The 144,179-nt window shown below is 33.5% G+C and overlaps 5 protein-coding genes and 2 non-coding genes across 8 annotated transcripts; 5 read left to right on the top strand and 2 right to left on the bottom strand.

The window, feature by feature from the left end:
• The first annotated feature begins 17,968 nt into the window (after window positions 1–17,968).
• LOC107892949 (uncharacterized) lies at window positions 17,969–18,889 on the top strand. Its single transcript, XM_016817963.2, has one exon. The coding sequence runs from the start codon at window positions 18,108–18,110 to the stop codon at window positions 18,627–18,629; it is 522 nt and encodes a 173-aa protein (XP_016673452.1). The 5' UTR covers window positions 17,969–18,107; the 3' UTR covers window positions 18,630–18,889.
• A 22,285-nt stretch (window positions 18,890–41,174) lies between these two features.
• Window positions 41,175–42,849, top strand: LOC121220758 (serine/threonine-protein phosphatase 7 long form homolog). The gene is made up of 4 exons (XM_041100207.1): window positions 41,175–41,228; window positions 41,335–42,026; window positions 42,141–42,222; window positions 42,331–42,849. The coding sequence occupies exons 1-4, from the start codon at window positions 41,175–41,177 to the stop codon at window positions 42,847–42,849; spliced, it is 1,347 nt and encodes a 448-aa protein (XP_040956141.1).
• Window positions 42,850–56,065: 13,216 nt separating this feature from the next.
• On the top strand, window positions 56,066–59,569 carry LOC107891818 (autophagy-related protein 8C). Its single transcript, XM_016816739.2, has 6 exons — window positions 56,066–56,310; window positions 56,403–56,465; window positions 58,176–58,231; window positions 58,326–58,378; window positions 59,120–59,238; window positions 59,328–59,569. The coding sequence occupies exons 2-6, from the start codon at window positions 56,429–56,431 to the stop codon at window positions 59,420–59,422; spliced, it is 360 nt and encodes a 119-aa protein (XP_016672228.1). The 5' UTR covers window positions 56,066–56,310; window positions 56,403–56,428; the 3' UTR covers window positions 59,423–59,569.
• A 429-nt stretch (window positions 59,570–59,998) lies between these two features.
• On the top strand, window positions 59,999–62,881 carry LOC107891817 (putative receptor-like protein kinase At4g00960). The gene is made up of 7 exons (XM_016816738.2): window positions 59,999–60,163; window positions 60,263–61,181; window positions 61,281–61,420; window positions 61,513–61,723; window positions 61,807–62,044; window positions 62,142–62,292; window positions 62,380–62,881. Exons 2-7 carry the CDS (start codon window positions 60,269–60,271, stop codon window positions 62,725–62,727), a joined length of 2,001 nt encoding a protein of 666 aa, XP_016672227.1. The 5' UTR covers window positions 59,999–60,163; window positions 60,263–60,268; the 3' UTR covers window positions 62,728–62,881.
• A 19,440-nt stretch (window positions 62,882–82,321) lies between these two features.
• On the top strand, window positions 82,322–82,428 carry LOC121221465 (small nucleolar RNA R71). The gene has a single exon (XR_005918857.1). It is a non-coding gene; the product is annotated as a small nucleolar RNA R71 (small nucleolar RNA).
• Window positions 82,429–104,033: 21,605 nt separating this feature from the next.
• LOC121221497 (small nucleolar RNA R71) lies at window positions 104,034–104,140 on the bottom strand. Its single transcript, XR_005918889.1, has one exon. It is a non-coding gene; the product is annotated as a small nucleolar RNA R71 (small nucleolar RNA).
• Window positions 104,141–135,333: 31,193 nt separating this feature from the next.
• LOC107891819 (lysine-specific demethylase JMJ25) lies at window positions 135,334–140,647 on the bottom strand. 2 transcript variants are annotated; one of them, XM_016816740.2, is made up of 13 exons: window positions 140,477–140,647; window positions 139,198–139,783; window positions 138,999–139,108; window positions 138,813–138,912; window positions 138,457–138,589; window positions 138,308–138,371; window positions 137,504–138,200; window positions 137,066–137,395; window positions 136,479–136,823; window positions 136,078–136,150; window positions 135,908–135,993; window positions 135,706–135,825; window positions 135,334–135,630 (listed from the first exon to the last, which is right to left on the bottom strand). In XM_016816740.2, the coding sequence occupies exons 2-13, from the start codon at window positions 139,741–139,743 to the stop codon at window positions 135,556–135,558; spliced, it is 2,679 nt and encodes an 892-aa protein (XP_016672229.2). In that variant the 5' UTR covers window positions 139,744–139,783; window positions 140,477–140,647; the 3' UTR covers window positions 135,334–135,555. The 2 variants fall into 2 exon arrangements, with proteins under 2 accessions (XP_016672229.2, XP_040956294.1); XM_041100360.1 differs by lacking the exon at window positions 140,477–140,647 and adding an exon at window positions 140,365–140,464.
• Between the last annotated feature and the right edge of the window lie 3,532 nt (window positions 140,648–144,179).

Genomic DNA, 144,179 nt, shown 5'->3' with positions numbered 1-144,179 from the left:
CTTTGTTGACTTAAAGATACTAATGATTTCCAATGTGCAACTTAATGGTGAGAATTAAAATTGTGGGGGCAATTTCAATAAAAATAAAAAGAAAGGCTGGTTTATCTTCCCTTTCTAGCCACCAAAGTCGCCTCAACATTGGGTGGCATTGAAGGGACCAACACCTAATTGGAAAAATATATTTTTTGTGAATAAGAGTTTTTTAGATAGCAATTCATGGGAGACTTACACTCATCTCCTAAAAAGGAAAACCAACAAGATATTCTCCAAGATGTGCTTATCTTATCAGTCCTTTTTATAATTTTTTTTCAATGGTAGCTATGGGGTTCTTTTATACAATGATTAGAAACAAGGTTAGCTTTTGGTAACTTCATTTCTGTCCATTAAAATTCATATCTCTTATAGTATTCCAAGTAATAATTATGTATAGTAGTTTTGGGTAAATCTAAAGTTCATTATCTTTTGGGGGGTAAATCTTTTCTTTCTTAACAATCTAACACTTGGAAGGGAGATAATATTCTCCTACTTACAAAGTGTTGTATCAAGTAATGTGAATGATGAACTAGAAAAGAAACAATGAAAAGCTAAAGCGTTGACCCATCACACCCCTTTGATAAGTTCAGTCACAGTTAAATCTGTGATTTTATATATATATTCACCCATCAGATGCTAAGATCTTAACCAAAAACAAAGGCACCCCACCATAAATATATTATGAATGCTGCTATACATCGTCCAACCAAAAGAGTTTGCTCCTTAAGCAAGCAAGCAAGCAAGGCAGGCACCGCCACCATCAACACCACCAGCCTTTGAAAATTGTAAAGTTTGTTCCCCTAATATTTTCAACACCATCAAAGCTTTTCACTCACTAACTAAGCCAGTGAGCCCCCTTTTTCTTTCTCCTTCGCTATTAATTTCCAATGATCTGAGTCGCTGGTTTTGAATACCGGTAAAGTTGGTCGCTTATATATGGTATACCCGAAATAAACTTGCTAGGGAGTAACACCGTCAACCCAACAAAATCTAAGAACCGACTCAAATCTAATTAGACGGAAGCCTATGAGAATAGAAGCTCACTATAGAGGCAAGGATCCCCTGTTCCTAGATTCAAAAAGTGCTCCATGCACAAATTAGCTCTACCTCCAAAGTCCTTAGCACGGGCGTCACAATTGGCACTCAAGTTGCCACAAAATCTTGTATAAATAGCAAACTCCTTTACCATTTGTAGATATATATGACTTATGGCTAGGTAATCCAATTTCACGAAATTAATTCGTATTAATTTATCCCATAATCCCCTTATGAAACAGTCTTTCATTAACTTCATAGATTACTTAAATGACATTATCTTTCACCTTCACATAGTAATTTTCTTGTCCTATACACTTTGTAATTGTTTTATAAAATTATACCCGTCATTACTTACAATGAGCACTTATTCATTAAGGGTCAGTTTAGGAATGCTTCTCAAAAGTGTTTTTAAGACAAAAACATTCCTAAACAAGTTATTTTTGAGAGGAAAAAAACTGCTTCTCTCAAGTCAAAAATTGGTCCAAAAGTACTTTTTTTTAGAACTTGAAAATTTTAGCTTCTCCTCCAAAAGCACTTTTGAGAAACATTCCTAAACTAGGCCTAAGTACTTTACTACGTCCAATTACCTTTGAAACATATCACTTACATTAATAATTCATCACTTCTGTTTATAATTCATATCACTTATCACCTTTACAATAAAATTTTATGTCTCTTCTATTATTTTTCCTCCTCCTCTTCTTCAATCTGCATCCTTAATGTATGTGTGTGTATGAATTTTTAATTTTGAGTATAGTAAGCTTATATGTAACATTAATTATGATTTTATTAATTGCATGTATGTTTTTAGCAAAGTTGTCCACTAGACCAATAGTCACTAAATTATTTATATCTTGGCTACACTAATCTAAATTAAGATCCGATTTTTTTCTTTTAAAACTAGACTCAATAAAGTTTTTACCATAAAAATTTTAGAATTTCTACATAAGTCAATTAATACAATAAATTCTTTAAATTCTCCCATGTTCTGCTGGTAGGAATCTTTGACCTTTTTCCACTAAAAATTAATTATCTTTCCGTACGAGACTCATATTATGTTTCCATTTGTTTTCATTTAAAATGGACTTGCTAAGATTTTATTCATATAAATTTCATAGCCTAAACATATTTTTACAAATTATAATAATTTTTCAAAGTTAAAACAGGGGAATCCGAAATCATTTTGACCTTGTCTCACAAAAATTATTATATCTCATAATATACAATTTCATTGCTTACAACTTTTCTTCTATGCAAAACTAGACTCAGTAAGATTAAATTATTTCTGATTCAACCTCTAACTCGATTTCCATAATATTTGGTGAATTTTCAAAGTTGAAGAAACTGTTTTAATGTTAATACTTACTTTTTCATGGTTCTTTGCATTAATTTTCATTTTTACATACAAAATCATTATACTTTTAATTATTATCCAATTTAATTATTAAAACTCACTTATCATCAACATATAGTTTTATCATAACTTCTCTTAATTCAATGACAAATTTTAGAAGTTTACAATTTAATCCCTAACATCATAAAAAATTATTATTTACTATAATTTCACCTTACATCACTTTATAATTAATTCACTAACACTTAACGTTCCATTTAGACTTCTTAACACAATACTTTATTTAAATGTCAAGCTTTTGTACACTTTAGAATTTAGTCCTATTATCATATATTCAATGCAACTTGTAAATTTTCCCACACAATCACTTTTTATACCATCACTATTTCATCACACTTTACTTACATTTTCTTTTCAACATTCAAATTCACATAACTTATTTCCTTTACTTTACAATTTAATCTTTTTTCTACTACTGCAGTGTACTAATTTAATTTCATACATAATGTTTGCACATTCACAATTAATTCAACCAATTTAGCATACTCTATACTTGATTTAAATTAAATAAAGTAAAATTCTTAAAGTACTTAGCTTGTCTCTTAAATCTCCTCACTTTTTTCACAACTTTTTCCATTTCCACTTCCATTTCTTTATTCCAAGATGATATTCTAACTTTCTAGTATCACTACTTCATTTCTTCTTTTGGGTGACTATAGAAATTATCAAGAAATTTGGGAAAATAAATGGAGTTTTATGATAAGGGACCAAAATGTAATAAAATGAAACCCTCGTTCGCATATTTATAGAACCGTGAGAGGCATGGGAAGGTGGAGGAATTTCCTACACATCTCCTACATTTCCTCAAATTAGTTTAATTATTTAAAATATCAAAATATCTTATAAAATATTAAAATATTTAACCAATCATATTGTAAATACTTTTCTTTTTAATTATTACACCTTATAATTATCTAATTTGAGTAATGACCATTTTGCCCTTCATGTTTCTTTAAAATTCCATCATTGAGTCACTATTCACTTTTGGTACAATTGTAATTTAATCCTTCATATTTCTTCATTTATTCAATTTAGTCAATATACACCAATTTTATGTCATAAGAAATTAAGTTATTTTCACTTTCGGTCCTTCAATTTTTCTCATAATTATAGTTCAACCCCTCAAATTTTGAATAATTATACTTGGACCTTAAAACTTTTTACATCGTTACGATTTAATCCTTACTATTAATTTATTAAGCCACAACATACTTCTTAATTTAACTTTCTTTGATACTACCCAACTTTCTCTTTTATCACTTTCATTTCTTTATTTTACTTTATAATGAAATCAATTATACATATTTTTAATTTATTACTACTTTTATAGTATAACAATTTTAGGGGCGTTACAACAATTCTACCAGTTTCTATAATAAAGAGATTTAATTTCCTACTAAAAGTAAAAAAAAAAAATATTTTTGGTTGTGTTTGATTCGAAATTGTTTGAGCCTACACTCGAAGCAGCTTGTCGTATGAGAATAGCAAAGAAAGTCTTTTGGTTGAAAGTCGAGAATGTTTGGGATCCGTGTTGGGGATCAGTCTGATTAAGCAACGAATAAGTAAAAATTGCGGAATAAATTGAGAATTTGAACACACAAATTTAACGTGGAAAACCCCTTCCAAAGATGATAAAAAACCACAGGGCAAATATGACTTTATTATAATGACAAAAGAACGAAGAGTACAAAAGATGGAGATTAAAACTAAACCCCGAAACCTAAAAACAAAGAACCCTCAAAACGTAAATACAAAAATCTCCAAATGTGTTATGAGTTCTAATCTTTAATGGGTGTATTTTCTAAGGTTGTAAAAGAGCCTATTTATATGCTAAATTTGTATGTCAAATAATAAAAAATAATCTAGACTAATTAGAGTTCAACTGAAACAAATAAACAAAGTTTAATTGAGAGATTATCTCTCAAATTTGACTAAAATATGAGTAATACTCAACAAATCTCCATATTAACTCGTATTTCCATAATGCCATTTTTTCCAAATCCCACCACGAGCCTATCTTGAACTATACAGGGAATTAACTAAGTAAAATTTGTTCTTAGAAGTTGGAAGACTTCTAGCCTTCGACTTGTGCACTGCCAAATTAAAACTAACCCGGGTCTGATTTTCACGAACATAGTGCCCTAACTTTTCAAAACCTCCATCCAAAAGAGAACCTCTGTTCAACGAAATGGCCATACCTTATACCTTCCTATGACCAAGTTGTCTCCACTCCAAACGAGTTGACTTCGACTTTGTAGCAGACAAGGAACGTCCGGTTTCACCAGTCACTATAGAACCTTCCAGAATATAAAAATTGTTGGTCATTTTACCTTTTAACAAAACGAGATCCCTACAAGACACCTTAATACTGCTCAACTTGATGTTGATTCTGTAACCTTTCGGGTCTAAAATACTCAAAGAGATGAGATTCTTTCGTAAATTAAGTACATACCTGACATTTGAGAGTGTCTTAATCGACCCATCGTGCATCCTAATTTTAACAGTTCTAATATCGATTACCTTACTGGATGAATCGTTTCACATGTGCATAACTCCAACTTCAACCGAACTGTATGTGGAGAACCATTCTCTGTTGGGACACATGTGGAAAGAACATCCTGAATCTAGGATCCACTCAGACGTAAGCTCAGAGTTATCGCTCATTGACACTAACAATAACAACATGTTTGGTTTGGTGTATTGGTTATGCCAATACACCCCTAATTGGTGGGCCCCACCTAATCCCCCTCTAATCTGCCGTTTGGTTCAATGTATTGCTAATCCCCCTCTAATCCGTTACTTTCCTAATCCCCGAAATTCTCTGTTTCGTAATCCCTGCATTCTCCTCAGTTTACATCCGTTTTTGGTTTCACGCCCTAATTTGCCCTCCCAACTCGAAATCCACCTCCAGCCTCTCCCTCCCAACATCAAATAGAACCTGCGAGCGAAGTTACCTCCACCCGACTCCACCGTCTCAGGTCTCCGGCCCCATTGTTTCGGTAAGTGCTTCTTCACTGTATATTTCCATCCTCTTTTTTACTGTTAGGAATTTTAGCTTTGATTTTTACTGGAAAATCCGGCAACTTCGGTTATTCCAACAAAACCAGCCACCAGAAACCTACTAGACCTTGTAACTTTCCAGTCCACCAGAAACATACTATTAAAGGATTACTTGATCATTGCGGTTTCAATTTCACATTTATAAATGGAACTTTATTACTGTACTTTCTACTGTATTTTTTAGCAATATAATTTGTGACTGAAAGCATGTAAAATAATTCCATGCCTTTCTTTTATGTTTAATTTTATTGCCTTGTTGTTTACCTTCTGGTCTGGAGTGTGAGAAAGTTATCTTATTTCCTTTCAGGAGGAGCTAGAAGGAAAATTCTTTAAAGACAGAAGACGTTTTGATTTGCAAGGTTGGTTTTGCATTTGTTTTCATGATGTTATTCTTTCAATCCATTGTCTCGAGGCTGATTAGCATTTTCATTAGATATAAGCAAAATATGCTTGATTTTAGTATAAATTCTCAAATAAAAATGAAATTAAATATTTTGCATTGTTAGGGGCAGATATTTGTTTCATTGAGCCATTTTCTTAATCTTTTTGTTGCATATGACACATAGATTCCTTTTCCATGATCTTTTAGTTCCACAATGCTAATTTTGATGGTGTCTATATAGGAAACCTACGTTGCGTGGTACAGAAACGTTTATTGCTAACTGTAAAGAAAAAGGTTTAAGGATGCGCGCATATTGACAATATGGGGTTTGGAGATAAGAGTCTACTTAAGAAGTATGTTCAATCACTTCTTGGAATCCTGAAGAAACTGGTTTCACTGTTAATGGATTGATGACATCAACCTAAGAGAAGGATGGGAATTTTGATATTAAACAAGGTAGAAAAGAAATGGGTTGTGTTTGCTAAAAACTAAGCACAACAATCATAGTTCTTAGGCTATTCTGGGGCCTTATACTATAATTGTGAATAAAAGAGCCAAACCATCAGGGTTTCTGGTGCTGACTATGCTGTACTGATGTGGTTTAGGGGAGAAAACAATAGCAATTAAAAGAATTAGAGCTGAACAAACGAATAGGAAAGATGGAACTCTAGAAAACTTAGGTTATAGAAAACCTCTAACTTTTCTATTAATTCAAAGGAAATAATCAGAATAATAATTATGGCTGTAAAGTCTAAAACTTATTTATATAGGATTTCTCTCTTGCAAGTTTCTAAGCTTACTTGCAAATAAAGTTTTATTCCTAACCTTAGCTTCAAACCCTAAAGATAACTAATAACCCTAGCCATCTATAATATATCTAATACTTAAAATAAATATTGTGAAATAAACTGAAATAATAAAATATTATAATAAAAATAAAAGCTGTTGCGTCATGAACTCTTCAAAGAAGGGTTTAGGTCGTTGAATATGAGTGCCTATGCTGATATAATGCATGCATATCTCAATAGATGGTTGAGTGGTTATGTAGTGTTGGCATAGATGCCACTGCATGTTGATTCAAATATGTGCTTTATTGATTTTCAATTCTGGATCATGCCCCAATTGATTGAGACAAAGAATTGATAATTTGCATTTATTCAGCTGTATTTTTTGCCTATGTTTGTGCTTCATAGGCATGTCTGTCCTGAAACATTGTCAAAATTTCCTCCGATGAAATTAGGACATACATTTATTAGTTGCCCTTTTTTGCGTTTCAACTCTAAGCAAAAGGAAATAACTTTTCTTTGAAACAAATAGTTTAACCAGCCACAGACACATGTAGAAACCTATGATATCATGTAAAGTTACTAAAATAAATTTGGTTTGCACACTGTTGATATCATAAAAATGCCTTTTTTTGGCAGAAAATGTGTAGGAGAGTCGATATACATATGTTGTTCTGTGCTCTTTCCAATTTTAGTTGGTAGTGAGGTTTATATATATATATGTTGCATAATGATAATGGGATCGTACCAGAGCAGAGAAATATGCATTCCTTAGTGAGTTTGAGAGAGGTGGACGGAAAGAGGAAACTTGCTTACAAATGCATCCTACAGCAGTTGACCAAACTCATATTAACCACTGCTTCAAACATTTTAATATAACGTTATTCGAGTAAAAGCTATTTTAATAAGACATCATGTAATTAAAATTTAATTTAATGCTGACTTATCATCCACATGTATAACAAATGTTAACTTTTCCATCTATTTTAGAATGATTTGATAAAAAAATACAAATTGGAAAAAATAAAAAATTAAAATGGTTCGTAAAATTGAAAAGCAAAAATATTTTCCTTTAAGTTTCGGTTTTAATTCCTGTGGATAAGAGAGTTTTGTTTCGGTTTGGAATCCAAGTCTACTCAATTCTAGAGTCAAATATAAAGTTACAATTTACATGCTTGAAACGTATGCCATTTATGACTACACTAGTGGCTTATTTAATTATTAATAATATTTGAGATTATTTAAAATTTGATATCTTAATAAGATTTTATAATATAATTTGATTAACATTAATATTGTTGTCAATATAAGAAAACGTGAATTCAAACACATTAATACGTTTTTATTTTCCTATTTTAAAATTAATAAAAAACCTTTTATCATCCATAAAAATTGTTGTTATATAATATACAAAACTAAAGACAGTGTTTAAAATGTTCATATCATATCCTATTTTAATTATTTTTTCTATTATGTTTATGTCTAGTATTTTATTAGGCTCCGAACTAGCATATTCATATACATTGCTCTAAAATATACAATGTCCATAAATTTGCATCTCTAAAGTGTGCGGGGATTGATACTGAGTTCTAATTTTAATATGGTGCAGTAATGGCTCGTTTGCCCTTAATTGCACAAAGTGTGAGGCGTAAAAGAATTGGTGCTGCATTGACAATATGGCTAGAAATTTGTAGAATTGCGATTTGGTTCTTATTTAGAATGGGTGCCAGCCTTAGCCTACATACTTATAGACCAAGGATTAGGTCCTATACCTTAGATTTTTATGCACAACGGGATTATGTGAAGAGGCTTGTATATGCTAGTGACGAGACTTGTATTGAACAAGTTAGGATGAATAGAACTGTCTTTTTTAAACTATGTGAGATGTTAGAGTCGATAGGGGGATTGAAGTCGTCAAGGTTCATGCTTGTTGATGAGCAAGTAGCAATGTTTTTACATATCATCTCCCATCACCTGAAAAATCGAGTTATCAAGCATCACTTTAGAAGGTCTGGGGAAACTGTAAGCAGAGCATTTCATAGTGTTTTAAATGCTATCATACGCTTACAAGATGTCTTATTTAAAAAGCCGGAGCCAATTACAGCCGATTCATCTGACACAAGGTGGAAATGGTTTAAGGTATTAGACTGAGTTTTATATATATCTTGTACAACATTTAGTTGACTTAGATTTAAATTAGTATTCTAACTCAAGCTTTTATATCATGTGATATAGAATTGCTTAGGTGCTCTTGATGGAACCCACATCAAGATTAGGGTGCCAACAGTTGATAAACCCAGATATCGAACCGAAAAAGTGACATAGCAACAAATATGCTAGGTGTTTGTACACCTGAGATGCAATTTGTTTATGTTCTTCCTGGTTGGGAAGGTTCAGTTGCCGATGGACGGGTGCTTCGAGATGCCATTAGTAGAAGACATGGACTAAAAGTTCCTCATGGTACAGTGTATAGTTAGTCTAATTTGAATTATTCATTAAGATCAAACTTTGTTTGCTGAATTAATCATTTTAAAAAAAATTATTTTATAGGTTGTTATTATCTAGTTGATGCTGGATACACAAATTGTGAGGGATTTCTTGCACCATTTAGAGGACAGTGATGTCATCTGAACGAGTGGCGTCAGGGTTATCAGCCAAGTTCTCCGTAAGAGTTTTTTAATATGAAACATGCCTCAGCACGTAATGTCATTGAAAGATGCTTTGGCTTATTAAAACTTAGATAGGGAATACTTAGGAGTCCATCGTTTTATCCTGTAAGGGTGCACAATAGAATTATTATTGCATGTTGTTTCCTCCATAATTTTATTCGAACCCATATGAGTATTGATCCCATTGAAGCGGAGGTGGGAGAAGGATTACCTATTAATGTGGTGGATGACGATGAACCGAATATCACAAATATTCATCCATCGGATGCTTGGGCTACTTGGAGGATGGAACTAGCCAACCAAATGTTCGATGAATGGCAAGCATCTAGAAATTAGTTAGGTTTAGGGACAAATTGAGTTTGAATTGATTTGTTGATGTTATTTTATATATCTAGTTTATTAAACTTTGGTGGTCTTTGATTAAAATTCTGTATTGTACTAAACTTTGTTGAATTATAATTTAATTATCTTTTCATTCAGCATGTGTCCTAAATTTAAATTTAGTATTGAACTACCGATATAATATTATAAACTGTTCACCTTTTGATTCATGATATTCAAAATAGTAAATAATGTTAATTTGTTTTTTTTTCTTAAGAACAATATGTCAGGTGTTCCATCAACGGGTGCTTCTTCTCAAGCTACTCGAGGAAGCAAAAGAAAATGGGTTCCAGAAGAGGATGCAGCCTTGGTTGCTTGCATGGTGGATTTGCACAATGTAGGAACATTTAATGCTGATACCGGGTTCAAAGCCGGTTATTTGAACGAGCTAGAGAAAATGCTAGAAAAGGCTTTACCAAGAGCAATGTTGAAGGCGAGACCAAATATTGAATCTCGGATTAGGTGCCTAAAAAGGGAATGGTCAGTTGTCTACGACATGCTTAATGGTCAAAACAACAGCGGTTTTGGTTGGGACGAGCATAGGCAGCTCGTTGTTGCTGAAGATGCAGTTTAGGAATCCTATGTTAAGGTAAAATGTATTTCAAGTATTTATTTGTTTTTTTACAAAACTTATAACTAATATGATTTACTCGTTTTTTTAGAGTCACAAAGAAGCCTCTCAGTTCAGACATCGTTCTTTCCCTTACTACAACCAGCTTACTGCCATATACGCAAGAGATCGGGCGACTGGGAAAGACGCTCAAACAGCTACTGATGTTCTTGAAGAAATACATGCTGAGGATGAACGTACTACAGATATGAATGAAGAGAGAAACACATTCTATGACTGCGAAGCTGACGTCTCTTTAGACGACATGGATGTTTCTGGTACGGATCCTCGAGGAGATAGAGACCAAGGGGGTTCCTCATCTTCAAACAAGAGAAAGAAGAAATCTGATGCTCGTGATAATGTGTATTCTTCATTTGATGAGGCTGCCACTTTGTTGGGGGAAAAAATCCAGGCCGTTGGCGATCAAATCAGTAGGAGTATTGCCTCCGAGGTGGTTGTTCAGCAGAAGTCAGAAGAACATCAAAAGATGGAAGAGAAAGCTTCAAATTTATATTCAGCCTTATGGTCAATTGAAGGTTTAACCGACGATCAGTGGTATGATGCTTTGAGTAAAATTCCCGATCATCCAGCTCAAATGATCGTTTTCTATAGTTTACCTTCTGTTGCCCGATTGGAATGGGTCAGAAGATTTCTTTCTCACCATTAAATATCAATGTTCAAACTTTTTGATGTTGTAAAACTATATAAAATATGGATTATGATGTACAATTTCATTTTCATCTAACCTTTTCTTAATATAAGTTAATTATGTTTATGCAGAATATAATTCTCAAGTTATATATTGATTTTAGTAAATTCATATAAAAACATTTTATTATTAAGAATTTTATGAAATTATATATCACTATTAAATTATATTTAATATTAATTATTTTAAATTGTATAAATTCATATAAGAAAATTTATTATCAAGAATTTTATGAAATTTAATATTAATTATTAAATTATATGTAATAATTATTATTTTAAATTATACAAATTCATAAAATATAATTTATTAGTTATAATTATTTTAAATTATTTTAAATCATATATTTTAATTAAAATATATTTAATATTAATTATTTCAAATTTTCATTTACAGTATCATATATTATGATTTGAGTAAATTCATATAAGAATATTAATTATTAAGAATTTTATTAAATTATATATTTTAATTATAATATATTTAATAATAATTATGTTAATTTATATTTTACAGTACCATATATTATGATTTGAGTAAATTCATATAAGAATATTAATTATTAAGAATTTTATTAAATTATATATTTTAATTATAATATATTTAATAAAAATATGTTTAAATATGATTAAATTATTTATTATTGATATTAATAATCTTATTAAAATTTAAATAACAATAACAATAATAATTTACCAAAACAAATTTCTGCTAATTATAAGAATTTTATTAAATTATATATTTTAATTAAAATATATTTAATAATAATTATGTTTAAATATGATTAAAAAAATTATTACTGATAATAATAATCTTATTAAAATTTAAATAACAATAACAATAATCATTTACCAAAACAAATTTATGCTAAGGGTATTCTAGTCATTTTAGTTTTTTCCATTATGCTATTACACATCTATTCCATTCAACCAAACACCAGATTACTATTACGCCTCTATTCCATTACATTCAACCAAACAGTTGATTTGCTATTACACCTCTAATCCAATACACCTCTAATCCAATACAGCGAACCAAACGCACTCTAAATCATCACCGCTTTCATCGGCCAAATTAGCACTAGCTGCATCTTCCTTGGTACTCTCAGTAGCCATTTTATTTCGTAATTTATAATAATATACTTTGACATGACCTAACTTCTTACAATAGTGACACCTTTTGTCTCATTTTTTTGATGCTACCAAAACGGAAGCTTGCCTTTCTGCCTTGCTATCCCAACCAAACTCATTCTCGAGTTTGTCTTTACTCAACAAATGACCCTTCACATCTTCAAATGAGAGTTTTTCTCTACCATAAATCAAGGTCTTCTTGAAAGACTTGTATAAAGAGGGTAAAGAGCACAATAATAACATAGCCCGATTTTCATCGTCAATCTTAACCTTAACATTTCTTAAATCATTCAAATGAGTAATAAATTTACTAATGCGATCTCTAAAAAGCTCGCAGTCGTTCATGCGAAACGTAAATAGACGCTGTTTCAACACTAAATGGAGACTTAGTCGCATAAAGAGTTTCTAACCTTTTCCACAAGGTGGATAATGTTTTCTCCATCAATACCTCTTGCAATACCTTATTCGCGAGGCACAGCTGGATTGCTGACAATACCTTTTCATCAAACTCTTTCCATTTGGTTTGATCTAGATTCTCAATCTTTTTCCTAGTAATGACTTGTTTTAGGCCGGTCTAAACTAGAATTTCCATCATCCAAACTTTCCACAGATTGATGTTTGTGACACCATCGAACTTCTCAGTATCAAACCTTGTTATTTCCATATCTGTTTGGAGTAATCTACGAAAATTGAACAAGCTCTGATACCACTTGTTGGAAATCGATCTAATTAAGAAACTATCAAGTAAAAATAGTAAAAGCAATTGAGAATTTGAACACACAAATTTAAAGTTGAAAAACTCCTCCAAAGAGGATAAAAAACTATGGGTAAAGATAATTTTACTATAATGACAAAAGAACGAAGAGTACAAAAGATGGAGATAAAAACTAAACCTTGAAACCCGAAAATAAAGAACCATTAAAACATAAACACAAAATTCTTCAAAAGTGTTATGAGTTCTAATATTTAATTGGTGTATTTTTTAAGGTTGTAAAAGAGCCTATTTATAAGCTAAATTCATAGGACAAATAATAAAAAAATAATCTAAACTAATCAAAATTAGACTAAAACAAATAAACAGAGTTTAACTAGGAGATTATCTTTCAAATTTAACTGGAATATGAGTCATACTCAACAACCTGTCTAGATTATTTCGGGGAAAAATTCTTGCTATAAATATCCCAAACCGACACAAATTTCAAAATTTTTAATTTTTCGCTGTGCAAAAAAATCGATTTTGAACCGGATTTTTTTCGAGCATCTCTACTCCCAGATTCAATGTGTGCTACATGTACCAACTAGTGTCACGACCCGCAGTTCAAAGCTTGTGACCATTGCGCCAAATGCATTCAATGGAGCTCTATTGTTTAGATGGGGATCATTTGGCCCGTAAGAACTGGCCCGATTCAAGAAGCTATTGGACAAGCCTGTCAGATTGAAGCCTGGTTGGCCCGATAATAAAGATATAGCAACTTAGGCTAATTTGGTAACTAATCATAGAAAATTGAAGGAATCATATCTTGTAAAGATTAGATTAGATTAGACTAGATATGACATATCTTGTAAATCCCTAAAATCAAGGGATTTGGTTAATCTCGTCCGTCGATGTAAACGTATCTTGACTGTCGGTTTTAGGGGATCTCAACTATTAATAGAGTCTCCCCCTCATTTGTACTCACTCCATTCATTGTTTCATTATTCTTTGTGAATAAGAGAATATTGAGAGCATTTACTCAAACATTTTGTGTACGCTTTTTCTGTTGTTCTTTGTAGCTTCTTTTGGCATAAATTGCTTCCGCTCTTTAACTTCGAGCCTTGGAGGAGTTCTTAAAGAATCCTCACTTGAGTAAAGACTGACTTAGGTGAGTTTGGACGAATGGATCGCCTAAGGCTGCACGGATCACGAGACGAGAGATCTAGCCCTGTGACAAGTGGTATCTGAGCTATTGGTTTGAAGGCACCGTTGGGATGTCGAAAGAATAGTTCGAACAAAGGTGGGCCAAAAGTTTTTTGAAAGAGATACTGTTGGTCGTTGAGGAATGTGTGGCTAAACTTGAGGATCCAATGGAGTATGCAAAAGAGTGAGACAATGGGTTTAGGGAAAGTATTGAAGACTTGAGGGAGAAGTCCAGAGACTTTGTGACCATGTGTCTCACTTCCTAGAGGGATAGAGTGCAAGAGTTGCTAGATTCCCAAAGAAAGAAGCTGACGGAGAGGAACGATGGTCTTGAAGCCGTGGTGAAGGCTTTGAAGGAGGAAACAATGGCCACGACAATGGCCTTGAGCACAAGAATAGAGGAGCTCGAGGGAGAGCTGGCCTTGTGCCAAGCAGTCGTGGGGAAATGAGTGTCAAGTGCAAAACTTAGTTACGAGGATGTCCCAAAGCCAAAAGAGTTTGTGGGGACAATGTCTGTATGTGATGTGGAAAATTTCTTGTGGATGATGGAAAACTACTTCCGTGCCAAAGGCATCGTGGATGATGTGGTTAAGGTAAACATTGCTTCAATGTTTCTTACTGATATTGCACTTTTATGGTGGCAAGGCAGGACCACAGATAAAAGGCAAGGTGAGAGTGGGACGTGGCAAGAGTTCCAATGTGAGTTGAAGGGACAGTTTTACCCAGAATTTACCGAGAAAGAAGCTCGGGCAAAGTTGCAAGATATAATGCAATGGGGCACAGTGGGGGAGTATGTTCGAGAGTTCAATGAACTCATGGTCCAAGTTTCAGATGTGACCGAGAAAGAAGCTTTGCTTGCTTTTCAGAATCGATTAAAGCCGTAGGTCAGACAGAAGGTGGAACAAAGAGGTGTCCAAAAGCTGTTGGAAGCCATAACGGTAGTAGAGTCCGTGGTCAAGCTTGGTCTAAGGAAAGACAAGCTTGGGTCTTCCAAGTCAAAGGAAAGGCGTATGTGAAAAGGATTACAAGGAAGATGTTGATGGAAATGGCAACGACGACAATTGTGGTAATGGAAAATCACGAGTTGGGAAGAAGAAACCCAAGAAGAAAAGGGACAAGTTGAAATGCTTTCTCTACGACGGTCCACACATGTTAAAGAAATGTTCGAAGAAATCAGCGCTTAAGGAAAAGCCCGTAGGTAAGGCCTTGGTACTTGGTTCGAGCGTAAGGGGTGTTGAAGCCAAAGAGGCCGAAAGTGAGAAGAAACCAATGGAGTGCTTCTTGTGTCATGGTCCACATAAGTTGCGAAAGTGTTCGAGGAAGTCTGTCGTCGAAGGGAATGTTGGAGCAGACAATTAGCCTAAAAAGCTTGGTCCGAGCAAGGGAAAAGCCGAAGCCAAGAGGGCAAAGAGGAGCAAAAAGAAACGAGTAAAGTGTTTCTTGTGCCGGGATCCGCATGAGTTGCGGAACTGTCTAAAGCAAGTCGGAGTCAAAGGAAAGGCAACGTTTGAGCTTAGTGAGTTATCGGAGGGGCTTCCACCCAAGGAAGATGTCAAACTATCGGACTTAGAGGGAAAATTTGTGATGAAAATAGTGAAGTTGGGACCAATGAGGCTCAAATTGAGTAAAGCGTCAAAGTTGGCCGAGTCATTGACTAGGCTTCTACCTATGGGAGAGGTGGGTGGTCCATCAGGCTTCTAGGAAAAAGAAGTGATACATGTGGGATTGTTGACTAGAGTAAATGTAACGAGTAGGACAGATCGAGTTAAGAAGAGACATAAATCGATGCAACAGTCCCGAAGAAAGGGAAAAGCTAAGGCATCGAGACGAGACTGAGGTGAATCAAGTCAATTCCATTCGGAAGTCGCAACGAGGGCGTTGCAAGAATGGGTGGAAGAGAATGTCACGGGCCGCAGTTTAAAACCCGTAAACATCACACCAAATGCATCCAATAGAGGTTTATTGTTTGACGAAGATCATTTGGCCCGTAAGAATTGGCTCGATTCAAGAAGCTGTTGGAGAAGCCTGTCAAATTGAAGCATGGTTGGCCCGATAATGAAGATATGACAACTTAGGCTAATTTGGTAACTAATCTTAGAAGATTGATGGAATCATATCTTGTAAATATTAGATTAAATTAGATTTGATATGTCATATCTTGTAAATCCCTAAAATCAAGGGATATGGTTAATCTCGTCCGTCGATGTAAACGTATCGTGATCGTCAATTTTGGGGGAGCTCAACTATAAATAGAGAGCTTTCCCCTCATTTGTACTCACTCAATTTATTGTTTCATTATTCTTTGTGAATAAGAGAATATTGAGAGCATTTACTCAAACACTTTGTGTGCGCTCTTTCTGTTGTTCTTTCTAGCTTCTTTTGGCATAAATCGCTTCCGCTCTTTAACTTGGTGCATTGGAGGAGTTCTTAAGGAATCCTCACTTGAGTAAAGGCTGACTTGGGTGAGTTTGGACGAACGGATTGCCTAAGGTCGTACGGATCGCGAGACGAGAGATCTAGCCCCGCGACACTAGTACCACCTCCAAAGCACCCAATAAGATCATGACACTTGGAACTCAAGTTGTATCGCCCCACCTTAGGAACCTTAACTCGTGTCATGCGTTTAGGTAACTTCGGCCCCTCTTCCTCATTTACTACTAACTCTGTTTGTAATGTCCTCCAACTATGATCTAAACATTACTTACTTTTGTGTACAAATGATCTCCTTTTTTATGGCCTAATAAATTTTCTAGTTGCAACAAAACTCAAGCCCACAAGGGTCCAAGTAACTGGCAAAACCATTTGTCATTATAAGGGTAAGGCTGCCTGGCATGTGAAGAAATTGTCAAGACTCTGCTACACTATCAGTTAGTATACTAAGCAGCTACGCAACCAATTATAAATAGCAATAGGTATGTTTCATCATCATCTTCACTCTCTCTACATAAGCTCTTTACTTAAGCCTCATTATCATCCCTTTTATCTATACTAACTTATGTGTCAAAAATGTATTAAAAGCACAAACTTTGATACTCACCTTATCTTAAAGGAGTATCAACCTACTCTAGAGGACCATCAACACTATATTTATGTAGTTTCACCGTTCCTACCATTTATTTTAAAAATATCTAGTCATTTTATAAAGTCGTATTAAATTTATAAAAAAAAATTTGATGTTGTAGTTTTTTTACAATGCTTACTTTTATCCATAAATTTTGAACCTTTAAATCGAAGGAAAAATGTACTTAAACATACTCGAAACCATATTTTTCTTGTTATTGCAATATTAATAATGTTAATTGAGTTACAACTCAATTAATTGATATAATGTTGTACTTATATTATAATGATCTTAGTAAATTTTATGGTAGCGATGTTTGAGGCTTTTAATTATCTGTGATGATGCAAATATTGATGCATGAGAGTTTGACATGATTGAGAGATATCATCCATTTTATTTGATTGTGTTTATTTATAAGTACACATTACTGATTCTTAACATCATTCGGATACTTTGAATAATTTAATACAGTTTAAAATCAAATAAAGTGTTAATCCTTTTTATAAAAATAAATTTAGTAGAAAAAGGTTAACCCTATATAAATAAATAATCATCAATGCAGCCTCAATTCTTATAATAAACTACTAGCCATAAAGCCCCATATGAAGAAACCTGTCGACTCTGAATAACAGACGTAGGTTTCTACCATATAGCATTAGCTGATAAATATGCTGTGATCTGATAAGACTTGTTTCCTTCCTAGATTTGCTCAATGCCCCCTCCTCTACTTCTACCTTTGCCTCTACCCTCTTTTCTGTGGGTACCAACTGCAAAAGACAAACCCGCCTTCACACATTAATCCATTTGGAGGTAAGCTTAATTATAGTAGATTATGCAGTTGCATTCATGTCATCACTATATGTATATATGTAAATACGGGATGACAAAACACATATGAACTAAATGTACCCCTTGTATTCTGTTTTTTCTTAGGTATCATGGGCAAGAACAGCGGTGTTTGCAGTAGGAATTCAATCAACGATGGAGATTTTGATGAAGAAGAAGTTTGGTCTTATGAAAAAGAAGATTCATCAAGTCCCACATCGAGGAAACCTAGGGAACCCTCCTCGAGTTCTTCATCTGCATGGCGGCTTCCAAGCGCACCGAGAACGATCCGTAGAGGAAGCAACTCATCATCAGCAGCAAGTCATGAAACCGAGGTGACTGGGCAATCATCGGCTCCGTTGAACATCCCCGATTGGTCCAAGATATATGGGAAGCATGCGAACATGGAACCATCAAGAAACGAGTCATGGGTTAATAAAGGTGATGATAATGATGATGGTATGGTGTATGAGGATGGGGATATGGTCCCTCCTCATGAATGGCTAGCTAGGGAGCTTGCAAGGACTCGAATCTCTTCTTCCTCCGTTTGTGAAGGGGTGGGAAGGACACTTAAAGGCCGAGATCTTAGCAAAGTCAGAAATGCAGTTTTGACAAAAACAGGTTTCTTAGAGTAGTAATGATGCCGGCGCCGCCGCCACCACCACCACCATAAATTACATGTTCATCATGTAACCTTTTTGCTTTTATCAGCTTTGGGTCATAATACGTTGTAGGCATGTAATTACAAGTAGGAGCTGCCTTTTTGTCTGAGTTTTCTAGAAGGGGGAAAAATAGAGAGGATTTTCCTTTGGCTGCTCTTGCATGTAAGGATTATCAAAATTTAGATCTTTATAGTTGTTGTTTTCTCTATGATTTAGCAATTTCTTTCTTTCTTTCTTTTTTCTGTTGAAAATGATTTAGCAATTTCTAGTAGTTAGTAATTGATAATTGTTGTCTACCTTTGTCCTTAAATTTTTACTCTTTTTTTTAGGTTAAAATATACTTTTTTTAAGTTTATGTGATTAGATAAAATTTGAAATTTAGTTCATATACTTAAAAAATTAAAGATTAATTCTTCTTCTTCTTCTTCTTCTTCTTTTTTATTATTGTTAGTATTTTTCAACAAAATTTACCAATTTGACATGTTAATTAGATTGTCCTCTAATGAGGTTGCATATGATTAACAAAAAAACAAACATGTTAAGTTGATAAATTTTGATAGAAATTAAAAACAAAGATAATGATTGGGGTAGAATTGTTAAAATAAAAATGTAAATGATTAAATTTTTAACTTTTAAAGTATAAAGATTAAATTTTAAATATTAGATAAGTAGAGGGACTAATAGCATATTTTAACTTTTTAATACTTTTCCTTTTCTTGCATTTTCTATTGGTTTAGCTGGTGGAAATGCAAGACAATTAAGTCAATTTACCTTAAGCCACAAACATTTAGGTTCACTAAATTTAAATTATATTACTAAATTTCTATATTAGTAAATTTAAATATTAGAATCTCAAAATTGATTTTGTTTAGAAAAATTGCATATACTTATTAAGATAACTTTTACGTTTAAGTTATATATTTAACAAAATTAGAATAAGTGATCTAATTTAGTAGTAATAAAATTTTAGGATAAAATTTGATAAATTGAAAAACTATATAATTTATATAAAACTTAATGCTAAATTTAATAATTTAAAATGAAAATTACTCCAAAAATAAATAATAGAAACTCTATCTCTCCAAGTCTGACTTCTTTCTGGTAATATGATTGTAAAAGCATAATGTGTTTATGTTAGGAATTTGCATTTTGTTTTTTTACTCAAAAATGAATAAATTAGTTCATATATGTTAGATCAAAGAGTAAATTAGTCTTTTGTATTAAAAAAATCATCCAATTCTACTATTAAAAATTGACGTGGCTGACAAAATTATCAGACAGCCACACATGGTGTGCCACATGTACCTTATACTGACATAATGAGACCAATTTTTAATAGAAAAAATGGATGGAATTGTTAACAGAATGATTGGTTTGCTCTTTAGTCTCACATAGTGACTAATTTTCCATTTTTCTAAAAAAAGAAAAAAAATACAATCTAACTTTTAATATAAAGATATTTACACCACGTTTGGTTCACTGGAAAGGAAAAGGGTTGAAATGGAATAGAGCTGTAATGGAATAGAGCTATAATTAGTAATTCAATTGTTTGGTTGAATGGAATGAAATATAACTGTAATAGTGTTCTTGTGTTTGGTTGAATGGAATAGAGATTGTAATAGTATAAAAAAAACTTAAATGACCAGAACACCTTTAGTAGAATTTTTTTAAATAGACGATTATTGTTATTGTTATTAAATTTTAATAAATAAATAATAAATAATTTAATCATATTTTAATATAATTATTATTAAATATAATTTAATAATATATAATTTAATAACATTTTTAATATAATAATGTTTTTATTTTTTAAAATATTAAAAAATCAAAATATATCCTTTAATTAAATTTAGTGATCATTTTGTAATTTTTTAAAATTAAATGACCAAAATATAAACTTATTAATAATTTAATGATTTGAGTATAATTTACCCATAAAATCCCACCGAATACCCAAGCCCACCCACCAAAATCCCAAACCGGTTATCATCACTTTCTTCCCCGTTATTGTTTCCTTTTCACCCAAAATTTCCATCAACAAGAACAAACTAAAGCCCAGCAACCCAATCCACAAGAAAGTTCTAGGAGCCATCGATGCTTCAGCCAATGAAACACAAGCAGTAAACTCTCCTAGAAAGCAACAATCAACAATTAATTTCCTTCGGTTACCTAAATAGTCCCCTTCCCAAGCTTCTTCAACCTTTCATTTCCTGCAAAAATACCCTTTCCAGATCCTACATCCACCCAAGACTCCCCTCCCTTGAATCAGAAAACATATGTTCAGAAAGCCTCCCCCTTTCGATCCTTTTCCACCTCTTCTCTGGCAAAATCAGGAACTTCGTCTCATAGGCATTGATGTATCCCTCGTTTTAATCCTTCAACAACCAACAGATGAGCAACACCATTCCAACATTTTTATTTTATCTAAAATGATAAAATATTTATCCTTCCATTCTTATCTACTTGTTATGCTGAGAAATTTTGGATCCCAAAATTCCCAAAGAACAACTAGCCATGGCTTTCTTTTCTGCCTTAAAGACCAAACAGCAACAAAGATGAAGAAACATGCAAGCTACTTAAAAATTTAAGCAGATTTGGTTCCTTTAGGTGTTCCTACAAATAGGTTGTTGTTTCTTTCTTTGCATTTTGTTTGAGTGTTTGAGATTGAGATGATTGAGTCTCTGTTTTTAAAGATAAATGCTATAAAATTTTGTTACTTTTTTCTACCATGGTTTACTTGTTGCAATGTTCAGATTAACATGTTGATGTTTTTGATTGATTTTCTTTGTTTAATTTTGAAGTTTTAGATGATTTTCTGGATGAGTAAATTGGGTAAAAAAAAGAAATCTATTCTGGGAATCGCCGAATAACCCATTCAGTGGTGGGTGTTCGTAAGCCGCTTAGACTCGAAATGACCATTCTGTTGAATGGTCATTCGATCAACCAAACACCTGCTTCACTATGGCGAAGTGAATACATCCGGAATGGCTTAGCCATTTAGGTGAACCAAACATGGTGTCATAATATGGCGAAGTGAATACATCCGGAATGGCTTAGCCATTCAGGTGAACCAAACATGGTGTTATAATATTTTTTCTGTAATGAACTGTTTTTATATTAACTCACACAGGCCTGACTCCCTAAAATAAAAAATTATTATTTTGACCTTTTAAAAAATTTTAAAATTTTAAATTAATAAAGATAAAATTACACTTTGGACCTCTTAAAATTATGAAAATTTAATTTAATCCTTTAAAAATTATAAGATATAAATTATTAAAAATTAAAATTTCATTTCGGCCCTAAAAATTTTTCTGACTTTACTCACTCCTAAACTCAAACAAAAAATAAAAAATATATGATATTAATGATTTTTTAATTTATCTTAAAACTTGTACATCCAAGTTGACGTGACTTGATAACACTATTTTTTATGAATTGGTATAATTTACTTTGGTTGAGCAAAGAAAATAGTAAATTTGAGAATGTTAAAATATGCTTATATCTTTCTTATTTCGACATAATTTGAAATTTAATTTCTACATTTAAAAAGTTACAAATTAAGTTTTATTTTTTTACTTTATTGATTTAAAAATATTTAATTTAGTCATTAAAATTATAAGTATTTTATGTTAAAATTTGTTAATTTAAAATTTTAATTAGTCTATCCTCATATGATATGGCATATAATTGATAAAAGAATAAGTATGCTGCATGATAAGTTGGCAAAATTTGACAAAACTTACCAACAATGATATTGATTGGAATAAAATTTTTAATTTTAAAAAAAATTAAACTTTTAATTGTTAAAGTATAGAAGCTAAATCTCAAATTTTTGAATTTTTAACCTTTGAAAATTAGTCTAAATTAGTGGTGGTTGAACAAAGTGTTTTTATAAGTTAAAAAGTATAATTTCAATTAAATTTTATTTTTATTTAATTTATAATTAATTTTAATTTTATGATATAAAAATAAATATTTTATATTTAAAATAATAAAATATCTTTAAAATACTATAAAAAATATTTTTCCAAAAAAAACTCTATAAAAGTCATGAATTGTTTTTTAGTTACTTGAAAAGTATTCTTTTAAAAAGTATTTATGAAAAAGATATTATAATTTTACTAACTGATGTCAAAAGCTATAAAATAAAATTAGGTTAGAAAAAAATTAAAACTTGGAATTAATATGAAAAAATCAAGAAATAAAGTTAATCAATGTAACACTCTAAACTCAGCTTAGACGATGTGGTCAAATCTAGAGAGCTACATTAATCATTTTGGAAAAGCCCAATTTTTAATAGCAGACATTCAAATGATCCACAGACATTTAAAGTCTTATAAATAGAACACAAAATCCAATATTTAAGAAAAAAAAACATTAATCCCAGAAAAATAGTAATATTGTAAATCCTGATAACATGATAACTAGTTAAATGGAATGACTGAGCTCCCAATACACCGACCCAATCAAGTTTAAGGGTTACCTGAAATTCATGCAAACTGAATAAACGAGCTAACGACTCAGTGTGTAACTTATGAACTACTTAAGTAAAAAAAAATTCCATCTTATTTTCAGATCTTATTGGATCAGATATCAGAATCAGAAACGAATACGTAACGTATCAAGTACATATACAGATACAGATATAGTTATAGAACATATCAAATACAAATGTAAAATCCTACCCCCATCCGCTACACACCATCTCCAATAATCCCTACACACTAAATAGGGTATCAAGTACCCATCCATCCCTACACACCGCATAGTGACTGTATGTCACATTTCAGAATGTTGTAGACAAGCTGCTAGATCACAGTGCAATATTTCGCCAAAATCAAATATGAATGTGGCTTGGCCACTAGAATTGATAGATAATCAAACTGCCCACACTTCCTCCTTTATCACAATTCCCACCCCAATGCAGATGCATAATTAACATACATCAAATATGCGTATACAGTGATACAGATTCAGATCATTGCTCAGGTAAAATGGATCATATTTACTTGTCAGATTTCACATCAAATATAAGCCTAGATAACATATTATACAATAACAAATCATCAGATAACAGGTTTTTTAGCCTAATTCAAGCCATACGGACCCTGCGGTAGTCCTACATTCGATTAGAATGACGTTTACGACCCTAAGGGAAAATTTTAGTTTTTTTGGGCCACACGCCCGTGTGGATTCGCATGGCTTGGATGGCTGACCCGTGTTGCACACACGGCCTGACACACGCTTGTGTGGCCTATATCAATGTTGCACATAGTCTATCACACAGCCTAGCACATGCCTGTGTGATTTAAAACCCAGAAAGTCTCTCACACGGCCTGGACACACACCTGTGTCTCTTACCCGTGTGACACAAATTCCAAAACAATCTCTAGCACGGCCTACCACACGGCTGTGTTCTAGGCTGTATGGTGTCGACAACCATGATTCTGGCTTCTGATATTCGTAAAAATGTTTGGGTTTTCGCTACACACCTAATACGATTTCGATGTAGAAATAACATAAATGATCCCGGAACCTAAACACAATAATTAATTGCCTAATTAAACGATTTAGTCGCAACCAAAACACTAAATTCACATCCTAAATCAAACCACGTTGTATAACTTCGACACAAAACCCCAACTCAAAAATTAGGTATTCACCATTGCACGTACAGCAACACACAAACCTAATTCGCTGGAGGCTTGTTACCCTCAAGAGCTTCGCCTAAAAAGAAAACCAATCAAACACTTAAACAGAGAAATCAAAGAAAACAAGCAGGAAACCAATTTTGACAAATAACAAACAATAACGAACATTAATAGAAATTCGAAAACAAAACTTACGCGGTTAACCTTTAGTCGCACAAAAAAACACAATATCCTTGACAAATCAGTAACAAAATAAAAATACCAGAAGAAAAGGAAAAAGAATAGAGAAAAGGAAGAAGAAAGGGGGAAAAAGAAAAAGAAGGAAAAAAATGTTAAAGGGATTTTAACAAAAATAAAGGAATTTAATTACCTTAAAACAAACAAGTTTTTATAAAATACAATAGCTTTCACTGAGACTCAAACATAAGATCAAAGGTATACAAACACTTAACCATTAAACCAACAGGCTCATTCTTGACATAAGTTTACGCAAATTTAATCTTAAGCCAAAACTTCAAAAGTAAGGGTTGATTCAAAACAATAGCAACATTTTCGAAAGTAAGACTTGCGTAACACCCCTTACCCGTGTCCGACGCCGGGACAGGATACGAGGCATTATCGGTCTTAAACACAAGCAACCATACAAAACCATGCCATAAAATTTCATTCAATTTAAAACTATTTATACACATGCATACCGTCCCTTATAAGGGCCTACGAGGCCCTAAACATACATTGGAAGTGATTCGAAACTAAACCAAAAACTTTGGAACACTAAGAAAATTTTCATGTTTTGGAGGGTCACACACCCATCTGGCTCGGGACATGCCCGTGTCTTCAGCCTGTGTAACTCTCTACTTATGACGTCATCAACAAATGAGGGTCCCACAACTCATCATGTATTATGCAAACACAACTCACATCAAAAGACTTTGACATATAATTAATATATATATATAGTCTTACAACCAATTAGCCAATATAAGCCAAGTTACGTGGCTACACATAAATCAAACCTTTAACCACCACAAGCCAAAACATTTGGCCAAAACATAATAACTCATACACAAAATGACTGAGTCCCTATACATGTCATAAACTTAAAATGCTTGAATACGTTGATACCGATCAATAGCTTGATAGTGTGATAGAATCTCCGACGATCTCTAACCTGAGCTAGTATCTGTGACACTATAGGAAAAAGAAAGAAAAGGGGTAAGCTATATAGCTTAGTAGGTATGTAAATAATAAGCAATATATTAACATGCTTTTACCAATCCTCACAATATGTTCTCAAGATAATACAATCATAATTGCACATATTTCCACTATTTACTCATGTTCACATCAAGCTGTCTACTCGAGTCATAGTCACTAAATTATTTATGTCTTATGCTACGGAACTCCAAATGAAGATCTGCTTGATTTTCTGAAACTAGACCCACGTATCTTCTTACCGTAAAATTTTAAGAATTTTTGGTTTAGCCAATAAGTACAATTAATTCTTCAAAATCGTCTTTATTCTGTTGTCGGACAGTTCTAACTTTTCTTCTCTAAAAATTAATTATCTCTTAGTACGAGATTCGGATAATGTTCTCGTTTGTTTTCTAACCCATAATTATTTTTATACAATTTTTAATGATTTTCCAAAGTCAGAACAGGAGATTCTGAAATCATTCTGACCTTATCTCACAAAAATTCAAATATCTCATAATATGAGATTCTTTTGCTTACACCGTTTCTTCTATTTGAAACTAGAAGCTTTAATTTCATGTCTTATTCAACCTCTAATACGATTCCCACAATTTTTGGTGATTTTTCAAAGTTATACAACTGCTGCTGTCCAAAACTGTTTTATTGCAAATTTTACTCTTTCAAGATTTCTTTGTATTAACATTTATTTCGACACACATAACACCAAAGCATATCCATAACTAGCCATTCCAATGGCTAATCATTATCATATATTCACATGCCATTCATTGGCTAATTTCACGTATACATCAACAAAAAAGACTTAAACATAACATGTCTCAATTTAATTTGGCCTAAAAGCCTCCCACATTCATCAATCAAATTTACCACATATTTATACCTCATAAGTATAGACCTATAATCACAAGGTGATCACAAGATCATTCTCATAAGTATGACTTACTCATTTACATTCTTGCCAAAATTTCCAATATACATCGAGTTCATTACTCATGAATTTTTCGTACATACCTGTATCATTTCTGTCGAAACCACTTTTTTGAAAAACAAAAAAAAATTAGCTGTCGACTAAAAAACAAAAATTAGAGTCGCCACCGATCCTTTATTGGGGTGTGATCGGTACACCTTAAAACAATTTTGGTCTATGAGATTTGAGAAAATAGGTTCGGGAGTCGGTTACGCACGAGGAAGGGTTAGCACCCTCGTAACGCCCAAAATTGGTACCGAATCGATTGTTTAATGTCTTAATGTCGAATTTTTGAATAGATTTTAAAATACGATCCTTTGAAAAGAAAATTTGAGTATAATGAATTGGACGATGAGATTCACTTATTTCAAAGAAATAAATCGTCACACTCAGTAAGTTAGAGTGCAACATTTTAAATCCTCAAAATTAAATTTATCTCTTGACTTTTAAAACCTAGGCATTTTGAGAAGGATTTCCGATTATCTGGGTCAAACGAGAAATCAAAACCCAGTAAGTTAGGGTTAGATTTCACAAAATTCCTAAATATCAAATACTGCCTTTAATTTTACTTGTTAGAAGAATCCTCGTCTCGAGAAAATAATATGTCATATCCAATAAGTTAGGACATAACGTACTGAATTCCCGAGAATGAGCTTTTTATTTATGAAATGTGTATAATTTTATTGGAAAATAGAGACTTGGCCACCTAAATTCATCGAAGAAAATTGAAACCCAGTAAGTTACGACACAACTTTCTTGAGAAACTTTTGGATTCCGAGTATTTTGAAAACTTATAAATAAAGTGATTTCGACATTTTAATAAAACGTAATCTTTTAAACGAACGTATTGCAATTGAATGATAACGTATGACGCAAAAGGATAATTTGAAAATAAAGTATACATTAATGAGCAATGAATGATCAATAAATACAAACGAACATAGCATCTATAATCTTAATTGTATATTAGGCCGATATCAATATCAACATTCAAAAGCCAATAAAAACGAGCCAATTAATGCAAATACAAACCAAATGTACAAAGTTTTGAAATAACTAAAAAACAAATGGTGTGAAAGAAATGGAACTCGTAAATTAATAAAATAGGGTCTTAAGGTATAAATTATATATATGTAAAAATAAGTTTCCTTTTAAAAATATAAACACATTTAAAATAAGGCTTAGAGTTAACAATTATAAAGATACGAAAACAATAATATATAGTGAAAAAATAATTTATTATGAACTATATGTGAAAATAAAATAATATTACATGAAAGCTTTATCGTATAAAATTTTTAGACATAACAATGTATAAAGAAAATTTTATAATTAAATAAAAAAATATTTACAAGTTATAAAGAAATATATAAAATAATATGTGGTAAGATTACATAACGAATTTTAAAGTTTTAACGCATAATAAGTTTTAAAATACAGATACACAATAAATCCAAAATAATAACATAAAATGAGCCTAGAATGATAACATAGAATAAATTCATACCACGAACAATACACCATACTTTAAAGAAAAATAATGCATAAAATTTAAAATGCTTATGATAATTGTACATACAGTGTAGAAATGTATATAAAGAACAAACATATAAACAGTTATACAATGATATCGACGATAATAATAATAATAATAATAATAATAATAATAATAATAATAATAAATTGATTAATAAAAAAACACAAAAAGGATTAAATTGCAACCTGAACAAAATTAGTCGGGAAATAACATAAATAAAACAAAATAAGGGCCAATGTGCAATGCGCGAATAACATGAAGGACTAGTCAGAAATATCCCCCGCCCTCTCAAAACGCAGCGTTGCATTGGATTAAAATGAAACAAAAGTAAAATAAGAGATTAAATTCAAAAAGAAATAAAAGGACTGGATTGAAGCGCCCTTGAAAAGCAGAGGGGCCAGGGTTGCAAATAACCCAATTAACAGGAGCGCGCAGATCCCCCATGGAGCGGGTCGGGTCGCGCGCGGGTTGCTGGGTAATGGTCAATACGACGCCGTTTATTACACTATAAACACCAACTTGAAAACCCTAAAATTAGCAGCAGCTATAGTTTTTTTTTAAATAAAATAAAAAAAACTAATAATATCTATCCCCTCCCTAGCGCCACTTCAACATCGGAACCCCCAACCATACGGTTCCGATCGGAACCAAAGAAGGGTTCGGCGGCAGCTTTAATCAGGTATGGGTTCTAATCTCCCCTTTTTCTCTTTTATTATATATATATGCTTATATATGTGATTAATAACGAAACAAAAAAAGAAAGAAAAGCAATCGAAAAAAGAACAGAATGGAAAAGAGAAAAAAAGAAAACCTTTTTTCTTTGTATTGATTTCGTGCCTAAAAAAATTGAGTACATCCATGGGGGTTTTATAACCCGAAAATAAAAATAAAAATAAAAATAAAAATAAACAAATTTCTTTTTTTTTTCTGTTTTCCTTTTTTCTTTGCTTTTCTCTTGCTTTTTGTTTGTGTGCTGCGCAGGTACGGTCGTACGGAGGCCAGCTGGAGGCTCGTGGTGGCGCTACATGCGTGAAGAGGCAGGCGCACGTGGGAGGAGCGGACGTGTGTGTTGGCGTCGGCTGCTGAAGGGGAGTTAGAAACCCTAGGGTTTCTGTTTCCTGAAACGTAGTGGGCTATTGAGTGTTGGGCTTGTGCAACCGGGTTAGGTTAAGTTAGGCAATACAGGTTTAGTATGTATTGGGGCTGGAGGGTTAGGTCTTGGTTTCAATTGTATGGGTATTGGGTTACTGTAATATGGACTTTTGGACATTTAATTTTTTGTTTGGTTTCTATCTATTATTTTAAAATTGCTTTTTTATATTTCTGATTTGGGCCGAGCAAATTTGGGTTGTTACACTTTCAACATGATCATCCTTTGTATTTTCTTTGACATAATCTTTGGATTTCCCGTTGAACTACTTGGAACACTAAGGATACTTGGGAAAAACTCGTACATAATGTATCGTACCAATGCCATGTCCCAGATATGGTCTTACATGAAAATCTCGTATCGATGCCAAATCTCGTATCGATGCCAATAGCCCAGCTATGGTCTTACACGAAATCTCAAATCGATGCCAATAGCCTAGCTATGGTCTTTTACGAAATCTCAAATCAATGCCAATAGCACAGACATGGTCTGACATGAAATCACACCTCGGAAGTCCTAATATCATGACATCAATATCCAATACATTTACTAAGGTTCATTCGGAGCTTTCGACTTTGTAATTAAATCAATTAATGCACGAAACAAGTCATCCAATGCTCAAATCAATTTGGAAATATATATCCATATACGAATCAAATTCGGCAATGTATAAAACATATACATTTAAATTCAAAAACATTTATTTACTTATGAACTTACCTCGTACGGAAACGAACAGATTGGATCAACTACTCGTCAACTTTCGATTTCCCCCGATCTAAATCTGATTTCTTTCTTTCTTGATCTATATAAATCCAAATTTAACTCATTTAATCACTTATTCATTCAATTTCATCCAAAAAATACCTTTTTGGACATTTTTTCTCTTTAGCCCCTAAAGTTTCACATTTATTCAATTTAGTCCCTATTTCACAAATACACAAAATTCACACAATTCAATATAACCCAAGCTTAGCCAAATTACTAAGGTGCCCCTATCAGCCCAAAACTTTCATTATTTCACATTGCAACCACTCAATTTGCATATTTCACAATTTAATCCCTATATAACATTTTTTGTCAAAAATCACTTTACAAAACATATTAATCTATCAACATTTATTCATTTTCCATCATCAAAATTCAAAAACATCAAGCTATTATCAACGACGACTCAAAAATTCATCAACCAATTCAAAAATTAGGGCATGGGCTAGCTAGAACACGAAGCAACGATCTAAAAAATATAGAAATAATTAAAAGCGAGACAAAATATCTTACCAATCAAGCAAAACAAGCATGGCCGAACCCTAGCTATGGTTTCTCCATGTTAGATTCGGTTGAAGTGTTTTTGTGAAGAAGATGGACATATAATTCTTACGTTATTTTATCATTATTAATTATTTTACCTTTATAACCTTATAAAATATTACTAATTTCAAAAATGTCAAGCCAACACATACCACTATCACCAATTATGGTCTAATTATCATATAAGGACTTAAAATTTAATGTTGTATAGCTATTAGACACTTTTAGGTTATAGAATACAACTTTTACGCTTTACGCGATTTAGTCCTTTTTACCGAATAAAGCATTCAAATAGTAACATTTATTTACGTAACTTTCACACATATATAATCACATGCTGTAAATACCAAAAATAATATTAAAATAATTTTTCTCATCGGATTTGTGGTCCCGAAATTATTGTTCCGACTAGACCCAAAATCGGGCTGTTACAACTTGAACCTTTAATCTCAAACACATAAACAGAACACTTAACCACTGAAACATATACTCAACTAAGAAAGAATATAACGAAAAAATGCTCAAAATTTTGAGGTGTTACAATCAAATCATGTTACAACCTTTGAACTAATCCTAAGACTACTTTAGAAATCATGGTTATCTGAATCGAATACAACCAGTCAATCAGATCGACTAAATCGAAAATCGACCAAGGTATTGGTTCGGTAAAAGAATTTGGACCATTTGAACCAAGAATGAGTACGAGCTTACTGAATTGGGCTAAAAGAATCCGTCAAACCAGTTTTTAATAATTTTTTGCTTTTATGAATTTTTTTGTAACGACCCGTTTTTAGTGAAATAGGAACAGTGATTTTTGGACCACAAATTTGATGTCAAAAAAATTATTTTAATATTATTTTAATATCTACAACATGATAATATTATAGTATAAAAATTTCGTTAATAAATTTGACTATCTGCATGTTCAATTTGATGAAAAGGACTAAATCGCGTAATATGTAAAAGTCGTGTTCTATTAGCTAAAGGTAGCAATTAGCTATAGAACTTTAACGTGGACGTCCTTATATGGTAATTAGACCATTAAATGAGTTAGTGGATGTGCATGGCTTGGTAAATGTGAAATATCATGGTATAAATTGTGAATTAATGAGATGTATGGGCTGCTATGAATATATATGATAATCGGCTAAGGTTGGGTAGGGAGGAAATTACATGAATTTGATTTTACGAGCCTAGGGACTAAGTTGTAAAGAAATCAAAAGTATAGGGGCAAAATGGTAATTTTTCCAAAATTTGATTTTGGAACTAAATTGACTAGAATGAAGTTTGAAATAGTTAAATTTGATTATATAGATCAAGAAAAGCAACGTACAGATTTAGATCAGGGAAAAGTTAAAATGTTGGATTAATCGATCGTTTTTCTCTATACGAGTTAAGGTATGTTCGTATAAACTATACTATGTATATTGTTGATTAAATTGAATATTATTATATAAATTTTATTGAAAATGAATTGATATATATATGTTATTATACGATTTAGCTTATAATCAAACGAGGAAAATTCAACGACGTATGACGACCGTCGAGTCCTGTTTGAACCTTAGGAATAATTAGGATACAAATGACATGTCATTATGGGTTACCATGTTTTGGGCGTTGGTCTCGTACGTCCTACCAGTGGATGAGTTTTCGGCTTGTGCTACGGTTACTTTACAGCTTGTGTGAGCAGCACCGTGTAGCTACATCTTGACTGACAGCTTGTGTGAGCAGACCTAGTTATGGCTTGAGAGAGAGCATTGATACGAGATATGAGATTGTAGTGGTTTCAACCACATGTTTTCATATAGTGTGCGAGATACCCGCGTATCCGATAGTTTTCCAAGTGGTTCAACGGGTACAGTATTGTTATGAGGTCATACGAGTTCGATACGAACTAGTACAGGTATGTACGCGAAATACATGGAAATGGTATACATTTATGACATATGAATAGATGGCAGGACTAACTTGGTTGATGATTATGTGTTAAGCTTTTGGGCCAAATTGAGTTGTGATATGCCTTGTTTTACTTACTTAAATTGTGGTTAAACGGGTATGAGAAGAAGGAAGGATCGACAAATGCTTCTATTAGAATTACTATGAAAGTATGGAAAGGTATGAGTTATTAGATGATCAGAATATGCTTAGACACATGCTTGAAAATGTGAATGCACTTAAGTAGTGTGTACTTATGCTATGATGTTTTGAGATGATTGCTAGTTTATGGGATAATTAAAATTGAGAGGCTAATGTTGTTTAAGCTAAGGCAAAGATATGTTGGATTGATTAAAGTGGATTATGCTTATAAATTGAAGTGGTAAGCTTTATTTTTGAATTACGAACTTATTAAGCATTACATGCTTACTTTGTGTTAGTTTCTTTGTATACTTAAATATCAGAAACTCGTTCGGGTTGGAAGTTGGCGGAGATTTCATCACACTATCTATCGGCTATTTTGGTATTTGTGGTTTTATAATTTTGTTTATAATGGCATGTATAGGTCATTTTGGTTAATGATAGACTACATGTTTTGTTATGTTTGTATCCATTTGATTTGACTTGTATTTGACGTATATTGTGTATGTATATATGTGTGTAAATGACCTTATTATATGTGGTGTATGGTTGCCATGTAAATGCCTTGTTTGTGAATTGGTGTTTTGAGTATCAAATGGTTAATTTTGATAAGTGACATACATGTTAAGCTTTAGGCACAATGAGGCATATATGTATTTGACCATTTAGGTATGTTTGAGATGCATAGTTTACTTGATTATAAGTGGTCAATTGGGATGCTTATGGGCATCATGTTGTTATGTGTGGATATTACATGTTATAAGCTTGATGTTGGTTGGTTTTGCATGCCTATTTATGTCATGGTTGTTGGAACGCTGGCACCCCTACGGCGCAGCAGAAAAATAAAACACCCAGCGATCCTAACTATGGATCCATGTGTAAGGAACAAATCAGGGTGAAAAAGGGTTTCGAAATTACCGAGTAGTGATTCTGAGTAAACAGCGATGCCTCGGCAATGAGTAATCTGATCTACTATCGAACCAAGCCGCAATTTTTGATGACTCCGACCTCTACGTAATCCACCCAGTTGACTATGAACAGAAGGAATCCCCAAACAGTTTTGGAGATGACTTTGCTTTGACGGCTGCTAGACTCACTAAGCAAAGAAAAACTAGATTTTATATCTTATTGTTTTTTTAGGGTTTCTCAAAATTAAATAAATATAATAATGTTTAAAAAATTAAAAATTATAATTACATTAATTATAATAAAGATTTCTGTAAACTATATTTATTTGTATACGAACCAAAATCATATTCTCATTATGTGTACAACAACCTTGTACATATAATGTGTTCGATATTTGATTACCTAATTAAATTAATTATATAATTAATTTAATTCATGCGACAACCAAACACAATACCAATTATGTTTTATTCCGTTCATTTCAACTATAGGGTGTGACCCTGTAGGTTCTTGTAACGTTAGCAGTAATGTTAGAACGATTCCAATGTTACAAACAATGAGTGGCACCTAGCAATGCATCATTGCTACCTAAGTCACAAGAAATCATGATTCGACATAACCTTTTTATGATTAATCTTTTCATGCACTAATCCTTAAGTCCTTTATCTCTGGATTGAACACAAGTCATGGAATAGTCACACTTGTATAGTCCATTCCATGTTCCTTTATATCTTAAGTAGACTATGATATACAAATAAGTATGATATCTCATATCAGCTTACTTGAGCATGGCCATGCATTTCTAGTCTCACTCAATCAAGTGGCCTAAGATATTACTCCCATTATGTAGGAGGGACTTATTCTATATCGATCAACCATATCCCTCTACGTAGATTGTGGTATATCCAGCATCAGCCTTTATAGAACAACCAGTTACGGTGTACGTTTGACTGTATCAAAATATACAACTCACGATGTTGGGATTATGATGATCTCAAGTTTGAGGATTATATACATATTAATCACTATAAGTAATGTCGTGATAATTACATAATAATCCAAGAAACATACTCATAACGGGTCAGTCCAATATGTTGTTCTCTAACACACATATTCATGCATCGATTCTAACACTCCATATCAATGACAACTCTTTATCATCAATCAACTACATGTTAGTCTTAATACATTATCGTTGTCCTATCCAACAATAATACTTGACTAAGGACCTTTTAAGAATAATCACATTATTCTTAGGACATTATTATAAAACAATTTATTTATACACACAGAAAAGAAACTGAAATAATAATGGTAAAGCCTTATATTAATTAACATGATAAATCAAGTATGTTATTACAACCATCTCATGATTGATCTTTGGGCATACTCTAACAATAGTCATATGCAAATTGTTTTGTTTAGGTTGGTACCAATTTGGGTGAGAAATATAGCTTGGAAAATGTTCTATTTTTGGTCCACATAGGCAGAGACACAGGGGTGTGTCTCAGCCGTGTGTGACATACGGCCAGGTAACATGGTCGTGTGTCCCTTGAAATTTCCATAGAAAATAAGTCAGTCGCTTCACACGGCCTAGCACACGGGCGTGTGGTTTGGCGGCGCAATACAAGTCAATATACCCTCCAATTTTCACACGACCTAGCACACGGCCTGGCACACGGGCGTGTGAGGCCATTTCGAAGGGTACACGGCCTGACATACGAGCATGTGGTCTGGCCGTGTGACCCAAGTCAGTGAGTTACAAGGGGTAGGACACGGGTTGGGACACGGCTGTATGTCTCCATTTCGAATGCCCACACGGCCTGGCCACACGGGCGTGTGTTCCCTGCACTTTGAAAAATTTCAATGTTTTCCTAAAATTTTCTTGAGTACTCGGTTTAGTCCCGAACTATTTTTAATTCTATTTGGGGCCCCGAGAGCTCGTATTAGGGATTATATGAATGAGTTTGAATGTTGTTTGATTTGAATGAGAAATGAATATGACATGTATGATTATTTGATCTATAAGTCCAGTAATGCTCCGTAACCTTATTCTGGCGTCGGATACGGGTTAGGGGTGTTACATTTTTAATGATTTATTTAATCTAACCATCCATATCGATGAATAAGTAACCTAACCAATTCAACTACCAATCCGATTTTGAAAATCTTGTTGAAAATTTTCGAGGTTCCATCATGACCAACAATGTTGGAATCAAATATCTAAAGAGAACATGCTTTGAAAAGTAAAAGAAAAGAGACACGACAAGCTATCCAAATGCTCTGAGCACAAAAGAAAAAGATGAACTATTCCGGAGCACCAGAAAGGTGAAAGAGTCTGGGATTGCAAGGTCTATCATGAATGATGGTTCTAGCAGATAGTTGGTGTCTTATAGATTATAAATGGGAAGAACCCATACTGGAAAATGGTATAGATGAGGAATAAGGTGTAATACATATCACATTGTCTAATGAGGAACGAAAACTCATTTGTTGTCGGTGGATGATTGCCTCCAAACGTGTGAACGTTTAGAGTAAAAATCGTGCAAATAAAAATATATCAAATCAGTGCTGCATCTACAAGCGAACATTTCAAATTGTAATATAGAAGTTTTATAACGGAACACCGATAAGTATTCCAATGATCGTACCCAAATGATTGTAGATTGGAGAAATTTATTATTAAATTAATTACAGAAAATTAGTAGTAGTCTAATCAAGTCCTGAATTAGTAGTGTGAATCCAAATTAAAGTAATTAAATTAATTAACCTAAACTAAGCTAATGGAATTCCCTATTCCTAGTGTCGACAATGCGAGGTCTCGACTTATGATAGATTAAACCCCTAATCATCTAATTGAGTCATTAATTACCCTCAACTAAGTTGTTTACCACCCTCAGCTAAGAATACCATTTCGGTCTCATCTTCACTAAGGATTACTACCTAATTCACCCTTTCGGCCTCTTCCTAGGCATATAGATACCCTTTCGGTCTCACCGCTTGGCACAAGTTATACTCAATAGGCTACCACCTCTTGGTCTCACCTGTCTCGATATTCTATTAGGGGCGTCACTTCCTAATATACTAAATACTCTTGAATAAACACCTAACTTTAGATAAATAATTACTTAATCGATTAATCAGTTCCATAAACGAAATATGCTAGATATAAATAAAGCACATAATTTATTCTAGTATTCATATAAATATTAGTTGATTAGACTAACGAAATATAAATAAAAGAATAAAAGAGAGATAAATAAATTGCTCATTAATAAATATAAGCGCAATTTCAGAGCAATCTCTGCTCGCAATCATCTTTACATCGAAACAAGAAGAATTTCGACTACACGAACATAAAAATAAACTAAAACTAAAAACTAAAGAAAAATTGCATCTCTCTGTCAACTCCCTCTCTAATGGGGTTATAAGGGTGTTTATATAGGAAAACATTTGGGTTTTAGGTGCCTAAAATATCCTTGATACTTTGAGTACAAGTAAGAAATAAAATCTAAGAAAATCTGCTAAGATATGGCTATTGATGTCATCACTGCATCATGATGTTGTCCAAGTTGTGTTGCAACATAGGAGGCTGTATCACGACACACACACACCCCTGTGTTGCAACACGCACTGTGTCGTCCCAAGCTTTCATTTTTTTTGCTTCGGAGTTCTGTGTCGCAACACAGCATGTCTGTGTCATGACACAACTATCGTTCTCTACATTCTTAGGCCTGAAATGGCACCCTGCACACTCAAATAACCCATTAGTCATCCCCGAGGCTCGAGTTAGCCTAACGGGTCGTCAAAACACTTAAAACATGCGTAAAAATGCTTATTTTGCTATAAATCAATCTTAAGCTATGAAAATTGAAAATGCAATAAAGAAATATAAAATGGCTAGAAAATAAACTTGTTAAGTGTCAAAATGTACTTAAATTGCCACTACGATTTGTGACAGATTAAATATCCCCACACATAAATCGTTGCTTGTCCTCAGGCAAACGAAAAAAAAATTACAAAAGAAAAATGCAAAGATAAAAATAAAGTACTCGAGCATGCTTTGTACAGGAAATTGGATCAGAGTGATATAAACAATATGATATGAATAATCACATAATTCTAGCGCGATATATAATTGACTTTTGAGTTTTAATGTCCGAGAGATTAGTTCAATGAATTAAAAAACAAACAAATTAAAGAATGTTAAGCATAGTATTCTGTCAAAACAAATACATGAATATATATATATATATATTTATGCTAAAAGCAAACTAAGTGGTAAAAATTTTCAAAACTCATTTTAATTTTCAACCGTGCAATGTATACCTAGGTCAAATAGGACTTTTCGGCTTGTAACGTTATGCGAGCTAAGTTGGTTTGGATTTCAAGAATAGATACAACAAAACGAGTTAAGCAAGAAAATAATATGACACATTATATTGTCTTGAATACTCCTCTAATTCCCAATTAAGCTCACCACTTTATATCCACTTCTCTCACATTCCTTTTCTCTTTATTTCCTAAGGTACAATATAGTATTCATGAGTACAATCATCTTAGCAAGTCTTTTGTACAAACATGAGTACATTTCTTTTTTCTATTTTCTTTCTTTTTCTTTCCTTTCTTCTTTTCACTCATTTTGCTTTTATACATTCGAGATTTTCTTGCTTGGCTTTTAGCCTTCACAAACTTTTCTTTCAATTGATTTTTCTACTAAAGCACAAGTTTTCAAGAATCTTATACTCATTATACCATACTTGCAATAGCCCAATTTCGCTCGGGCCCAATTTACAAATAAATAAAAAATAAATTACAAGCCCAAATGCAAAAAGAGGCCCGGTGGCCCAAAAAAATTAAACATTTTCAGAAGGACAAAAACCCTAGCCTGCGCATCACTACCTCCTCTTCACCAGCAGTTTTGTTGCTCGAGGTCTGACGCCTCATCTGGCTATCGTTGCCGTCAGCCAGGGACACCTGCAAAAAAGGAAGAACAAGGCCAGCAAACCCAAACACGCAAAAGCAGTAGACATAGTAGACAAAATGGAAAAACATAGTTAATAAATAGTGTTCTATGGCTATAAAAGCTAGAGAATAGATTGTATTAAGGGGATTCTTTTTTCAGAAGAGAAACAAAGAACAAAAAAAAGATTGCAATAGTTTAAATAGAAGGTAGTCCTCCATTGTTGTTATTACCATTATTTTCTTTTTCTTTTCGCATATATATATATACAAAAATAAAAAAAAGGAAGCCTTTTTACCTTTGTCGTTGTCGCCGGTATGTCTTTTAGACTGGAAGGCCGCTGCACCCTTGAGGGTTCGCCTAAGGCCGCGTCAGAGAAAATAGGGACAAAAGGGCCTCTTTTTTTGTGATCTACGGCCACTAGAGGCGGCGATCTCTGTTTCCGATGATCGGTGGCCACGGTGGAGAACTCGCCGGACCTCGGGGTTGGACATGGGAGGGCCGAGAGAGAAAAAGCAAGGCTGAAAGTTTTTTTCTTTGAAAACGGATGAAAATGAAAATTTTTTCTTAACTTTTACTTTTATAGCCCTATAAAACGGCGTTGTTTTGGGCTTAAGTTTCAGACACCAAAACGACGTCGTTTTGAAGCGTGACCCGAAAACCGACCCGACCAGCCCTAGGATCTGCGTGTTTTCGCGGCAAGGGTCCGTTTGTGACCTCGGTCCTTCTGCTTTTGGGATTCTTTTTAATTTGGTCCTAAGTCTTTTTTTTTTTAAATTGTAATGATAACTTCAAATTTCTTTCAATTTGGTCCCCTGTTTGCTGACCCCATGGGGAAGGACACATGTCCAAGAGCTTTGGGATAATTTCCCATTTAGTCTCTATTTCTTTTAGCGCATTTCATTTTAGTCCCTTATTCTGCTTCTTTTATTTACAATTTATGCCCCTAAATTTTATTTAAATGTCAATTTAGTCCTTATTTATTTATTCATTTATTTTATTACAATTTGCCCCTTTATTATTTATTTTATCCCGATTTATCCTTTTAATTTCATTTAAGTTACGATTAAGTCCTTTATTTATTTTAATGCTTTTATTTATTTATTTATTTACTTATTTATTATTGGGTTTTTTTTACAAAAATAATATAAAAAAATAAAAAATTACCAAAATGTTATAACTTTTTTTTATTTACCAAAAAATATATAATTTTTTATTTACCAAAATATATAAAAAAAACAAAAAATAAAAAAAATAAAAAAACAGAAAAAAAAACCTGAACTGATTTGACAACTCCCTCGGTGGAGGGAAGCAGGTTGGCGGCACCAAACAAGGGATCCCTGTTGGCGGCACCAGTGGAGGGATCCCTGTTGGCGGCACCACCCTTGAATTTAAGGGTGGTCGGTTGGTAGGGGGAAGAAGGAGAGGGGAAGAAGAAGAAAGAAAGGAAGAAAGAAAAAGAAGGAAAAGGAAAGGAGAGGAAAGAAAGAAACAGAAGGAAAGAAAAGGAAAGGGGAGGAAAGAAAGAAAAATAAGGAAAGAAAAAGAAAGGAGAAGAGACAAAAAAAGAAAGAAGAAGAAGAGGGAAGGAAGGAAAAAAAGAAAATAAGATAATTTTTATTATTAATTTAAGATTTTTGTAATATTTGTGTGTTAAAAAATAATGTTAAGTACATTTTACGTATTTTATTAATTTATTTAGGATATATAATTTTTGAGATATATTTAGCATGAAAAAATTCATGGTATGTACATTATATGTTGATTAGGAATTTTTTTTATGAAATTGACTTAGGATGTTGAAATTAATTTTGTTAGGAAAATAACATTAAAAGTAAAATGATAAAGAAATATATTTAAGAAAACATAAAATACGAAAAGAAAAAACGAAAATTATATATTCACCGAAAGTAAGAAATGCGAAAAAAATTATATCTTTAATAAATTTTAAACATAATGCACTGAAAAAGTATAAAATTATAAAATTTAAAATGACGATATTTTTTAAAATAATAAAATGCGGAGAGAAAAATACGAACAAATGGCCAAAATAATAGTGTATTACTAACTTTTTAAAAAATTGAGAAATAGTTAATACAAATATTTTAAAAAATGTAATGAAATAATATAAAGTAATAAAATAAAAAAATATATATTTTTATTGAAAGTAATAAAAATCGGGAAAAAAATACGAGCAAATGGCAGGGATAATGATTTTTTTCTTACACCAAATAAAAAACCCGTTTTTAGTATTTTTTATTTTGGTAAATAAAAATATATATAATATTTTGGTATTTTTTAATTTTTTAATATTTTATTATTTTTGTAATGTTTATTATGGGTTTTATAAAAATAATATAAAAAAATAAAAAATTACCAAAATATTATAACTTTTTTTTATTTACCAAAATATATATAATTTTTTTATTTACCAAAATATATAAAAAAGTAAAAAAACAAAAAAAATAAAAAAACAGAAAAAACACACTAAATTTATAAATTAATTTTACACTAAATACACTAAATAATACGAGTAAATGGCAGGGATAATGGTTTTTTTACACTAAATTAATTTTAAAAACACACTAAATTAATAAATTTAAAACATTATGTAAAATTATAAAATTAGAAATGAATATATTTTTTAAAGTAATAAGGAGAAAAAAATACGAACAAATGGCCGAAGTAAGAGTTTTTTACTAACTTTTTTTTCAACTTGCAGGCATCGCAATGGCTTCATTGATTAGCAGCAAAAGCCACATATCTGATGCGGTTAATAACGCGGTATGAGTTATTATTTATTAATCACGGGTTCTATTTATTTAAAAAGGATAGACGTACAAAGAAATAATGTTATCGTAAAATTTTTTCTGTAATTTAACACTATCAGGACTCGTACCGAGTTTTAAGGGGCCGTGTGAGTGTTTTGAAGAATACTTCGGATGCACGGTTGATGCCATACTTAGAGCTAGCCGGATTTGGGTCCGTAGCACAGATCCGGTACACCGTCTTGCGCTTTGATTTATTATCTGCGCTAGTGGAGCGGTGGCGCCCGGAGACCCACACTTTTCATTTTCCGTGCGGGGAGTGCACGGTGACCTTGGAGCATGTAGCGTTGCAGCTTGGGCTCCCAATTGACGGGAGTCCCGTAACGGGATTATCTGCATTTACCGATCCGGATGCACTTTGCTATCAGCTTCTAGGAGACTCACCAGGGGACGGTGAGTCATATTTTTCGGGCGTACAATTTACATGGTTGAAAGCCAAGTATGGACAATTATCAGCAACAGCCACTGAAGGCGAGTTGATGTGCGCTGCTCGAGCGTACATCATGCATATCATAGGGGGAGAAATCATGCCTGATGCAAGCAACGACAAGGTGCATTTGATGTACTTGCCCCTGTTAGCTGACTTATCCACTGTTAGCTCCTATGGCTGGGGCTCAGCCGTGCTAGCAGTCTTGTATCGAGAGCTTTGTCGGGCGACAGATCCGAAAGTTCGTGACATTGGCGGATGCCTCTCACTGCTGCAATCCTGGGCACTGTATCGGATGCCATTTTTGGCATCAGTTAGACACCAACCGTATGTTTAACCAATGCTGAACAGGTGATAAAATATAACTTCTCGTTATTTGTAGTCATAATATATTGACTAATGTTACCAACCAACTCTAAACGATATATTTGTTTTTTGTAGGTGGAGTGGTCGTCTGGGTATCGGGCAATCGTATAATGTCCCGCTATACCGCCTCATGATTGAACAGTATGCTCGGGATGGGGTAAGATGCTATTCTAATATTCATGCTATTCTAATATTCATTACATCTTACTTTCTATATCTTACACACACGTTATGGCTAATGATAACCATGTTATTAATCATGCAGTTTATATGGACGCCGTACCGAACGCCAGAAATTACTGCAGTGGTACCCTTGTCTGCGTACGTGCATTCGTACATATGGTGCACTAACACACCAATTATAAATTTCAACATGGTCGATTGGTATCACGGGGATCGGGTGCTACGGCAGTTTGGCTTCATCCAACCTATCCCGGATTCGCCGTGTGAGGTGGGAGAAGTTCACGGCAAGAATAAGAGAGGAAAATTGATGACAGATTGGGGAATTAAGCACCGGAAATTTGTGGCACTGTGGAACGATCGATTTCGTCGAAGACCTCAGATGGTTATAGCTACCGACTCGCAACCATCAGAAGAGTATATGCAATGGTACTTTAGTTGCGGGAAGTCATATTTATACGGAGGCCAGTCGGTTGTAATCCCCCCGCACATGAAGCGACATGGGGGATCGGCCACAGCGGCCCAGCATGATCTGGATCCCATGGCATATTATTCTCCGGAACCACCGGAGCCCGAGCAGGAGCCCCAGCCAGATCCGAAATAATCTGGATTTGTCGGTTCAGATAGCTATCATCCGGATTTTTCAGGCACTGACAATTTGCCGAGCTTCTCAGGGCCAGAATATGCATACGACTTTGAACTATTCGGATCCTACTCGCCTGGCCCATATCTGCAGCATTATGGGACTCCCTCAGGTGCATCAAGTTCGTCTCTGCCGAACGAGGGACCTGCTCAAAATGATTTCCTCCCTATTTTTTCTACACTACCACCTGCGCCAAATGATAATGTCGGTCGTCGCGGGCACCCAGAACGTGACCGTCGACTTCCGAATAGGTATACCCCTAGGACTACACCATCGAACCATCAATTTTAAGGGTGTATGACACATGTTTGTACATAAACATGTTTGTACTTTTTTGTATCAATTTAATTATTCTAATTTAATTATTCTAGTTTTAGTTATTGTGGTTATTGTTCAATTTCTTTTTACCAATTTAATTATTTTAAAGTTGCATTATATTAAAGCTTAATTTAAGGTTATATGCCTCCATTTTCGATATAATATTAATAATTCCAAACGCCATATACTATTTTATAACTTAATTTGGATACAATGTAATCATAATCATTTGTATAATTTTTTATCATTACACATAAAAATTTTACAATATTAGGTCAATTACGACCCGATCCGGACGACTGTCCAACATGAAAGTTTCAGTTAGGGCATTTATTCCGACTATGACCACTTAACCTGCATATTCCACAACGCTTTCCGTCAGACTTCTCCCTGATGTCTATTTTATTATGGATTCTGCTTTACTGCGGACGACCTCTCGGATTCCTCCGCAGCCCTCTGTCTGGGAGAAGCTCGAAAGTCGTCAGAGGCACCTCCCACGTTGATAGGTCAAGCAAGATGGGGAACTCATTTTCCCAGACACGCAATGTGCGCTCCAGCGTGTATAAATCATCGGCATATTGTTCAACATTGACGTTAACTTTAGCACACGCTCCCACGACATGCGCACAGGGATAATGAAGTGTTTCGAACCTTCTGCACTCACACCGTCGGTTTTGGAGATCAACTCCGTAGGACCTAGCTGGTATACCAGGTCGACGAATGATGCTCTCAGTAACTCGAAATGTTTCCAGTCGTCATGAATATATTTCTACATTCATTGACCTCGCCAACCGACGGTTTGCGACCATTGTATCCCTGGCATGTTCAACAAACACGTTTCCCACCTCAATCTAGTCGACTTGCTGCTGACCCATTCTTGGCATCAAAGTAGCCAGTCTGTAGAAAGTAGCAGAAAATACAGATGCATTCGGAAGATGACGTGTTTTTAACAAAACAGCGTTGATCCCCTCGACTAAGTTTGTGGTCATTTGGCCATAAAGAAAGCCCTCGTCAAAACTTTGAGCCCATTGCCACGGCTCCATTGTGCCCAACCATTGTTGAAAAGATGTGTTTGTCTGCCCCTCCATGTCACTCTTAAGTCGGATCATTTTTTGCCGGAACATATGTGGCTCTAACTCGTACGCTGCATACGTATTAAGAAAAATAAGTTCTAGTAACTCGATAACATGAAATATTACAACTTATATTGAAAATATAAGGTTATCATTTACCCATTGCCACGACTTGTCTCTTCCAGTCTGCATTCTTGTAATTTTTGTAGAAGTTAGCCGCAATGTGACGGATGCAGAAAACGGATCTCCACGGCACACCGGAACGCCTGATTGTTGCAATTAAACCCTTCCCTCTATCGGAGATGATGCAAATGTTATCGTTGCTAATAACATACCTCCGCAGGTTTGTGAGGAAGAATTCCCAAGACTCCATGTTCTCTTTATCTACGATAGCAAATGCTATCGGGAGCACGTTTCTGTTGCCGTCTTGAGCAATCGCAATAAGTAGGATCTGTGTATATTTTCCATACAGCCAGGTCCCATCTACTTGCACAAGTGGCTTGCAGTGGGGAAATGCCCGCACACATGGATCGAACGTCCAGAACATTCGATGGAAAATCCTTTTTACTGACTGTAACTGGCTGTCCGGGCCGTAATATGGTCTTCCCTGCAACTCAATCACAATCCCCGGTACATACTCCCGCATAGCAGCTATCCAGCCTTAAAGCTCGTTATACGATGAATCGTAATCTCCATACAGTTGCTCCATCGCCATCTGTTTAGCAATCCATGCCTTCCGATATTAGACTCGATACTGGAATCGTGCTTGCATTTCGGCAATCAGTACCGAAACTTTAATGGTCGGCATGTCCTTCACCATTGGCATGATACACGTACAGATTGTTTTTGAATCAAGTTTTCCATGATCTTCTGTCATACGTGTTGATGTGCATGTATGAGGACCAACAAATTTTCGTATCTACCACATCTGAGAACTTTTAATGAATGCAGCTCGCACCCGCCAATTGCAGCCTTCCGCTGCCTTCCAACACTCCCCAACATATATTGTCGGAGTAGACACTGTGACTTTATAATCAACTGATATATTCATGCTGTACCGTTTGATGGCATATACGCACTCTTCTTTACAGCTGAATCTCTGGCCTATGAATAACTCCTCATCATCAGATGTTACGGCCAGCCCGTGACGATGAACTATTTCAGGGTACTCTGGGAACTCAGCTACATACGCTGCGTCGGGGTCTATGAGAGACATGTGTGGCCCAGGATTGTTGTGTATCAAAATATGCCGCATCTGCTCCCCGATCGAAGAAGCGTTAATGTCTTTATCGTCGATATCATCAGGTACATTGTCCACATCGGGATCACCGTCACTATCGACCTCTTCATCCCAATGATCGCCACCACATTCTTCTTCGCAACCACATTCTTCTTCACCACCAACCATATCAACATCGGGTGTAATATTCAGGTCGATACCGATCCCACCCATAGTTGATTCACTATCAACGTATGATATTGGAGCCACCATCCGTGGTTTTTCAGCCCCGTCTTCTTCATCAGATGCATTTTGCTCCATACCGACTAACTCAGCAAATAAGTGAATCGGTGCATTATTGTCACTCCCATTCCCACAGTAGAGATCGACCATTGTCTCAACGTCTTCGTCGTCTGCAAGTTCCATTTCGACGAATTTGACTGGATTTGTCGAAACTGGAAACTTGGAGAAAATTTTTACTATCTTTCTCCCACAACGTCTTAAAATTTTTGCATTAATCCTTGCCTTCATTTCATCAAACGAGACATTTCTATTAAATCTCATTGCTATTTGTTGCTGACATTCAAATACACATCCAACACTTGCTGTCAAGATGACCCCGTCGAAATAAACGCATACAAAAAACTTAGCATCCATCTTAAATATTTAATCTGTCAAAAAATAAACAAAATCTCGTAAAACATCTCGCACGGATAATAAATAACTTAAATAAAAAAATTAAAGTTTCAATATTCAATTTTGTACATGAAAGCCATTTAACCACTAATCCTAATAACTAACATAATAATAATATTAATAATTTTATATACAAAATAATACTAACTAAAATTATTAATAACTAACTATAAAAATAATACTAGTTTTTTACTAACAATAATACTAAGTAACATCTTAATAATAATAATAATAATAATAATAATATAAAATTTTTATTTTTTGTAATATTTTGATAATAAAACCCTAACTAAAACTATCAAATTGAGTTTTATTGATTTTAATCTTAATAACTAAACTAAAACAAAAAAAAATACAAATTATACAAAACAATAACAATAACATAATCAATTATTTTTAAAAAAATACCTTATTTTTCTCTTCTCTTTCTCTTTTTCTCTTTTTTTTCGCAGCACCTCTTCTTTCTTTTCTTTTTCTTTTGATTTTTCTTGTTTCAGCTGGACAGAGTTCGTGTTTATAACACGAGTAGTGCCGCCAATCTGGTTGGCAGGATTGGTGTCGCCAACAGGGATTCCTCCATAGGTGCCGCCAACAGGGATCCCTTGTTTGGTGCCGCCAACCTACTTCCCTCCACCGAGGGAGTTGTCAAATCAGTTCAGGTTTTTTTTTTCTGTTTATTTTTTTTGTTTTTTTTGATATATTTTGGTAAATAAAAAAATTATATATATTTTGGTAATTTTTTATTTTTTATATTATTTTTGTAAAAACCCTTTATTATTCCTTCACTTTTTTAATATTTAAAATTGGTTTTTTTATTTTCTTTTTATTGAGCATTTTTTTCTTTTTTTTTCTTTTATGCCTTTATTATTATTATTATTATTATTATTTATTACTTCTTTATTTTTTATAAACTTAAGAATTAAATTGTATACATGCTTTTATTAATGCATTTTTTTATTTATTATTGTCATTATTCTTTTTTTTGGTGTGTTCTTGTTATTTTATTACTTCTTTTATTAATTTTGGCACTTGCATGTCATGTCCATTTATCTTTTAATCATGCATCTTCCATTTTTTATTTATCTTAAGTTACTTTAGTTATTTATTATTACTATAATATGATTATTAATATTAATATTAATATAATAATATTATTATTATTATAGTATTCATTTATTTACTTATTATTTATCAGTCTACCCACATTGCCATTTTATATTATTTCATTATCACTATATCATATATTATATTTAAACATTTATCCATTTTTATATTATGCCCGAATAATTTTTATATTTTGCACGATGCATAAAAAAGGAAAATTTTTAAATTGAGGCAATGTTCATTATTTTTGGAATTAGAAGAGTCGTGTTCTTAACTTATGGAATATGGCTTCTTTCTAAAACCGAAATAGTCCAATATCTATTTCAAAAAAAAAAATAAAAGACTAGATTTAAGTAACGAACAAATGACGTTTATTCTTGTCTCCGAGGATTTAAGGCATTGTGTCCTAACTTACGAGACATGATCCTTTTTTCTCGATTAACCTGAAATAAGTCCTTTTCGCGAAAATTAGTTTAATTAAGTAATGCCTTAATACAAAAAGGGATCGCATTTTAAATTCTCTTCAGATTTTCAATTCTCGATACTAAGACATCAAGTAATCAATTAGGTACCAATTTTGGGCGTAACGAGGGTGCTAATCCTTCCTCGTACGTAACCGAATCCTAAACCCATTTTCTGGATTTTGTAGAACGAAAAACATTGTTTTAGTAAATCAAACCTCTCATTAAAACGATCAAATTACGAGGTGATCCGATCAGACCTCATGAAAGTGATTAGCGGTGACTCCATTTTAGTTCTTAAAAAAATAATAAAAAGTTTATTCCGAAAAGAGGTTTCGACAATACTATTCCTTAGGTTCGCTCTAATTCTTTTTTCTTTTTTATTATTATTTTGAAACCTCTGTTATATATCTACCTAATCCTCAATATCAATGACTTGAAGTCTAAGTTTATGTAGAGACCAAGAGAAAAAGGATCAAGAAATTCTATATTTGGCTCATGGTTTCATTAATGGTTCATCAAGAAAATGGATTTAGGCTCAAAATAAGGTACTAGGGAATTCATGTATCGGGTCAAGTTTTTAGCTCTAATGTGTCTACCAAACAATGCCTTAGGGCATCCCTAAATATTTCAATACATGGATTCAACAAATTGAATTTATCAATTTTCGCAACCTAAAATTCAATTAACATGCATGCTTTTTGTGTATTCGTTTATCACATGGTATATTTAACACTTTTACCTATTCACAGTGAAATAAATCGAACTAATTAGTCTAAAATTAAACAGTTTACAATCACTTATTATTGAACTAAATTTATAGGTTATTCATACAATCCTTTTCATATGCTCCTAACCAATCACTTGTACTTCCATAAGCTTAAGCCCAAACAAAACCCCACAAAAAAAATTTACTCTAAATATTGCTAAAAATTACAAGAGATAAAAAATAAAAATAAAAATCCTAAAATTCTATGTTACCCTCACACTTTATTTAGCACATTGTTCCTAATGTGCATAAAAAGAAACAAAGTAACAAAAGTACCCGGTTTTGTATGATAGTGTTGCATCTGATGTCAGGTTGTCTCGCCCTTCCCTGTTCAACTCCAAAATTTTTATGTTGTAAAAAATATGGGGTTCCTACATAGAAAAACACATTTTTTAACTCTCTCAAAGATCGACTAAGTCGTCATCATCGAATTCCTCAGTATGGTTGTCCTCGTTTAACATGACCATTTTCTCTTTTCCTTTCGCAGTGGATGGGATGTTTTGTATGGGTCGATTTGTGTCAAATGGATCAACATCCGTTGGGGGTGGTCTAAAACGGAGATGGTTGTGTCCACCGAAATTCTTCGATGCTCAACAGATCAATAAATCGGGTCAAGACTTTCCCTTGTTCCTCGTAGCACCGTGTGTGGTGCTCAACATGCGTAAGGATTTGCATGAGCATATTCTTGCTCATCAGATCCATCAGAATTACCTTTTTGCGGTGTACCCTTGGTGGTACGAGTTGTAGATCTTCCATTAGTTTCAAGAACCCATGGCCATGCGTGTACTCTCCGATGTTTTGCTACTTGTTTGTTCCTTTCCTTCACCCGACTCAAGTGTTAATCACAAAATCACTCAAAAATAACATCGTTTAAGATGCCCTTTGGTAAGCAAGTAGGTTCCTCAGGGTTAATCGTAACACCGGCCCTCTTACACATCTCTATGATCAAATGCGAGTGTGCAAGCCTTCATGTATGCACTCTAGCACACTGCCTCATGTTATAGAGGATCTGGTCCTCCATATTGATCTTCCAACCTTGTAAAATAGAATACAAGAGAATAGCAAGACCACTAGTAACTTTTGTGACGTGTTTTGTAGGAAAAAAAATGGTATAGATAAAATACATCCTCATTTTAGCTTAATGGAGCATTATGGATTGTTAAAATCGTATCAGGTCATTTTTTCTTGCCTTATAAACCCTTAATATTTAGTCAAAAATTTATAATTTCCTCATAGTCTACCTCATCTTCTTGTAAATTATCATAAAAAATCTGAGTCATGATAAGGTGTTCTATGAATGGCTTCAATTGCGGCTGGAGAGGCATTTACAAAAATGCCCCTCATGAAGACTTTATTGTCTTGTGCCTTAAGGAAATTTGCATAAAATTCTTGAAATATCGAGATAAAAGTTGGTTTAAGGGGTTGTCGGCAAAAAGTGGACCACTTTAGGCACTCGACCCTGATTATGATTGGGTCGTGAAATATTTGTGTGGAAAAATCAAATCCACGTTCGGGATTTAGTAGTTTATCCAAAAATTTGCTGCATCTTTTAACAACATTATTAGAGACAAGTTGTCCCTCGGACCATCAAGAACATTGTGTTCTGCTATTCTTTGAGATGTTGTTCGCTTTCGAGACAACATGCTGACCAATTTCACAATATGATTCCACAACCAATAAGCATAATTGATTCAAAAGTCCAGATTCTCTAGTCTACTTTTCAAAATCTATAACAAATATATAAATATTAAAGAGAAATTTAATATAACCTGGCTTTTGTTGATGTCGAAACATCCGGGTTACCGTGTTTCCCCTTCGACCACCGTGCTTCCTCGTTAGAGAAGCAATTTGCTGCACTTTGGATGAGATTTTTAATTTATAAAACCAAACTCTAAATAATTCAGCAAGAAACTTGTAACCCCCTAAACTCGGCCTAGACATTATGGCTGAATCTCGAAGATCACATTGGCCAGGATGATGGCACAGAAAATTATTTAACTATTTTCTCTTGACAAACATCATTATTTAAAATCGTCATTTTGATTTGCTTAAGAAAAGCCAAGTAGTGTCTATAAATTTTCTTTTCAAAACTCTAAATAATTCAGCAAACCAAACTCTAAACAATTCAGCAAGAAACTTGTAACCCCCTAAACTCGGCCTAGACATTATGGCCAAATCTCGAAGATCACATTGGCCAGGATGATGGCACAGAAAATTATTTAACTATTTTCTCTTGACAAACATCATTATTTAAAATCATCATTTTGATTTGCTTAAGAAAAGCCAAGTAGTGTCTATAAATTTTCTTTTCAAAAGAAATTGTCAAAACCAATTATCTTTAGAAAATTTCAAGTTTTGAATGTTTATAGAAAACATCATATTTCAAAGGAAATGTCGTAGTGGAAAAGAACTAAATCTCACTTGTCGATTGAAATCAAAACTTTGACATGTCTTGTAAAATCAATCATTGGGTTGAGTTTGTCATTAGGTTGAAAAATCTAGTTTTTTTCTTACCATATCTTTAAACCATCTTAAAATTTAGTTTAAAAACCAATCATGCAAAATGACAAAAAATCCAAAATAATGTCCTGTGCCACAGTCTACAAAAAATAAACAGGCATTCCTAAAATACCGAAACATATAATTTATCAGTTAATTCAAATAGATATCCGAGAGCACCTTTATAAGCTGAACTCATGTCCTAACCTCGATTATTATCTAAAAAATCAGAACTAAAAGGGGTGACCTTTTAAAGCCCAGTGTGGGTCTATTTGTATAACAACAGGAATTAAAACAATATCTCAATAGTATAATAGATCACATATACATAAATATACAATCACAGAATCGCATTTATCAGTATGCATAGTGATAATGTCAGTGCAATGCTTTTTCAAAAACAGTGCAGATTTTCAGAAAACATTTCCTGCCCATCTCCGCTACATACCATAATGAGTTCCCCAAAACTCGTTCATCCAATAACACACCAATAATGTAGTCAAGACACCAGATAATGCATTCAAGCTTCCAGATACAAAATATTGTGGTCAAGCCATTAGATAATGCAAATAGTGTGGTTAAAACCACTAGAATGTGTAGGTTATTAAGCTGCCAGAATTTTCCTCCGTACAACCCCATGTATGTGATATGGCATACATAACATAATTTTAATAGATATGCTTTACATGCGATTTAGAATCAATATAGTGACATGTTTAACATGCGAATAAGAATTAGTAATAATTGCATGCTTAACATATGAATCAAAATATAAAAAAAAAACGACATGCTTATTTTCATGCATATCCAATAACGCCATAAGTCACGATACATGAGTGTCAGGAAAATCATATAACATCACATTTAACAGATAATCGCATAAACACATTCTTATTATCACAGATCTGAAAGTTTAGAAATCCTCATTTTTAATAGATTTTTAATCCGTGTGAATACAATATGTATTCACCCATTTTCGCGTTACATAATTCCTTAAATAAATATTTAATATTATCTTATTTATTTAATTAACAACAATTTCACACAATTTAAGACAAATAAATCCTCACAATTTTGCGAATTTCGATGGTAATAACTCCTTATCCAATTCTAAGGGAGGAGGTCAATCCTTGAATCCCTAGTTTTTGACAAAATTTTGTATCATATCAGAATAATGATATTTTGATGAATATCTCTCATTTAAATGATTAAGTAAAATACTTACTTAATCGGCTGCCTAAAATGTATGCTTCTAAAATATGGAGTATAGATCCGGGATTTACGAATGTCACTTCACGAATGCACAATAAAACTTAATGTTAGAATCGTCTTCATTGAGAATAAAATTAAAAGAATTTATTGTGATTCGAGGATCTTCAATACTTACACAATATCGAGAGTAGGAAGGCTTAATGATTCTTATGACAATTTGTTTTAAGAAAAGGGTCCTCTACTAACAAATAAAATAAAGATGAAGACTTATAAATATTATCGATAAATCTTTTCAAAAAAATCAGAATATAATGTTTGTACATATGGAAAAAAAATTAAGAGATAGAGGAGGAGAAGAGGATGAAAAACAGAGAAGAAATGTGAAGGATGATAGCAGTGGTGAGATAGTAACTGCAGCAATGGAGGTTCAACAGTGGTGGTGAGATGGTGGTTTGGTTGGCTAATAGTGGTGGAAGAGTGGAAGAAATATGAAGAAAAAGGGTGATTTAGGTGGTGAAATGGAAGAAAAATGAGAGAAAGGGGAGGGGTAAGGAGGAGAGGCAGTAAAAAGTGAGGAGGAGAGTAAAATGAACAAAAAATAAAAGTGTTTCATGTGTCTAGGTGCATTGAATGGTTAAGGTATGGTAAGGGAGGTAAAATGGTATGTTGAGGGGACAATGACAAGGAAAGGGATCATGAGAGTGAAAATGGGGCTATTGAGGGAAAGTTGACTATGTAAACAAGGGAAGAATCTTCCCAAGCATGGCAACAATGGGTTGGATGGCAAGGGGGTTAACCAACCTTTTTTTAAATGTCAAAATTTTTATAAAAAATGTAAGAGGAATTGAACTAAAGATCTCTAAGAACTTAATTAGGCATTTAACAACTTGAATACTCAATTACTTATTTATGAATTGACAAATTAATAAATAAAAATAGGGGATGTGACAAAGTAAGAAAAAAAATGTTTAGAAACAAGAAAAATTTAATAACAATGGCTGCTTGAGGCTTTGAAGGACAGAAATGACGGGGAAAAGAAAAGAAAGTTGTTTTGGGCGTTTTGGCTAGGGCTCATCATGATGAGGCCCCTGTATTTTCATTATCTTGTCGTGATGTAGAGGTTTCTCATCATGATGTCGTGAATTTCCTCGTCACAATGTCACTGTCTATTTCGGCCTTCCCCGTGCGCATAATTTCACTTCTCGATTCGTTAGTTTTCCCCCTTCACGAGCTCAGCCACCACGGTGTAGAATACGTAAAATCATCTAAATTAGGATTTTAAATAAAAAATAAAAAATGTCAAATTACAATTAAAATTTAAAATAAAAAGAAATTTAAACGAGAAGCTCTTTTTCAAATTCGGGACGATTCGTATCGCCATCGAAGAAGAACTACCAACTGGTTCTCGACACTTTGATCCATCGTTTGTTCCACTTTCGATGTATCTGAACCAACAACTTCGATCAATTCCACTAATTTTGCCTTATTCTTTTACAGGCACAACATCCATATTATGAGCCACTTGTTGTTGAATCTGAGCCTACCCCAAATTGTTTTTTTGGGTATTATTACAATCCACTTCACCTCCATATTGCATGAGGTTCTATTAACCCGAGCTTCCTCTTCATCATCAAAAGAGAACGAGACAAACTCGTTGGTCTCTTCAGTTGGAACTTCATTGGTTTTGGCCAGAAAGTGTATCGGCTCATATACACTTTCATTCAGAATCTGGTTAAGCTCCATGTTAATGGTTAGATCTACTTCTACATCTACATCTACCACTATGTCTATCTCTATGTTAATTGGATCGAAGATGCCTTCAATTATATTCAATGTCTCCCCGTGGTCTTAGGTTCCAAACTCTTGCTAACTATTATCAACTAATTCGGAGTGATTGACGATAAATTGGTGGTCCTCTGGATTGAAGTTAGAAACATTATACACTACCACTTCTAATGGAGTTATCGCTTCGTTTCTTTGTTGGAACATTTTCAATATATATATATATATAGTGTTCCAATAGTTGTAAATGGAAAGTTATATTACTTGGTTATTAACCAAGAATTGTCACTATTCATAGTGATGAGTTATGTCTCTTGTTATTGAAAGTTATGTTGTTTGATTATTAACAAAGAGACATAATTATTCAAGTGAATATCTAATTATGTTTATTTTTAAAAGATGTGACTATCCATTTGGATAGTTATGTCTCTATGAAAAGACATGAGATATCTTATAAATAGGAGTGAAATTTCATTTGTGTGACACGCAAAAAAACATAGAAACTTTTGTTTCTTTTGATCCTCCTTCATCTTCTATTATTATTAGATTATTCAATAGAGAATTATTGCAAATATTTTTTATAGAAATTAATATTCTTGCTATATTTCGCTCAATGCACAATGGATTGTTTTCATTAGTGTAAAACGTAGACAGTCATTAGGCTTTATTGTATCAACGAGGTTCATTTGTCAGTAACTCTATAGTACACCAAAATATAGGTAGGGAGACGAATAAAACCTTAAAGAAAATGATATCGATATACGCATTGAAGCCTTCATTAGTTCTTTATAAATTTATTTTTATTCCCACAAAAAACAAACATATTAAAACTATATATGCTTAATATGTTTAAAACTATAATTAATATATTAAAACTATATAAGACAAAAAAACATAATTAACCATAATATTAACTAAGTGATAATTAATATGCTTAGAATTTTATTCAAATAATAACTTTATTTTACATCAATAAAATTAACGCAACTTTTATTTATTTTTTAAAAAAGTAACCGGTAAATTATAATTGTAATTATCACAACACTTTTCCTATATTTTATGATTAGAGTTTTATTCAAGTAACTCTATTTTAATTTAGAAAATTTTTTTAAATTAATAATTGTAATTTAAATTCTACTTATTTTTAAATGCGTAAACTTAATAAAATATTATAATTAAGATTAAATGTGAATTTAATAATATGATAGAAAATAAAATGTATTCTCATCAAACTTTTGCTTTTAAAAATAGGCTTAATGATAAATTTGGCTATTAATGTATGTATGTTTCGTCAAAATGACCCTAATTATATTTTTGAGCATTTTCTGGCCATCAACCTTTGTTCTTTTTTTCAATATTCTTTTTCTAATAGATTTAATGAATAAATTTAAGGTTTCAGTTTTTCTTTTCTTTCCTAAGTTTGTTTATTGCGAAGTTTTTTTACCGAGTTAATTTTTTTAGATAATTACATTTATTTTCTTTAAATTAATAGTTTTTTAAAATTAAATTAAATTAAATTATTATTTATTTATTTTATTATTTTTCTTATTGAGTTATCTAATTAATAAATTATATCTCATTAAAAATATTTCATACATAAAATTCCACATCATCCCCATTAACTTTTATAATGGTACTTTTATTAAATCTGTTAAAAAAATTGAAAAACAAAACAAAGGTTGATAGTAAAAAAAGGCTCAAAAATAAAATTAGGACCATTTTGACAAAACATGCAAACGTTAGTGGCCAAATTTTTCATTAAGCCTTAAAAATATTATATTATGTTATAAATTATAGATATAAATTATAGAAAATTAAAAAAATTTATTAAGGAAAAATAATAATACTGATTTATTTGTAAAAAAAATGTTAAAAATATATTTAAAAAACAATAAAAATACATAACAAATCAACTTCATTTGTTAAAATTTGTTAGACTATAATCCCATAAATAAACCAAACCAATCCATTCGTCCCTCATGCCAGCACATTCGGAGGGTAATTTCAACTTAGAACGACTGAAACGGCATCGTTTTCATAAGAAAACTCTGGTAAACCAGGACTAGATTAAGAGATTCCTTGTTACCGGGGCAAAATCCAATTAGCATTGCTTTCGTGTTGGCTTCGAATTAAATCCCTAAAAAGTTTCCTTCTCGCTTGAAAAATCTGTCCTCTCAATTTAAACTCAAATTGGAACAAACCCTTTTTCTAATTATCTCTATCAATCAATTGGGTTCTTGTTTTTAATTGAAACCCTAATTTCTTAAAGCCTCCATTGGTTTTTTTTGGGTATTTTTTTTTTCGCCCTTCTCTGTTTTGTCTAATTTAGAAAAAAAAGGGTTGAATTTTTCATTGATGTTTCGATGTTTTGAAATTCGCAGTGGATAATCAAGGATCAAATTTAGCAATGGCGAAAAGTTCCTTTAAGCTTGAACATCCTTTGGGTTAGTTTCATTGATCCTCTTCTCTTTTTCATGAATTTTTGTTGAACATTTTGCTTCATTGAATTAATTTTTGATTTGGGCATTCTTTAAATTTTGTTTAAATATACATTGTGTTTTGATTTATTAGTGAGGCTTAGTCAGATTCTGCTAAATCTCGGGTGCAATTGGGCATTCTTTGTCCAATGTGTGAGATGTTGAATCATTATATTGATAGTCCTAAATTACCTTGATTAAGCTGTTGCAAATTTTGAAATGAGCAAAACATGATGATGAATAGAAGTTTGCTTGTATTCTATGTTCTGCTGCAGTCTTCTTTGGTTTGCTTTTCTAGGTTATTCCTTTCATTGCTGGTAATGAAATTTGATTGGAAATATTGGTATTTGATTCTTTATTTCTCTCAACATTGCTTAGCAATGGATTTTTTTAAGGTTAAAATATGCTGTTAGTCCCTTGTGTTAAATTTGAATTTAATCCCTGTACTTTAAAAGTTAAAAATTCAATCCTCCTACTTTTTCAATTTAAAAATTCTAGTCCCACCATTATTGTCATTGGTAGTTTCTGTCAAAATTTGTCAATTTAACATGTTTATTTTCTGTCAATCATATGCCACCTCATATGAGGACACCCTAATAAAAATTCCCTTGAAAATTTTTGACAAAAAATGCTTACAATTTTAATGACTGGACTGGGATCTTTAAATAAAAGAAGTAGCCCTTAATTTTTAAATACAAGTACTATATCTCAAATTTTGTCAAAGCACAGGGACTAACAACTTATTACATACATTGTTTAGGCTAATGTACTAAAAATAACCCTTGAACTAGTACACTTTTTCATGTAAGCTCTTATGTTTTTTATTTTTTTTTAAAAAAAGAAACTAAATAAGCTCCTATACTTTTTTTTTTATTCATGAAAGTGTTGAATTTAACTAAAAGTAAAAAAGGAAAAAAGGAATTTCAAGCTAAATTGCTAATCTGGCAGAATGAAATAATAAAATTTTGTTGATTTGGTCAAAATCATTAAAAAAAAAATTGCTTCCTTTTTGTTTCAGTTTGAGGCTTCACAATTTTATTGATTATAGAAGATTCAATCTAAATATCTATCTATGTGATTAAAACTAGTTTAACCTATTAAAATTAAAAAAAAAAATACCAAGATTCAATATTGACAGCTGAATATCTCATGAACAGTAGTTGTAACTTGGTATTTGGGTTTCTCCAAAAAGAGTTTTACTTTTAGTAAGGGCTTACATGAATAAATATCAAAGTATAGGACTTATTTAGTTATACAAAAACATAAGGGCTTATTTAAACAAAGTGTACTAGTTTAAGGCCTTCTTTAGTACATTAGCCTTTTAGCTCTATAATAGAAAAAACAAAAATCGAATATTGATAACTTAATATCTCTAGAATATTGATTGTAACTTGGTATTGAGTTTCTCCGAAAGTATTTTTAGTTAAAACTAAGGGTTTACATGAATAAAAATAAAAGTTTAGGAGTTATTTAGTTACCAAAAAAAACATAAGAGCCTATTTGAACCAAGTGTACTAGTTTAAGTCTTTTTTAGTATATTAGCTTTTTAGGGTTATATTGTATAGGAATGGATGCTATAGTTGCAGCATCCTCATTTCCTTTGCTTGTCTTGCTGCTCTTATTCTCCTATCTGATTAAGCTAATTAAAATTTTGTTTTACTTGTTTCCAATTCTCAGAAAGGAGGCAGGCTGAATCTGGTCGCATCAGGGAGAAGTATCCAGACAGAGTTCCTGTAAGGATATTTAAGCTGCTATCTTCCCTTTCTGCTGAATAATTTTCGTCCTGCATCACTCTTTTAATATTCTTCTATACTTGCAACCATGCAGGTTATCGTGGAGAAGGCTGAAAGGAGTGACATTCCTGACATTGATAAAAAGAAGTTAGTCACGTTTGACCATATTAAAGTTTAAAATTTCATTTGCTGTCACACTTTTTAGTTGTTTTTATTTTCCTGAGACTGTTATCTAATCTTTGCTATGCATCTAAAGGGTTAAACCACATGGAGGGTCCTTATAGGCTTAGGAGCAAACTAGTCATGCTATAGAAGTGAGCAATCTAGTCTTTGTACATTTAAGAAAATGGGTCGTAAATGCCGGTAGAGTAACATTAAAAAATGCCAACTTGTATTTAAAGTGACGTGAAAGAAAATGAGCAGTTTATTCTGTTTGTCATGCTTTAAAAATGTTTAATTTTGATTTTTCTTTTCGCATTACTTTAAAACACAAGTTGGCAGTTTTTAACTCATTTGAAATTGTCTTTTTTGCTTGAAAGTTAAATGTACAAAGACTAAAGACTAATTCGGTCACCTTTATAGCAGAGACCCTGTCTATAATAGTACAAGGACCTTCTAGTAGTTTTAACTACTTGTAAAGTCTCCTGCTAAGTTGTGCAGGAAGGAAATCGATTCTAACGAAACATCGGTACAGCAATGCTTAACTATTCTTATTCAATCTGTTATTTGCCAAACTTGGTTTCTAGTGAATTGATGTTTTATGTCGTTTATTTGCCCAAGTTAATTTTGGGGGGGGGGGGGTTGGAGAACTGAACAAGATATACGACTTGTTTACCGGTGACTGTATCTGGTTTCTTAATACATATTCTTGTTTGATTATGGATTCAGGTATCTTGTTCCATCTGATTTGACTGTGGTGCAATTCGTTTATGTTGTACGCAAAAGGATTAAGCTTAGTGCGGAGAAAGCTATATTTGTTTTTGTGAAGAACACTCTCCCTCCTACTGGTTAGTGATAATATATACTTTCAAGTGTCATAACATATTACAATTTTGTTGAGAGTGAGGTTGAATTTGGTTCTTTTATTTGGTTGCAGCTGCTTTGATGTCAGCAATTTATGAAGAAAACAAGGATGAAGATGGCTTTCTGTATATGACTTACAGTGGAGAGAACACATTTGGTTCCCCATAACTTCTTTAGCACTACGTTATTATATCTATGTAAATGGCTAAAAGGGAAAGGCGTAAATTCTCAATGGTTCCACTTAGGCTATGGTTTCTGTTCTTGACGATGAACTTGGAATTTTATTTTCTTAATGGAAGAAATTAACTTTATCAATGATTATTAAATTGTATTTTTATATTTTAGTTTAATGTTTTTGAGTACTTGGAATTATTTATATATAAGTTCAGAAATACACATAAAACTACATTATACGAATAATGTTGCACAGAATGTTTTATGTTTTCCTACAACATTTACAGAAGAATCAAATGACATGAGAAAATTAGCCATTGAAATCGATAAAAAATTAGCAATAACAGAGAGGGCTTATGCAGAATGATAACCCCAGCACCAGTATACATTTGAAGCAGGAAATTATTATCCAATCATGGTATCTACTTGTAACTTTAGCGTCAAAAACCATGGATAAAGCTTCTCCAACTAAGTCCACAGTTTGCACGCAGAGAAGACAAAACCAAACAAGTTGGCTTTGTCTTCTTATGGCAGATGATTAGTATATTAGAGCGTATGGTCAAAGGTCACGGAACCAGAACTATTTGCCTGGTAACCTAAGGGAACTTCCTATTTCCTACATGTCTCTGCATGACAATTTTGAAGCCACCATCGACTTTGATTAGCTTATTCCAGATCAATCCAAATCCACGGGACCACAGCCATGTAGTGACTTTCTTAGAAATTTTATGATCAGTTAAGTCTATATCAACCCTAAATCATGAAGTTTGCAAGCAACCGTTGATCATTTTAATTTACTCTGAAAATCATACATAAAGCTTTGAATATCTGCAGGCAAACATGGCAATGGATCTTTCATGGCAGTTTTTGTTCTTTTCTTTAGTTACAGCATTCCATGTTACTGTTACCGTTGCTCAAGAACAGCCTCTACGCCATTTTTGTATAAACAGCACTGGTAACTTCACCAGCAACAGCGCTTACGAGACAAACCTCAATCAACTGCTTTCATCTTTCTCCCTCAACACACCAAATGACAGGGGCTTCTACAATTTTTCATCTGGCCAAGGCTCCACCATAGCTAACGCAGTTGCATTTTGCAGAGGGGATTTGAACTCAAGTGATTGCTTTAACTGCATCAATGACGCATACCGAGAGCTCAGAAATCGCTGCCCTTACCGAATAGAGGCGATTATATGGTATGACTATTGCACGTTCCGCTACACAAATCGCTCCATTTTTGGTGTCAGGGACGTCGACCCTTATTTCTTCATGTGGAATTCAAATAACGTGTCGAATGTAGATGCTTTTAATCAGGCCTTGGGTTCCTTAATGGACAAGCTAAGAGATGCCGTTCAAGTGGGGACTTCCCTTGGAAAGTTTGCGACAGGAAGCATACAAGTCACACCTTTTCAAACAATATATGCGCGTGTTCAATGTAGTAATGATTTGACACAGTATGGTTGCCGATCTTGCTTGTCGCAGGCCATTGTTTATATACCACGTTGCTGCGACAGCAAACAAGGAGGCAGGGTATCTCTGCCTTCTTGTAACTTTAGGTTTGAGATTGTACGCTTCTACAATAGAACTCCTGCTGATATAGACACTAACGATACCACAACAACAGGATATAAGAGTAATTCATCTCGAACTACTATTATCATATCCATCTTGGCTGTTGCTTTTGCTGCACTACTCATATCCAATGTCATCTGCATCATTTTACGGTTTAGGAAGCGAAAGCTGAAACCTCAAAGTAAGTAAAAAGAATCAGTTTATTGTTTTTCATTCTTTTGCAACGTTGTGACTGAATCTACAATTTAATTGTTTTTTTTTCTTTGCTACAATTCTAAAGAGCATGAAGCAACTGAAGAAGGGGATGAAATCGCAACTGCAGACTCCTTACAATATGATTTCAACACCATTAGAGCTGCTACAAATCGCTTTTCTGATGCAGATAAGCTCGGACAAGGTGGATTTGGAGCAGTTTATAAGGTAAGACGTCAAAATACAAAGAAGTGTATTGCACCAAATCTTAAGTTCAATTAGCATATTCATATCTATAATTCATTATGATATCGTGTCAGGGCATACTTGCTGGTGGAAAATTAATAGCAGTGAAAAGGCTGTCTACGGATTCTGGACAAGGAGACCTTGAGTTCAAAAACGAGGTTCAGTTAATGGCCAACCTTCAGCATAGGAACTTGGTTAGGCTCCAAGGTTTTTGCCTTGAAGGAAATGAAAGACTTCTCATCTATGAGTTTGTGCATAATGGAAGTTTGGACAAATTCTTATTTGGTATGATATATCCGTGTATTACTGCATTAGAGATTCGATGTTACAGAGAATTAATTCGGATTTGCACAATTATGGTGATGTAGATCCAGCTAAGCGACCGTATTTGAATTGGGAAATACGATACAAAATCATAAAAGGTGTTGCTCGTGGGCTTCTCTACCTTCATCAAGATTCTCAACTCAGAATTATTCATCGTGATCTCAAAGCTAGCAATATATTGTTGGACGCAGAGATGACTCCTAAAATTGCAGATTTTGGCATGGCAAGATTGTGTCCTGTTGATCAAACACAAGGTGCTACTAGTAGAATTGTCGGGACATAGTAAGTATTACAAAATAATCTTGGCTTTGATTAACATAAATCAAACAATTCAAAATTTGATAAGTCATTGGTTTTTCTTATATTGATTGATCTGTAGCGGATACATGGCACCTGAATATATAATGCATGGTCAATTTTCAGTTAAATCAGATGTTTTTAGTTTTGGTGTACTGGTTTTGGAGATTTTAAATGGTCAAAGGAACAATGCTTTTCAAAATGGGAGCTACATGGAAAATCTTCTAAGCTTTGTAAGTATCCAAATCTTTTGATTCTGAATATTAAGATGCATTAAATGAATGTAGAGTTCATCAATTTGCATGAATTAAACCCTTCAGGCTTGGAGAAATTGGAAGGCCGGGACAGCAATGGACCTTGTAGACCCCAGTTTGAGGGATGGATCAACAAGTGAGGTGATGAGATGCATCCACATAGGGCTGCTTTGTGTTCAAGAAAATGTAGCTCAGAGACCAAACATGGGTTCAGTTGCTCTAATGCTTACTAACTACTCCACCACTCTCCCACTACCCTCAGAACCTGCATTTCTTATGCACAGCAGAACTCAATCGGTGATGCAACAGTCAGAGGACTTAGATTCCGGGGCAACAGCATCAAGTGGATCCAAAAATGATATTGGAGTAGTATCAGAAAATGAGCTTTCCATTAGCGAGACGTATCCAAGATAGCAGTCTCTAGTTGCATTTGTATGCATTTTTATGTCAAAATTCAGCCTCATTATCATTTTTTATTTCTCATTCATACAAAAGGGTATAAAAGCTGAAGCTTCACAACTATCTCTTTCCACCACTCCCATATCAATAAAATGCTCTCTTTGGATTCTTCAACATTTGCAAAGAAAAATCAAGATTAAAATGAAAATAGTTCTTCAATTAACGTTTTAAAAAGCTTGGGAAACATTGAAAGATCCCTACCAATTGGGTTGTACGTGGAATTTCTACTTTTAATTGCTTTTGTACTGTGTAAAGGAGCTAAAAGAAAAAGGTTCTGGATGACATGAACAAATCGATCAAGGCATGCCAAGTCTTGTTTTCAATATGATGAATGTAAAGAATGAGATTAAGGGCCTGAATGGTCATAGTTTATGGAGATACATGATTGAAGTTAATATAGATCGATTCAATGGCTACTCTTCCTTCTAAAGAAAAAATTATTCTCAAGTACCCATATCGGATGGAAGGGGAGAGGTTAATGCATTACTTTTGGTGTATGGGATGATTTTAATGTGATAAAATCCAAGACAATAGTTTGTATTCATGACAAAAGGGGTTTGCTAGGTTTCAATGCACAATTTTGATGAGGAAAATCTTGAACACACGAACGAGACACGAACAACAATTCGAACAGAAAAACGAAGCAATAGGTGTGTACTAAGCCACTATCTTTTAAGCTTTTATTTGCTCTCACCTACAGTTTGTGTGCAAATGAGTTTCAAGCAAATGTGCCTTGAGGATACAGTGAAGTCCAATGATTATTTGTGTATTGCACCGATGAAAATAGTCCACTATGTACTGAGCAGAGTATAACAAGAAAATTAATTTCGATAAAGAATTAGAACAATCTAAGAATAGTAGAAGACGAAGGAAGGATAGATAGAGCTTTTGAGAAATTAATGAAGGCTTCAAGGCATGTATCAATGTCACTTTCTTTAAGGTTCTATTCGCCCCACCTATATTATGGTGTGCAAAAGAGTTATTGAAAAATCAACATCGAGAATACAATGAATCCCAATGACTGTCTACGTTTTGTACTAACGAAAACAATCTTCTGAACACTGAGCAAAGTATAACAAGGATATCAATTTACAAAAATTCTTTATAGAACAATCTAGGAATATGAAAGATGAGAGAATAATATAAAGAAACTTTGTTATAGAAACAAAGTTTCTATGTTTTTTGGTGTGTGAGACAAATGAAATTTGGCTTCTATTTATAGGAGTTCTCATATCTCTTTATAGGAACACAACAATCTAAATGGATAGTTACATCTAACAATAAGCATAATTATTCAATAGATGTCTCATTGAATAATCATCATTCATTGTTAATAATAAAGTGATATGATTTTTGAATTTAAGAGGCAGAATTCATCACCATGAAATGTGATAACTTTTTGTAACGACTCGATTTCTAGTTGTGTCGAAAAATATAGTTTCAGGACCTCGTTTGCGTAAACCAAGTTCGTAAATATTAAATAAAGATACTTACAAAGTTAATATATAGGTGAATTAAATTTTGGATATTTAATTTAACCGAAATTGTGGTTAATTAGGGCCTAGTGACTAAATTGTAAATTCTAATCACTATAAGTTTTTAATTAGAAAATGATTTGAGGATTTAAATTGAAATTAATCAAAGGTTTAAAAAACAATTAGACTATACTATTATATATATATTAGTGGACGGTAAGGTGGTATGATAATTAGAATTGATTAAAATAAACTTTGTTTAATTAAGTAAAAGTTAATTAACTTAATTAGTAAAACAATCCTACTATAAAAGAAAGAAATATGTGGAAGGAAAGAGAAAAACATCATCTTTTCTTCCTCGCAAGATCGAACGCCATTGAAGAAGGGAGTTCAAGTTTTTCAAGCTTTTAACTTTATAATTAGGTAAGAAAATTAAGTCATTTTCTTAAAATTTTTATGTTTTTGAGGTCATGGTAGCTTGATTTAGCTAGACCATTTATCAATTTGTACTTTGTTAAAGTTTTGAAAGATGAAATTGTTGAGAATTGAAAGTTTCAGGAGTTAAATTGATAGATTTTAAGTTTAGATGTGAAAAAAAGGCTTAATTACAAAGCTTAATTGATAGTTCGTACATAAGGTACCAAATTGAATAAAATGTAAAATTGATTGTAGGAATAATAAATAGGATGTCCCTAATGAGCATTAAATTGAAAGTTATGTTAGTCTTGATTTTAGGGACTAAATTGAATAAATTAAAAAATTTGTAAAAATTGATAATTGATTGTGAATTGGCTGGTTATTGATAGTGACATAAGTCTTATGTTAATTCGTAGCTAACATCGACTCGGATTCGTAGAGAGGGAAAGAATAATCCAATGTTGTCAATAAGTAGCTCAAAATTTCCAGTTTGTATTTCTATGATTCGAGACCAATTTAATTGATGCATTTCTTGTCATTTTACATCATACATTGTTGAGGTGAGTTATTGAGGATTACTTGAACTGATTTGATGTGGTTAAGATTGATTTTCGAAACAGAAATTTAGAATCTACTTTATACTTAATAATTGGCATGAAATTGTGTTGAAATATCTTATATTAGTTATGAAATTGTGATATGTTTATTGAATTGTGATTACTGAATTATAAGTTGAACTATATATAATGAATCAGAAATGAACCCTATTTGTTGTTCGGACTAAGTCATATATAGTTGGCATGCCATAGTGTAACACCCCTAAATCGTATTCGATGCCAGAATAGGGTTACAGAGCATTACCGGACTTATAACTCAAACAATTATACATTTCATATATTCATTTCTCATTCCAAACAAAAGCCATTCAAATTCATTCATATAGTCCCTAATACAAGCCCTTGAGGCCCTAAATAGTCATTAAAAGTGGTTCGAGACTAAACCGAGTACTTAAAGAACTTTTAGAAAAACATGGAAAATTTTCAAACTGCAGAGGGCACACGCCCTTATGGCCAGGCTGTGTGTCTCACACGGCCAAGTGACATGCCCGTGTCTTAGACCATGTGGGCATTAGAAATGGGGACACACGACCGTGTCCCAGCTCGTGTCCAACCCTGTGTAACTCACTGACTTGGGTCACACGTCCAGACCACACGTCCGTGTGCCAAGCTGTGTACCCTTTGAAATGGCCTCACACACCCGTGTGCTAGACCGTCTGCTAGGCCGTATGAAAACTTGAGGGTATATTGACTTGTGCCACACGGCCAAGCCACACGCCCGTGTGCTAGGCCGTGCAAAGCTACTGACTTGCAACAATTAGAAAACACAAGAGACACACAGTCGTGTCTGTAACACCCCTAACCCAAATTCGTCGCCAGATTAGGGTTATGAGGCATTACTGTAACACCCCCTAACCTGAATCCGTCACCGGAACAGGGTTAAGGAGCATTACCGGAGTTTCCAAATTAATTATCAGACATTTTATTTCATCTAGCATTCATATTTGAAACCAATCAAAATTAAAATATTAATGAACCAGCATTGGCCAAATTAACTTATACATGCCATTATAACTAGAATCAAATCATCCAAAATTATCGATAGAACCAATGGATAGTGTGATTAAACTTTGACAAGCTTCCAACCCAATCGAGCTTCTGATAATCTGTAGGGTAAATAAAAACAAATACATAAGCAATGAATGCTTAGTAAGCTCGTGTAGTATTTAATTATATTAGTTAATTTAAAATATGAAATCTATACATATCAATGGTAACCCAATATTGATATCACAGTACTCATGAAGTTATGTTCATTAATTCACAAGGTGAATAAATCCACAGTATCACTTATACATATTATCCCAAGCTTTTTGTCAAATATAATATAATCAATAAGCACACTTCCTTCAGATCAATATCAATAATAATCTATAAATCTTTCAATTCAATCACATAAGTCTCTTACCATTTCTTACTGAATCGAAGAATGACTTACGGATATAAGTACATCATTCTTTTTATGCCATAGTCTAACTATGGTCTTACACATGCATTGCCATGGCCCTGCCATGGTCTTACATTTGTAGTGCCATAACCCAGTTATGGTTTTATCCGTCAATTCATCCTTTTCCACAAAATGATTGTACTCAATCCCGCGTTCAATCCAAACTGAGTATTAAATTCAATAATATATTTCCAATAATAATTTAATTCCAATAATCACGTTTCTTTCAATATTTTCAATAATACGATCAATCAAATTCATATAAATTTCTCATTTCAGTTATTCACCCTATTAACAATCTGGACTTAACGGATACACGGATTCCAACCCAAACACACCAATACGGCACATTGTGCCTAAAACGGTACTTAGTACCTGATCAATATACGACACACGAGGTGCCTGATACAACGCACGAGGTGCCTGAAATACGACACATAAAGCGCATGATATACGACACATAAAGCGCCTGATATATGACACATAAAGTGCCTGATCGGCAAAGCCGATAAATCCCGTACTCTTCCAAATCCTATGGCATGCCAATTATATCCGACTCAGCCCGACTAGTTAATAGGGTTTCCAATTCTCCATTCAAACTCACTTTCATTTCAATATCAATTATAAGACTTTATTATTCATTTACCCCTATTAACAGACTCGGACGTTGGCGGATATACGGATCCAACCAAACATATAGTGCCTGATCAATATATCAGAAGCAGTATACGACACATAAAGTGCCTGAATCGACACACATGGTGCCTAATACGACACATATAGTGCCTGAACCTAAAATATGCAAATTCGCTATTTTTAAAATAAACCCATATTAATTGAATATTCACATATATTTCTCCTCCTCCTCCACTCCATTCCACATCCTTGATATATACATAATACAACTATTTACTTGTTTACTCATATTAAGCTGTTCACTTGAGTCATAGTCACTAAATTAATTATATCTTAAGTTACAGAACTCTGAATTGAAATTCGCTAATTTTCACTGAAACTAGACTCACATATATTTGTACCATAAAATTTTTAGAATTTTTAGTTTAGTCAATAAGTACATTTTATTCTTTAAAGTCATCTCTGTTCTGCTGTCTGAAAGTTTTGACCCTTCTTCACTAAAAATTAATTATCTCTTAGTACAAAATTTTAATGATGTTTTGTTTCTATTAAAAATAGACTAATTAATAATTTAAACATGTAAGTTTTAACCCCTAATTATTTTTATCCAATTTTTTATGATTTTCAAAAGTCAAAATAGGGGAACCCGAATTCATTCTAACCTTGTCTCACAAGATTTATTATATCTAATGATTTACAATTCTATTACTTACACCGTTTCTTCTATGAGAAACTAGACTCAATAAGATTTAATTCAATATTTTTTTCATCCTCTAATTCAATTTCTAAAATTTTTGGTGAATTTTCAAATTTAGACTACTGTTGCTGTCTCAAAAATGTTTGTGTAAATGTTGATAACTAAATTTATAACACCTTCCTTTCCTTTCTCTTCAATATTTTCCATCACTTCCTCTTATTTCCCTTTACTAATATAAAAAGAATATAGAACCTTATATAATGAAACTCTACATTAATATTAATTTCCTACTTTTTCAATAATATCAAACTCAAAAATATATTGAAATCTTGGTGTTCTTACCTTGTGCTATTGATTTCAATCTTTAACTTGATTTTCTCTCTCCTCTAGCTTCTATTTCTTAAATCTAACTTGATATTCTAGCTCCCTATTGTTTCCTTATTATTTTTCTCTCTTGGAAGCTATGGAAATTCTTTTGATTTCTAAGTGAAAATAGTGAATTTTTGGTAAAATGAACAAATTGTAAAGAAAGGAAAATTTCTTTCTTTTCATCTTTTCTCACGTTGTTTGCATGGAGAATATGATGAATTCTCTTCATCTTTCCTCCCCTTTATATTAATCATTTAATAATAAAATAATATTAAAAATCTTAATAAAATATTAATTAAATAATATTTACCTAATTAATTAATTAAAAATATCACCAACATCATCATTACCTTCTAGAATTCTCTCTCTCTCTCTAATTGACCATTTTGCCCTTTATAATCTTTTAAAATTCCATCATTGAGTCATCACTTAATTTGGTAAAATTGTAATTTAATCCCTCAAAATTCTTTACCTTTTCAATTTGGTCCTAATTCATCCATTTTCCTTAGTTTCTAGATTATTCTACCCTTACAATATTTGTGTTATTGGTCCTTCAAATTTTTCATATTTACACTTTACCCCCTCAAATTTTGAGTATTTACTCTTAGTTGAAAAACTTTTTTCACTTTTGCGATTTAATCCTTTCTTGAATTAATATGTCATAATATACTTCCCAATGTTGCCATAACTCAAAATTTCCCTTTTTGTCACTTTATTTCCTTATTTTACTATATCAAGGATACCTACTTTCTTAATGTAGTAATTTTTGGGGTATTATAGTGTCATTGGCCGTGTGTCACGCACGGCAGAGACACACGTCCGTGTGTCTACCCGTGTGGCCAAAAATAGGTCATTTTCCAAGCTATATTTCTCACCCTAATTGGTACCAGCAAAAGCTAACAATTTACATACAACCATGGCATAAGTAGGCATTCAAAACCAACCAATATCAAGTTTATAACATGTTATAATATCACACACAATCATGATAATCATAGGTACCTCAATAAACCAATCATAACATGCTAAAATATGTCTCCAAAATCTACCTAAATGGTCAAACATATATATGAGACATTGTGCCTAAAACTTCACATGAATACCACATCTCCAATTCAACCATTTGGTACCCAAAATACCTATTTACAAATAATGCATTCACATGGCAACCATACACCACAAATAAAAAGGCCATTTACACATATTTACTTATCAAAATATATGTCCACCATACAAGCCAATTCAAATGGCCAAAACACAATAAGACATATAGGCTACATTAGCCAAAAACACCTATACATGCTATTTAACCCAAAATATAAAGTCCAAAGCACCAAAATAAGCATTTGATATTGTGATGAAATCTCTAACAACTTCCAGTTCGAGCGAGCTTCTGAATCACTATAAAACCCAAAAAATAAAATAGAGTAAGCAATTAAGCTTAGTAAGTTCGTATAACTAATACATACAACTTAGCAATCAACCACAATTTAGGTAAGAAAAATTAAGGTATAAACGCAACTCAATTTAGCCCAAAGCCTAACACATAATCCACAATCATGTTAGCTATGTATTTATATATCAAATATAAATAACTTCCTGCATTTCACATGAATACCTGTGCTAGATCGTGTCAAACTCGTATAACCTCATATAATCACTATGCCCGTCGAACCATTTGGAATACTATCAGATACTCGGGTATCTCGCACACTAAGTGCCAATACGTGGTCAAAACCACCTCTATCTCATACCTTATATAGATGCTCACTCTCAAGCCATCACTGGGTCTACTCACACAAGCTATCAGTTAAGACGTAGCTACACGGTGCTGCTCACACAAGCTGTAAAGTAACCACAACACATGCCGAAAACTCAGCCACTAGTAGGACGTACGAGACCATCACCCAAGGTTCAACCGGGATCCATACATTACCGATACCTCATCGAGAATTTTCGTGGTGTGGTGTCATCACAATTATATCAATTAAGAATTTAAACACATATAATTTAATGCTTATTAAATATACGAACTTACCTCGAATTAATACGGAGAAAATCGATTGATTAGTCCATTACTTTGTCTTTTCCCTAATTTAACTCTGAATATTGCTTTTCTTGATCTATATAATCAAATTTAACTAATTTATTTTTTAATCTATTCAATTCAATCCAAAATTCATGTTACAAAAAAATTACTATTTTGCCCCTAAACTTTTGACTTATTTACAATTTAGTCCCTAGGCTCGTAAAATGAAATTTATGCAATTTCCCTTATAAGCAAGCCTAGCCGAAGTTACTAGATGCTTATAGAAGCCCATACATTTCACAATTTCACATATATACCACAATTTTCACATTTCTCAATTTCATCCCTATTTGACAATTTCATTAAAAAATCACTTAACAAAAATTATTTAACTAACAACAAAGACTCATTTTCTTCCATTAAACTTTAAAACCATAATATAGTCATCAATAAAAAATCTCAAACTATTCAATAGTTTTGCAAATTAATCCCCTAGTTAGCTAGGTTAAGCTACAATGATCTCGAAAAACATAAAAATCAACAAAAACGCGACAAGAAATCACTTACATGCAAGGGACTTCATTTGAAAATTTTCAAAATATTCCAAGGCTCTCCTATGCTGTAAATTTCGGTTGAGAAATGAAGCAAGAAGATGACCATTTTGTGTTATTTAATTTTATTCATTTATTACCTAATTACCATTTTAACCTTACCAAACTTTAAAAATAACAAAATTTCCAACCCATGCACATCCACGGACTCATTTGATGGCCTAATTACCATATAGGGACCTACACTTTAAAGTTATATAGCTATTTAACAATTTTAGCTAATAGAACACAACTTTTGCACTTTACGCAATTTAGTCCTTTTTCACAAATTAAGCATACAAACGGTAAAATTTCTTAATGAAATTTTTATACTATCATATTATCATGTTGTAGATATTAAAATAATATTAAAATAATTTTTTTGACTTTAAATTTGTGGTCTCGAAACTACTATTTTGATTTCACTAAAAACGGGTTGTTACACGTACGTTTAGAGTATTGAGTAAAACCATCATTGCCTAGCATTCTGGGGTGGTAGGCATTATGCATTGAGTTATTATTGTTGAGAAACCCAGGGTGACAATTGATTGAATTGAGAGAACCATTGTTGTCAGGAAATTTGGGGTGATTGACCTCCGCCAGACGTTCAAACATCTGGATTGGAAATACTGCAACAAATAAATATAGGATTAAGAAGCAGTGTCTGCAAGTTTACAGGTAAAATTATAATATATTAAAGAATGTTACAATGAAACACTACGGGAAACATTTTGAGGATCGTACCCAAGAGAGGTTGAATTGAACTTAAATTAACTTTCTACACTAACAAGGCTAAATAGCACTAATTTAAAATTATATTACAAAAAAACAAATTAAAATGGACTAATTAAATTAACCTAAAATTATCTAAAATAAAATTGACCAATTAATAATCGAAATTGGCTCTATTAAAATAGGCAAGATATTAACTCACTTCAGTGTTCCTAATTAACTTCAGAACTTAGATTTTGTCGAGTTAGCTATTAATTAACTAGTAATTACCTATCGGCCTCTAACTAATTAACTAATCAACCAATACACACTTACCTCTCGGCCTCACTTTCTTGACCGGGATAAATTATGATTTACTCGATAAACTTATCTCTTGATCTCATTTATCCTAAATTACTTCCTAAGGTTTAATCACTCATAATTTAAACCAACTAACTCGGATTTAAACCCTAATTCATCCGTTAATTAGCCACACATCCGTTCATTAATCTCCCTAAGAAAATTAGCTATTCATGGATCTAGATGTATTAATCCTGATCTGTCGTAATTCGGTGTAGCAGATTAAACTAGTTTTCGCAGTTAAGGAGTCTGAATACAAGCATTTTTGTATATTTTAGTTCAGTTTCTTTAGATTTACTTACATTCAATAAAATATGCAAATTGAGTCTTTTATTGACCTTAAGGGCCGATGAGGCCTAAGGAAGAGCTAATGTACTTTGTGAGTGTGTAGGAGACCATTAAAAGGCATTTTAGACCAATACTAGACGTTATGTCGTAACACGGGAGATCTGATGTCGCAACATAAAAAGTAGAATGGAGAAAGTATGAAACTGCTTTTGATGTCATGACACTGACTGAGGGTGTTGCGACATACCCCTGAAGCCATCCCAATCAAGAGTATACTGACTTCTATGTCGCGACATAGATCCTGGTGTGTCACGACATTAACTCTGGGAAGAAAATTAAATACGAAGTAGAGACATTTTTTCCACACAATCGAACTTAAAGCTCAAGACCGTTAGCTAACCTAGGGTTAAGGATGACCACTACCTGAAGGCTATAATAAGGTCTTTTGACACATGTTATAGACACCATTCCTTTAACATAAATTCTCTTTGTTAAATTTAGTTTGGTTTTTCTTTTGTTATTAGGTTTTAGATTTATTTAAATTATTTTTGTTGATCTCGAGAGATCTGAATTGTGGAAGCATCCAAACCTTGTGGACTCACAATCATATTTCAATACAACCAGGCTCTTTCATTCACTCTATCTTGTCAATTTAATTAACATGTTTTCTCTTTATATCAATTTTACACTGTCAATGAAATCTATGAGGAACTAATCCTTCTATGGGGGATCAACGAGTAGAGGTATAATCCATTAACTATTTTGTAAGGTTACTCAACGGATCAATTATTTGGGAAAGGAAGAATGTGAAAGAAATCTTAGGCTTGAAAACCCTGGAGTCATCAAGGTGGAAATTAACCTAAAATTGGTATGGCCCATCCGTGAACATCTTTTGTAACAGCCCGATTTTAGGCTTAATCGGAGCAGTGGTTTCGGGACCACAAATTCGATGAGGAAAATTTTATTTTTATTATATTTTTATGGTCTAAATTTTCACAAAATTTATTATTTTGTAAAATTTCATTCAAAAATTTCGACGTTTGGGCACTCAATTTAGCCAAAAGGACTAAATTGTAAAAAGTGAAAAAGTTGAGTTCTACATGTTAGAAGTATCCAATTGTTATGAAAATTTAAATTGAAGGTTCTCAAATGGTAATTAGGCCATTGATTAACTTTTTGGACAAAAATGGGCAAGATATAAGTGAAATAGGATATTTTTAAGTTAGGGGTATTTTGGTCATTTAATTAATTAAAGAATTAGAAAGGGCAAAATAGCCAAAAATTTGTCCATCTTCCGCATGGAATGGCCGAATGTAGCAAGGGAAGCCATGGCTAGGGTTTTTTTCATCTTCCAAGCTTCATAGTAATTCCGTTCTATCCCCGTTTTTCTTGTTCTTTACATTTTTAGAATCTCGGTAACTCGCTTAAGCTAATTTTACCATTAATTCGAGCTAGGATTTATGTTTGAAAAATTACCCATAGATGAAAAGTGTGTATTTTGATGTTTCATGATAGAATATTAAGCTTAGAGTTATGTTAAACGATTTTTGCTAAGCGATTTTTAGTGAAAACGAGTGAAACGATATAATCGGTAAAAATTATTATTGTTCATAAGTGCACGTTAGAGCAAGAATTTGATGTTTCCATAGTAAGGAAAAATGTTCAGCATGTCATAAAATATAAGAAAAATGAATAAAGTTTAATTTTTGAGCCTAGGGGCAAAATCATAATTTTGTGAAACTTTAGGGGTAAAAATATAATTTTCCAAAATGTGATGTTTGGACTGGATTGAATAATGTGAATGTTATATAAGCTAAATATGTTATTATAGATCAAGAAAGAAGTGGAATCGACCTTGATCAGAGAAAAGAAAAGATTGAATGTAGAATACTAAATTTCTAAATTTCTATATTGTTGCACCAAAGTAAGTTTCTATGTAAATAATGCATCAATTTTTATTTATGATTTTATGTTCTAATTATTTTATGATATGTGGATGAAAGATATATTTTATGATATATGTGATTGAGTATCGAATAAAATTTACAAAATAATGAAGTGTGAGAAATTTTCTCGGTTGAACCTTAGGAATAGAATGGGATACAAGTGGCATGTCATTAGAGATCTATGTGAAATTGTGAATAAATTGGATCCGGGCGCTGGTCATAAGTTCTACCAGTGGCTGGGTATACCGGTATATGTTGCGGATACCTGACAGCTTGTGTGAGCAGCACTGAGTAGTAATGAATGACCAATAGCTTGTGTGAGCAGGCCCGTGATGCGAAACTGTGATTAATGTGAACTCGGGTGCTGGTCTTAAGTTCTACTAGTGGTTGGGTATACCGGCATATGTTGCGGATACTTGACAGCTTGTGTGAGCAGCACTGAGTAGTAACAAAAGACTGACAACTTATGTGAGCAGACTCGTGAAAGTGAATAGCTCGAGAACGAGCTTTTATGTGAAAAATGATGTGAATTAGCTTTTGCTACAAGTGTGGCACTTATGTGCAAATTTCTGACGTATCCAATAATATTCCTAAGTGTTCAACCGGAAATTGATTAAGTGCAAATGAATGTGAATATGTGGTGGGCAATGTGCGCGATATGCGGTCAAACTTGAGTGAAGTTGATATGGAACAAGTGTTACAACGAAGATTTGTAAATAATTGATGATGAATAGCTATTGGCATGGCTAATTATGAATATACTTTAGTGTTATGTGAGTGTAAGTGAGAATTAATGCAAAGAAAATATGATTGAATAAAATTAGCAATAAAAATTGTATGGACAGCATGCAATGGTATCACTTTGGAAAATCACCAAAAATAGTGGAAATTGAATTAAATGTTGAATAAGTATGAAATGAAATCTTAATGAGTCTATTTTTACATAAAAGAAATAGAACAAGTAAAAGAGTTATATATTTTGAGATATTTAAATTTTAGTAAGACAGTGTCAGAATGATTTCGAAATACTCTATTCCAAATTTGGAAAATCACTATAAATTGTAAAAAAATAATTGTGGTTTGTAATGTACATGTTTAAATTCCTCAATGAGTCTATTTTTAAGATAAATAAACAAAAGAACCATCCAAAACTTGTACAATGAGATAATTCATTTTTACTGAAGAGAGGTTAGAGATGCTGAGCAGTGAAACATAGGTGACTTTAAAGAAAAAACTGTACTAATTGACCAAGCCAAAAATTCTTAAAATTTTATGGTAAGAAGATATGGGCTCATGTTCCGCCTTATTTCTCCAAGCCCATATAGTATGGACGGCTACTGCAAATAGAAGGCGCCAGTCTATAGACCTTGGTCCTTAACTCATTTAGCTGAGATCCTTAAACCCAGACCCCTACGACTATTAATAAAGCACTGCTCTTGGTCTACCCGTTGTGATTAAATCACTAACCGCAGTTATGCTAGTGGGTTAAAGGTTTTCTTTTGAGTCTAGTTTCAGGAAAAATTAATAGATCTTAATTTGGAGCTCTGTAGCTCCGAATAAAAATAATTTAGTGACTCTGACTCAAATAGACAGCTTTGAATTTAAATATAAGTGAATAATAAAATTACGTATAATGCTATTTAAGCATGTTATATACATAAAAGATGTGGAATGGAGAGGAGGAGGAGGACAATAAAGTATATGAATGAATTGTGTATAATTGGTTATATGTCTGATTATAATCAATAAACGTTGAAATAGGAGTGATGCTTATATTGGTACATTACTGTTCATGGTAAACTCATGAGAGAGAATAAAGTTTCATAGCATATGTGTGTGGTATATTTGGCATGAAGTGATGTCATGAGTGGTTCATGAATTAACTTATGTTGATAAGATGATGCATAATTATAGTATTCAACTATATACATATTTGTAATATTTTGTTATGTGATTCGGAAAAAAAAGGGGAATAAATAGCATAATGAAAATTCGGCCATGGTGCTAGTTTATTTTAAAGAAGTGTTTTATGGCATATCTTAAGTAATGGAATGTTATGAATTTTGAGGTTAATTTGCTAGTCAAATAAATGACAAATGAATTGATTACGTATTCGTAAATTTTGACATTTGCTTGGTATATGAAACGTAATAATAATATATGCTTGAATAAACTTTAAGTATTAGAATGACATGGATTTGATGCTGATAAGATTTGAACATTGAATTCATGAAGCACAGGTGATGTATTATTGTTGTGTGATAACTTGGTTCGAGAAATTGATTAGGTAATTTCATCAATTAAACATTGTGTATATCAAAATGTGTTAGTGAATTACATATTTGTAAATTGACATTTGAAGTTCGGTAAGTGATATATGAAATTAACATGAAAAGACTTATGATTGTTATTAATATTGATTCTGACATAAAGTGGATTCTTCAATATTGGATTGACTTAACGGATATTGAGCATATGAATGGGAATGTATTGGGCCTCGTAAATCCTAATTAGCGACTCGAAGATAATAATTTGAAAGTTTTAAATTTGGATGAAATTTTATAACTCGGTTTAATATGTTTATAAGTGTATTTATTCTGGTAATACTTCGTACCCTATTCCAGCGTTGAATACAGGTAAGGGGTGTTACAATGTTACATCACCAGATTCGGCCCTAATGTTTAGGTTGGGTTTGGGGTGTTACATTTAGTGGTATCAAAGCTACAGTTTAGTCGGTTCTTGACCAAACGTAGTATATGTGAGTTTAGCTATACATGCTATGTTATTACTCGTGATGATGTGATATCTCCGGGCTCTAATGAAATTGTTTTGTTAAGACAGAGATGATTTTTAACTGAGCTATTTTTGATAATGCTGAAAATGATATTGAGATAAATGAAATATGTTCACGTTATGTTGGAATTTGGAAAGGTAAGAATAAAAATTCGTGATATGTATGTGTTCATGTATGAAAAGAGATGATCATAAGTTGAAAAAAAATTATATTGTGATAAGCTCATCCAAAATGTTGGTGATTATATGATGCTATGTGCTCAACATATTTGATTAGGTGAATATGGTAAGTGAATTTACTTAAATAGATGGAATGTGTGTTTATGTATATTTGCTTGAATAAGTGAAATCAGTACATGCATATGGTAGAATCTTATGTTTTAATTGTTAAGTTAGAGATAACAAGGTATTTTGTTTTATGTCTTTACTATTAAATCATGAATATTATAGTAGTGTGAAAATTGAACTGGAAGATTAAATTGAGTAGAACATAAGAATGAGTACTTTCGTTCAGTGATATGTGATGAATTGACGAAAAAGACCATGGTTGGACCATGACAACATGTGATATTTGATTTCCGTATAAGACCATATCTGGGATATGGCATTGGTGTGATATGTGCTACTATGTAAGACCATAGTTGGGCTATGGCATCAATATGTAAATATGTGTAAGACCATAGTTGGACTATGGCATAGGGAAAACGAAGTACTCATTCTGTAATACGTTCTCTAATTGAATAAATGTCGGTAAGTAAAATAGAAGCTAAGTGTTGGAATTTAATTAGATATTAATATTGAGCTCGAGTAAGTAAATTCATTGTGTGAAATTATGGGTGACAGAAAATATTCATAATAATAGATGTATTAATTTGCTTGGAATGAACTACGTGGTTATGGTGGTGTTACATTGATGATGAATGCAAAGTTATATATATGTATCTATAAGAGCAAGTTAATAGCTTTATGACCTCACCATCACCCCCTCATCAGTATTGTTTTATGACGAAAATTATCTTGATGAGACATGTATGTTTTTCAACTAAATTAATTTTGACAGTATAGAAGTAAACACTTAAATGTTTGAGTGAAAATGTATTGATTATGAGTTGAAACTCATAAAGGTATGGATCAAAGCGTATAAAATTTTGTTATTGATAAATGTTATAATTATATGAGCACATGAGTTATGATATTTGGATTATGATGCTATATAGAAATTTCGATTGTGAATTAGTGATTTGAGTTGGCATATGAATTATGTGTTGAGAACAAAAGTGATTAAAAGAAAATGTTTATTAAATTCTTTAAGAATTTGAAATTAGTAATGAATTGGCTATTTGTGATAGTATGTGTTATGTGCATTTATGTGTAGGATAAATTCGAGGCTTTACTACACTCACCCCCATATCAGTAAAATGTTACAATGAAATTTGTAAGATTTTGGTTGAATAAGCTTATGAGTGCAATGTTACAGAAGTTTGTGTACGAAACATTAATAATGTAGTTGGAAAAGTGAATGAATTAACAAATGAAGACAATATAAAAAGAGCGAGAGATATTGGATAGTTCTAAAAACTACTCAGATTATGTAAAGTTACTGTCACAAAAGAAGTTAAATCCGATTAAATGATTTATTCAGGTATGTTATTTAAAGAAAGAATTAACCGGAAGTTTGTCCGTATCGATTTCTGTTAGTAAAGAGATAATGTGAAAATTTTGATGACAGAATTAGACAATTGAGTAATGTTTGTATTGTATTAATAGCTGAGTACAGTAGCTATAATGGGGTAATTACTATGATTCCTTTTAGACATTCTATGTGTACAATTATCCTTAGAAGTATATGTGACTGTTTAGTTTAAAAAAGAATTCTTATTGCATGAGAACATTAGCTAAAAAAATTAATAGAGGAAAGAATTATTGGTTTGTTTGGGTTATGTTCGACATTGCCATGTCTTTTCTGGTATTTATTCCCTTGTGTGAATATAAAAATCGACGGTAAAGTCTGAGTGAGGCTAATATTTTGTTTCTAGTGGTTATTGTTCTATTCAATATACGTGAAGATTATATTGCTTCTGTTACTTTGGATTCCATTAATTATGAGTGACATTGGTCTTTCTCGACATTTTTTTTATCATCAGAATGGATATCATTCTATATAGATTGTAATTTTTCGATACTTTGTGTAGCTTCAGATGCTGAAATTTCGCTATCCTGATTTTCTTATGAATCTATGTGATTATCTGTAAAAGTTATGAAAATCCAAGATCATATGTGAAATTGAAATGTACTGTGTGAAAGCAAACCATTAATCTACTATCTGGTAAGATTTTCGGGGACGAAAATCCCTAAAGGGGGAAGAGTTGTAACAGCCCGATTTTAGGCTTAATCAGAATAGTGGTTTCGGGACCACAAATCCGACGAGAAAAAAATTATTTTTTATTATATTTTTATGGTCTACAATTTCACGAAATGATTTCGTGAAAATTTCGTTCAAAAATTTCGACGTTTGGGCACTCAATTTAGCCAAAAGGACTAAATTGTAAAAATTGAAAAAGTTGAGTTCTACATGTTAGAAGTGTCCAATTGTTATGAAATTTTAAATTTAAGGTCCTTAAATGGTAATTAGAACATTGATTAACTTGTTGTTCAAAAATGAACAAGAAGTAAGTGAAATAGAATATTTTTAAGTTGGGGGTATTTTGGTCACTTAATTCAGCCAAAATAGCCGAATTCCTAAAAGTCGTCCATAAATACCTCCATAATGTCTTCCATGAGTTCATCAAACATGGCTAACATGCAACGCTAAAAAGTGGCAGGGGCATTACATAATCCAAAAGACATTCTTCAATAAGCAAACGTACCATAAGGACATGTAAATTTTGTCTTTTCTTGATCCTCAAGAGCTACCGGGATTTGAAAGTAGCTAGAAAATCCATCTAGGAAGTAATGATACATGTGACTAGATAATCCCTCCAACATTTGGTCCACAAAAGGTAGAGGAAAATGGTCTTTCCTTGTAGCATCGTTTAACTTCCTGTAGACAATACAAACTCTCTATCTCATGACTGTTCTTACTGAAATCAACTCATTTTTCTCATTAGCCACAACAGTCATGCCTCCCTTCTTAGGAATAACCTACACAAGACTCACCTAAGTACTATCAGATATAGGATAAATAACTCCAACATTTAGAAGTTTATTTACCTTAGCCTTGATAACTTCCTTCATGTTGGGACTTAACCTCCTTTAAGCTTGCACACATGGCTTATACCCATCTTCTATTAAAATCTTATGGGTGCAAAAAGGACTAATCCCTCTAATATCAGAAATTTTCCAGGTTATAGCTTTTTTGTATTCCTTCAACACTTGCAATAACTCATCCTATTCATTCGGCTTTAATTCTAAAGCAATAATCACTGGAAATGTGGAATTATTTCCAATGATTACATACTTTAAATGATTTGGTAATTGCTTTAACTCCAATTTCGGAGGTTTTTCAATAGAGGGTTTCAACTTCAATTCTTTATCTACCTCAATAGCTTCAAAATATTTTTGTTTTAATGGACATTCATTAGCATCCAAATCAGTTTTTATTTCACTTATCACATAATTATCTCCATCAACCTCTTCACCTTGAACAATACACATTTCCAATGTGTCCTTATGAACAATTTCCTATAATGAATCTTGAATAACATGATCAATAGACGCAATAAAATAACATGAATCATCTTTCTCACTAGAAAATAGGATGGCATCATATACTTGAAAAACAATCTAATCATCACCTACCCTAAGCACAAGTTTACCATTACCCACATCAATAATAGCTCTAATAGTAGCTAAAAAGGGTTGGCCGAAAATGAAAGGCATCTCAATATCTTCATACATATAATGTATAATAAAGTCAATAAGGAATATAAATTTATCTACTTTCACAAGTACATTTTCAATAATGCCCCTAGGATATTTAACAGATTTGTCAGCTAATTGAATATTCATCCTAGTGGGTTTTGGTTCCCTAAGACCAAGTTACTTGAAAAATTTTATAACGCATTAAATTTATACTAGCACCTAAATTAACCAATTCTTTTCCAATTTTTAAACTACCAATAAAACAAGGGATATTAAAACTTCTTGGATCTTTCAACTCAGTGGGCAGTTTATTTTGGAGAATGACTGAACACTCCTTATTGAGTTCCACAGTGGATAGCTCTTCTAACGTCTTTTTATTTGTTAATATATCTTTTAAAAATTTTGCATATGTAGGAATCTTTGAAAAAGCTTCAACAAAAGGTAAGTTAATATGTAATTGTTTAAAAAGTTCAAAAAACTTACCAAATTGTTCATCCATGCGGTCTTTCTTCAACTTTGTTGGATATGGGATCGATGGTTTGTATTATTTAAGCATCGGTGTTTGAATTTTTTTAGTTTTTTTCAACCCATCATCTTTATCATCGGTTTCTTGTTTCAGCTTCTTCTCAAGTTCAGACAACACTTTTCCATTCCTCAATCTAACTGCCTTTCACATGCTCTTTTGGGTTGGGTTCAGCGTTACTAGGAAAACTACCTTGTTGTCTCTCTGAAACCAATTTAGCAAGTTGTCTAATCTAATTTTTGAGTCCATAAATTGATGCTTGCTGATTTTTCATAGTTGTCTCAGTGTTTTGAAATTGAGTTTCTGACACCGAAATAAATTTAGCTAACATCTCTTCAAGGCTCTGTTTCTTTTCTTATTGATAAGGTTGCTAAAAACCCATAGGGGGTTGTGAATTTTGATTTCCTTGACCACCCCAAGAGAAATTTGGATGCTCCATGTTAGACTTGAAGGTTGAATATTCTAAATTAATCATCCCTACTCCATTTGCATCACATTGCATCACTGGATTCATCTGCTTAGAAAAATTTAAACCATCAATTTTCTTACTAAGAGCTTCAACTTGATTTGCCAACATGGAAATTGCATCAATATCAAAAAATTTGGCTACCTTGATAGGTTTTACTCTTATAACTTGCCACTGATAATTATTCAGTGCCATCTCCTCAATACACTCTTGAAATGCCTAAGGTGTTTTGTTATTCAATGTTCCGCCAGCTGCTGGATCAATCATCTATCTAGTCGAGAGGTTCAAACCATTGTAAAAAGTTTGAACTTGAGTCACAAACATAGTCCATGATGAGGACACCTTCTCAACAAATCTCTAAATCTCTCCCATGTATCATAAAGAGTCTCAATATGAAATTGAGCAAAAAAAGAGATGTCATTCCTCAACTTAGCTATTTTGGCCGATAGAAAATATTTTAACAAAAATTTCTTAGTCAGTTGAGTCAAAGTCGTGATAAAACCTCGTGGAAATAAATTTAAACACTGTTTTGCCTTGCTCCTCAAAGAGAATGGGAACAACCGTAAGCGTATGGCGTCATCAGTAGTACCATTGATCTTAAATGTCTAGCAAATCTCTAGAAATTTAGCCAAAAGAGTATTCAGATCTTCATCTTGCAAACCATCAAATTTAACATGCTATTGTACCATTTGAATTGTGCTCGGCTTCTGCTTGAAATTGCTTGCAGCAATAGTTGGTCTCAAAATACTTGATTCAACCCCAATCAAATTGGACTTAGCATAATCATACATAGTACGAGGAGTAGGAGCTGTAGGAAGCTGCTGATTATTTTGATTATCACTCATCTCCACAATAATATCATTTTCCTCTTGATCGTCTACTATATTCTGTTGATTTTGGTTTGCTTCTCTAACTTCTCTACAACATTTGCGAGTAGTCTTTTCGATCTCACTGTAAAAAAAGTAATGGATCCAATTGGTTTCATTTAGTCATAAACCAAAAGAACTTGCTAGGAGCAAACAAAATGTAAAATTAGAATGTAAAATTTAAATTAAAAAAATATTAAAATAAAAATAAAAAAGACTAAATTAATGAAATAAAGTTTTCCTAATATTTTATTCCCAGCAACGGCGCCAGAAACTTGATGCAATTGTAAACCAACTAAAAATCTGACTAAGGCAAGTGCACCTACCAATTGATAATATAGCTAAGATGAGCAAAGATATCGTTCTCACGAGGACTAAAAGTACTAATAATTACCGTCTTTTTATTATTTAATGGATAAATTGGAGTGATTGATTGAAAATAAAATTAGCTAATTCAATTAACTAAAGAACACGACAAAGAAAAAAATAGGAAAATAATCGATTTACAACCAAGAAGCAAAACAATACCCAGGTGATAGTACTATAAAGAACATATGTTTTCTCCCTACTTATTGGTTAATTTGTACCCATTTAGTTATCTTTAGCACGTATTTTAGCATTTTCATTTTAGTAAATTACATTTTATAACTCAGTGGATCTCAGCCTATTTATCCTTAGTTTTGTCATATTTTAGTACTGATGTTGCTGCATGAGTAATTTCAAATTGTGCCCAAAATTGTCACCCACCTGACAGCTGCTTGGATAGTAATAAAAATGCTTGAGCTGTCCAGTTTTGTACAACTAACTTGTACATACAGAGGCAACATGATTTTGATGAAAGGACACTTAGGCTATTTGAGGGAAAAAGAGATAAATATTCAGAAGAAGAGAAAAAAAAGGAGAGAGCTTTTTGGATCATCTTCTTCAACTTACCTCGTGAAGCTTTCGACTATGGCAGCTTAATCTCTGACAGGTGAATTGATGTGAAAAGGATGCAGACCAACTCTTGATGAGGAGCCTTGAGTGCAACACAAGAGGGAATAGATAGATTCAAGTCAAGTTGTCTAGGAATAGTATTCTCCACTTGTTTCTTTTATTTTTCTTTTCTAATGCCGGTGATTACTTTTGATTTCATGTTAGTATGGAAGTACACATGATTTCTAGGTTTAATGTTATTTTATTCAATCTTGCTTCTACAGTTTAATCTTTGGGTTTGAATGTTTTTAGCATGGAAGTGTTATTGTAGTCACTAACACTAAAAGGTGCGGTGTGTAACACCCCTTACCCGTATCCAACGCCGGAACAGGTTACGAGGCGTTATTGGACTTAAAATTTCTTGAACATGTAAAACCGAATCATAAAATTTAAAAATTTTCTAACACATTCATTTTGTCTCTTATATGGGATTATAAATCCCAAAACATCCTTTAGGATGGTTCGGGACTAAATTGAGAACTTTGGAAACTTTTGGGAAAATTTAGAAAATTTTTGTCAAAACAGGGGTCACACGCTCGTGTGGTCTAGAAGTTGGCTATTTTCCAAGCCAGTTCCCCACTCAAAAACACAAACTCTTTGGTATCCATTTAATCAACATGTATCATACTATAATTGGACATCCGAATATCCAATTTTGCATACACATTCCCATACACATTGTCATTCATGAAATCATTTGTAAACCACCTCCACAACATCTCAATTATGCAATTACCACATACATGAATAACCACATCATAGGCGTATAACAACAATCAATATTGGCCATCTCCAAATAGCCTTAATAGAAAAGAACATTTATTAAATAAGGGCCAACATTTTAGGCCATAAGAAATAAGACATATATGACAAAATGGCCAAGCTTACTATACATGCCATAACCCAAAAATTAATGTATCTAGATATACCAAGTGTTCCAATTGATAGTGTGAGCGAATCTCCGACGTCCACCGATCCTCGAGCTAACTTGGCGATACTACAAGGCAAAGGAAAAAAGAGGGGAAGGAAGCATAAATGCTTAGTAAGTTCATATGCAAATAATAAGAAATTAATAAAATTGTGTGGACAAATCCTCACAATAATTTCTTAAGATGATATAATCATTATATCACATGCTTACATCTTATTACTAATGTTTACATTAATCTGTCTACTTGAGTCACTATCACTAAATTATTTATTTCTCGAGCTACAAAGCTCTGAATGAAGAACTGTTATTTCTTACCATAGAAATTTCAAAATTTTTGGTCTAGCCAATTAATATAGTTTATTCATTAAATTTACCCCTGTTTCGTTGTCCAACAGTTCTGACACTTCTTCACTACGAATCAATTTTCTCCTCGTACAAAATTCATTTGATGTTCTTGTTTATTTCACTCGAAAATAGACTTATTAAGGATTTCAAGAATATTAATTATACTCCATAATTATTTTTTGTACAATTTTTACTGATTTTCCAAAGTTGGAATAGGGGATTCCAAAACTTGTTCTGACCTTGTCCTACTAAAATTCAAATATCTCATAATTCATTTACTTAATTTGTTTCTTTTATGGGAAAAGTAGACTCATTAATCTTTAATTTCATATCTCACTCAGCCTTTAATTCAATTTCCACCATTTTTGGTGATTTTTCAAAGTTATACTAATGCTGCTGCCCATAACTGTTTTAATGTCAATTTCACTTGTTCATTAATTCTTTGTGTTCACTTTCATTTATACACACTTACACCAAAGCATATTATATCCTGGAACATAAGAATCAAGTGATCGTAGACACATCTTACTTGTTTGCATCCTTATCAATAATGCATCATAATCTGAGCACATTATTTATGAGTCTCGTATACATACCTATGCCTAGTCATAATACTCACATATCCTGCTCTTACTTATCTTGAGCATACTCCTTGAATTTCCCGTTGAAATACTTGTAATATTAGGGATGTTCGGGATATTTCATACACTTGGTAGGACGCCAATACCATATCCTATATATGGTCTTACATGGGATCACATATCGGTGCCAATGCCATGTCCCAGACATGCTCTTACACTGGCGCTCATCTCGAGCCGATGCCATGTCCCAAACATGGTTTGACACTGGCTCTCCTTAGTCCATGCCGATGCCATGTCCCAGACATGGTCTTAAACTAGCACTCCTCGGTCTGTGCCGATGCCATGTCCCAGACATAGTCTTACACTGGCACACTCACTGCCATGGTCCAACCATGGTCTTTTTCGTCAATTCATTATGAGTTGTAGTACGAATGTACTTGACCCTACATTTCTCATGATTGATCCTTCAATCTAATCTCGTACTTTCATAAACCCATGATTAGATAAGAAATATATATAAAATAATAAATCATCTCAATTTAAATTTAATAATCGATCACTATAGACTAACCATATGAACTTACCTCAACGCGAATCGATCATTTTGATTCACATTTCCCCGTACTTGGTCCAAATCTCGATTTCTTTGATCTAAAATGTCACATTTCACTTAATTATCACTCACATTACTCATTTTAATACAAAAATCATACTACAACAAATTTACAATTTTGCCCCTAGACTCGTAATATGATTTTTATTCATTTTCCATAACATTCAAGTTCAGTTGAACCTTTTTCTCTTCTAAAGAAACCTCAAATATTTATTATTTCACACTTTTAGAAGCATTTAAAACTTTTACTAATTAACCCATTTTAACCATTTTCAACGAAAATCACTTAGCAAAAATCGTTCTCCTAACCTCGTGCACCCTTATTCTACCATTAAACATCAAAATGCACAAATATCTAGCATGGGTCAATTTTTAAACTTCATTTTTCATCCAAATAAATGGTAAAAATAGAAAATTTAAGCTTCTAGTATCTCAAAAATACGAAGAACATTAAAAACGGGGCTTAAATGCACTTACAATTGAACTTTGAAAAAGCTTGAAACCCTAGTCATGGCTTTTTGAAAATTTCAGCAGCATGGAGAAGAGAATGAGTAGATTTTTGGGTTTCAATTTTGTTTGTTATGCCTTAAAACACCCAAATGACAAAAATGCCCTTTTTACTAAACCTTCAATTTTTACCCTTCCATGACTAGTTTTGTCCATAACAAAATATGATGGTCTATTTTCCATTTAAAGACCTCTAATCTAAACCTCCATTTAAAAGAAGTACTTATGTTCTAGAACTCATATTTTGCAATTAATACAATTTAATCCCAATAATAAAATTTGGCACTTTATTGATAAAAATTACTTAACAAAATTTGCACACCATCACCCAAACATATCATAGACTCTAAAACAATCATAAATTAAATATTTCTACTTCGGGTTTGTGGTCTCGAAACAACTATTCCAACTAGGCCCTATTTTGGGATGTTACACGGTGACAGTTAAAGCTAACAAGTATGACAACGGAATTTGCTTGAAGATTAGAGGAATTTAATCCACTTGTTCTTAATAGTTTTCCATTGCCATCATCAGAAGGTGTGGCTAATGTGCATGTTTAATTCTTAGATTAAATATAGACGTTAAGCTTGGTAAGATATTCATTGCAGTTTCATGCATTGACAATCACTTATCCTTTTTACCTTGTGAGCACTTAGCATTATGTTGAATATTCACGTTGGGGATCCCGGTTTCTCACTATCATATTTTATCTTATTATTTTCAAGTTATTACTTTGACAACTACTCTCACAATTTATCTCATTTTATCTATTTATTGCACTGACATTCATAAACAAAAGACAACCATCCTCGTGGGATTGATATCCGACAAACTCATATCTGTCTACTATACTTTCATCGACAGTGTACGCTTGCACATTATTGCTGTGACGTTAAACAGTCGATCACCAAGGAAAAATCAACCTAAACTTCACCTGTCATTATCAATCTATATTACGTAATTTCTTGACTTAATACCTTGATTCGTAGAAATCCCTAAATTATGCTAATATCTCTCTTCAAGACTAAGAGCAACTGACTTTAGGTTGATGAATTGAAATTTCTTTCTATTTAAAGCCCTTATTGTTGCATTAACTCAGTCTATACATCCCCCTATTAGATTTAACTCTAATTAAGTAGATTTATGTCATCTTATTTCTAGGATTGCATGTCACTCCACTCAATTACGCTAGATCTACTCTTAAACAGGGTATATTCCTCCTCTGGTTCAAGCACATCAAACATGGATTAATAGTGTAGAAATATTAAACTAAGAATCAAGCACACATAATTGGGAATTAGATCCAAGTATGTATTGCGAAAAAATAGAAACCAAATAACAGAATCCATCCTAAGGTTCATCTTCATAAGTATTTGGAAAATTGCTTCATGATAGTGATAACTCTTGAAAAGAGTTATATCTCAAACCTTTAAGCTTAATTAAATGCTTGTACTTAAATAGATATATTTGCATTTTTAGGTTATTTTTAGAACATTGCATAATAGCGCTTGGATTATGCTTCAAATGTCATTTCATGTTACTTTTACTGTTGGGAAGAAGGGAGTTGGTTGTTGTATGCAATAGGTTCAAGAACGATGAAGAAAATGAGAAAAAGGAGGAATAAATGAAGGAAGTGAAATATCTCCATGGAAAGAGGTTAGATGGATTGTTAACACCAATGCCATTATAATTCTAGGAAAATATGGACACAACACTCAGTCCTTATCACTCTCAGCCAGCTGGACGTATACTAGATAAATCCACATGAAAAAAGAGGGAGAAAAGTGTGTGCTGAGAGAGGGGGTCCTACCCTATAAAAGAGGAAAGAGAAAAAAAAGAAAAGAAGAGGATTTTTGGATGGGGATTGTCAAAACCATTTTTATTTTGAAAAACGGGGTCGACCTTTAAAACGAAAATGGAGTAGCCATTAATCTTTTTTCGAGGTGTGATTGGGTCACCTTGAGATTAATCATTTTAATAAAACTTTTTGATTTATTAAAATAATGATTTTGGTCTACAAAATTCAAGAAAACGGGCTCGGGAGTCGGTTACGCACGAGGAAGCATTAGCACCCTCGTAACGCCCAAAAATTGGTACCTAATTGATTAATTAACGTCCTAATGTCGAAAATTAAAAAAGATTTTAAAATACGATCCTCTTTAAGAACCTGAATAAATCGAATTTGATGTTAAGACCTCCTTGTCCCGAAGTAATAAGATGTCACATCTAGTAAGTTAGGATACTACATTTTAACCCTCGAAACTAAGCTTGTCTCATGCATTAAAGTTTAAAAAGGATATTCGGTTATTTGGATAACAAAAATCAAAACCCAGTAAGTTAGGGCACGATTTTTTCAAAGCTCCAAAGTACCAAATATTGCCTTATTTTTAAAAGTTTTCTTTTTTTAAATTGGGGAAAATTGACGCAATATTAAAATGATGTGTAAAAACTTTGATAAAAAAAGGGCAATATGAAAATACAAATAAACAATTTATAAAACACATAATGACAATTATTTAAATACTAGCATCAATAATCAAAGACCAATGAATTTAAAACAAAGAGTATAAAAGAAAATATAAGGCAAAATAAAATGTAAAAAAATTTAAAAAATGAATTTGAAAATGAATAATAAGGGAAAAACAAATTTGAAATCAACAATATACAAATCAACAAATAAATTATATATAAAAAAGTAGGTAATATGTGTATAAGTTTGGAATAAATAATATATAAAAAATGAAAATAGGTAATATATAAAGTAATAATATATAAATGAATTTAAAAATAAATATTGTGTAATATGGAATTTAGAACAAGTTATACACAAAACATCTTACAAATAAATGGTATATAAAATAGATAGCATAAATTTTTTTTGCAATTGATAATAAGTGGAAAAAAAATTTAAAGTAAATAATCAAACAATTTAAAATGGATGATTTATAACATGATTTTTTAAAAAATAAACAACATGTGTGACATAATATTAAAAACAAATAAAGTATATCATTAATGGAAGAAAATAAAAGAATGATAAGAATGGTTAAATGAATGAACAATATATAAATAAGAAAGTTGATGGATAAATAAACGAATAAAAGTAAAAGAATAATTAATGATTAAACAATTAAATGGATAAATAAAAAAGGTTAAAAAAATGCTTAAGTCAGCCTAACTCTCACAATTTGAAGATTCAAAGAAATTCCTCCACCAAAAATCCAACTCAAATGAAAGTAACTTAAAAAGAAATGAAGATGAACGAAGAACAAAATAAGAACAAGCCACAGAAAATAAGAACGCAATAGAGGGAGAAATTTGAGTGAATGCTCTTAAAAATTATTATTGCTCCAAACTCCTGTCTTACAATGAAGGGAGAGTCCTCTATTTATAGTTGAGCCTCCCCAAATCCAACGGTACAGATCAATGACATCAATGGCTAAGATTAAAGGGTATCTACAAACTAAATCTCTAAGATTACAAAATCATATCTTCTAAAATTGCATATCATATCTAAGATTGCATATCCTTGAAGATTAATGCTCCATATGCGTCAAGCTTATAGATGGACCTTCAACCTTTTCAAGTAATGGGCCATTCTGATCGGGACAAATGATGGACTTGGACTTTGTTTTATTATTTTGGGTTTATTATTATTTTTGTGAGCCCGGGCTAAATTGGCCTATTACAGCTGCCCCTCTTTGCTCATTGTCGTGTAACGATAATGCAGCAAAGACTATAAAAGGGCCAAATTTGCTCGGTCTTGCCGGGTTCGGACTTCTTTGAGTGCTCGTCTTCTTCAAGTAGTCTCATTCCATCCCACTACATCTTTAGGGGCATAGGAATTAGTGCTTCTATCTGCTCTAATGTGATTTCAGTGAGAAGAGATTTCTAGCTTCGATCTTCTCCGTTGGAACTTCAAGGAGGTAGGAATTGGTAATTTATCCTGCTCCACTGTAACTTCAGGGAGATAATGCTGATGACTTAAATCTGCTCCACTACTGCTTAGGGAGACAGGATATACAATCTTCAACCTACTCCACTACTGCTTAGAGAGATAGGACTGGTGGCTTAAATCTGCTTCCTACTACCTTGGGAAGATAAGATTCGCCATCTTTGATCTACTCCACTACTGCTTATGAAGACAAGATCTACAATCTTCAACCTACTCCACTGCAAACTCAAAGAGGCAAGGTTGGTGTTTTCGATCTGCTATCTTCAGTCTGCTCCGCTGCAAACTCAAGGAGGCAAGGCTGGTGTCTTCGATCTATTTCGCTGCCAATACAGGAAGACAAGATCTGCTATATTCATTCTGCTCTGCTGCAAACTCAAGGAGGCAAGGATAGTGTCTTCGATCTGCTTCGCTGCCAATACAGAAAGACAAGATCTGCTATCGTCAGTCTGCTCCGCTGCATACTCAGGGAGGCTAGGCTGGATGCGATTGCTCTACTACAACTTCAGAAAGATAATATCTGTGATTTTAATCCGCTCCACTACAACTTCAGGGAGATAGGGTTGGTTTCTTTAATCTGCTCCACTGTAACTTCAGGGAGATAAGATTGGTTTATTCAGTCTGCTCCACTGTAACTTCAAAGAGATAAGATCTATGATTTTAATCCGCTCCACTATAACTTTAGGGAGATAGATTGGATTCTTTAATCTGCTCCACTGCAACTTCTAGGAGATAAGATTGGTTTATTCAGTCTACTTTGCTGGAACTTCAGGGAGATAAGACTGGATGCGATCTGCTCTCTGCAACTTTAGAAAGATAAGATCTGTCATTTTAACCCGCTCCACTGTAACTTTAAGGAGATAGGATTATTGGCTTTAATCTACTCCACTGCAACTTTAGGAAAATAAGATTCGCCATTTTTAGTCTGTGCTAGGGAGAAAAGATTCACTGCCTTCAGCTTTAATCTGCTCCGCTGCAATGTCAAGGAAACAAGATTCGCTATCTTTAGCTTTAATTTGTTCTAATGTAACACCCAAGAGATATGATTTTAATCCGCTCCACTTCAGCTTTAATCTATTCCACTGCAACGCCAGAGAAATAAGATTCGCTGTCTTCAGTCTTAATGCTAAGGAGATAAGATTCGATGCCTTCAGCTTTAATCTGCTTCGCTGCAACGTTAGGGAAACAAGATTCGCTACCTTTAGCTTTAATCTGTTTCACTGTAACGCCAAGAAGATAGGATTCACTACCTTCAGCTTTAATCCGCTCCATTTTAGCTTTAATCTATGCCACTGCAACGCCAGGGAAACAAGATTCGCTACCTTTAGCTTTAATCTGTTCCACTGCAATGCCAGGGAAATAAGATTTGCTGCCTTCAGTCTTAATGCCAAGGAGATAAGACTGGTGTCTTCAATCCACTCGACTGCAACTTTAGGGAGATAGGATTTGTGGTTTCATCGATCTGTTCTCTGGGGAACATGACCTGTAGAATCCCTTTTATGGGACTATTTATGCCTAGTGATTAGGATGTTATGATCAAAATGAATCAAAATCTCCTAACGAAATGTGCATGCACGAATGCAAAATGTCATGAAAATAATCCCCTAATGTTTGAGTTGTTATTGCTTATTATTCATTAAGGCTTTATTACCAACACGTTAGAACGCAATCTTGTTCAGCTGGTAACACTCATATCTTACTTAACCAGATTGCCCCCACTGTAATCTTCAAGGTTTAATCCACTGTAATCTTCAAGGTTCAATCCACTGTAATTTTGGGACATAAAATTTGAACCATCCTCCTCCCACTGTAATTTAGGAATATAAGAACTGACTCTTTCTCAATCCTCTCCTACTGCAATTCAAGGATACAATATCTAAATCTCTTTGGTCTCTTACACCTTTCCTAGAGTGTCATACCAAATGTTTATGCACAATTGTAGAACTTTTTTCTCCAAGAAAACCTCTTCTTATCACTAGGTGATCATTACTTGTTTGTTCATTGAAGCTTTGTCACCAACACGGCATCTTGTCATTTTTTTCAATCAATGTTTTGACAACAAAATCTGAAAAGATAGTTTTAATTTAAATTTTTCCTTCTTAGATATTTTAACCTTTAAACCTGATGCATTCTAAACAATAGTCTTGTTTCAAGTTCCTATATTATTTAGAAACTTCTAGAGTAATATGCAAAACTTCCCTTGTGAAAGTATTATTAGTCCATTAATCATTATTCCAAATGCAACATGTTTGCAAAAGATGATAACAATGGATGAAAATAGGATTGATTTGGGAGCATGGCTCGAAATGAATAAATTATCAAGAATAGTAAGAATAAAAAATGAATTGATTGGGAACACGTATCTTGAAAAAGAATGAAGTATTCCAAGAACAACAAATTCAATATAAATATTATGAAGACTAGGTGCCCTAGAGATCTACAGTACTTTGCCGATGCCCCAAGATGTCGCCTACCATTTCCTATTGGTTCAGGTATAACAAGATCACCACATGCCCCAATATGATCAAAATTTGAGCTGCTTTGATCACATCATGTCCCATTCTGATAAAAAATTTGAGCTGCCCTTTTCGGGTTTTCAACTCAAATCCCCTTTGGTCTTAAGATGCCCTTTGTGGTTTTCACCTTGGCCTCTCCTTTTTTTTCTTTTTTATTATTATTTTTTTATGACTCAAGGCGCCCTTTGCAGGTTTTGACATTGGTCTCTTTTTTTTCTTTTAGAACTTAAGGCGCCCTTTACAGGTTTTCACCTTAGTCTTTTTTAGGACTCAAAGCGCCCTTTGCAAGTTTTCACCTTGGTCCCTTCTCTTTCTTCAAGTGAAGTATGTCTTGACTAAGTCTGAGTTTATAGGATTTGGCAAGTTTTTACCATCCATCTCACTCAAAATCAAAACTCCTCCGGAAAAGGCCTTCTTTACAACATAAGGTCCTTCCCAATTTGGCATCCATTTCCTTCTAAAATCGTTTTGTAGAGGGAGAATCTTCTTCCACATTAGGTCACCCTCATAGAATTCTCTAGGACAAACCTTTTTGTCATATGCTTGCATCATCCATTTCTGGTACATTTGACCGTGATGAATAGCTTTTAGCCTTTTTCCTTTTATCAGGTTCAACTGGTCACATCACGATTGGATCCATCCTGCTTTATCCCATTTTTAGCTCAACTAATACCCGGAAAGAAGGGATTTCAACACCAATGGGTAAAACTATGATAAGCCAAAGAAGAAGGCGTTACCCCGATAAAGAATTTTCACTGCATCATTCATGATGTTAATCTTGAACATACTGTAAATTTCTGATATCGTGCTGTTGTTCAGATTACAATGTCAGTGCGTAACCCAGACATCACCATGCGAACACATCTTTGAACTCTTGAAGTAACTTAACAAGGTCTTGCTTCGTTTCTTCGGTTATGCATGTTCTGATTTTTAATACTTTTCCCTCCTCCAAGGTCACAATCTCCCTTGTCTCCTCATGAGGTAAAATTTGTTTCTCTTCCTGTTCTACCATTCTAAACAAGTCAGGAGATAAGCTACAATCTATGTCATCTTCAAAGTCATGAGATCTCTCTAAACACTTGTCTCGCTCAAAAGGAGATTCTGAGTCTATAGCAGCGTCACTCATGTCATTGATATCTAGGGACCTATTGTAGGTACAAAAGAATATACAAAGAATGTATGAATTTATGAATAATTATTTTTACAGTATGATTATGAATGAATGAAAGAATGATGTGGAAGAAAATCCAAAAGAATGAAAGAATCAAAAAATAATTATTTGTAAAGAAGAATATTGGCTCAAAAAATGATCGCCAGGATGTATTTCATTAATATAATGACGTTCAGACATGAGTCTATTTCACAAAGGATTCTTATCACTTCTAGGCTAAAAACAACAAGTGTGTTCTGAACATTACTCTTAGTAAGCTCTAAATACTACAGGGATTTCTTCTACAGTTCAATTATTTAGAACATTCTCAAGTTTATAAGGGTGGATATATAACAAGGTCCCTTTTCAGTTGTCTTCATGTATGACATTGATGTGAACGTTTCCCAACACTTCCTCATACATCGCATTCACTCCATTATCAATATGATTGGGTAGCGGATTTTCTGCATTAGATGAGTCATTGAACTTGACGATGCCCATATTGATGCATCTTTCAACTAGCTTTTTGAAGGCAGTGCAATTTTCTATCGAGTGCCCCATGATTCCTGCATGGTATTCGTACTAGGCATTTGCGTCATACCATTTGTGATATGGGGGTTGTAAAGGTTTCACGTGAAAAGGATAAAAAATGTATGCATAAAACAAACTCTGATACATTTCCCTATATGACATTGGAATTGGTGTAAATTACAGCTTCTAAGTCTTCGTGCTAGGATCTTGCCTTGATGAAGCTTGCTGACTAGCAACCACCTTTCTTGGTTGACTTACAGTAATTGATCTTGAGTAACCTGTGTTATTCACCTTATTTTCTTTTCTCCTTGAGGCTGACTTCTTTTTACTCTCTCCTCCGTCTGTTCTTCCACTTCTTATGGCATTTTCAATCATTTCGCCATTTATGATTATATCTGAGAAAATTTTGTGGCACTTCCCAACATGTACGTGATGAATGGGGCTTTTAGTGTGTTGATAAAGAGCATCGTCGTTTCTATCTCTATGAGCAACAATTGAACTTGGACAGCAACTTCCCTTCATCTCTGTGCATATTGCCTAAAACTCTCATTCGGTTTCTTCTCCATGTTTTGCAAAGTAATTCTATCAGGAATCATGTCCGTTACATGACTATACTACTTCATGAATGCTTGAGCTAAGTCCCTCCATGAACTAATCCTGGTACGGCTAAATCATTTGTACCATTTGGATGCTGCCCCCACTAAACTGTCTTGGAAGCAGTGTATTAACAGTTGATCATTGTTAACGTACCCAGTCATCCTTCTACAAAACATGGTGATGTGAGCCTCGAGGCAACTGGTTCCATTGTATTTTTCAAAGTCTGATGTTTTGAACTTATAAGGAAGTACTAAATCTGGAACCAAACTCAGATCTTTAGCGTCGATTCCATAATGACTATCAGCGCTTTTTATTGCTTTGAAATTTTTTTTCTAGCCATTTACTCCTATCCTCTAGCTATTTTGGCAATTCCACCTTCGCTCTTTCCTTTTCTACCCCTTCATCAAAATCAGGGATAACTGGATTAGTTGGGTTATTTCCTGGGTTAGAATCAGATCCAGCTTGGAAATTCATTGGCATTGAAGTATCGGCCTGAAATTGTTGAGGCCTAATTGTGACAGAGGGTCTACTTGGGTGCATTTCAGCTTGGGTTTGTACATTTGGTGGAGTAAAACCCGGAGGGTACATCGATTCTTCATTATCTTCCCCAGGATTGGCCATAGGGCTCTTTCCCTTATCTACTCCACCAGCTAGTAGTTGGGTCAACTGAGCCATCATATTTCTTTGAGGTTTCAGCATCTTTTCCATCATATCTCGCTGAATTTTAGCTAACTGCTCTTGCATTTGTGTCTGTAGTTGATCTTGCATTTCCTTTTGAAGTTGTTCAAGTTCTTCCTTTTATTTTTGCTAGGGTACTGTAACGATGTGTGGTTTGTAGGTTGGTTTCCAGATTAACTGAGGAATGATTTTAATCAATTAGGACCTTTTTGGTAGACTTTAATGCATATGATGTAATGTAATGTAAATGCATGAAATGAATGCAAAAAGAGACGTTGATTTTTGGTTCAATTCTATTAAAACAAATTTACTAGAAAACAAATCTCTTTACAAAAAGCGGAAATATATACAACTTTGCCCTCATACTCTAGGCGAAGACATTGATCCTTTTCTTCATCCGGATGTTAAGATAAATCTCGTGAATTTTCTAATAGATGCCTCTACTAGCTCATTTTTTCTTGATCCGGGCTGCGACTCATTGCTCACTCATCCTCGTGATGATCGTTAGCTTCTTCAAAAAGGTCGGGACATTGACGACTCTCGAATAATCTTTGTCAACTTGAATCCTTACCAACGAAGCAAAGCTGTTAGACTATCACTCTTCCCTTGTTACATTTTCTTGGACCATATTCGGACAACCGCATTGTCTTCCACTTTATCAAGAAATTCATTTTCCATGACAAGCTCTCTATTTAGCAACTGAACGTGAATCAACTCCTCTATGTTATGATGAAAGGCCATGCAATCAAAATGTCATGCAGTCAAAATAAAACACAACAAGTTAGTATCAGGTATAAAAGCAAACAAGAAATAATCAAGTACCTACTCGGGTATCTACTAGGGTTTGGCATACTTCTACCTAGGCAAGTTCCTAAGGTTCACTATATGAGGTTTGGCTTCTAGGGCAAAGGTACCCAAACTAGTAGATTCATCGATCCTCACCCATTATAGGTTCATACGGGCCGAGTTCAGTTCAAGGGAATACATTTCCCTATGGCTACACGGAGATGAAAATCTCACGAAGACATAGGTATGGATGTATCCCGAACACTATCCTATGCGGAGGTGAAAACCTCACGAAAGACTAGTTTCTCACTCCCACTTAGAGGGGCAAAATCATTTAACTCATGTAATGCAATGCAAATACACTAACAGACTTAAACCAAGCAAGCAAGCACACTATAACAAAAATGAAATTGAATGCAAAGTGGAAATTATGAATTTCAAAACAAATTTTGATTTTTCGACCATAAGACAAAAATTAATCAATTTATAGCTCAACTCTCAAAACCAATCCCTAGTGGAGTTGCCAAGCTATCGAAACCATTTTTATTTTGAAAAACGGGGTTGACTTTTAAAATGAAAATGGAGTTGCCACTAATCTTTTTTCGAGGTGTGATTGAGTCACCTTGAGATTAATCATTTTAAAAAAAATATTTTGATTTATTAAAATAATGATTTTGGTCTACAAAATTCGAGAAAACGGGCTCGGGAGTTGGTTACGCACAAGGAAAGATTAGCATCCTCGTAACGCCCAAAAATTGGTACCTAATTGATTAATTAATGTCCTAATGTCGCAAATTTGAAAAGATTTTGAAATACGATCCTCTTTAAAAACCTGAATAAATTGAATTTGATGTTAAGACCTCCTTGTCCTGAAGTAAAAAGATGTCATATCCAGTAAGTTAGGATACGATATTTTAACCCTCAAAACTAAGCTTGTCTAATGCATTAAAGTTTAAAAAGGATATTCGGTTATTTGGATAACAAAAATCGAAACCCAGTAAGTTAGGGCACGATTTTCTCAAAACTCCAAAGTACCGAATATTGCATTATTTTTAAAAGTTTTCTTTTTTTTAAATTGGGGAAAATTGATGCAATATTAAAACGATACGTAAAAACTTTAATAAAAAAAGGGCAATATGAAAATACAAATAAACAATTTATAAAACACATAATGGAAATTATTTAAATACTAGCATCAATAATCGAAGACCAATGAATTTAAAACAAAGAGTATAAAAGAAAATATAAGGCAAAATAAAATGTAAACAAATTTAAAAACAATGAATTTGAAAATGAATAATAAGGGAAAAATAAATTTGAAATCAACAATATACAAATCAATAAATAAATTATATATAAAAAAGTAGGTAATATATGTATAAGTTTGGAATAAATAATATATAAAAAATGAAAATAGGTAATATATAAATTAATAATATATAAATGAATTTAAAAATAAATATTTTGTAATAAGGAATTTAGAACAAGTTATACACAAAACATCGTAAAAATAAATGGTATATAAAATAGATAGTATAAAAAAATTTGCAATTGATAATATATGGAAAAAAATTTAGAGCAATTAATCAAACAATTTAAAATGGAAGAAAATAAGAATGGTTAAATGAATGAACAATATGTAAATAAGAAAGTTGATAGATGAATAAACGAATAAAAGTAAAAGAATAATTAATGATTAAACAATTAAATGGATAAATAAAGAAGGTTAAAAAAATGCTTAAGTCAGCCTAACTCTCACAATATAAAGATTCAACGAAATTCCTCCACCAAAATTCCAACTTAAATGAAAGCAACTTAAAAAGAAACGAAGATGAACGAAGAACAAAATAAGAACAAACCATAGAAAATAAGAACGCAAGAGAGGGAGAAATTTGAGTGAATGCTCTTAAGAATTATTATTGTTCCAAAATCCTGTTTTACAATGAAGGGAGAGGCCTCTATTTATAGTTGAGCCTCCCCAAATCCAACGGTACAGATCAATTACATCAACGCTTAAGATTAAAGGATATCTACAAATTAAATATCTAAGATTACAAAATCATATCTTCTAAGATTGCATATCATATCGAAGATTGCATATCCTTGAAGATTATGTTTCCATATGCGTCAAACATGTAAATGGACCTTCAACCTTTTCAAGTAATGGGCCATTTCGATCGGGCCAAATGATGGACTTGGACTTTGTTTTATTATTTTGGGGGGTTTTTTTTGTGAGCCCGGGCAAAATTGGCCCATTACAGGGATTTTGGAGAGTAGTTTTATCTGCAGGAAACTCGTGAGAAAAAATCCAGAGAAAAGGGAAAGGGTAGCAGTTTAAGAAGATAACAGAGATGGAAGGAAAGTGATGAGCAATCAGCATTGGGTCCTACATAGTTCAGTAACACCAAAGTGAAAGTTGGAGTGGCCAAAGCTTCCTGCAGTTCTACCTTCATTCTGTTAATTAATTTATGTGATTTCTATACAGTTAATGATGATGTTGATTGTTATTTTGATTTTGGATTTTAAATCTCAACCCATGAGCTAATTCCCCTTGGGCTGGAATTACTAAATTTATCTTGATATAGCTGATGATCATAGTGATATTTTGAGTAGATCTACTATTTTATTCGATTTGGATTATTTTAAACATATTCATGCAAGCTCTAGACATAGATGAATGCATGGTATATCCTTAGGCTTAATTTAATTCTGAAAAAAGGTTAAGTAAGTTGGATCATGATCGAATGATACAAGCGAGTACTCGAGCGAATACTCATAACACTCTAGACATAAAGTTGTGATTTATATAGAGCAAGGAAGAATATTGTTAGGTATTATTCTTGAGACTTGTAGACGTACAAAGACTTAGAATGATAGCTTTAATTCTAGCACTTGAAAGAATCAGAATGCAATAGTTATACTCTGAGCAATAATTTGGTCAAGATTTTGCCATGACATTGTTATGTTATTAAGATATAATCCAATTAATTCCAACATTCCCATTCAACAACATCAATCCTCTCAATTGTCTCATAGAATTGCCACATCGTTTTATTATTATTTGATTTATATATTTCATACATTAATACTTCACTTCAAATTATTGTTCTGTTTACTTTACCATAAGCCTAATTAGTATAGTTGCTAGTAATAACTCAACCATATTTTTACCTATTCTTGTCACGGTAAAGACGATCTCGCTTATCACTTTATTACTTGATTCGATGTGTATACTTGCACGTTCGCATTATATATTCAAATGCGACAGATGGAAAATAAAAGCATCCCAAGGGCAGTATAACCATAAAAAACAAAGAAACACATAAAAAACTTCAAAGAAATCAAAAGGAGATCTTCAGTTTTGATAAAAATCTGCTTCAAAGTCAGCTTCAATAGCGTTTTCCAAGTTGTTTTCTTGAATATTCTATGATCGCTCTCTCATTTGTTTTTTTTTCATATATAGGTCTTAGAATGCTCGAAAAACCTAAAAAATGCGTTTCTGCACTTTTTGGAATGCAAATCACGATTTTGACACGGTCTGGCACATGCCCATGTGGCTCACATGGCCGTGTTCCAACCCATGCGGGAGAGTCTAGCCTGTGTAGCCTTTGTACCTTGCTCTAATTTTTTGATTTTTCGATTTTCGCTCACTTTTTGCTCTTTTTGCTCCCAAATGCTCTGTTGAGTATAGAAAAATGAATTTAAAGGATTAAGAACATAAAATTCATCATTTTACATCGAATAATCATCCAAAAACACATTAAGAACGTGAATAAAACATATTACTTTTATCATTTATCATATATTTTCCCTTTATGCTAGTTTTTTTTTCTTGTGAAGTTTAAAAATTCTATTAGCAATGTACCAAATATTGACATGTTTTCTACCTAGATAATAGAAAAAAATTAATTAAAAATATAATGCATGTTTTAGATATTTATAAGAATGCTATGTTTTTTACAGTAAAAATGGGTGCCACTAATGTGTTAGGTGGCACCAACCCAAAATACACACCATCATCACCCAATCATTCCAAGTGGAAAAAAAATACTTTTTTAAGTTGTGCAGCCACCTTGTTAGGCAATACCAAAAAATACGAGTATTTTCTTTAAATATTGGATAAATATCATAAGTGTCAGGGAAAAATATTTTTTAAGGTAGTGTTGCCTGACACATTGCTGGCATTAGTTAGGATTGAAAACAAAAACTAGTTTTTAAAAAAAAGCTAAAAAGGAAAAAAAGATGCTACTGTTAGATAGGCTGTCGTGACCGATTGGTCACGTTGGCGGTAGGATGTCAAGTCAGTGTCACGAGGTTACTGTGACCAATCAGTCACAACAACTTATCCAACACTAGAAACCTTTTTTTCCTTTCTCAGCTTATATAATGCATTTGGTCCTCCTTCTCCCTCCCAGCACAAAAATCTCAGCTAAAGTAGGGGGAGAAAAAAAAGTTTTGTTGTTTGTGTTGGAGTTTTAGGGAGAGATTGTGAAATTTTGAAGGTGTGATTTTTTCTATTGCTTGTAATAATAATTTGCATATTATATGTTTATATTTTATTTTAATATTTATAGTTAATGTTTAACATTACATTATTATATATTATGTATGAGAAGAAAAACTGAGTTTAGTGGAAGGATAAACTGATTACATTAGGAGGTGGTTGCTATAGTCAGAATTGCATGAATATTTAGGAACTTATATTTTTAGGTAACATTTTTTGCACTTCGTAAGCTAAAAAAACCTATAAAATTTAAACCAATTTTTTTTAGATAGAAGACTGCTGAGAATGGCGGTATGAAATATGTTTCGTTTGGTTCAACAGTACAAGAGGCAATTGTGTGGTTATGGAAAATTCATGCATTCATGCATTCGTACATACTCTGCTTGATAACAAGAAAGAACTCAGGTTTGGGGGTGTGATAACTCTTAAAAAGAGTTATATTTCAAACCTCTAAACTTTATTAAACGCCTGTACGTAAATAGATATATTTGCATTTTTAGGTTATTTTTAGAATATTGCGTAATAACGCTTGGATTGTGCTTCAAATGTCATTTCATGTTACTTTTACTGTTGGGAAGAAGGGAATTGGTTTTTGTATACAAAAAATGCAGGAAGGATGAAGAAAAGGAGAAAGAGAATGAAGGAAGTGAAATATTGCAATGGCAAAAGGTTGGATCGATTGCCAACACAAATGCCATGGCAATTCAAGGAAAATGCTGATGCAGCACTCAGTCCTTGTCACTCTTAGCCAGCTGGACATGTACCAGATAAATCCACATGAAAAAAGAGGGAGTAAAGTGTATGCTAAGAGAGGAGGACCAACCCTATAAAAGAGGAAAGAGAAAAGAAAGAAAGAAAGAAAGAATAAGATATTTGGACAGGGATTTTGGAGAGTAGTTTTATCTTTAAGAAACTCCTTAGAAAAAATCTAGAGAAAAATAAAAGGTTAGAAGTTTAAGAGGAGAGTGGAGACTCAAGGAAAGGGATGAGAAATTAGCCTTGGGTCCTACACAATTCAGTAGCGTCGAAGTGAAAGCTGGAGTGGCGAAAGCTTCCTACAGTTCTACCTTCATTTTGTTAATTAATTTTTATGATTTCTATACTGTTAATGATTATGTGGATTGTTATTCTAATTTTGGATTTTAAATCCCAAACCATGAGCTAATTTCCTTTGGGTTGGAATTACTGGATTTATCTTGATATATTTGATGGTCATGGTGCTATTTTGACTAGATCCACTATTTTATTCAGTTTGGATTATTTTAAACATATGCATACAAGCTCTTGACATTGATGAATGCATGGTATATCCTTAGACTTGATTTAATTCTGAAAAGGTTAAATAAGTTAGATCGTGATCGAATGAAACAAGCAAGTACTCAAGCGAATACTCGTAGCACTCTAGACATAGAGTTGTGATCTGTACAGAGCGAGGAAGAATATTGTTAGGTATTGTTCTTAAGATTTGTAAACGTACAAAGACTTAGAATGATATCTTTAATTCTAGCTCTTGAAAGAAGCAGAATGTAGTAGTTATACTCTGAGCAGTAATTTGGTCAAGATTTTGCCATGACATTATTATGCTATTAAGTTATAATCCAAGTAATTCCAGCCTTCCCATTCTATAGCGTCAGTCCTCTCAACTTTCTCTCAAAGAATTGCCATTGCATTTTTTTCATTATTGAATTTTTCTATTTCATACATTAATACTTCACTTCAAATTATTGTTCTATTTACTTTGCCATAAGGCTAATTAGTATAGTTGCTAGTAATAACTCAACCATATTTTTCCCTCACTTATCACTTTATTACTTGATTCGACGCGTATACTTGTACATTCGCATTATATATTCACATGTGACAAGTTTTTGGCGTCATTACTGGGGATCAGCAAAATTGGTGAATTTTTGTTTGTTATTATCTATTTAACTTTAGCTTACTTAGTTGTTTTTGATTTTTTGTCAGGTTTGTTGCTAGTTTAGGAATAGAGGTATTCCTAAGAATAAAGAGTATTATTTTGATCCTGAAATTGAGAGAACCTTGAGAAGAACCAAAAAAGAACTGTGAGAAATGGCAAGGATTGGAAATGATCCAGGCAGAGAAGAACCATTAAATCAGAATGGTAGGGATGTTGATATTTCTCGTGTGATAGATGATAGAGACAAACCCATTAGAGAACATGTTGTGCTAATCTTGGATGATTTGAATCCAAAGATTGTCAGGCCACATATTCAAGCTTAGCATTATGAGTTAAAACCCGTGATGTTTCAAATGCTACAAATAGTAGGACAGTTTAGTGGATTACCTACTGAAGATCCGCGATCTGTGACTCATTTAGGCAACATGGTGTTCCCAAAAATGCCCTAAGATTCAAGGTATTTCCTTACTCATTGTGAGATTGTGCCAGAGCATGGTTGAATGCTTTACCATCAGGAATGGTAGCATCTTGGAATGAACTTTGTCAAAGGTTTTTAATGTGATACAACCCTTTAAGCATGAATGCCAAATTGAGGAACAATATTACATCTTTTCGACAATATGAATATGAGACATTGTATGAAGCTTGGCAACGATTTAAGGAATTGATTAGAAAATGCCCGATACATGGTTTCCAACATTGGATGCAAATGGAAATGTTTTATAATGGATTAAATGAACATACATGAATGGTAGTTGATGCATCTGCTAATGGGACTTTGTTAGATAAATTGTATAATGAGGCATATGAAATTCTGGAAAGGGTAGCTAACAATGATTATCAATATCCAACTACAAGAGTGGGTACTAGCAGAAGAATTGCTGGAGCTATGGAGCATGATGCGATCACTTCATTAACAACTTAGGTATCATCCCTAACTAATATGATTAAAACATTGAAGAGACTAGTTATAATGCAAGAAATGAAAGCAGCAGAATGACATGTGTTTATTGTGGGAAAGATCATGTTTTTTATGATTGCCCATCGAACCCAAATTTAATATGTTACATGGGAAATTTCAATCGAAACAATAACCCAGATTCCAATACATATAATCTAGGATGGAAACAACATCCTAATTTCAGTTAGAGTAATCAAGGAGTGGGAATTTCCAATAATGTTGTTCTATAGAATGTCACAAGTGCACCACCTAGATACAATCAACCTATGCCATAACAAAATTTTTAGCAAAGTTCATCATCATCTTTATCTATGGAAGCTCTATTGAAGGAATACATGGCCAAAAACAATGTTGCAATATAGAGTCAAACTGCATCTTTAAGAGCTTTAGAAAACCAAGTGGGGCAAATTGCCACTGCATTAAGCTCAATATCGCAAGGAGTATTGCCGAGTGATACTAAAAATTCAAGATCTCAAGGGAAGGAACATTGCAAGGCCATTACACATAGAAGTGGTATTCAGCTACCTGGAGTTGTTACAGATACCGCTGTTGAAGAAGATAGCTTAGATTTCACACATAAGGCGAATTTAGAGCCACGAGTGGAGCAATCTACAATTGAGAAGAGCAAACAAAAATTTTTTGAAGTAGAACCAGCTTGTGTGGCAAATAAGAATGCCATGGAAAAACAACCTCAATAAGTTGAAGGAAAGCCAGCGCCACCTTTGTTGGATCGCCGGCACCCCTACGGCGCAGCGGAAAAATTCAATAATCGGCGACCCTAACCACGGATCCATGTAATAGCCTAAATTTTTAGTGGTGTCGGAATGGTGATTCAAGATCACTAAATCTGACAAATGAGTAGAAAATATTATAAATTTAGTAAGTATAAGTTAAATGTGAAGTTAGGAAAATTTTTGAAATAGTGAATAGTGTACTAGGAATAAATATTAAAATAATTAAAATAAAAAAACGAGGTATCGAGACCTCGAAGATTTTCAACCGAGCCATAAATATTTTTATAAATATTTATAGAGTGTCATTGAGTTGGTATTAAAGTTTCGTTAGAAAATTTTAACGTTTAGATAGTTAATTAACTAAAAAGGACTAAATTGGGAATAGTGTAAAATTTGTTAAATTGTGATTAAATAGCTTAAGTGACTAAAGTGGAGGGATTTAAAAGGCAATTAGGCCCAAATTATATGGGTTGGACGGTTGGGTAAAAAAAAATCAGCAGAATGTAAGGAGAAACAGGGGCAAAATTGGAAACTTAACAAATTAAACATTTAAAACAAAGACAAAAGTGAAAAATCTAGAGATCTCTTCACAATTTATCAGCAAAAACGCCATAGGAGGTCTGGAATAAGCTGGTTTTTCATATTTTTGAATCACGTAAGTTTAATTCTTGATTATTTCTTCTAATTTTTGTGATTTTGATACTTTTACAATTAGGTCCAACTAATTATTTCATTAGTTTTTGATTCCATGGCTGATTTTGAAAGTTACCATTGATGAGTGTTGGATTTTTATGATGAATAAACATGGAATTGAAGCTTTAATTTTGTTATATGATGATTTTATTAAGTAAAATTGATTTTAGGGACCTAATTGTGAAAAAGTTGGGAATTAAGGTTTGGTGTTGCGGTTTTGAGTATGAAAGGCTATGTAGTAGTCTAAAATAGTTGGAAAGATGTTAATTGAGAAAAATTAGATCAATTGAGGGGTTAATTGAGTAGGGATCAAATTGTAAAAATTGTAAAGTTTGGGGTAAAAGTGTAATTTCGAAAATTAAAGGGCATAAATTGTGAAATGAATTAGAATTGAATTAAATGCTGATGAATGAATAAATTTGCATTTTAGATCGAGAACCCGAAACAAGTCGAGGAAAAGAAAAAGTAGCCGATTAGTCCCTGAACTTTTACAAATTCTGCAAATCGATCCAGGTAAGTTCATATGGCTGAAATTTAATGATTAAATGTTAATTTCATGAATTATACAATGTATGATGAAATGTATTTATTGTTGAAATGAGAATAAAATAAAAATGTGAAAATCGAATAAATGATCAAATAAAGTGGAACACCGGATTTGAGTACTTCTGATCAAGAAACAAAGTGATAAGTGGCTACACTTATCTGATCAAGAAACAAAGTGATAAGTGGTTACACTTATCTGATCAAGAGACAAAGTGATAAGTAGCTACACTTATCTGATCAAGTGATAAAGTGATAAGTGGTAGCTTCAGCTACACTTATCTGATCAAGTGGCTAAGTGATAAGTGGTAGCCTAGCTACACTTATCTGGTCAAGGACAAGTGATAAGAGGTCATATGTCAAAGTGAAAGTGAAGTACTCAATTTTCCGTAACCGTTCCTTAATTTTGATCAAGGATGGTAAGTGACAAATGGGCCCAAAGGAATTATGGTAAAAGAATAAGTAGTAGTGAGTTTATACCAAGGAACTCACCAAAGATTGTGGTTGACAGGTAAATTTAGTAATGGTGTATATTGTATAAGTGTACAAGTGTTTGGTAAGATTTATGTTTTATGCCTATGAACTTACTAAGCTTTTCTATAAGCTTACATGTGTGTGTTTATTGTTTTTGTAGATTAACGTATTTATACATTGGAGGATCGGATCTACATCAAGAATCACACTATCCAGATATACTCCGGTAGTTTATGTTAAGCAACTTTTTGGATTTATATGGCATGTATAGGGAATTGAAGTAAAAGTAAATTTGAATGTTATGGTTGCGTTAAATATCGAAATATATACATGTTTTTAGTTTGAAATGGTTGATTGGTTGAACTTAATTAGTATTTAAATGAAGTAGATGAAATACTGGAATTGGTTGTGATTTGAAATTTGCAGGGAAGGTTAGACAATTATAAAGGGGTTATATTGAATTTTTTAAAAAAAATTGCAATGGAGCAGTTCTTGGACAGCAGCATTGATGTAAATTTTAAAAATCACCAAAAAAAGTGGAAATAGAATTAGAAGTTGAGTGAGATATGAAATTAAAGGTGAAAGAGTCTACTTTCATATAAAAGAAGTTGAGTAAGCAAAAGAATTATATACTTTTAGATATTTGAATTTTAGTGAAACAGGGCAAGAATGTTTTTGAAGTCCCCTGTTCTGACTTTAGAAATTCATTAAAAATTGTACAGAAGGAATTATGAGTTATAATTTATATGTATAGATTCCTTAATGAGTCTATTTTCAGTATAAATAATTTTAATCACCATATGAAGCCTTTAATAAGAGATAATTAAATTTTAGTGATGAGTGGTCAGGATAGTCGATTAGTGAAATAGGGGAGACTTCAACTAATAAACTGTACTAATTGGCTAAAGCAAAAAATTCTGAAAAATTTATGGTGAATAGATATATTAGTCTAGTTTCAGGGAAAATTTACGGATATAAATTTCGAGTTTCGTAGCTTGAATTATAATTATTTTAGTGACTGCTGTACAGGTGGACAGCTTTATTATGAATGATGAAATTAAATTTGAAAGTAAATTTTTATGCCCCGAACTTTTAAGTTAAGTCAAGTAACGCCTCATGCTTGACTCCGGCAACGGTATTGGGTAAGGGGTGTTACAATCCATGTATGAGGAACGAATCAGGGTGAAAAGGGTTACGAAATTACCTAATGCTGTTCTGAGTAGACAGCAACTTCTCAACAACGTGTATTCTGATCTACAGTCGAACTACAGTCGAAATAAGCCGCAATCTATCGAGACTCTGACCTCTACGTGATACACCCAGTTGACTACGAACGGAAGAAATCCCCAAAACAGTTTTGAGAGTGAATTTTCTTTGACGGCTGCTAGACAAAAAAAAACAAAGAAAAACGGGATACTTATATCCTTATTATTTATTTTTTAGGGTTTTTATTTATGAATTAAAATAAATATAATAATATTTTAAACCGAAAATTATAATTACATTAATTATAATATAATTTTGGTAAACCATATATTTATTAGAATTCATATGCTAACCTCATTATGTGTACAACAACCTTGTACATAATGTGTTGGAAATCGAATTAAATTAATTATATAATTAACTTAATTCAAGTGACACCTAAAAACAATACCAACTATGGTTTATTCCGTTCATTTTAACTATAGGGTGTGACCCTGTAGGTTCTTGTAACGTTAGCAATAATACTAAAACGATTCCAATGTTACAAACAATGAGTGGCATCTAGCAATGCATCATTGCTACCTAAGTCACAAGAGATCATGATTCGACATAACCTTTTATGATTATCCTTTTATGCAATAATCCTTAAGTCCCTTATCTCTGGATTGGACACAAGTCATGGAATAGTCACACTTGTATAGTCCATTCCATGTTCCTTGATATTTTAAGCAGACTACGATATACAAATAAGTATGACATCTCATATAAACTTATTTGAGCATGGCCATGCATTTCTAGTATCACTTAATCAAGTGGCCTAAGATATTACTCCCATTATGTAGGAGGGACTTATTCTATATCGACCAACCATATCCCTCTACATCGATTGTGGTATATCCAACACCAGCCTTTATAGAACAACCAGTTACGGTGTACGTTTGACTGTATCAAAATATACTACTCACGATGTTGGGATTATGATGATCTCAAGTCTGAGGATCATATACATATTAATCACTATGAGTAATGTCGTGACAATTACATAATAATCCAAGAAACATACTCATAATGGGTCAGTCCAATATGTTGTTCTCTAACACACATATTCATGCATCAATTCTGATATTCCATATCAATGATAACTCTTTATCATCAATCAACTACATGTTAGTCTTAATGCATTATTGTTGTCCTATCCAACAATAATACTTGACTAAGGATCTTTTAAGAATAATCATATTATTCTTAGGACATTATTAGAAAAGAGTTTATTTATACACACAGAAAAGAAACTGAAATAATAATGGTAACGCCTTATATTAATAAACATGATAAATCAAGTATGTTATTACAACCATCTCATGATTGATCTTTAGGCATACTCTAACAACCTTATCCTCAACGATTTAAGAAGTCAAAGAAAGATTTTCAATTCAAAAAATTCTTGGATGTCCTAAAGCAGATTCATATCAACATACCACTAGTAGAAGCATCAGAGCAAATTTCCAATAACGTAAAGGTCATGAAGGGCATATTGTTAAAAAAGTACAGACTAGGGGAATTTGAAACTGTTGCTCTCACTGAAGGGTGCACAGTAATATTGATGAACAAATTACCACCGAAATTGAAGGACCTAAGGAGTTTTATTATTCTTTGCTCAATTGAAAATCGTTATGTAGGCAAGGCATTAAGTGATTTAGTTGCAAGCATAAATTTAATGCCTATGTTTGTTTTTAGGAAATTAAAAATTGGGAAGTTAACACATACAACTGTCACGCTGCAGTTAGTTGGTCGTTCTTATGCACATCCGAAAGGTAAAATTGAATATGTGTTGGTAAAAGTTGAAAAATTCATTTTTCTAAAATGTGAAACTGATAAAGATGTACCAACTATTCTAGGAAGACCATTTCCCCTGGTCATTAACAATGAGAGTTAATGACCAGCAGATAACATTTAATGTTTTTGATGCAATAAAGTGTGCAGATACAGGTAAATATTGTCATGCCATTAGGATTATTAACACAACAGTGAAGGAAGAATTGGTAGAATTGTGTTACAATAATTTTGATAATTAAGCAAACACAATGAAGTTAAATAAAGAATAACTGATTGAAGAACTTAGCGAACTGATGGAGGATAAGCAACTTGAAAATGGAGCAATGAGGAGTTTTGAATCTTTAAATGTACCAAAGCATTCTTTTAAACCTCCTCGACCTTCTGTAGAGGACCCTTCTACTTTGGAGTTGAAGCCTTTGCCACTACATTTAAAGTACGCCTACTTGGGAGACAACAACACATTAACAGTAGTTATCTCTGCAGAATTAATATTTGATCAAGAGACTCAATTGTTAAAAGTTTTGAAGAGATCTAAAAAGGTGTTGTGGTGGAAAATGGTGGATATTAAGGGAATCAGTCCGACCATCCTCATGCATAAGATTTTACTGGAAGATTGTCATATCAATTTTATCGAGTAGCAGAGAAGATTAAACCCCATTATGAAGGAAGTCATTAAAAAAGAGATTACTAAATGGCTTGATGTTGGAATATTCTATCATATTTCTGATACTGAGTGAGTGAGCTCTATTCAATGTGTACCCAAGAAAGGGGATGTTACTATGGTTAGCAATGATAACAAAAAACTCATTCCAACTCGTACTGTCATGGGATTGAGAGTTTGTATGGACTATTGGAAGCTTAACAAAGCAACCAGGAAAGTCCATTTTCCTTTGCCATTCATTGATCAAATGTTAGATAAATTAGAGGGAAAATCTTTTTACTGCTTTTTGGATGGTTATTTGGGGTATAACCAGATTGCCATAGCTCCTACTAACCAAGAAAATACAACGTTCATATGTCCTTATGGAACCTTCGCTTTCAGATGAATGTCATTTGGATTGTGCAATGCCCCTACAACATTTCAACGTTGCATGATTGCAATATTTTTGGACATGGTGGAAAAATTTTTAAAAGTTTTTATGGATGACTTCTCGGTGTTTGGCAATACTTTTGAAGGTTGTTTAAAAAACTTGGAGCTAGTTCTTTGTCGGTGTAAAGAGACTAACCTTGTTCTGAATTGGGAAAAATGTCATTTCATGGTTTGTAAAGGTATTGTTCTAGGACATAAGATTTCACAGCAAGGGATTGTCGTAAATAGAGCGAAGATTTAGGTTATTTAAAAATTTCCATCACCCACAAAAGTTAAAGGTATTCGAAGTTTCCTTGGCCATGCACGATTTTATCGACAATTTATTAAGGATTTTTCAAAGATATCCAAAACCCTGTGTGTATTGTTAGAACATAATAGAGTTTTCAAGTTTGATGAGCCTTGCATAAAACCATTTTAGGAATTAAAAAAGCAACTGGTAACAGTACCAATTGTCATAGCACTGGACTGGGCATTATCTTTTAAACTTATGCACGATGCTAGTGATTTTGCTGTAAGAGTAGTGCTTGGGTAGAGGAAGGATAAAGTGTTTCATGCCATCTACTATGCAAGTCGGACGTTGATAGATACGTAGTTGAATTACACCACTACTGAGAATGAACTATTGGCTGTGGTATTTGTATTTGACAAATTCATATCCTATTTAGTTGGCACCAAAGTTACAGTTTATACAGATTATTCTACGATTAAGTATTTGGTGACCAAGAAAGACTCCGACCCAAGATTGATTTGACGGATATTGCTGCTACAGGAATTTAATCTAGAAACTCAAGATAGGAAAGGCACAGAGAATCAAGTGGCTAACCACTTGTCGAGACTTCAAGCAACAAATGAATACGACAATACTTAACTCATTAAGTAGGATTTTCTAGATGAACAACTACTGGTTGCCACGGGATTACCTTTGTATGCCAATATTATCAATTTCTTAGTAAGTGGATTGCTGCCACTTGTGCTCAACATTTAAAGACAAAGAAAATTTCTCCATGATGCTAAGCAATATTATTAGGATGAGCCATTTTTATTTAAACATTGTGAAGATCAAATAATTTGGAGGTGTGTTCTGGATGACAAGATTCAGATTATTTTACACCACTGTCATTCAGCACTATATAGAAGACACTTTGGAGGGATGCGAACTGCTGCAAAAGTTCTTCAATCTGGCTTTTATTAGTCAAGCATGTTTAAAGATGCACATGAATTTTGTCAAGCTTGCGATCGTAGTCAACAAACTGGGAACTTATCAGAGAGGTATGAAATGTCATTGCAAAATATTTTAGAAGTTATTGATTTCCACCTTCTTGGGGCAATATATACATCCTTATAGTTGTAGATTATGTTTTAAAGTGGGTTGAAGTTTTCGCTCTCCCTACGAATGATGACAAATTGGTATTAAAGTTCCTGCATAAGAATATTTTCAACAGGTTTGGTACTCTTTGTGCCCTTATTAGTGATTAAGGCTCCTATTTTGACTACAAATTAGTTGCTACTGTCTTGAATAGATATGGGTTAAACATAAAACTGTCACGGCATATCATCCCTAGATAAATGGACAAGCTAAGGTCTTAAATAGAGAAATTAAGCATATTTTGGAGAAAGTAGTCAATCCCACCCACAAATATTGGTCATCTGAATTGGATTACGCTTTATGGGCGTATCATACTATATTCAAGACACCAGTTGGAATGTTGCCTTTCAAGCTCGTCTATGGGAAGCCTTGCCATTTGCCTATTGAACTTGAACATAAGGAATTTTAGGCAATTAAGAAATTGAACATAGATTGGATCAATGTAGGCAATAACTAACTACTAGAGCTGAATGAAATGGAGGAATTCAGAACTCAAGCTTATGAGAATGCCAAACTATACAAAGAAAAGACAATGTGATGTCATGATAAGAATATTTTTCCATGACAATTTGAACTTGGATAACAAGTGTTTTTGTTCAACTCTAGGCTCAAATTGTTTCCTGAAAAATTGAAATCTCATTAGTCTGGCCAATTCGAGGTAGTTCATGTTTACCCTCATGGAGCTATAGAAGTAAAAGATGGCAATACTGGTTTTAATTTCAAAGTCAATGGCCAATGTTTGAAGCATTATTGGGGAGCTACCATACTTCGTGATAAATATTCCTTGCTCTTCGAATTGCATACTATTTTATTTTGCTTGATTTTGTTTAATTAATTTTCTTTTGATTTCTTTCTTTTATCAGTTTAATTAATTTTTTATTTCTTTCTTTTGTTGCAGGTAGATTTTGGCCCAGGCTTTGTCATAGTTAGCCCACTTAACATACTTGTGCATTTTTTAGCGTAATTTTTATATTATTTTTTCCTCTTTCCCTACCTAATTTTTACTTTACTATTGGCAATCATCTGTATTTATGGAAATTCAAATATATGGTTATCAAATAATAGAAAGTCAAAGATATGGGTATCAAATATTGGAAAATAAAAGATATGGGTATCGAGATATTGGCATAAGAAATCTGAGATATTTGCAATATTTGGTCCCTAATTGCAAAGTGACTTTGCAAGTTGATCCCTGAACCTCAACTATAAATAGGCATAACCATCTCTCATTCTGTATCTCATATTTGCTATTCTCTACTTAAGGCATTGTTCTCTCTCTCTCTCTCTCTCTCTCTCTCTCTCTCTCTCTCTCTCTCTTTGTAAATTCTCACTTGCATTTTGGAGTGAAATATATTTGGTAGTGCCTGAGGACGTAGGCAAAATTTGCTGAACCTCGTTAAATTCTTGTGTTCTTTACTGTATTATTCTGCATAAATTATGATTGTGATTGTAGTGATTTATTGTGATATTAAATTACGATTGAGGGATATTCTGGCTAGGAAAGACCTGGTACTTAAGCGATCCTTGTGATCCACCTCTCTTTCTTGGGAATTGAACTTAGTGTGATTTTTTAGTACAATAATTTTACTCTTTTACACGCTTTCGCATAAAAATTAGTACCAGAGCTAGATTCGTACTTGGGGAATATGATCGTTCACGGCACTGTTCACGTACAGTAGTTGGGATTAAAGAGAAAAATGAAAAGGGTATCATCATCAGCAAAGACTACTGTGACCAATGCAAAATTTGAAGTAGAGAAATTTGATGGTACCAATAATTTTGGTATGTGGCAATGTGAGATCCTGGATGTCTTATGTTAGCAAGAGCTGGATATAGCCCTTGAAGAAAAACCTGACAAGATGGATGACAAGGAGTGGGCTAAGATCAATAGACAGGCATGTAGAACAATTCGCCTATGTTTGGCCAAAGAGCAGAAGTACTCTATCATGAGGGAGACATCAGCGAAGAAGTTTTAGGATACACTGGAAGAAAAGTTTCTAAGAAAAAGTCTTGAAAATAGGCTTTATATGAAAAAGAAACTTTATCGATTCACATATGCACCCGGTATGTCGATGAATGACCATGTGAACTCATTCAATAAAATTTTAGCAGACTTGCTAAATTTGGATGAGAAATTTGAAGATGAAGACAAGGCATTACTGTTGTTGAATTCTCTTCCTGATGAATATGATCATCTTACCACCACATTACTTCATGGGAAGGATACGATCACATTTGATGCAGTCTGTAGTGTGTTGTATAGATCTGAGATTCGAAAGAAAGATAAAAAATATCACAGAGATACAACTACAGAAGTCTTAATAGTAAGAGGTCATTCGCACAGCAACAAATCTGGTAGAATGAGTAAGTCCAAAGGGAGACTTGCCAAAGATGAATGTGTTAAGTTACAAAAGGGCAAGGCTATTTCTGATGCATGTGTAGTGGAGCATGATGAGGAGTCAAACTTTAGCTTTGTTGGCATGGCAATGGCATGTCATACAGATGAGTGGATTTTGGATTCGGGATGTACTTACCATATGTGTCCTAATAAGGACTGGTTTTCTAGTCTTAAAGAACTGGAAGGTGAAGTTATTTTTATGGGAAATGATAGCGCTTGTAAGAAAATGGGAGTAGGTACAGTCCCATTGAAGAATCACGATGGCTCAATTCAATTCTTGACAAATGTTCGCTACATACCTAGCTTGAAGAAAAATCTCATCTCTTTAGGGGTCCTAGAATCTAAATGGCTCACAATCACTTTGAGAGATGGATTACTAAAGGTAGTAGCTAGGGAATTGACGGTGATGAAAGGCACAAGAAGGAATAACCTGTACTTTTTAAATGGAAGTGCAGTTATTGGATCAACATCAACAACTTCTGCGAAAGATGCAGATTCAGAGCCTGCCAGGTTATGGCATATGCGATTGGGACATGCTGGTGAAAAAACTTTGTAGAGTTTGGCGAAGCAAGGCTTGTTGAAAGGTGCAAATTCTTGCAAATTGGAATTTTTTGAACATTGTGTTCTGGGCAAGCAGACGAGGATAAAATTTGGTTCAGCAATTCACAATATAAAAGGAATTCTAGACTACGTTCACAGTGATGTGTGGGGACCTACTAAAGTGGCTTCTTTGGGAGGTATGCACTATTTTGTTACTTTTGTTGATGATTATTTAAGAAAAGTATGGGTGTATCTAATGAAAAGAAAAAATAAAGTTTTGGATGCATTTCTGAAATGGAAGAAGATGGTGGAGACACAGGCTGGTCGAAAGGTCAAACGACTTCGATCAGACAATGGTACTGAGTACAAGAATGATCCATTTCTACAAGTATGTCAAGATGAGGGCATTGTGCGACAATTCACTATTCGAGATACACCACAACAGAATGGGGTGGCAGAACGTATGAATCGGACTATACTGGAGAAAGTTCGATGTATGTTGTCCAATGCTGGATTGGGCAAGGAATTTTGGGCTGAGGCAGTTACATATGAGTGCCATCTAATTAACCGGTTGCCATCAGCTGCAATAAATGGAAAAACTCCTATGGAGAGGTGGGCTGGTAAACCTGCTACTGATTATGATTCTTTACATGTTTTTGGTTCCACTACATATTATCATGTAAAAGAACCTAAGTTAGACCCAAGAGCAAAGAAAGCATTATTCAAGGGTATAACTAGTGGAGTAAATGGATATCGTCTCTAGTGTCCTGATACAAGGAAGATTGTTTTTAGTAGAGATGTGGCTTTTGATGAATCAACCATGATGATGAACAAGGATTCATAAAAGGATAACAAAACCAGTGGCACTTTGCAGCAGGTGGAGCTTGAAAAGGTTAATGATGATCCAACTAATATTGAAGGAACAAATGATGAAGAAGTTTCGGTCCAAGAACTTCTACAGTAACATGATTCAATTGCATATAGGAGGCCAAGAAGAGAGATTCGTATGCCTGCTCGCTTTGATGATATGGTGGCCTATGCACTTCCAATTGCAAATGATGATGTTCCGTCTACTTACACAAGCAAGAAGTAACCCTGATGGTGTAAAGTGGAAGCAAGCTATGAATGAAGAAATGTAGTCTCTTCATAAAAATAAGACTTGGGAGTTGGTGACACTACCCAAAAGAAATAAGGAAATTGGATGCAAATGGGTATATGCAAAGAAGGAAGGATTTCCTAGTAAAAATGAAGTTCGATACAAGGCTAGATTGGTAGCAAAGAGTTACGCTCAAAAAGAAGGAATAGACTACAATGAAGTGTTTTCTCCAGTTGTGAAGCATTCGTCTATTCGGATTTTGATAGCCTTGGTTGCGCAATATGATCTTGAACTAGTTCAGCTTGATGTGAAGACCGCATTTTTACACGATGATTTGAAAGAGGAAATCTATATGACTCAGCCAGATGGATTCAAGGTTGTTGATAAAGAAAATTGGGTTTGCAAACTGACAAAGTCACTTTATGGATTGAAACAATCTCCGAGGCAGTGGTACAAGCGATTTGATCAGTTCATGAAAAGGCAAAGGTACACAAGAAGTAAATTTGATCATTGCGTGTATATTCAGAAGCTACAAGAAGGATTTTTCGTATACTTGCTCTTATATGTTGATGATATGTTGATAGCATCTAAAAGTAAAGTTGAAATTGAGAGATTGAGGACTCAACTCAACCTTGAGTTTGAGATGAAAGACCTAGGTGAAGCTAAGAAGATTCTTGGCATGGAAATATGTAGGGATAGAGCTCATGGCAGAGTTAGTTTGTCTCAGAAGAAATTTTTGAAGAAGGTACTACAGAAGTTTGGCATGAACGAGCAGACAAAAGAATACATGTTACAAGTTCCGTATTCTAATGCAGTAGGTAGCTTGATGTATGTAATGGTGTGTACAAGACCTGACATTTCACAGGCAGTTAGTATAGTGAGCAAGTATATGCATAATCCTGGAAAAGGACATTGGCAAGCTGTGAAATGGATTCTAATGTATATTCAGAATACCATGGATATTGGATTACTGTTCAAGCAGGATACTACACTTGGTAAATGTGTTATTGGGTACGTTGATTCTAATATGCCAGTGATTTGGACAAACGAAGATCAACCACTGGTTATGTGTTTACACTTGCTGGAGGACCAATAAGTTGGAAGTCTACACTGCAGTCTACAGTTGCGTTGTCAACCACAGAAGCTGAATACATGGCTATAACAGAGGCTATAAAGGAAGCTATTTGGTTACAAGGTATGGTTAAAACCTTGGGATTGGTTCAGGAGCATATTAACGTATATTGTGAGCCAAAGTGCTATTCATTTAGCAAAGAATCAAGTCTATCATGCACGTACAAAGCATATCGACGTACATTTCCATTTTGTCCGGGAAATTATTGATGAGGGGAAAATTCACGTTCAGAAGATTAAGACTGCAGCTAATCCCGCAGATATGATGACCAAGGTGGTAACAACAATCAAGTTCGAACATTGTTTGAACTTGATCAATATTCTACATGTTTAACAGTTGAAGAATGCATTATCAAGTGTTGTTGACAAAGGCAGAGAGAATTGTGTGAAGATAAGATTATTCGAATCAAATCTTCAATGTGGAGATTATTGGCAATCATCCGTATTTATGGAAAGTCAAATATATCAAATAATGGAAAGTCAAAGATATGGGTATCGAGATATTTGTAATATTTGGCCCCTAATTGCAAAGTGACTTTGCAAGTTGATCCCTGAACCTCAACTATAAATAGGCATAACCATCTCTCATTTTGTATCTCATATTTGTCATTCTCTACTTAAGGCATTGTTCTCTCTCTCTCTCTCTCTCTTTGTAAATTCTCACTTGTATTTTGGAGTGAAATATATTTGGTAGTGCCCGAGGACGTAGGCAAAATTTGTTGAACCTCGTTAAATTCTTCTATTCTTTATTGTATTATTCTGCATAAATTGTGATTGTGATTGTAGTGATTTATTGTGCTATTAAATTACGATTGAGGGATACTCTGGCTAGGAAAGACCTGGTACTTAATCGATCCTTGTGATCCACCTCTCTTTCCTGGGAATTGAACTTAGTGTGATTTTTTAGTACAATAATTTTACTCTTTTACACGCTTCCGTACAACATTTACCGTGTCAGGCCATAATTTCATGCTAATCTTATCCCACACCTCACTATTATATTCTTTTTCATTTTTACCCTAGTCGATTTGTTTTCTTTCTCCAAGTTATTTTCAGTTTCTTCTTTTTTACCATTTTCAGTTTTTCCTCCATAACTGTAAAGGTCTTAACTTTTTCTTTTTATGGTTACTATTTCTTCTCAAATGGCTCGATGTATGCATCTCCATCAACCTCTATGCCTCTAAGAACATTTTTTTGCAAAGCCGCTGAAGAAAAATACAACACGAACACATCAAAGGGACCCTTTCGTATAAAAAAAAAGATTTCTTCTTCAAGATGTAGCCTTTATGGGATACATTGAAGCAATTTATTCTGTGGTAGAAAAACATGGATGCCAACTCTTTTTCCTTCATCTTGACGATGTTTTTAAAAAATTTGTAAAGGAATTTTATGGCCATTTAACCTCTTCAGGTAATGCTTTCATCTATGTACGCGGTGCTTCAGTGTTATTTGATGAATACTCCATCAACGCACAATATGGTTTACCTAAAGTCCCCGATGATCATTCTCAATTTGTCAAGATAGTAACAGTAGAAGAACTCAATCAGGTTCTTCAGGATTTAGGCGTAAAAGGTATCAAATTAACAGTTTCTTAGAATGACTGCTACACCATTAACCGTGTTTCTTTGAAGCCTCATTGTAAGGTACGGTACCATTTTCTTAAATCTTGCCTTAGCCCTTCAACTCATAACTCTTTTATTTCCAAGGAACACATGTTGTTACGACACTCTATTATGACTGGAAGAAAGATAAATGTTGGAAAAATTATTTTTAGAGAAGTTCATAGTTGCACACAAAAGAATGTTGGCACCATGAATTTTCCATCTCTCATTATTGCACTTTGTCAACGGGTCAATGTCCCTATCCAAGAAAATAAGGACAAAATCTCTAACAAAGGAGCCATCACCTAACAGATTGCCATGAGATTTTCAAGGGAAGAAGTGGCACGGCATCTTGGCTTTACATAAACCTTTTCTCCACCTACTAGTACCCATTATGCTCCATCCACATCTCACAATGATTTCGAGCAGCAAGTGCTTGGTGCTTTTGAGATGTTGAAACAACAGTTTCATTTGATGGAAAAGCAACAACTCAAGATAACTACTAATCTAAGAAATGGCTTAAGACGAAATGACTTTATTTTGGGGCTATGTCACAAGGAGGAATAATGCCATTAAGAAATCTCTTCAAAAAAACTTTACCAGGTCCATGCTTGCATTTCTTACTTTTTCCAAAGAGTTATTATTGGATCCAGAGGATGAAGATGAGGATGAAGTTGAAGCCGCTGTGACGGACACTACCACACATCTAGCTACTACAGAAAAGACAAACAAAGAAATAAAGGGGGGAGGACGAGAAAATAAAATCAGTGAATATTGAATCAGATAAGGAAGGAGATAACATGAACCAAACTTCTGCACTATAGGAACTTGCTACTACACCTCAAACCACTACATCCATATCAGAGCAAGATCGTGAGATTAATCAACTAATTGATGATCTCACAAAATATGATGATGATGATAATGATGAGGTGTTAATCAATTAGCTCAAATGGAAGCAGCGTTAGAAGCATGCTACCAGGAAATCCACCCAACCCAACTAAAGTAACACAAATCATTTTCAAGCTTTTGATTTTCTTTTCAATTGTATATTTTTCATTTTTACTTGCATCCATATTTGTTTTTATTGCACTTTCTACATATCTATTTGTTCTTGCATAAATGAAATTTTGTCTCTGTTTATGCATTCAGGATAATGCATTCCTCAGGTTTGGGGGTGTGTTGCACATATTGTATCAATGAGATATTTTGTTTGAACATTAGATCATTTTGTCACTCCTTTACCATGACATACAAATGCTAAATGACTGTAGGCCCATGAGAAGTATATTGTTATTTATCATGTTCGATGAGGAAAATAACTCTTCAAACTGTGAAAATTGTGATAGTTGATAAGGTATGTGATGTGATCCGGCTCGGTTGATTGAGTCGATTCACTTGATAGCCCGATCGTCGATGAGGAGTAGTTGGAGTTGTCAAAATTGGGCGATTGAGGCTAAGGGTTGCGGAAGCTTTTCAAGGGGTTTAGATGAGTGGTTTGGTGTTGGTAGGTTCGGTTTAGGATAGAAACAAAGGTAGGATAAAAAAAGGTAATTGATGGAGATGGATAATAAAACTTAAACGTCAAGAAAGTTTCAATACTATAATGAGTATCGCCCCAAATCTTATATGGTTTAAGGTGAAAAAAAATGGAAATAGGAATATGGACCTCGAGCCGTTACTTAGCAAAGTAAGAACCAAAGGTATATTGAAATGGATGAACGCCACACCGGTTCGGTGAAAAGTTCAATAGAGTTCGGATTGACGCCACTAGCAAGCTAGATAAGTCACTTCGAGACTCGAACGAAAGAAGAGAAGAGGTAACCTCACAAGAACACAAGTTCTATTAAGTTTAATTGATCAAATTCTGTAACCCTTTACAATAAACAAGTAAACTATTTATAAGCAAAGACTAAGCTAGCCGAATAGCCACATACATCCTTAGGAATTAAGCAAATGAACTCATTAATGGCCTTAGCTAAATTCAGCTGAATGTGACTTCAAAAATGAAGCTTTATGCTTTAGTAAATGAACTTGAATGTATTTGGAAGCTTGTAGAGTGCAATGTACTTGTCTAAGTTCAGCCAAGACCTTAATTGAAGCATTGATGATGAGCTGGTTCATGAAAGGTAGCATGTACCTTTTGTAAATTTGTTCTTCCCTTTGTACATGCACATTATACATTCAATGTGATGAATTAAGGTAATATTCCCTCCCTTTTGACGTTCATGAATCCACCCATTCATGTATAGGAGCTGATTGGTCAAATTGAGATGTGAATGGCTTAGATGCTGCCTTAGGAATACAATCAGCCAAACTTGTGCTTTAAGTTTCTGGACACCTTTTGGCCGAATAGGTGCCTTGGGAAGCCAAATGGATCAGCCACCATCCACTGAAAGAAGCCTTACATGCACCGTCCCATACATTGAACCTATCATGCATGAACCTTGTTTAATTACTCTCCAAATTCAGCTCACCGACAAAAACACATGAACCAAAATTAAATCACATAAAATTCAACTGAACAAACATTAATATAATTTAGACACACTAATTTAACACATAAATTAAATTAGACAAATTTAATAAAGTCTTAACAAGACATATTAAATTCGGCCAAGACACATTTAAAACATGTAACAAGTCAAGACATAATTATAAGCTGTAGTAATTTAAGCTAAATTAATAAATTACTTAATTTGTTCAGACATTAAAATAAATGAGCTGAAAAAAACTTAAGCCAAGCTCAAACGAGCTACAGTAAGCTAAATTGAGCTCAAACGAGCTAAATTAAGCTCATGTGAGCTAAACCGAGCTGGGAAGAACTACGATTGAGCTTGTTGAGCTGAGATTGAGCTTCATCTTCCACTTGGGGCCCTCATGTTTAGGCCAGTCTCGATGGAAATGAGTGGTGCCATAACATGATGTGATTAGGATCACATCATACCCTCCCTCTTGAAGACGATTTGTCCGCAAATTGGGCCACTTGCTCGCGAAAATTTTTTCGAGATCACAATCCCTTTTGTTCATGATCCAGAAAGTATTGTTTCTAAAACTCCAGGAACCACAAATGGTTTGAAAAGAAAATAAGTTAGTTCCATGCCCTCCCTCTTTAGGATGAAACCATTCCAAAGTGTCACCTACATAGGAATGGAACAAATTAGTGACACTAAAATTTATAAACTCAAACGATCTTTCCAGAATATTATTCAAAATTAGAAAGCATAATCCAATGCCGGGATCAAAAGTAGAAGTGGATCTTACCTGTTCACAATGGTTCTCCATACTCGGTAATGAAGGATGCATAAGAATCAAATCAAAGTTATAATCAAAATGTATCAAGGAGTCCTCCAAATGATCATGTAATCTAAGTTCCACTCGATCAATCTTACTTAAACATGCAATATTTATATAACAAGGCAGATTTGAGACACCATCTTCAAATTCAAATGCACTAAGCATTTTACATGCCATCGTCTTATCATATATTCGGATCAAAAGAAAATTAAACAAGCATGCCTTTAAACATTCATATGTCTCGAATCTGTTAAACAAAAAAATACAACATTCTCCGGAATCAAAGATTTGATTTTGTCTTAACAAGCCAACAAGATTCACATGTCTCATTTTCAGACTTAGTGACAAAGCATCATACAAGCAACGATTGTTTACATGTTCATTCAAACAAAATTTACAATGCTTGCTTTCTTTCAAAGGTGAACTAGAATAGCGAACTCCAGGGTTGAACACACGATATTGTTCACTCGTTCCAAAATGCAGTGCGAATTTTTTAATTACCAACAATTCACACAAGTGAAACAAAGAGAATTTGAGCATGCACATGTTCAAACATTCATGCATCGTAAATCTCATTTGAACAGACTTGTTCAGACATGGGGAATTTACGCAAAAAATCATAAAATTCAAATTATCACCACACACAAGCAGACTAGGCGTTTCACATGCCAAATTTTTATCACATGAGTTCAAAATTTGTTTGTGCAGATTTATTCGTACTTCAACAAAAATCTTGCCAATACCATACTCATCAATAGGAAAACACTTCTTACCACTATGGAAGATGTAATCACCATCATTCAGAATAGGATAATCAAACAAATCGAACTTTGTATGTGAATAATCTTTATCGCACACTATCATACTTTGTTCATGCTGATTTAATTGAACGCCTTCAATAAAATTACGAACAACAAACTTATCATAGAAAAAAATTTTCAGGGCACTAATTGAAAAAAAATCATAAATAATAGACGGATGACAATTAACCAATTCAATGTGAAAAACCCTTTCGGAAAAACAATTTTCAGCAATCTTGTCATTAACATGTGAGTGAATGTGTTGAAACTCGCTCAACAAGGAACCCTTACCTTGCTTACCATTGGAAATGTGACAATCATTTTTATCTTCCAACTTACCTCTCTCGATCAATTGAAAACGTCTCTCGGTAGAAAGGTAAGGAAGTTGGAACCAGTCCGTAGATGGAATCTTGCAAACCTAAAACAAAAAAAAAATCACAATGTAATTTTGAAAGGGGGTTAGCAAAAGAATTCCTCTCTTTTTCATGATTACTCTCTTCACTCGTTTCTTTTACAAACTCTTTTTCAATTTCTTTTTCCACTCTTTCTTTTTCTTCTCTTTCAATTTCTTTTTCAATCTCAATTTCTTTTTTGATTTCTCTCTTTTTCACATCCTTTTTCAATCTTAATTTCTTTTTCTTGCTTGCACTCTTGTTCAATCTCAATTTCTTTTTCGAATTCTTTCTCTTCATTTTCTTTTACAACCAAATTTTTCAATTTGATTTGATCCTCATGGACTTGTTCCGGTGTGAGCAGCGCTAGGGTGATTTTCCTTCCTTGATGCTTGAAGGAATACCTATTGGTACGTTCATCGTGAGTAACCTTACGATCCGATTGCCATGGCTCTCCTAGCAACAAATGGCAGAATTGAATAGGCACAACATCACAAATGACTTCGTCTTGGTATCTGCCGATGGAAAATGCAACACGCACTTGTTGAGTAACTTCAAATTTGCCTTCAACACCAAGTCCTTGCAGTTGATAGGGTCGTGGATGTTTGGTGGTGGCTAAGCCAAATTTTTCCACCGTTCGAATACTGGCCACGTTTGATCTACTTCCACCATCAATAATGAGGAAACAAACTTTATCGTGGACACGACAACGTGTGTGAAACATATCTTCACATTGTGGTTCATTTTCCAATCTTTGAAGGATTGAACTCATCTTGATGTCATGGGCTTCATCTTCGAAAGCTGGTTGCAAATCAAACTTAAAAAATTCTTGGGACATGATTCAAGAAAATGTTAGAAAACAAAAGTTAAATTAGAAAGAAAAATAATCCTCACCACAAAATCTCACAAGTTCGCTCACAAAGAAAAAATTCACTCACTCTCGTGTTTGAACTCTCTTTTAGGCTTTTACTTCTCTCAAATAGTCTCACCAATCGCTCTTGCCTTTTGCCACTTGACCTCGTCTCACAAATTCGTAATTCGTCTCGGTAGACTTAAATTGCTGCTTGAGGGTCGGTTTCAAATTGGTTTACAAAGGAAATAATGTAGGGTGTAGGGTAGGCTAAACAAAACAAAATCAGTTTAAGATGTGGTGTTTGAGAAAGTAAAATAAGAAGAATAGGGGAACTCACTTGATCGGGAATCACAAAGAATGAATAAACAAAAATTCCAACACTTAATTTTTTTTTTGAATTTTTTTTACTTCGTACTTTTTTTTTGCTCGATTTTTTCACTTTTTTTTGAATTTTTTTCCAAATTTCTTCTTTTTTTTCTTAATCCAATACAATAGTAAGCTAAGTACAAGAAAAAAAATTTAAAATTACAACTCGAATTTTTTTTATTTTTTTTCACGTTCCGAACCTACTTGCGGCCTTGTAACGAACGTCGGTGCTCCTCGTTTTGCAAGCTCTGATACCAAATGATGTGATCCAGCTCGGTTGATTGAGCCGATTCACTTGATAGCCCAATCGTCAACGAGGGGTAGTTGGAGTTGTCAAAATTGGGCGATTGAGGCTAAGGGTTGCGGAAGCTTTTAAAGGGGTTTAGATGAGTGGTTTGGTGTTGGTAGGTTCAATTTAGGATAGAAACAAAGGTAGGATAAAAAAAGGTAATTGATGGAGATGGATAATAGAACTTAAACGTCAAGAAAGTTTCAATACTATAATGAGTATCGCCCCAAATCTTATATAGTTTAAGGTGAAAAAAAATGGAAATAGGAATATAGACCTCGAGCCGTTACTTAGCAAAGTAAGAACCAAAGGTCTATTGAAATGGATGAACGCCACACCGGTTCGGTGATAAGTTCAATGGAGTTCGGATTGACGCCACTAGCAAGCTAGATAAGTCGCTTCGAGACTCGAACGAAAGAAGAGAAGAGGTAACCTCACAAGAACACAAGTTCTATTAAGTTTAATTGATCAAATTCTGTAACCCTTTACAATAAACAAGTAAATTATTTATAAGCAAAGACTAAGCTAGCCGAATAGCCACATACATCCTTAGGAATTAAGCAAATGAACTCATTAATGGCCTTAGCTAAATTCAGCTGAATGTGACTTCAAAAATGAAGCTTTATGCTTTAGTAAATGAACTTGAATGTATTTGGAAGCTTGTAGAGTGCAATGTACTTGTCTAAGTTCAGCCAAGACCTTAATTGAAGCATTGATGATGAGCTGGTTCATGAAAGGTAGCATGTACCTTTTGTAAATTCGTTCTTCCCTTTGTACATGCACATTATACATTCAATGTGATGAATTAAGGTAATATTCCCTCCCTTTTGACGTTCATGAATCCACCCATTCATGTATAGGAGCTGATTGGTCAAATTGAGATGTGAATGGCTTAGATGCTGCCTTGGGAATACAATCGGCCAAACTTGTGCTTTAAGTTGCTGGACACCTTTTGGCCGAATAGGTGCCTTGGGAAGCCAAATGGATCAGCCACCATCCATTGAAAGAAGCCTTACATGCACCGTCCCATACATTGAACCTATCATGCATGAACCTTGTTTAAGTACTCTCCAAATTCAGCTCACCGACAAAAACACATGAACCAAAATTAAATCACATAAAATTCAACTGAACAAACATTAATATAATTTAGACACACTAATTTAACACATAAATTAAATTAGACAAATTTAATAAAGTCTTAACAAGACATATTAAATTCGGCCAAGACACATTTAAAACATGTAATAAGTCAAGACATAATTATAAGCTGTAGTAATTTAAGCTAAATTAATAAATTACTTAATTTGTTCAGACATTAAAATAAATGAGCTGAAATAAACTTAAGCCAAGCTCAAACGAGCTAAAGTAAGCTAAATTGAGCTCAAACGAGTTAAATTAAGCTCATGTGAGCTAAACCGAGCTGGGAAGAACTACGATTGAGCTTGTTGAGCTGAGATTGAGCTTCATCTTCCACTTGGGGCCCTCATGTTTAGGCCAGTCTCGATGGCAATGAGTGGTGCCATAACATGATGCGATTGGGATCACATCAGTATGTTTAGCTTAGAATAGTCGTGTGAAATTTGATACCTAAAAGTAGAATGAACTATGTATAATCACAATTAGTCTATAGTAGGTTTCTTTTAATACACTTAGAAGTCTTGCAACTAAGATTAGTAAATTATCATTGTGTAATAATAAATACCACAGCAAAATAAAATAAAATGTAAAAAGACACTATAAAGTACTCCAATGTTTAAAATTGTTGAGTAGGCCAGTAATACTTTGTTTGCTCCATTGTATTATTGATCTAAAAAGCAAGATCAAATAAGAGTAAGTAAAAAAAAAAGTTTTGGGCCACTCCAATTTAGTAATAGGCTAAGTAGCTAAAGGGTAGTTTTTTGCTCCATCCATCTTTTTAGTCAAAAACTTTAGCTTCATGAGTGAATTATGTTCAAATTGCGTCGTGATGTAATACCTAGCAATATATTGTACGGTCTATTGTGATTGTCAAGTAAAGAAATCATGTGAAATAAATAAATCATGTGAAATAAATAAATCATGTGACAAGATGAATTCCCTAAAAAAATTATAATGCAATGACAAAATAAGTATGAGAAGAAAAACTGAGTTTAGTGGAAAGATAAGCTAAGTACATTAGGAGCTGCTTACCATAGTCAGAATTGCATGAATATTTAGGAAATTGTATTTTTAGGTAACACTTTCTTCACTTTGTATGCTAAACAAAAATATAAAATCTGAACCAATTTTTTTTAGACAGAAGACTGATGAGAATGGAGGTAAAAATATGTTTCATTTGGTTCTGCAGTACAAGAAGCAATTGTGTAGTTATGGCAAATTCATGCATTCATTAGAGTTGGAATTACTAGATTTATCTTGATATATTTGATGATCATGGTGATATTTTGAGTAGATCCACTATTTTATTTGGGTTGGATTATTTTAAACATATGCATACAAGCTCTAGAAATAGATGAATGCATGGTGTATCCTTAGACTTGATTTAATTCTAAAAAGGTTAAATAACTTGGATCATGGTCGAATGATACAAGGAGTACTCGAGTGAATTCTAGTAGCAGTCTAGACATAGAGTTGTGATCTGTACAGAGTGAGGAAGAATATTGTTTGGTATTGTTCTTGAGACTTGTAGACGTACAAAGACTTAGAATGATAGCTTTAATTCTAGCTCTCCAAAGAAGCAGAATGCAGTAGATATCCTTTGAGCAGTAATTTGGTCAAGATTTTGCCATGACTTTATTATGTTATTAAGATATAATCCAAGCAATTCCAACCTTCCCATTCAACAACATCAATCCTCTCAACTGTCTCATAAAATTGCCACATCATTTTATTCATTATTTGATTTTTATATATCATACATTAATACTTCACTTCAAATTATTGTTCTGTTTACTTTACCATAAGCCTAATTAGTATAGTTGCTAGTAATAACTCAACCATATTTTTACCTATTTCGGTCCTTGTGGAGACGATCTTGCTTATCACTTTATTACTTGATTCGACGTGTATACTTGCACTTTCGCGTTATATATTCACACGCTACAGATAGCAAATAAAAACATCCGAAAGGCAGTATAACCATAAGAAACGAAAAAACACATAATAAACATCAATGAAATCAAAAGGAAATCTTCAATTTTGATGAAAATCTGCTTCAGAGTCAGCTTCAATGGTATTTTTCGAGTTGTTTTCTTGAATATTCTATGACGGCTCTCTCATGTCTTCTTATTTTTGTCATATATAGGTCTTAAAATGCTCGAAAAACCTAAAAATTACGTTTCTCACAGTTTGGAATGCAAATTGTGATTTTGCCACGGTTTGGCAGATGTTCGTGTGGCTCACACGGCCATGTGCCTAACCCGTGTGGCCTCTGTACCTTATTCTGATTTTCCAATTTTTCGATTTTCGTTTGTTTTTCGCTCCTTTTGCTCCCAGATGCTCTACTGAGTATAAAAAAACGAATTTAATGGATTAAGAACATAAAATTCATCATTTTACATCGAACAATCATCCAAAAACGCATTAAGAACAGGATTAAAACATGTTACTTTTATCACTTATCATATATTTTTCCTTTATGCTAGTTATTTTTTTCTTGTGAAGTTTAAAACTTCTATTAGTAATGTACCAAATATTGTCATGTTTTTTACCTAGATAATACAAAAAAAATTAAAAAATAGGGCATGTTTTAGATTATTTACAAGAATGCTAAGTTTTTTGTTGTAAAAATGGGTGCCACTTATGTGTCAGGTGACACCAACCCAAAATACACACCATCATCACCCAATCATTCCAAGTGGAAACGAAAATACTTTTTTAAGTGGTGCAGCCACCTTGTTAGGCAATACCAAAAAATACGAGTATTTTCTTTAAATATTGGATAAATATTGTGCGTGTAATGAAAATATATATATTTTTTAAGGTAGTGTTGCCTAACGCATTGGTGGCATTGGTTAGGATTTTAAAAAAAAAACTAGTTTTTAAAAAAAAGTTGAAAAAGAAAAAAAAAAAGATGCTACTGTTGGATAGACTGTCGTGATCGATTAGTTACATTGGATAGAATGTAAAGTCGGTGTCGTGATAGATTGCCATGACCAATCAGTCATAGCAACCTATTCAACACTAGCAACTTTTTTTTTCCTTTCTTAGCTTATATTATATGTTTATATTTTATTTTTAATATTTATATTTAATGTTTAAAATTATATTATTATATATTATGTTTATATTATTTGTTAGTGTTTACGGCAGCTTGTGAAACTGTTTCTAGTAGCATGTATGTTTTAAGTTTTTGGATTTTTTTTATGTTTTTAATTATATTTTACTGGACTAGTTATGTTTATATATATATATATATATATATATATATTCTTAATAAAGATTTTTATATTTTACTATTAATTTGTTTAGAATAGAAAATTTCAGTTGCAATCATCCAAATTAAGGTAATATATTTTAATATTCTTTTAGTTGGTGATTAATATTATTATGTGGATATTTTATTTAAATAAAAAATAAATTTATTTATGAAAATGGGTTATGTGAAATATTATTTTGTGGAAGTGTTATTGTTTTAAAATGATATGTTTATTAAAGTTTGTTTGTGCAAATATTAAAATAGGTTCATTGATTACAGCAATCGATCACGTTGCCATGATAGTTCATATGTCAATAAAAAAATTGCTACTTACTATTAATGGGTATTTTATAAATTTGCACTTCATTAATATTCTAATTGGCATATTTAACTAATATGGTAATTTGTTATGGGCAAGGTGAGTACTGCATATTGAGAGAGCATGTCCATGGTCCAAGTTACCGATTGGACAAACATATTTTCCCATATTTAGATGTCACGAAATTTAGAACGACGGCACTGATTAGAACATTTAAGCTTAAGGCTAACTTGATATCGGCCTTGGTTGAAAGGTGATACCCAAAGACCCTCACATTTCATTTGTCGTGTAGGAAGCGCACCATCACTTTAAAATATGTTGCATTGTAACTCGGGCTCCCAGTTGACAATGTTGTGGTAACGGATTCAAGTAAAAAGATCAAACCTGCATCATTTTTCTACCAATTGCTTAGACAATCATTGGCTAATGGTGCTGCTTAATTTACTAGTTTAAAATTTTCTTGGCTCAAGCAAAATTTTGAAACTTCATCGAGCACTGTCTTTGAATGGGAGAAGATGTGTGTTGCTCAGGAGTATGTAATGGAGCTGATAGGGGGTACTTATGTTGGACTTATATAATAATAAAGTGCACATGATGAACTTGCCTATGTTGGCAGATTTTCAAGTTGTTCGTTCATATAATTGGGGTTTAGCAGTATTGGCAATGTTGTATCGTGAACTTTTTTGAGCGACAAAGCACGATACTCAATATATAGGTGGTTGCCTACTACTATTACAATCTTGCACACTGTACAGGATGACATTTCTAACATCACTGAGTCACCGACAATATGTTTTCCCACTTGTAAATAGGTAAAAAAAATTTTAACATTGATTAAGAATGATTTTTTATGAATTGTTATCTAACAATTTTGTTTTCTTTTTAGATGGTGTGCTTGTTCGGGGATTAGGAAATCGAAAACCCTTGTTCTATATGGACAAATGAATAAGGCATACACCGGAGAGGAGGTAAACATTTTTTCAAAATAAAATTATATTCATGTCATGTAATTATTTTAGTTATGTTATTTTATTCATGTCATTATAATCATGTTATTAATTGTGCAGTTCGTATGGATGTCATATGTTTCGTCAGATGTTGCGAGTTTAATTCTCTAGTTGGCTTATGAAGATTCATACATGTGGTGTATTAATGCACCCGTCCTGATTGTTTCAACCATTAAGTGGTATATGCGCCAATTCGAGTGTAAGCAAAGACGTTCTAGTCAACTTCGACAATGTCCATTGCATTAATAAGATTGGAAAAGATGCAAAGAATTAGACATTAGAGCATCAATATTGTAATGTGGAATGCTTGGATGGATAGAAGACCTCGGATGGACTATTGTATGGGGGATTTCACGCCCTTGGTTCATTACCAACGCTGGTGTATGGAAAACGAGTTACCGTATTTGTTTAGTGGCCAGTTGATGGTAGTCCATAGACACATACATCGACGAAGGACATAAACAAAGTGTACCGAATGACTCCTATCCTCGCTGAAGACATCCGTTTCTTGCTCTCTGGCCCGAAACCTACAGTTGTCGAAGAGAATGCAAAAGAACCTAAACTTGCAGCGATGTGTACTAAATCGACCTTGGCCCATGCACATGTTGCAACGACGTGTAAAAATGGGTACCAAAAAAATCTAAAACCTCCCACAGTCGTACCACCTGTTCTAGAGACCAACTCCATAAGACCTGGTCAGGATATCCGCTCGATGCCCAACAAACTTTGTCACCTAGAAAGTTTCCCACTGCTGGGAATATATTTGTATGGACATCGACCTCGCTCTCCATGTATTGACTATCATCGCCTTCCTAAGCTCCCTGCAGTGAGCGTGTCCTACCTCTATATGTTTTACTTGTTTCTTCCCCATTCTTAGCATCAAAATTGCCAACTTGTAGAACATAGATGAAAAAACGACTGAAATAGGAAAATGTTGTGTACACTTCAAGATGGCATTAACAAATTATGCGAGATTGGTGGTCATATGACCATAGCGAGACTCGTTATTGAAACATTGAGCTCATTGACATGGCTTTATGCTACTGAAGCAGTCATGTGCATCATTGTTCATTTTATCCTAAAGCCTTTCTATCCTCTATCTAAATCAGTGTTGTTACAACTCGTAACCTACATACATATTTCTATAAGACGTGTTATCATTCCTTTAAGTTTCTAAATGTATTCAAAAGATAAAAAAAATATGCTTGTTGAATTACCAATATTCATGACTTAGTTACGTCAATATGCATTTTTAAAGTCCTTATGAAAGTGAACCACAATGAGGCGAATGTAGTACACAAGTCTCCATAGAACTCTAAAACACCTAATTGCCGCAATTAGCCCTTTCGACTAATCAAAATTAATGCAAATGTCATATTTTCTAACAATGTCTCTGCAAGTTCATCAAGAAAAATTGTCATGATTCCATGTTGTCACTCTCCACAATGGAAAAGGGTATCAATAGCAGGTTCTAGTTATTGTCTTGTGCAATTGCAATAAGGAATATTTGTGTATTTCTCATACAGTCAGGTTCCATCAACTTACACACGTGGCTTACAATAAGGAAAGACCCTAATACATGGATCGAATGTCCAGAACTAGTGGTGGAAAATTTTTTTCCCTAGATCTAGTTGGTCATTCGAGCTGTAAGCAGGCAGGGTTTGCAAGTCAACCACAATCCCTGGCATGTACTCCTGTATCACGGCTAACCACCCTTGAAGTTTATTGTATGACACATCCCAATCATCGTAAACTATTCTATTTCCATTTGTTTAGCCCACCATGCTTTTCTATATGACACTTTGTACTGAAACTAAAATTGCATGTCAGCAATCAAGACCAATATAGGAATGGTGGGCATGTCTTCCACTAGTGGCATGACGCAATTAATTTCGAATCAAGTTTTTCAAGATCTTTCATCATTCTTGCAAAAGTACATATATGAGGCCTTACATATTTTTGAATCTCCCACAATTGTGACCTCTACATTAATGCAACTTCTACATGCCAGTTGCAACCTTTTGCAGACCCTCTAACACTCATCGGTATATAATGTCAATTTAGATGCAATGACTTTGTAGTCCATCGACACTTTCATTCTATACTTCTTGATGGTAGCTACACATTCCTCTTTATTTGGGAATTATTGACCTATAACAAACTCTTCTAATTTAGGATCTGGCACCAACCTGTAGGAAGGTATTATATTTAGGTATTCTTGGAACTCAGATGCATACACAACATTGGGATCTACACTCAGTATGTAAGCTAAAGGATCGTTCCCTATAACAATGTCATGAGTCAGATTCCCGAGCGAAGGGGTGTCTACATTATCATCATCATCTATGCCTTCGTCGTTGATATCATCTAGAACCTCATCAAAAATGAAGTCACTAAAGTCCTCACCTTGGTGGTAAGTACCATCTTCATTATCAGATCCTTTTTCACCATCTACATTGGTACCAATCACAAATGAATATATTTGTAAACGTGGACCCGAATTAGGGTTATTATACACAATAGGAGTATTGTGTGGATTGTCGCTCGATGTCAATGTTGCTCCATAATCACACAATTCTACCACCCAACGTATTGTTGATTTAATAGAGTGACATTTTGTACAGAAGATCACCTATCCACAGACGTTCTTGAAACCTTTGTATAGGGGTAATGAACTTCATACTATTGATTTAATGGAGTGGCATTTTGTACCGACTCAACATCAGCTAACTCAGTGAATAACTCAATTGGTTCAACATTACCAAGCCAGCAATACAGTGCTATCATAGTCTCCACATCATCATCCTCTATAAGTTGCATCGCCCTGTGTCCGAATTTGACGAAACTGAAAATTTGTAAAATAGTCTGGACATCCTCCTTCCACAACGCCAAGCGATTTTCGCACTAATCTTTTGTTTGATTTTATCAAGTTTTATACTCTTGTTAAACATCATTCTTATTTGATGGCGCAATTCAAATCTACAACCAACTTCGGTTTGAAAAATTACCCCATCGAAATGGACATATACGAAAAATTGGTTCATCTTCAATATTAAATCTATAAAATAAATTAAAAATAATATATATATTAGTTGCTATTAAAACCATTAATACCATTTTAAAGAATTAAAAAAACTTTTTATCAAATAATATAACTTACATCTCATACTAAAAATTAATTATCAATATATAGTCAAATAATTACATAATTATCAACTAACTTCTAAACTCAAACTTGATTTTTGAAATGAAAAAAAAATATTCTTGATCTTCAATCTTGATTGCTAATAACTGTAAGGACCCAAGTTTGAGACTTTTCTCACTATTTCAAACTTAAGATTTCTACCGTTTAACTTTAACAAATCAAGTTTTTCTCTCTCGATTTGTTTTAGAACTGATAAATAATAAAATATTTTTGGGGGGGTTAGGTAGGGGGTTAAATAGAGTTCTAGAGCTGTTAAACTGTCAAGCGACACTCACCCATGTCACTAGCAACTTTTTCTTTTCCTTTTCATCTTTTTATTTAAAACAATCAACTTTCTTTTTAAATCCCAACCGGTGCCGCCAATGTGTTGGGCGGCACCACCTTAAAAAAAAATTTTCTTACACATACAGTATTTATCCAGTGTTTAAAGAAAATACTATTATTTTTTTGTGTTACCTGACAAGATGGCGGCACCACTTAAAAAAGTACTTTTTATTCACCTAGAATGATTGGGTGATGATGGTGTGTACTTTGGACTGGTGTCGCTTGACACATTAACAACATCCGTTTTTACAATAGAAAACATACCATTCTCATAAATACTTTTATAACGCCTTATTTTTGTAATTAATTTTTTGCATTATCTAGATAAAAAAACCCAATATTTTTGCTTTATGTTTTAGTTATTTTTTTACTTATAGAGTTTAAAAATTTTATTGATATTGTAACAAATGTCTTCTTTTTATGTTTTAGTATTTTTCTTTTAGAAAATTTTTACATGTTGATAGTTGTATTTATATTTTGCATAATTTGTTATTATAGTTTATTTTAAGTAACTTTTTGTTTAAAGTGGTGCGTTAAAATTCATTACAATTTTATTCATGATGTCAATTCATAATATTTATTTTTATTTATTCATAGTACTATAAATTTTTATATATTCTTCACATTAATAATTCATTTATATAAATATTAACACATGTATTAATATTGTATTCACATCATTTTATTGTTTAATAATTTGATATAGAGATTTAGTTTTAACTTTAAATTCATTTTCTTAAAACTAATAAACATGGCTTATAAGTTATATAAATATGACTAATACAGTATTATATACAAAACTTTAATCTAATTTTTTGGGATCGTAGAGTCATTTTAATATTAAACAAAGCATAAATTATTTGCTTGCTATTGTTAATTTCTTTGGCTCATAATTTCGTTTACCAGTCTTTGGAATTGCAGGGGAAGAGATGCAATGTAAATAAATAGCAGAAACGAGGATGAAAATTGAGAATGGGAAAACTTATCTATCGATTAGAATGGAAAAAAAAATTAACAGAGGCTGCCTCGAGGCCCTGAATGTGCAAAAAGTTAAAATTTCAGGGGCCACAATATAGAACTTAACCCGTTATGCATGAATTTACAGTAAGCTATATGTTCATTGCTGGATCAACAGAAAGGAAACGCCGGTTCCAATGGTTACATATGGAGAAGCTTGCAAAGAGGGGCTCAATTTGGGGTTGATATTAGATCTGATAACTCTCGAATTGCCCGTTCTACTCCATAAATTATCATTTTGTTGATCTGTTTGAGAGCAAGTGAAATAAGTAAAAATCAAAGACAACAAAAGTGTCAGAATCTAGATGAAAGGATATAAACCTCGAGTTTGTCTTCTCTGGCTCTATGGTTCTTTGGTAGTTGGCGGAACTCCTCAGTTAATCGGAGGCATTCCTTGATACTCTGGGGAGATACAAAGTCCACAGCGACTTTGGTGCATGACTGCAGAAACAGAGACAATGAGAGCATGAGAGACAGAAAATGAAATTGTACAAAGAATGAGGATTGATGTATTGATCAATACCTTCAGATTCCTAACTTGGTGCGGACATCCAGCAGGAATAAAAACTGCCTCTCCAAGGTTTTGTTCGAATGTCCATGGCTCAACTCCTAGATAGCACAAATACTCGCATAAGGAATCCAGTACCGAGTAACTGTCTAAACTGAACATCAAAGTGTATTTGTTGTACTAACCAAATTCTTCCTTCAATTTCCTTTTGTGCTCCATGGTGAGGTAAAACGATTGGTCATGAATTGGATGGATTACCTAAGCATAAATGCAACCAACAAGAATGTAAGCAAATGTAACTTAAAAGTGTTTCTTTCAATGTGCTTTGGTAAGAAAAAAGTGAGAAGCAAATAAGAGATTCATTTATAAAAAGGAGAGAAAATGTAAGTCTTTCATTTTTTAATTCCATCAAGCAATGGACGGTAATAAATTAATTTCTTTATATTTTTCCAGCATTCCTATCAAGTGCACCAATGGGAAGAAGTGTTTTGTTTTAATCCTTTTTACTTTCCTCTTCAATTTTCTTTTCACTCTAACGAGCAAAGATAAGCTCAACTGCTAACTAAATTCAATTCTTATAGATTACCTTTTCAACTGGGGAGCAATAGATATGCCTGAATTCTTTAGAATGCTTTCTAAGATAAGCTTCCAGTTTAGGAACATCCTCCCTTCTGAAAATGTCCCAAAGCGCACCACCTGTGTTCTTTGAGTGGCCTGAATTTCTAGCTCCGACCTCATCTATGTTATTATCCGAGTACTGATTCTGATCTGTGATTCCTTTTCTGCCTTCATTAATTGGATGCTTGTCTTCTCTATCTCTCTCTAACTTTTCCTTTGCATCCTGTGCCTTGTGTTTCATTTTCAATTTTTCTATTGCAGCAAGCTGCTCCTCACCTAAGGCTACATCTGCAGTATGTGTCAAAATATTTACCTACACCAATTAATAACAAAAAACAAAAAGGTCAGAAGATATTATAACAAGTACCCAAATGAGGTAGAAAACAAAGAATTCCATATCTGAACACTAGGCTCTCTTATAATGACTTCTTGATGGATTAAAAGCTAGACAATATATTTTGATATTCTTATGATAGATGTGTAAATATAATGTGCAGGATAAACAAAATATAGTGAATAGTTGGCTACTATTTCTTTTGGCTAATTAAGGCATACCGCATCCGACAGGTCATAGTGAAGCTTGGTGACTGAGTCCCCTCTTCCAAGCTCCTGTGAAATCCCATAAGCAATGTATGTTTTCGGGCCCAAGTCTGGTTTCAGGACACCAGGTGGCAACTTGACAGCAAGGTTAAGGATACCGGACCTAGGATCAGTGTATTCTTGAAATGGCAATATCCTTATAAACTCATCACAATGCCGAGGCAAAAGATCCTCAAAGTTATTAGACGGCGGCCAATCCTTTAACTTTAGCATCTCTGGCCAGAAGTTATGATAACTTCTTCCTTCCATATAGCCTTTGAAAAATTGGTAAGTATTAATCCCCACCTGAATATATTGCAAAATCAGACTTCAAACATAATGCACCCGTGAAAAGAATGCATGAGAAAGAAAAAGAAAGTGGCTTAAAAGCTAAAAGGAGAGAACAGAACTAACCTCACAGCAGGCTAGACAATCAATAGCCCTAACTTCAGACATCTCCAAACTCGTATGTAAATCCTCTGTTTCGCATAAAGCTCGCCACATTACCATTGGTTCCCAACTTAAACCAGTTGAATTTGCAAGAGCATTGCGAACAATAACTGGTTCACCTTTAGCCCATTTCATTTGAAAGTGAGAAAGGTCTTCCTTTTGAATGTCATATGAAGTTGGGGAATGTAAGCAATTGTCATTGGTTCCTTCTCTAGAAACCCTGTGATGTAATGTATCTCTGCCTGTTACAGCACATTTATGCTTCAATATTCCTTGTTTAATTCTGCAGGCGCGCAACATTTCCCCAGCCTTTGCCGCCAAATCCAAAATCCATCCAACTGGAAAGATGCATTTTAGCTCCAATCTGCAATCACCACAACCATTCATTTCCCTGGGGGGACAAGTAACACTTCCATCATTATTGGCTTTCCATTGAATTGATTGCTTAGTTCGATCCTTCGCTGTTTCATTTAGATAAGATCCTGGTAAAGGGTCGCCAGCATGAACATAATCGTAACCTCTGTTCCTGTATTCATATGCAACTTCATCACAGCTAGAAAGCCTTCCCTCCCGAATTTCTTGACAACAATGAAGACAAAGTTCATATGCACAATTTCGGCAGCTACGATGAAGGTCAAAGATGGAAGTTGCACAGTAGTTACTGTTCCAAAGAGATGAAAAAGTGGAGGTGAAGATAAATTGAGAACTAGTGAACAATAGTATAATGACAAGATAAATTGTATGCTTATAGAAAGAGAAATGCTTTACCAATAGATACGCTCATCACTATAACAAAGAGTCTGTGGTATGTCAACTGCAGAAGGCAGCAACTCTAAACAGAGAACCTTTTGTAAGAACCAGAGAGAACTTGCGGCCGAAGTTTGGTAAAAAAAATAAAAGAAAAGAAGAGCTCAAACCTTGAATTTCTGCCTCAATTTCTATCTCCTGCTTTTGCATTTTGCATATTTGTTTCAGGAAGGGAAGCATTGACTCAATCAAGTATTTTAGATGCTTAATCTTTTCCTGATATGTGATGTCCCTCTTTGATGTCTGTGGATTAAGCAGAATGAAAATTATTATGTGACAATTTCATTGGAATATTCATGGCCCTGTACTGATGAAATAAGTAATCAACCTCATAAGCAAAAACATTAGATTTCACTCAAAGCACCACCATGGTAAAATCTGTTACTAAATAGACAGTTTTTCCAATAGAATAAATCTGAGGCCATTATATGATTTAGTCATAGTTTATTTAAAGAGAAAAGTAGACCTTAATTAATCCACTTGAGTGCAAACAGATGCTGCAGTTGCAATTCCTACAACAAAACGGGCACTGCTTTGCTATTTCTTCTTTTGGTATATTGGGATACCTAATGCACCACAACAGTAACAATAAATGAGAAACAAAGAGTATTAGAAATAAAAAAATCTAAGCCTATTAGGTTGAGCATGTTACCATTGTCTGATGCAATTGATGCAATACACTTTCTCTTTACATTTCATGCATGGAACAATGGTCCTTTCTTCAGTCATACACTGGTGACACTTCACATATTTTCTTTTGCCCTGTTTAAAGCAAGATTTCTCATAATTGTAGTCAGGAAAATGAATATCAAATTGAATAATCTTTATCGGACTAAAAAGAAATAAAATACCTTCACTTTGTTCTTTTTGCATCTGTCAGTGCTGCTAAAGTCACTTTCCAAATGTGAAACTGGAGAGCCTGAAGATGATGATGAGGAGAAAGATGAAGAATCAGACAATGAAGTAACTATATGATCAGAAAGCTTCCTTGTAATCCCCTTAGGCCTTCTTTCAACCATCACACTCTCAAAATTTCGGCTTTTGCGCCGGTCTTTCATGTTCATAAACACAATAGCTTCCTCCTCCCATTCATCCAATTCTTCTTCATCCAGTGTAGCTGTCTTGGCTATTCCATTACAATGTCTCTTAGCCTGGGGAATTTTCTCATCCTCTAAGAATTCAAAATCCTTATTTAGCTTTTGTCTATTTGACGGATTCTTTTTCCTTGCTAACAATTGCTTTGCATTGCCCTTTTTTTCAGATTTGGCCCTTTTATTTCCACAATGCACTGTCATGGGAATTCTTTTCTTTGTTGCAGGCCATGAATTTAAGGTTATCTGCTTACTTTGACCAGTATTACAGTTCAGTCGTTCTCGCTTTGCAATCATCGACTCCATTGAGAAAGAATATAATTTATCAGAACCTGCAAAGACCTCACTATATAGCAAAAAAATGGTGATCAAACTTTAAAAACTTGGCATCCCTGTTTATATAACAGAAATCAGAAAAAGAAGAAGAAGAAGAAAAGAGCCTAATTTCAAGCAAACAGCATAAGTTTTGTATATCTAATTATAAAAAAGAAAAAAACTCCAAGCATTATATCTCTTATATGTCGGTGAATTAAATGTATTAAAGAAAAAAATCAGCTCAAATTAATAACAATAAATCGCAGGATAAGAATTTACGATCTATTGAAATAAAACAAATCCAGATATTGAAACCTGCAGCGTTGACTCAGGTCAAGTCAACTGAATTTTAGGATGAATTTTTCATCTAAACGCAGAAAATTAACACGAAACCTAACATCAACAAAATCACAACGAATAATATTGAAACGCAAGTAATTCGCAAAGTAATTACAACAAATTCATCGATAAAACTTCATGATCCATTGAAATATAAAACCGATGCAGATATTAGAACCAGCAGCATTGGCTCAGATAAAGTCAACAGAATTTTAAGATTAATTTTCATCTAAATACAGAAAAAAATGAAAAAAATCAAGAAAAAAAAATCACCGCGAACATTCTTGAATCGCAAGGAAAAGAAACAGAGATATTGTTTTGAACGAAATTAAACGTAAAATATGAATCAAAGAGTGAGAAGAAGAAGAAGAAGACTTAGACTTACCTGATTGAAATATGGTGGATTCAAAGAGTCGAATCAATTAAATGTATTATATAATTAGCCCAAAAATCTCTTTCAAAGATCGTTGATCCAAATTTTCTTTAAATTTTTATATATAAGGAGAACAGAGAATGAGAAAATCAGCGTATTCCAAAACTGCGTTTTGTTTATATATACACGAAAAGCGTGGGGCCAGATAGATATTTTTTTTTATAGTTTATATTTATACAATGACTATTACTCTTATCTCCTCCGAGCGCTTTAGGAAAATAATGTATTTTAATGTGCTTGAAATCACATTTTCTTTAACCCACCTCCTTTAGAACCACATAATATTTTTTAAATAGAAAATTTTCTCTTCTAAATATATTTTTATTTAATCTATAATAATTTAAATAACCATAACTTAATATTAATATTTTTTTTAAAACTTTTTATTTAATATTAAATATTACTTATTTATTTTTAAAATATTTAAATATTTTTATTTATTCTAATGTATCTTTTCATTTTATTTTTTTACTTTTTTAATATATGACCGTTGGTAAGAATATCGTCACCAAACCTTCCTGTAATTTTTTTTATATATTACATTTAACAATGTATAGAATAATAATTCACAAATAAAAATGTTTAAAATGCTTAAAATTAAATCAGAAGAATTTTATTATTTAAAGTTAAAAGAGATAATTTTAAAAATCGATTTTGAGCACATGATCGAGATCTTATTGTTAAATATTATTTGATTCTATATAAAATTTATTCACTATCAATCTAATAAAATATCAGACTTATAATATAAAATTATTTCTAAATGTGAGTCAAATAGTAATTAGATTAATATAAGAGCAATCGTTGGAAAAGTAATGCCTACGTTGGAGTTTATGGTGGGTGGTAATCCTTTAGGGTCGAATAGTGGAGTTGGTAGGGTGATGAATAAGGTTCGCCGATGGTCGGATCTTCCATTGGATCTAGATGACCCAACAGTGGACGTAAACGGTTAAATAGTACAAAATGCATCCCAAGTGAGGGCATTGTACAAATCCACGTTAATGGGGTCTTCCACAGGGCTTAATCAATCTGTTCGCATGGAGGAGGACTTAGAATTCCTTGACAGATATGTGGTAACAAAAATGGTGGACGGTATTCCATCGATTACATTCTCGGACTGTGTCCATAAGTATATCAAACGGAAAATGGTGAGGACTGTTATCATCAAACTGTTGGGTGGGAGAGTTGGCTTCAATGCATTATTGTAGAAGATTTTTTTTTATGTAGAGTCCTAGAAACCCTGTACAACTCATGGATCTAGAGAAAGATTTCTCTCTCGTGAGGTTTCTAGATGATGAGGATGTCAACAAGGTTTTGACGGGTGATCTGTGGGTAATTTTTGGGTGATATTTGTCTATTCGGCCTTGGTCGCTGGAGTTTTCGACGACTCATGATGAGGTGGACTTCAGGTGGTGTGGATAAGGCTTCTGGGTCTACTGAAATGATATTATTCTGATTTCTCCTTCATGTGACTGGACTATCTGTCAAACCGGTGGTGAAAATTGACGAGCACACGGATAGGGCTGGTGAGGAAGGTTCACTCGTCTAGATGTGTATATTGATTTGAGGAAGACGTTAGTGTAAAAAATCAAAACTAATGGTCGACTTCAAAGAATTGAATATGAGGCATCACCAAACGTGTGTTCCAAGTGTGGCTTATATGGCAATGAAGCATATATGTGTTCAGGTGTTAAGAAGTCAGAAGGTGAAATAGTCTTTACTGATCTAATTAAGGAGAAAACGAGGCTCCAATAGAGGGTGGAGGAGGAGTCATTTGGATCTTGGATGTTAGTTGAACGCCAGCATAGGGGGAAGGTCCAAAACACAGGGGTAGTTAAGGGAGATAATCATTACGTGAAGGCTAGGGGATCTCATTTCTCGGTGTTGAATTAGGACATGGGAGGGGATGATACCGTGACTATTTTACCAATTGAAGGAGGTCTGGGTAGTGGCGTTAAAAGGTAGGACAAGGTTTCATTGGTTGCTGGAGGTGTAGGAAATAAGGAGCCTAAAGCATCCCCTTTAGCACAAAAAATTCAACGGGCTAAAGGGAAGGATTTTGTTATTGGTAGTAGACCCAAATTAGGGTCCAAGGGTTTTAAGCCTAAAATTATGAATGTAGGGGTTAAGCCCAGGCAGGAAAAAGCTTCGTTCGATGATGGTGCATTAATGGGCCTGAGATCTTCAACTGGTGAAGAATTTACTTTACTTTTACAACTCGTATATGTTCCAAGTTAGATAAGGATAAGCATAGGGCTATTCGATTTGTGGGAAATGAGAAGGATGAGTCTTCAAAAAGGAAGGAAAACAGGGTGTTTCAGTTTGGAAATTTGCATAAAGATGACAATGAGGAGAATACGAATGTAGCTGAAGGAGAAATGCTTCACCAAAAAAACCTCCAAATATTATATTGAGTGAACACAAGCAAGCAATAGTGGAACTGAAATCGACTTTGGAGGGTTTAGTGGATAATTTGGAAAGGGTGGCTGAAACTACTCCTATGGAGGATGATAATCAATCTGATGAAGATGGCATGGACGATGGGAAGCGCAGCAACATTGAGGTTAGTTTTTGATTAAGTTTTTTGTATTGGGGTTGGTTATTTTTCCATTTATTTTTTATGGACACGAAGATAATTTTTTAGAATTGCTAAGAAGCTGGGCATCCCCAATTCCATAATAGGTAGAGTTAGGGTCAATTATGTTATTAATAAAATAGGGTTTCCTAATTCTTTCCAAGTTGAAGCTAATGAATTTGTTGGAGGCATTTGGAAAATCTGGAATGAAAATTTTTTGGTGGACATTTTAGATGTACACCCTCAGGTGGTATACATGAAGATTAGTTGTCGGTAAAGTTCAGCAACTTGTTTCTGTTTTGCGATTTATGCTAGCCTACAACCATCTACGAAACAGAAGTTGTAGCAGTACTTGGATTTTAGGTAGAGATAAGGAGTCAAAGTAGGATTTATAGATAAAACTTTGTTTCCTATTTGTTTTTATTTTGTTTTCAAATTTAAGTCATTGTATTCCATTCCCCGTGCTTGTAGGAACGTTGTATGACTTGAACTAGTAAAGGTGTCTTACCATTTGAGCTAGAATCGAAACGTATCATCACACAAGCAAGGAGGGCATAACACTCGAGAGAGTAACCCATCCAACATTCGCAGTGAGAAATTCGACAACCACCACAACCACCCATGGAACAAAGAACTTTACGCGACTATGCGATGCCTAACTTAAATGTTGTTCAAGGTAGCATTAATTGCCCGATGATTAAAGCTAACAATTTCTAAATTAAATTCGCAATGATCTAAATGATACAATCGAACCTTCAATTTCGAGGGTCAATGAATGAAGATACAAAGCAACACCTTAAGTAATATCTAACCATTTATGATACTTTCAAGTATAACGGGGTATCTGATGACGCTATTCATCTTCGGTTATTCCCTTTTTCTCTTACGGATGATGCTTTTATGTGGTTAGATTCACAACCTGCAGATTTAATCAACACTTGGGACGAGTAAACGAGCAATTTTTTGGCAATATATTTTCCACCAAGAAATATCATGAAACTTCGGATGCACATTATATTTTTTTACAATTGGAAGGAGAGTCATTATACGAGGCTTGGGAACACTTCAAATTGATATTAC

Source organism: Gossypium hirsutum, chromosome D09 (assembly GCF_007990345.1).
Source record: "Gossypium hirsutum isolate 1008001.06 chromosome D09, Gossypium_hirsutum_v2.1, whole genome shotgun sequence".
Taxonomy (NCBI): domain Eukaryota; kingdom Viridiplantae; phylum Streptophyta; class Magnoliopsida; order Malvales; family Malvaceae; genus Gossypium; species Gossypium hirsutum.
This window is presented reverse-complemented; position numbering and strand designations above follow the sequence as displayed.

Coding starts and splice junctions, on each gene's coding strand:
- LOC107891818 (XM_016816739.2), top strand. CDS start 56,429: ATGGCGAAAAGTTCCTTTAAGCTTGAACATCCTTTGG. Junction 56,466..58,175: donor TAAGCTTGAACATCCTTTGG/GTTAGTTTCATT, acceptor TCCAATTCTCAG/AAAGGAGGCAGGCTGAATCT. Junction 59,239..59,327: donor GAACACTCTCCCTCCTACTG/GTTAGTGATAAT, acceptor ATTTGGTTGCAG/CTGCTTTGATGTCAGCAATT.
- LOC107892949 (XM_016817963.2), top strand. CDS start 18,108: ATGGGCAAGAACAGCGGTGTTTGCAGTAGGAATTCAATCAACGATGGA.
- LOC107891819 (XM_016816740.2), bottom strand. CDS start 139,743: ATGGAGTCGATGATTGCAAAGCGAGAACGACTGAACTGTAATACTGGT. Junction 138,201..138,307: donor AGTGATGAGCGTATCTATTG/GTAAAGCATTTC, acceptor TCTTTGGAACAG/TAACTACTGTGCAACTTCCA. Junction 135,631..135,705: donor CCAGAGAAGACAAACTCGAG/GTTTATATCCTT, acceptor GCTCTCAAACAG/ATCAACAAAATGATAATTTA.
- LOC121220758 (XM_041100207.1), top strand. CDS start 41,175: ATGGCTTCATTGATTAGCAGCAAAAGCCACATATCTGATGCGGTTAAT. Junction 41,229..41,334: donor CTGATGCGGTTAATAACGCG/GTATGAGTTATT, acceptor TAACACTATCAG/GACTCGTACCGAGTTTTAAG. Junction 42,027..42,140: donor GCATCAGTTAGACACCAACC/GTATGTTTAACC, acceptor TGTTTTTTGTAG/GTGGAGTGGTCGTCTGGGTA.
- LOC107891817 (XM_016816738.2), top strand. CDS start 60,269: ATGGCAATGGATCTTTCATGGCAGTTTTTGTTCTTTTCTTTAGTTACA. Junction 61,182..61,280: donor GCGAAAGCTGAAACCTCAAA/GTAAGTAAAAAG, acceptor ACAATTCTAAAG/AGCATGAAGCAACTGAAGAA. Junction 61,421..61,512: donor GATTTGGAGCAGTTTATAAG/GTAAGACGTCAA, acceptor ATATCGTGTCAG/GGCATACTTGCTGGTGGAAA.